This window comes from Epinephelus fuscoguttatus, linkage group LG23, assembly GCF_011397635.1.
Source record: "Epinephelus fuscoguttatus linkage group LG23, E.fuscoguttatus.final_Chr_v1".
In the NCBI taxonomy this organism is placed as follows: Eukaryota; Metazoa; Chordata; class Actinopteri; order Perciformes; family Serranidae; genus Epinephelus; species Epinephelus fuscoguttatus.
Window position 1 is genome coordinate 4,775,897 of NC_064774.1, and position 142,721 is coordinate 4,918,617.

Genomic DNA, 142,721 nt, shown 5'->3' on the forward strand with positions numbered 1-142,721 from the left:
AATGTATGGCTTTAGTCTTTTAAAGATTTTACGTGGAATATTACCCCTCTCTGGGACCTTAGCGGTGAGAACCTGTACCTCATGATATTTTGTCCTGGTTTTAATGAAGAGAGAAACTGAATAGTTAAATGATATTTTTGGATTAATTCATGCACTACTAAATTTTGAAAATTACGTAGCACTAAAAACATCAAAGACGTTTGTTAGAATAATAATGACTTTTAAGTACTGAATATGAGTGTGCCTGTTTATCTGTTTAATTGCTTAATATTTTCTTTTTTAAAAAACTTTATTTTTTAAGTCTGTGTGTGTGTGTGTGTGTGTGTGTGCAGTGATATCGTGGGTTTCACTCAGCTGTCCAGCAGCAGTACTCCTTACCAGGTAGTGGACTTCCTCAACAAACTCTACACGACGTTTGACGACATCATCGACAACTACGACGTCTACAAGGTGGAAACCATCGGAGACGCCTGTGAGTCACAAACACACACACCATTAGTCACATAACTCTGATCATCACCACCTTCCTGCTGCTGACCGTGTCACGGTGTGATGGTGTAGACATGGTGGTGTCCGGTGTCCCCCGGGAGAACGGGATCCTTCACGCCTCGGAGATCGCCAGCATGGCTCTGGACCTGGTGGGCGTCTGTCGCACCTTCAGGATCCCCCACAAGCCAAACACACAGCTGCAGATACGAGCCGGGATACACTCCGGTATACACACATATTTTAAACAGTACACACACACATTGTAGAGATCAGAATTTGTTGTGAACCCCGATGTAATGTCCCCTCCTGTAGGCCCGGTGGTGGCGGGGGTCGTGGGGACCAAGATGCCTCGTTACTGTCTGTTTGGAGACACAGTGAACACAGCATCGAGGATGGAATCCAACAGCCTCGGTAACACTCTGCTGTATTACATTTATAAATAAAATATAAATGAACTGTATGTAACTTTCATAAAGTCCATGTTATCCATGTGTCCATTCAGCGAAGTGCAGTCAGCACCCTGTTGATCGCACCCTGTAGCCAAGAGCAAAACCTGAGTATCGACCAAAACAGTGACAAACCTGAGACTGACCAAGTTTTACCGTCATCATGTTGACAGAATGATGGAAAATAAACTGCAGTCATATTTAGAATGACGCTACTGTCTGCAATGTTCCTACATTTCAGTTGGACCATTGGATCCATAAGTAGCATATAACGTTACAAAGCAACCAACGCAGATCCATGTAGAGTAGCTAAGTTACAGCCAGCTGTCTAACATTAGCTCAGGTTACAGTTAGCTTGTTGGCGCCCCCTGCATCACTGTTGGCTAACAGAAAGCACTTTGTACTGTTACATAATTTATTGTTGGTTAAATCAACACTGTTTGTCATAATACCTACATAAGTAAGTATCATGGATCATGTTAGCCGGGCAAGTAATTTGGCAAGTTAGCCAACTGACATATTCACTCAGATGGTATATTACTAGCAATAATGTTAGCAAGCAAGCAAGCTACGTTAGCCAGCTAGCTATAACTAAGTTACGCTGCATTGATCTAGGGCGCATTCGGAAATACTCCCGCTAAGTGCTGAAGCGCACTCTGGCAAGAACTTAACTGTTCAGTAAATTTGGAGTGTTGTTGAAATGTAAAGTTTGGTTATTCAGAACACGATATTCTCCGAGTGGTCATAACATACTCTGGGCACTTATTATTAACAAACATTTAGCTGTTCGTTAATATATGTGGAATATATTATAATATATATATGTAGAAATAGTGCGCTCCGTTTCTTCGACCAGCAGCTCTCTCACCTAGTGTTGCGCGTCAGATTAGATTTACGACCGCACCCCTGGTTGTTTGCTTTGTAACATTAGCTGTTGAAGTAATTTGCTAACCGCAAGCTAGCCAATTTATGAGCCCGATCTTAAGTCTGGATGAACGAAATGACGTTAATAACTGCGTAACTGCGTAATGTAATGGCAGCAACAGAAGGTTTGGTGGTCCAGCAGGGACTCAGGCGGTTGAGGGGGCGGCCCAGGACTCTGTGCTCAGTATTGCTCGGGATGAATTCCAATTGCTACAGGTTGCGAAGTGAATTTCTGTCTCCGAATGTGGACTCTGTGTTGTGGTTGGTGCCCATCATTTCTTGACGTTAGCAGACTCCATTGCTTAGCTAACGTTAGCTACTGTTGCACACTGTTAGCACTGTAGCGGAGCTAAAGCAAGTCAAGGCTGTGAAGCCTGCATAACGTCACATTCTTTCGATTAATTTAGAATATTTTGTGCTAACTCGCCTCATACAACACACTTCAACTCTTGCGATGAAGCCTTTGACCCGAAATCAGGCTACTTGCTTCATTAATGCCGCTTGACTCACATATTTCCCGTCGTTTGCATCGTGTCCATCGCACCGCCTGGTGGGAATTTGGGTCTAATCACGTCTTTACAGTGACTTATCATGTAATTCACTTGCGCCAATTGTTTTATTCGCTCATGGTGTGAACACAACATAAAAAAAATAGAGACATTTTTTTCGTAGCCTGACATGACAAAAATCTGAGTGACAAAAAACTTTGCAGTTTTCAAAATTCAGCCATAATATTTTACAAATTTAATTTTTCTTGTCCAAGACAGCAGATTTGGAGTTTGATGAAAATTTGAACAAAAACCTCTGTCGGACTGATCCCTGTAATTTTCTGGCTATTCTTCGTAATAAGTACTTTTATTTTTGGAACTTTAAGTATATTTAGACGCTAATACATTTGTACTTTTACTGATGAACTCGTAACAGAGTATTTCTACTCCGTGTTATTGGTACTTTTACTTCAGTAAAGTCTCTGATTTTTCTCAGCTCTGAAGATCCAGTGCAGCTCCAGTGCCTTCTACCTGCTGGAGGAGATCGGCGGCTACGTGCTGGAGTGCAGAGGGACGCTGCAGGTCAAGGTGAGCCGCCCGCCACAGCTCAGTTCTGTCAGGTACTGGGAGCACTGGGAGCTGCCCAGTAACACTCCGGATTCTGTCTCTAACAGGGGAAAGGGGACATGGTCACTTACTGGTTGGAGGGGAAGAAGATGTCTCTGGTCTCCAAGGACGTCAACCCTGACACCAAGATGACCAAAAACATCACCACGGAGACAGAGACAGAGGCGGAGAAAGAGCAAGAGCTGTACTCCTCCATGCCGGGGTTTGTAAATGACGACATCCTCCTGGATCCGGCCTGATATGTCTTCAGGTGTCTTCAGCGTTCACAGTGAGCCTGGAGAGTTTCAGTGTGTTAAATGTTACGTGTTCATCATCGTCCTCTGAACGACCTGCAGCTCAGACACATGATCACGACTGACTGTCAGCTCTGTGTGTTAAATATCATTGTTACACCTTAAATAATACACAACAAACAGACTTTTATTTCTAATTTCCTATTCTGAAAGTGCACTAGATCATATCTTAATAAGAAACCTCCCTGTTCTCATTCAGAGAGACGTTTTAGAGCAGATACAAAATATTTCCCACCTGTGGTACATGTGGTTCATTTATATGGAATAAATAAATAAATAAATGTGCAAATAATTGCAGGAATAAATAAATTGATATGGAATTAAATTAATAAATGTTTAAATAAATAAATAAATACAGAAAAATAAATCAATTAGGAAATAAATGAATGAATGTATGAATAAATACATAAATGCCCAAATGAACACAGGAATAAATGCTTAAATAAATAAAAGAATAAATTAAAAATGTTAAAATACATATGGAAATAAATAAATAAATGCAAAAAAATATATCTTAAATTTACATCCACGTTTGTACATTATTTATGTACTTCTGTGTCTGTATGTCTATGAGGTAAAATTCTAACCTCTGCATTTATTTATTTATGTGTTTATTTATTTATTCACATCTTATTTATACATTTTTTATACTTGTGTGGTTATTTGTCCTCCATACATTCGGTACAATTTTGTTAACTATAGTGTGAAGTATTTCATTTTTACTTTTGACTTAATTTATCTAAGAAGTTATTTTGCAAACTTATGTTTTACTTTCAGTTTATAAAATATCATTTTAGTTCTTAATTAATTTAAAAAAATTAAATTTTAAATAATTTTAAATTAAAAAAAATGTTTTAAAATTTAAAAGTGACACACTCTGTGTGATTATATGGACGTGAATAACCACATCCACATTCTCCATATACATCCCAGTTTCATTCAGAGTGCTCCAGCTAACATATTCTGGTTTCTAATAAATGGAATATGATGTTCACATACTCAAACATGTAAACAGGACACACCTAACACCAGATCAAAGATAGGTCATTCATGTCCATATAAATGTCTCAGTCTATCAGAGCTGTAAGAATATTCAGACCTGTTTTTATATAAATTAATTTGTATTTTCCAATTCTATTTTTTCCATTTTGGTTTTTTTTTATATTTTTACTGAAACGACAGATTTATTCACTTGTTTTGTGAAAATGAGGACGACCCAATCATAAATATATGTCAAATAAAACACCAGCAAATATGCAATTTATTTGCATAATAAATAATTTTAATTTTGCCACTTAAAATACATTTAATTAAAATATTTCCAGTACTTATAGTTAAGCAGGACTTTTACTTTCAGTATTTGACATGGAAGATCTGTGTATATATATATATATGTGTGTGTTCACTGTGCTGCAGTTACTGTGGTTATAAATTAACTGTTTCAGTGTTGTTGTTTGTTTGTTTGGTCCAGTTTTATTACAATGTGTCTGAAATTGATCAAATACTAAACAAAAACAAACATTATGGACACTGAGGACGAGTTTTGTTGACATTTACAGAAAACAGAGAATAAAATATAAAATGAAACAGTGATGGTTCAGATTTAGGTCATCATTGTCTCTGCTGGCTCGACCGCACCGTCTGAATATTCATGTGACGCTGCCGAGCAGATGGACGACTTGAAGAGACGGACATGAGGGGATTTGTTTACCTGTCAGCAGCCAAGATGGACAGAAGGACGAAGAGACGAGTGGATCTCCACTGTTTGTTTGTTTGTTTGACCCTCACAGGCTCTCTCACTTCTCTCAGTGTTCTGAAACCCAGACAGATCGTTAACACTGTTTATCATGGTGATTGTACCAACTGGTTTCAGGACCAACACTCTTGTTATCACCACGTATCAAATATTAATTTCATGATGTAGATAATAAATCCAGATTATAGCAGTCATGTGTCGTCCGTTTCCTTTAACAGGTCACGATCTGCTGAAAATCTCACATTTTATCACAATAATCTGAAAGTGCTTCTGTTATTTTAGGACATCACAGGACACACCAACATGTCTTCAGGTACAATAAACATTAAAATGACCTCATGGGAAGTTTTTTAAAAGTGAAATGTTAAATCATCATTTGTGGTTACATTTCATTTCTGCTGCTGATATTAGTTCATATATATTTCTATTTCAACATGTTTGGACATGTGATACACGTGACACACAGGCAGAGGGTTTTTCTTCTACGGGCTCAGCTGCATGAGAGGTTTGAATATGAGCACAGCTGCAGGAGGCAGCTCGCTTTTCTTTTCACAGCACACACACACACACACACACACACGTGTTTTCTGACAATCGACTAATCGATCGACTGATTAACTGCTCTCACTTTGTGCTTTCTTTTCCAATCATCTCTCCGACTGACCGATAACCAGCTGAGAGAGAATTCATTAAGTATTTTTATATTTCTGTTAGCTTAGCATAAAGACTGGAAACAAAGGGAAACAGCTAACATAGCTTAGCATAAAGACTGGAAGCAGCTCGATTAGCTTAGCATACAGAATGGAAACAAAGGGAAAAAGCTATGTTAGCATAAAGACTGGAAACAAAGGGAAACAGCTAACATAGCTTAGCATAAAGACTGGAAACAAAGGGAAACATCTAACATAGCTTAGCATAAAGACTGGAAGCAGCTCGATTAGCTTAGCATACAGAATGGAAACAAAGAGAAAAAGCTATGTTAGCATAAAGACTGGAAACAAAGGGAAACATCTAACATAGCTTAGCATAAAGACTGGAAACAAAGGGAAACAGCTAACATAGCTTAGCATAAAGACTGGAAACAGCTCAATTAGCTTAGCATACAGAATGGAAACTAAGGGAAACCACTAACATAGCTTAGCATAAAGACTGGAAACAGCTAAGTTAGCTTAGCATAAAGACTGGAAACAGCAAACTTAGCTTTGCATAAAGACTGGAAACAGTTAAGTTAGCTTTGCATGCCGCCTGGAAACAAAGGGAAACAGCTATCTTAGCTTAGCTTTAAGACTGTTTTCAGTTGTTGTGCTAAGCTAACTGTAGCTTAATATTTTCAGTACAGAACAGAGTGTGGTTCGTTTTTTAAGTGTTAAAGAGGACCTCATACACAGCATGGTGAAACTATTAAGTGGAGTCAGTTTTTGTTCAGCTGTTCATTGATTATTAGTTTAGTTTATTTGCATATTTACATGTATATTAAAAATACCAAGGACTTAAAGTTTTAGGAAGTCTCGGGAAGACAACTTACCTATTGAATACAAACAGTCAAACTTTATAAAGATAACCCAAAGACTGTACGATTAGTCAGTCTCATTTTGGTAAACTATCACAGATATCAGATTGTCTTTATAGGAAACGCAGCGATGGAGGAGACGAGCAGCAGAGAGGCTGGCTTTTAATTACAGATGAGAAACATGTGAGTGTGTTTGAAGTGTTTTTGTTAATAGGATGAGTACTCACCCAAAGAGCCCTGCTCTCATCCACCCATTCTGTTGAGAGCATTTACATATCTGAGGACACACACACACACACACACACACACACATCAAACACTGTCTCATTGTTACACAACACCATGAGTGTGTGTGTGTGTGTGTGTGTGATTCAGAGCTTTTAATTACTGAATACATCAGAGAATGCACACACACACACACACACACACACACACACACACACACACACACACACTCCATTCATATCGCTGCTCTTTGTTCAGAATGAATCTGATTGGATCCTCCATGTCGAGTCTTTAACAGCCAATCACAGCGGAGAGGAAAGGAGTCTCTGACACTGAAGAACTGGAAAAACTCTTTAATATCAAAACACACGGAGACAAATATTACACACCATGAACCACACAACAGAAGGGTCCCTGCTGCAACACCAGAGCTAAAGTCATTTTATTATCTTCCTCTCTCAGAGTGTCGATGTCACAATGACATCATGTGATCAGCTGGAGGTGCAGCTGCCTCTCCCCCACAGGGCTGTAGGCTCCATAGGAGTGTTAAAATGTGTTTGTCTTGTTGTGTTATTGGGAGCCAGAATAGAAGGAGTCATGGCTCAAAACCAGCCGCCACTGCCCGTCAACAAAAACAAAGACAACTATGGTTAAATGTGATAAGACCAAAGGACTGGACGGAGGACATCATCAAAAATGCTCACATGTGCAGCGCACACTTCATATCAGTCTGAGAGACACTGTCCCATAAGTCCTTGTCTTGTCTCAGTGCAGTCGTTCCCATTCAGACCCCGTCGGGCTGGAAGCATTTCCAGGTCCTGGTTCAGGTTCAGTCTAGTCCTGAGTGGTTTTAATGTTAACGTGGTCCAGCAGGTCGAGTCTCTCTGCAAGTCAGAGGTCTGAACCTCAGGAGGGTTTAGAGGGTTCGTCAGCCTGAGACCAGAGACCAGGACAACAGACAGACAGAGAGTTTATAAAAACCTCAGCAGATGAATCAATAATGAAAACACTTCATCAGAATAATTTCTGTTTAAGAAAACGAGTCTTTCATCTTTGACTTCCTGATAAAACACGCACTTTCATCTACAGCACTTTGTGTGTAAACGCTCACCTGTTCGGGCCGTCCAATGGGCTGTCAGTGCTGCTGCAGGAGGGCGGTCCTCTCCTCCAGCAGCCAATGAGCTGCGATCCTACTGGCGTAGATCACATAAGACCAGGACAAGATCACGATGGAGAGCAGCAGCTGAGAGACACAGAAGAAGAAATGTATTATTTACAGAACAAGTCACACTTTGATACAATACCTAAAAAAACAAGCAATATCTGATACCATTTTTGATATCATGGGGAACCTTGAAATTAAGGATAATAAAATGTAATTAAAAGATATGCTCGCCTCACGTCATAGTTTAATAGTAAAAATATTTTCTCACATTTTGTCAACATTTTTTTTTAAAAATTGTATTAATTTTTTTGGACATTTTATTAACATGTTATCAACTTTTTGGGGTGATATTTTATAAATATTTTCAGATATTTATATTAATATTTTTTGGACATTTTATGACAGACATCTTTGATTTTCATATTGTGTGGTACTGTAAAGTACTATGTAACTCTGGTTAAGAAAAGCATGATAGAAATAAAGTTTATTATTATTAACTTTTTTTTTGACATTTCATAATATTTTTTCTGACATTTTATAAACTTCTTTTCCAGATGTCTTGACCTTTTTTTTTTTTTTTTTTTTTTTTTTACATTTTATTAATATTTTTTGAACATTTTATCAATATTTCTGGATTTTTTTTAGACATTTCATCAACTCTTTTTGGACATCATATTACAGACATCTTTGTTTTTCATATTGTGTGGTACTGTAAAGCACTATGTTACTGTGGTTAAAAAAAAGCATGACAGAAATAAAGTTTATTATCATTAACATTTTTTGGACATTTTATTAATATTTTTCCTGACATTTTATCAATATTTCTGGATATTTTTTTTAGACATCTCATTAACTTTTTTTTTTTTTTTTTTTTACTTTTTATTATTATTATAATTCTTTTTGGACATCTCATTACAAACATCTTTGATTTTCATATTGTGTGGTACTGTAAAGCATTGTGTAACTCTGGTTAAGAAAAGCACAATAGAAATAAAGTTTATTATTATTATTATGGACATTTCATTAATATTTTCATTATATTTTATCAATATTTTTTGACATTTTATTAAAATCTTTAGACACTGTATCAACATTTTTCCCAGTCGTCTTATTTACATTTTTTTGTAACATTTTATTAATATTTTTGGACATTTAATTCACTTTTTTCAGACATTTCAATTATATTTTTCTCAACATTGTAGCATACTATACATTTGTATTTGTTTTTAACCTTATTTAATTACGTTATAGTCACATCATTATATTTCATACTCTCTTCATACTGTAACGAATCAGGGATCAGTGAAGTATTTATGATTTTAAAGATCTGAGTAATTATTCCTCTGATCTGTTAACAACATGTAGCTAATCACTGCTTCACTAACTAAATAATTCATCACACAGTAAAGCAAATAAATAATATTATAACGGAACTGCTCCGTTTTTATTTCAGCTTCATTTTAATATTTAAACCTGTGAACCTTAAACAGGCTGACGTTAGGTGGCTGCCAGCTAACTGTTAGCTGCGGTTAGCTAGCTTTAACCGTTAGCTTTCCGGTAACGGGGACCAAAGTTTAACGGAGAGTGTGTGCAGTGACCGTACCACAGAGTAGATCCGGTCCAGGTCCCGTCTGCTGAACGCCACCATCTTCTTATTTAACGTTTATCCCGCTGAAACACCGACAGTTAGCCCGACAGCCAGACAGTTAGCCTAACGGTTTGTTTACACCGCCGATTTTCTTCTTCTCCTTATTTTTACCGGCAGAGACTGGAGCTCAGCAGCGCCTCCTGCTGCTCCGGAGAGCCGCCACACACACACACACAGTCAGTTACACCCGTTAATAAGCCAGTAATGGTGGAGGAAGTACTCACAGGTGTCACTGCAGTAACAGTACTCACAACACACAGTAACAATACTTTGTTCTTGTAATAAATTCCCGCCTCTTTCATGTGTTTCCTGTTTAATAAAGTGAAACTGTCTCACCTGACATGGAGCCGTTTGACCGTCAGAGGGCAGCACTGACGTCGCCAAGAGGTCTCACTCCGCTTCATTTTCAGGAAACGCAAACACAGAAGGGTTTGATCACCTGCGGAGGAAACCAACAGGGACAAGAAAATGATATTTATATTTGATATTCATTTCGAACATGTAAAAAAAAAGAGACATGGACAGACAGAGAGAAAGTCGTGGTCACACATAGGCCTAATTAGTGTGTGTTGGATTTACACATCCCAAACGCAGTGGGAGTAATAACTTATCTTTGCCTTACAAAAAATAAATGTTAATATCAATATTACATATATATCTTAATCAACTTGTCCTGTTATCTTTTTATGTTTGAATGAAAATTAAAATCGAACTTTACTTTTCACCAAATTTCACATTCACAGTTGTAAATTTGCAATTTAAAAATATAATTTCTTTGTATTCATGAAGAAGACGGGCCGTTTCCTGTCAACAATACCTTCCTGACAAAACAAAAAAAGCTGTCAAAACAACAAATGTATGCACTATCTTAAAATTCTCAGGTGAACCTTTTGTCACATCCACTTGTGTCTTTATTTAAATTTTAATTTATGTTGCATTTGTTTTACTTTTGTTGTCCTTTTCTGTTTGGTCTTTTCAGCGCTCCATCTGTATGTGTATCATTCTGTTCTGACATGTCTTACAAAGTACAAATCAAGATAAAATTATGAAATACCTGTTTGATGAATAATAAGTGGGACATTAATGTCGTCTGCCTGCAGACAGTGTGGTACAGTGTATAGAGGAGAGGTTCCTCCTGGTCCTCTGTGTAAAACAATGAACACATAAAACAATGTGCTAACATGCGGTGCAACACAGAAAGTCTGTACAAGTCTGAGTTATAAACATATAGAAAAATATAAATGACAGCACATGAATAAGTGTAGGTAGTGCAGCAGTGGGCCGAGCACATGTCCCTGGGGGACACCAGCACTGAGTGTGATGGCTGCAGGGGTGATGCTCGCCAGTGAAGTACATATTTATACATTTTATTTCCTTAGTGGCAGACCAGGGTGGTGGTTCTCTTTTTTAAAAAGGTAAGTGGAGGATGTGCTCCAATTATCAGGGTAGCACACTGCTCAGTCTCCCTGGGAAAGTTTAATCCAGGGTGCAGTTTGCAGCTGGGATGAGAGTCAGCACCTCTAAGTTTAAGGCCATGGTTCACTGCTGGAAACCGGTGGATTGTTCCCTCTGCACTGGTCCATCTGTGTCCCAACCCTCACCTATGGTCATGAGCTCTGGGTAGTGACTGAAAGAGATCGTGGGTACATGTGTCTGAATGAGTTTCCTCTGCAGGGTGTCTGGCCTCAGCCTCAGAGATAGGGAGAGGAGCTCGGAGTAGAGCCGCTGCTCCTTTGTGTCAGAAGGTGCCAGTTGAGGTGGTTCAACATCTGATCAGGATCCTCCTGGGTGCCTCCTGTTAGAGGTGTTTTGGGCACGTCCCACTGGTAAGAGGCCCCGGGGCAGACCCAGAACACACTGGAGGGATTACATATCTCATCTGGCCTGGGAACACCTCAGGTCCTCCAGGAGGAGCTGGAGAGTGTTGCTGAGGAGAGGGACGTCTGGGGTACACAGTAGTGGAAGAAGTACTCAGATTCTTTACTGCTGTTAAAACCACGCTACAAAAACGAATCCACTACAAGTCAAAGCCCTGCATTTAAAACCTGACTGAAATAAAAGTACTGCCAGTAAAGTGAAAGTGTAGATTGTGCAGTAAAATGCTGCGTCAGTGTTTCAGTGATTTACAAGTATTTCCCTCTGAGCTGTGGTGGAGTCGGACTATAGAGATAAAGCAGCAGAAGTTGAATTACGACTCTGTGGCTACTTGAGTAAAAGTACTTCGTTACATTGGGTAGTTTCATATGTTGTGTTATGAGTGAGTTTCTCCCTTATTGACGATCTTTGGCTCAACAAAAAAAACTGTCCCATCATCCACCGCGGCATCTTTCTCATTCCAGCTGTGTGGGGCTCCGGTCCGAGCGACACAAATGTCTCTGTTTCTAACGGGAGTGTCGGTGTAAACGGATCAGAGCAGCGGAGCCCGGTGCACCGGTGTCCTCGCTGACGGCGGATGCCGCTCACGGTGCGGACTTCAGCCCGGAGGAGGAGAAAAACCCCGGATGAGAAGCGACCTGGGGAGTCTACTTCTGCTGCTCAGGTCCGGAAAGCTAACCGTGCTAGCATGCTAACAGGCTAACAGCAACCTTTCGGTGTTTTGTGTCTGTAACGGAGCTCCGTTTATCAGTGTGAGCACATCACGGCACACAGGTGCCGGTGCTCACCGCGGGGTGCGAGAAACACTGAGTTTGACACAAGCAGAACATCTGAACCGCCGCTTGGCTAAATGCTAACAGAGCTATGTGTTAGCATGCTAGTCTGTTAGCAGCTAGCAATGTCAGTAATGTAGTCTTGTTCTGTGGCGGAAGGATTCTGATCCGTTACTGCAGTAACAATACCAACAGCACACAGTAACTGTACTCAGTTACACTGATGATTTCTGCCCCGAATTAGTGACAAGGTTGTTTTATACTTAGAAATATTTAAAGTTTATTTTCTACCATGAGCGTCACTGTACTGGCTCTGTGACAAAACTAAAACGACAAATTTGCTGATGGAGTTTGGTGAACAGATGTTAAAACATGCTGGATCATTTTAACCTTCTCTATTTACTGTATGCATATTATTCTATGTAATATAAATGTGTTTACTGTGGTTGATTCAGACGAGAGCAGTAAAGCAGTGAGGGAAGAAGTATTCCGATCCTTTACTGCAGTAAAACTAATAATACCATACTGTGAGGATACTCTGTTACAGTAAGAGTGCAGCTTTGAAACTGTTCCTTTGGTAAAAATATGGAAGTATAATCTGGAAACATTAAAATATAGTAATATAATGTGGTTTTTAAAGCTGAAACCCAAAAAACTGAAGTCAAAAGTCAACGACGAGGATACATTTGTCAGCTGGTCAGTCATTAATCCCTCCTCCTGTGTGTTTCCAGGTGATGGCGCCCACACGGATGAAGCTGCGAGTGCGTCGCCGTGACAATGCGGCCGCAGGTGCTGCAGCAGGAGGCGGTCAGCCAGAGGAGGAAGAGGAGAGGAGCCGAGAGAGCAGTGGTCGCAGCAGCAGGAGGAAAACCACCACGTCAACCACAGCTGCTGCTGCCGCCTCCTCCTCCTCGTCTCCTCCTCCCTCCTCCTCCTCTGCCTCGGCCTCGGCGCGGGCAGTGATGGCGGCGGAGGAGGCATCGCCTGACTCCAAGTGTCCAATCTGCTTGGACCGCTTCAACAACCTGGCGTACCTGGACCGCTGCTTGCACCGCTTCTGCTTCCCCTGCATCCAGGAGTGGTCGCACAACAAGGCTGAGTGTCCACTCTGTAAGCAGCCCTTCGCCTCCATCCTGCACTCCGTCCGCGCCGAGGACGACTTCAAGGAGTACACGCTGCGGCCGGCGCCCGCCAACAGCAGCGTCGCTGCCACTGTGGCGATGGTGGCGGCGATGGCTTCGGCAGCGAGGAGCGACCACCAGATGAGGCTGATGCTGAGGAGGCACAGAGGGCCGGAAGGCGGGGAGACAAACACGAGGAGGCGGAGGAGGGAGAGGGGAGGGAGAGGCAGGAGGTCGGGGGTGTGGGAGTGGTACCTTGACTCTCCTCCTCTGGCTCTCCCACCTCTTCCTCACCATCCCGCTGTCTCTCCCGTTGTGGCAGAGGACAGTGAGGAGGGAGAGGACCTGGAGGAGCAGAGGATTAGGGGAGGAGCTGATCTGGCGGAGCGTGGCGTGATATTTGAGGGGCTGACGGGACTCGGGGGAGCGGTGGCACCTGTGGGCCCCAATGACCGGGCTTCACGGCGGCTAATGACCCGACTGGTGGCGAGGCAGCGACTGCAGCGAGAAGGTGGAACTGTGCGGCGGCTGAGGGAGCGCGAGACAGTGGCCTTCCGCCGTGCTCTCTACCGGAGCGGCATACGGGTTCGTGGCGTTGCTGGAATCAATGGCAATGGTAACCAGGGGCAGCAGCAGCAGCGTGACATCACAGCAGAGAGCTTCCGCCGCAACCCCACCCACCTGAACAGACTCCGCCCCTGGCTGCGGCGGGAGCTCACGGTGCTGTATGGTGCACACGGTTCACTTGTCGACATCGTCCAGCGCATCATCATGGCACGGCTCGCCCGCCACGGCCTGGAGGACACGCCCACCGTAGAAGAAGAGCTGCGTCCTTTCCTGTTGGCCCGCACCGACCACTTTCTACATGAACTGGTCAGCTTCGCCCGCTCGCCGCTCAGCCTGGAAAACTACGACCTGCAGGCGGTGTACGAGCCACCGGCTGCTGCCTTGGAGCTGGACGGCACGAGCAGCTCCAGCGAGAGCAGCTCGGTCATCGCCATATCAGAGGGCGAGGAAGAAGAGAGGCAGGTGGGAGGAAGATCAGAGGAGAGGCAGCTGGTGAGGGCGGCGGGCGCTCACGATGATGTCATCCAAGCAGGAAGCTGCCTCAGTCTGTCCGCCTGGGACGATGAGACTCCAGGACCCTCGTACTCCACCGCCGAGCCATCGTGTTCGCTCGCCTCGCTGTCTTTTAGCCCCGCCCCACAGGAGGCAGCCAATGAGGAGGAGGCCGGGGAGAAGCGGGACGAGGAAGAGGAGTGTCTGATAGTCGGATACAAGAAGCCAATAGCGGAGCGGACTCCTGAGTTGGTGCAGCTCTCCTCCGACACCGAGGAAGAGGAAGAGAAGAAGAAGGAGGAGGAGAACGCAGCTGAGAAACCTCCTGCCCTCCCCTCCACCACTCCTCCCCTCTCCTACCTACCCACAATCCCCCCCTCTACGTCAGGCGCCTGCAGCCGCGAGCAGGATGACCAGCCAAAGGAGAAAGATGGCGAGCACCGCTCACGTGCACGCTCGTGGTCGGGCAGCTCGGGAAGAAACTCTGTGTGCACTCTCAGCCCAGTGACGCCTGGAGAGAGCGAGCTGCGACGGGAGAGCTGGAGAGACAGGAAGTCCTGCAGCGAGGTGACGAGGGAGAAGAGGAGGAAGAAGAAAAGGAGGAAGAGAGGGCGGGACAGGAGCAGCGACCAGCTCAGGAAGAGCGGCACCCTGTACAACCCAAACCGCTCCATTTATCCTGCGTTGATGCGTCACCGCTCTCCCTCGCCATTTCACTCCAGCGTTGAGTCAGGCTCGCCACTGCCGCCTAGCCCAGACGACTCCAGCTGGGAGTACCCATGTTCCCAGGTTTCTCCTCTCACCTCTTCCGTCTCCTCACCCTCCCGTTCCTTCTCCTCCTCACCCCTTTGCTCCTCCCCACAGCCATCGTCACCGACAGCGCAGACGCCCTCGCTCTCCCCCAGCAACAATCACCATGGAGAAAAACCAGGCGGGAAGAGGAAGTATAAGAGCCGCCACCTGGACAGCGATGACAAGGACCCCACCTGGAGGCCGAGCAGCAGCCACTGCAGGGAGAAGAGGAGGGAGCGGGGGGTGAAGGAGAGGAGGAAGAGGGGGAGAGATGGGGGGAGGAGAAGAGAGAGGCAGAGGAGGGATGTCGGAGAGAGGTGAGAGGAGACACTTCCTGTTTCTGTTTTGAGATGACATTGTAGACGTTTCTGTCATGAACAAAAAGTGTAAACCTGTTTCCTGTCCGTTCTCCAGCAGCAGCAGGAGGAGCAGAGAAGACCGGAGTCCCAGCGTGGAGATCATTTACGAGGGCACCATCACCTCCAGCATGACACAATCCCCCACACGCAAACGCCGCAGGAAACGACACCGCAACACACAACACAGCAGGTACAGCATGCCAGTCGTAAATTTGAATTAAAGCTGCAAGCAGCGATGAGCTGCTTGCAGCTTTAATTCGTACCTCGCCGCCAATGGGGTTGCTGGCGGGATGTTGGTTGACGCAGCTGTGCATTTACTCTAATCAGACATGAGAAGTTTGAGGCAGATTTGACCACATACAGTAGAGTTACAAACTACTTCCTGTTTCATGGCAAAACATTCAGTGCTTCCCAGAGTCAAGGATGCTTCCTTGGTTGGATGGGTCCTACAGAGGCTAGGCAATACTCCTTCTTAGCATTCGGTGAACACACATTGGAACAGGCCAGTGAGTGCCCAGGTGTGTATCATTAAAGAAAGTTTTCTTAAGGAAGGACTCGGTCCTTGGTAGAATTCGAAGGGTCCTTGACATTGGAACAGTCCTCTGGCGGGATTCGATTACATCCTTGAAATTCAGCCTTTTAAGGATCCTTCCTTGACTTTGTGAAGCACCAATAGAATTTCAACGCCTCACCATAGCCACACCCTTCAACGAAAACCTAAAAGCTTCTTAATTTGGTATCATCATTAGAACGAAGGTTTCAAGAACCAGAGCCAGTTTGGTGGAAAGGGGTTACAGGTGAAACATAACACAGGGGCTGATAGCTGAATCAAGACATTTCACTATCGAGACATTTTGTCGCATTCAAGCACAAAATCCATAAAATATCAAAATTTTCATCAGTTGTTATGCACATACAAAGTTTTGTGAGTTTTTGAGCACCTTTAGCCCCTCAACGCAGCAATTCATTTTGTGAAATCGAGTCCTTGCACCAGTCGGTTCCAAGGGACCTAATCAAGTGCCAAATTCATCACTGTTAACTGACTCTGTAGGAAACGTTAGATTTGGTTAAAACGTGTGACATTACCAAAGATATTCAGTTCACTGTGATGTTGGATAAAAAGTGTTAACGTTCTGTCCGTCTGTCGCAGCTCGCCGGTTATCATCACCCTCGACAGCGACAGCAGCCACGACGACGCCAACAACAAAAACAACCACAGCAGCAGCAGCAGTCCGCTCAGCAGCCAGCAGACCGTAGACTTCTCAGACCTTCCTCCTCTCCCATTGGTGCATTCCGCTGGTGTGGGCGGAGCCTTGAATGCAGAAATTGGTGAGCTTCCTGTTGACATCCTGGATCGAGGGTCTGATGGGTCAGAGACCGAGCCAGCGGACCAACCAGAGGCTGCAGGTCCTATCGCCATTGACAACAGTGATCATGACGTGGACGTGGAAAACGTTGAAGAGAGCGGTTCACTGCTGGGACTGGATGAGGATAAAGGACAAATGAGAATGGCTGATACAAAGTTAACAGCTCCTGGTAATCAGACAGGAGCAGGAGGTGTGGAGGGCGGCTCTCAGCCAACAAGAGCGATCGATGGTGCTGCCACATCAACAAATCTGGTCCGCAAAAGAGATGCTGAGGTGTCGACCTCTGACAGCCATCTGCTAGCAACCATCCTCAATGACCTAAAGGGAATCACTGCACCTAAATGTGACCTTTCTCTGAACTTTGAGCCCAGCTGTTCACCTGAAACCAGAAACAAGCGTTTTAGGAAACAGTGTGAGGTCAGTCAGTCTCGCTCAAACCAGGACGACTGGTTGGCTGAGACAAGATATCCTTACACAGATTCGTCTGACAAGCGACTGTCTTATGATCTTGTGGATGAAAATCGGGGCTCTGACTTGCCGACATGTCGTACCTCCATCCGCCCGCTACCTCCTCTTGAGCGACCTAAGGAGTGTAGGGTCAGAGAGGAGGGCAAGGACGCCCCTCCACTCCTGAAAAGGGCAAGTCCTGTGAGGTCATACAACAGAAATACTCCACCGCCATTAAAACACAAAGATCATGGAAGCCCACACCTGTCGCCCATATCTCCGATTGACTTGCACTCACCTTGTACCTCTGTTGGCGCTGACCCAGTTGGTGTAAATTCTCATGTTGACCTTAATTCAAATCCTACTGTCTCCTCCATTGACTCCTGTTTGGGTGCTGAGCTGCCTAAAGACAATCAGGCCATCCCTGGCATTTCAGCGCTGAACCAACATGTCACAAACACTATGGCACAGAGAGGAGAGCCGGCGTCTATGAGCAGCATTTTAGCTGATGACATGCATTCATCCTGTCATCTAGCACTCATTGACTCCCATTCAACTGCTCCTTCTAAACGTGGAGCATCAACTGTCAGCATCCATTCCATGAGTCACAAACATCCCATTGATTTCCATTCTTCTTCTGGATTGGAAACTAGTTCCACAAGTGCTGACTGCATTTCACATCTGGGCTTCAGTTCTTTTCATTCTTCAAAGGTACATTCCGGTCGTGACAGCACAAAGGAAATATCTTCCTCTGGTCATAGATCTTCACCCATTGACTTGCAGCCTGTAAATTCTTTATCTCCCATTGATTTCCATTTGGCCAAAACTGGCTGGTTCAGAGAGAAACCAGCTCACACTGACTCTACCTCCAGGAGTAACACTATGAGCTCAAATTCCAGTCGGGTAGCACCCGTTGATCCCCATCCTTCCAGCAGTGTTTCTGCTGAAGGGACACCGGGAGGTGGTGATGTTTTCTCAGGAGTCAACTTTAATGACACATCACCGCCTGTTTTCGTTTCATCCATTGATTCAAGGACACAGAATCTCTGCTCACCCATTGACTCTCACCTGTCCAGTTTGAGAGAGGACTTTTCAGAAAGGCATCTACCCTGTAGAGTTAGCTCAGTGCCAACAACAGCTACCAGTGGCAGGTTGTCACCCATTGACGTGCATCCTAGTAGTCCCAAATTCAGAGTTGATCTCCACTCTTCCACTGCAGCTTCAGAAGGACTGACGGACAGCAAAGCAACATCAGTAGTGAATCATGGGGTGAGATCGCCCCATGGTCACCTGCCACCCATTGATTTGCATCATACAAATCCTGTGCCACCTGGTAATGCACATTCTTCTGTCTCTGTCCGCGCCATGATGGATGAACACTTGAACCACACAGCCTTATCCTCCGCTACCTTCCACACATCACATAAAAAGTGCAGCTCACAGTCTGAACCTACCGTTGAATCCCACTCAAAACTTCTCAACCTCACCGACTCTCATTCAAAACCTCGCAACCACTTTGATTCCAGATCCAACCCACAGATCTCTATTGACGCCTGCCCAAAACATAACCTCCCCATTGACTCTCATCCAAAAAACTCCCAGAGAGACTTTCAGCTCCCCACTGAATATGTCATCACATCTTCCCACCAGTCTGTTGACAACCAATGGAACTCTGACGCCTCCATTGACACCCACTCAGACTCTCAGTCGCCCATTGACGAACGCTCGGCCAGCAGCGTCTGGAATACACACACGCACTCTGCCACGTAGGACATACACATACACACACAAACTTCTGGAATGAAAAGAGATTAAATGTTTTGAATTCTTAATTAAGAAAATATGATGAAAGAACTGCTGATTTTTTTTAACCTGTTATTATTTTTGTTTATAAGATAAATTGTGTTCATTAAGATGTAACCTCTTTCTGCCGCCTCATCCCGGAGATCATGATGCTGTTTGATGCCGTATGTTTGTGTGTGAAGAACGTTGTTCAGTAATTATTTTCAGATGTGACATGGACAAATCGACATATTCAGTCTCAAGTACTGACGTGTATTTTTACATTTTTAATGTAACAATTTTTGTTTGCGACTGAAGAAGCAATAGAATAAATCAAATTGTTAAAATTAGGTTTTAAACAGCTTCTTTAGTGATTAAATCATCTGATTACCAAGGACGAAAAGATGATTTAAAAAAAAATATTTTTGATTTCTTCTGAGGAATTCAGGAGGTAAGGCGCAAAGTCCAGTCACATTGGAAATATCCGTCAATGTCTGGATGGAGCTGCAGTTTCATCCTGGTGTGTTGGACATGTAAGTGTGTGTGTGAATGTGTGTGAGTGTAAAACGTTCTGTAGGAAAACCTCACGAATCAAAGAATAAAGTTTGGTCAGAAAGTGAGACGCTGTTTGTGTGTATGTCAATCCAGATCCTGATATAGCAAAAAATTAGGCCTGAACAGAATCTGCGAATTGTTTAATTGTTTGCAGCGGTGATCCAAAATGAAAATCTGTGGAATGTTTTTGTTTGTGTTCATTTATGATAACAATTGTTTTTGAACAAAAACAACCTCACACAATACATTTAAACCTAAAATGAATGAAACCTAGAACTCCTTCATAGATTTTAGTGAAAATTTTGAATCAGAAATTTGATTTAATCTTGAATACTTCAAGAAAAAAATTAAATATTTTATGAAAAAGTGAGTCAACAAACTGTGGGACACAGCTGTTAAAACGGAAGCTTCAATAAGGGGCAGAGCAAACAAACTATGAACATTTAATCTTATTTTTGACATTTTTTCTCACTACAACTTTGATTTAAAGTTGCCTGAATTACAAGAAGCATCTATATTCCTAAAATCTGTGGGTGCAGATTCTGTTAGAGCCTGCTAATAACTTGGTACTGCTGTCAGTTAAATGCCATAAATTCAAATGTGCTCATGACTTGTAAGCCATTATTAACTTTATTCTTCTCCAGTTGGACACTTAATTTATCTTTCTAAACAGTTATCAACGGAACATCTGGATCAAAGTGTATTTCCATAAATTGATTAGTCCATTGACAGAAAAATAGTCACCAAGAATCATATCGTTTTTGAAACCAAAATGCCAAAGATTCTCTCGTAATTGCTCCTTAAATGTGAATAATTTTAGTTTTACTTTGTACATTTTTATCTTTTTGGTAGAAATCACTTCACTGTGGAGCCCCGAAGTCCTTAAAGGTGATATTTTTATTTTATTTTGTGGGAAAAAAAAAAAAACATATGGAAATTAATAAGTTGTTTTTTCAACATTTAAATTTTTGTTCATTGATGCTGTAGGCCCAAAGTGAGTCTGACGTTCTTTAATTGTAAAAATGTGTAGCCTATATGCTGAATAAAGATTTTGTTTCTCTCGCATTTTGGCAACTAAAATATGCGTCAGTCGTCTGTAGCTATGTTATTTAGCTTTAAAAAATTAAGTCAAGCTCATACACCTTAAACACATTTAGGAATTCAGACATTCTAAAATCTGTTGGGTGCAGTTTGTGTTTCTCACCACCAGGTGGAGCAGTCAGTTGGTTTTTGCTCTTCCCCTCCTCACTGCTCCTTCATGGTCTCCTTTCTTCTCTCTTTTCCTCCTCCTCCATGTCCTTCACTTTCTCCTTCCTCCTCCTCCTCCTCCGCCTCCTCTTCGTCTCTCGCCCTCAGAAGAAAAACTAAGAGGGATAATGAGTCTCGAGGGAGACACAGAGACACACTTCCACACTAATTAAGACTATCAGGGTTCGATTAAATGGCTGTTAAACACACACAGTGTGGTGGAGCGCTGCCAAGTCCTGACTCCGGTCACAGAAAGTGAAAGGGACGAGGGGGGATCGGACACAGTGAAGGGTACAATGATGAAAAAGAAAGGAACTGACCTGGACATGAGACGTCAGTGGTGTTTGAGCTCCAGTTCAGTCCATGTCACGATGATCTCTGATCTCTGTTAGAGCGTCTCAGAGACAACACAGAGCAGGACAAACTGTCCTCACCAGACTGAGGGACATCAGACACTCACAAATAAGTTTCACAGTCGACTCCATGAGAAGTATAAAGGAAGAAAACTTCCCCCACCGAACAAGACGTTCTGTGAGATTTCATTTCACTAAGAACACCAGGCTGCTGATTGAGCAGCTACACGAGAAAACACCTGAAAATATTCTGTTCCTGCTCCGTCTCTCTGTCTGCTGAGGAGACCTCGGCCTGAAAACATGTTGTGGAGAAGACAAATGCTGTGTCTCAAATCGTGTATTTCGTACTCACACTTAATATTTTGAGTGCATGAGTGCGTTCACACTGAGAAGTATGGAAAAATGCAGTGCACTATGAGTACCTGGATGGTGCACTCAAAACGGTCAAGAAGTTGAGTGTGGAACTATGGACACTTCTCACCCGCAATGGTCGCCATCTTGGCTACGTAGCAGAAGGGGAGGGGCCACCTTTCAAACTGGAAATGGCAGCCGAGGACTGTGCGACTGTGAATGTCGCTGCATTGTACAAATACATATGTTTTTTGCACTAAGCACCACTATACTGTTGTCGGATATAAGCCAGCAAGTATGTTAGCATGCTGTAATGATTTGGTACTGCGAACGATAACACGAATGCTAATGCTAGTTTGCTAACTAGCTAATTTGCGGTCGTCATTCTGGTGAGTGCACATCGGCCGTGTTTGGTTTGAGACAACACTACCCCGTCAAAATTCACGCACTACACCAATGAGTACATAGTGCACACAGTATACTACATGGAAGTGTGCTAACGGAAGTATGTGGTTTGAGACACACTGAAAGACACACAAAGTTGTAAGTCGTAGTGGTCAAACAGTGGTACTGCAATTTCCAGGGTCCGTCACATTTTTTTTTAAGCATTGCAAACCCCCGCAAAACAACTTGTTCCACTATCAAGATTTAAGACATTTGGTCCAATAGCATTGTGAAAGTCTGTCATTATCCACATTCAGGCTAACAGAGCACTAAACCATAGCTCAGCTACTCGGCTGCACTCAGCTGTAATCTGCAGTGCACCTGCTCTACAGGTCCAGTGATACAGAGGCAGCGCCAACCATCCACGTAATGCGAAAACAGATTTTTTTGGCTTCATGCACCACTGAGCAACTCCATGGGAATCAACGGGGTCCTGCCGCCAACTGCCAACGCTGTATCCAGGTCTTCTAATACATCCAAGGTTTGTGGAGGCAACCTGGAGGCCACGACAGTGGGCTCTGACATCCCAAAACCCAGAGTGGACGTTAAGAACAATGGACTGTATTCAAAACCACCTCCTAAATACTACAGAACGCGGTATATGTACTGCATACAGCATCTTAGGTAGTATGCAAAATCGAATAATTTGCAGTATGCTAGTCCAGGCTTCGTCTATTCACAGTTTTGGAAAACAGAAGTACGCAATAGAATAGCTAACATTTGCACTTTTAAGAGTTTTTAATGATCTTTTACTAACCACTGTCTCTGGTGACTCTGCTATCCTTTTGCTTTTAGATCTCACCGCTGTGTTCGATACAGCTGACCACTCCATTCTTATTTCTCACCTAGAACACTGTGTAGGCATTAGGGGCACTGCTCTAGAGTGGTTTGGGTCCTATCTGTTGCAGAGATCGTTTACTGTCAATATTGGTGAGGCTACATCTTCTCCTGCTCCCCTATCCTGTGGAGTCCCCCAGGGCTCTATTTTGGGGCCCATTTTGTTTTCTCTGTATCTTCTGTCCCTTGGTCTTATCTTAAAGAAACTGATTGACAATCTATGTGTTAATGTGTGATCAGTAAATATGTTCAACAACCTCCACAAATACAAAAAACTTGTACTCAAAAAACTCAGAAACTCAAAAGACAGATCTGCAAAACACAAATTCCACGAATGAAACGATCTCTGTGAATACATTTAATTAATTCACGAATAAGTGAAAATCATTTGTGAATATCTTTCTAACTTTTAAATAGATATTTGTGAAACCAGTTTTTATTTGTGAATCTCAATCCTACGTCTTTTTTTTTTCAATTTGTTTGTTAGCAGATCTGTTTATGATTGCAAAATAGTTTTTTGAGTTTACAAATCTTTATTTATTCAATATTTACAGATTACATATTTACACACAGATTGTCGATCTGTTCTCTGTTCACACACTTAATATCTGATTGTCACAGTGCTTTTCCTGGGTTGACGTGAAACAATTCAACTTTTTGAATTTTTTTTTTAAGAATTTATTCAAAGTGTTCCAGTTCAACATTGTCATTATTTTCCCTAAATTACATTTCAGAGGAAATTATACGCCCATAAAACGAGGCGTTACTGTGTTTCATCTCTGTGTTTGTTTGTTTGTTTGTTTGTTTAGATGAATTAAAGCAACTTTATCTGCAGATTTATGTCACATTATGACAAAACATCAATCATTTACATCTCCGCTGGTTTTGTCAGAACTGACGGGTTGAAACTCTGCTGAGAGAGAACAGCCCCCCCACCTCCCTTTTTTCTCCCGCTCCATCAGGCCACGCCCACATTCTAGAACACTGGTGGTGGGCCATTGTTAGCGCTGTTGCCAGGCAACACGGCGCACCGTCGTCAGGGACAACCAGTCTTTCTCTCTCTCTCTCTCTCTCTCTCTCTCTCTGATACCAACACCATTACTGAGATGACAAGCCCACACACACACACACACACACACACATACACATACACATACACACACACACACACACACACACACACACACACACACAGCTTCCATCTTGTGGTGGCACATTTTCACACAAACACAAAAACATATTGTTCATTTTCATGCCTGCTCTCTCTCGTTTCACGCGCACACACACACACATGCACGCACGGTTTAGCATGATGCAATCACCTGACATCCATATTCCTCCAGTGTGCGTCTATCACACTCCGCAGCTCATCTTTGAAATGCTTTATTACAATTCAGCACATGAGGAGGTCACAGAGACAGAATACATGAGGAGGAGGAGGACGGACAGACACGCAAAACAAACGTCCCCTTCCTCCCTCTCAACCCACCCCGAGAGAAAGGAGACGTTTGGTTTCAGTTCCCACGGAGAGGCAGGGGAACGTTTTCCTCATGATACCCAAAAATAAAAGAAACAAATTAAAATAAAACATTTCCAACACGTCTGTGAGCGCAGACGCTCTGACACAGTGACGGCGCCAACTGAGATGTCGGTGGATCAACATCGTCTTCGGGGTTCAGCCTGCGGGGAATGTGAATGTCAGATTTTGCGGCAGCCGATCACGTAGATGTGGAGAGATTTTTGTGAAAACTCTGAGCTGCTGGTGGCTCCAGATGTAAAGATGGGGATCAACAAAGTCACTAGGATTCATCCTCTGGGGACCATGAACGTCTAAACCAAATTTCATGGAAGTCCATCCAGTTTGTTAACATAAAAACCAAATCAGCAATGTCCAGTTTTCCAGAAACTACGTCCTGGTTTCTCGGGACAACCACAGACCTGACTCAACAGTTTTCAGTGGGACCATTTCTTTCCAGTAAAAACTATTTACACCGAGGTCTGTGGATCACTACACTTCACTGCCACTAGGGGGAGCAATGTAATCTTACTTATTATAACCGTATATATAATAAGAATTTTAGAGGAAATTTTTCCAAACTGAACATCACATCCTCGTCAAACTGACAGAAATCTGGAGCAAGTCCAAGTGAAATAGTTTAAATAGCAGTCGTAGTCAGTTTTACAGCATCCCTGTTCAGCCTAGGACTTGTCAGGAGCTTCAGGTTATATGTAAAGGTCTCCAGACAACCAAATCACCAGAAAAAATGATGGTGTTGTACGTTTCTGCAAACCACTGACTGCTGTTAACATTTATATGTTATTATAAAGTGAATATGTTTTGGCTTAAAATACCCCGTTTGGTTTTGGTGACACAATCATGGCTGTAATTGTGCCAGTGTCTCACCAAACACAGTTTTAGTGGCATAATCGCTGCTGGACATGTTGCCGCTGTCTTGACAAAAAACACCCAGTTTTGATGCCACTGTTGCAGCTGGAAATACCGCAAGGTATCGCGAGAAAACACCCAGTTATGGGGCCACAATCGCTGCTCGAAATATCACAGTGTCTGACTACAAAATGCTCAGTTTTGGTGGCACAATTGCTGCTGGAAATGCTGCAGATGTCTTGATATGAAACATCAAGTTTTGGCACCACGGTTGCTGTTGGAAAAACCACAATGTCTCATGAGAAAATAACCCAGTTTTGGTGCAACAAGCACCGTTGGAAATTCTGCCGATGTCTCACTAAAACATAGCCTGATTTAGGGACACACGTCCGGCTATAAAACTGTGTCTTGCCAAAAAACACCCAGTTTTGGCGCCACAACGTTGATATGATATGTATGGAGTGTACAAATGTAACCTGTTGGTGGTTTGCCGAAACATAAAATGCCAACTGTCTCCGGTGACTGGGCTGCTCAGGAACATTGCATATTCATGCTGGCTATCATTTATTGAGGGAAGACTTTTTGCGTTTTTTAAGAACGGAATTTTAGACTGAACATCTTTGTATATTTAAAAAGGTACCACAGGACATGTTGGGGCGTTATCTCAGAGGTAGGCCCACAGACGTGCTGGAAATTACATGTTTTTAGTGTGGAATGTTCTGATCTGATCTCGCTCAGTTCAGTTCGGTTCCTTTTAGTCCAAGGGTTCAGCTCAGAGGCTTCCCAAAAGATCCAGAGGTTCCCTGTGAGTTCCCACACTGCATTTAAACTGCAGGTGGATTCTCCTGTTTCCTGTTGGTCACCATGTGGTACAGTCCGCAGTGATACAAGAACACAGAAACTGGTTCTGAACTCTCTGTGAGGTCCTGGTGAAGGTTTGGCCAATACAACTCTGAACACCTCTGTTTGGGACCAGAGGTGCCAATTTAGAGCCAATATTCAAAGTGAAACTCTTTACACTGTCCTTTGTGGAGACAGAAATGACAAACCTTCAACTGCAACCATTTACGCAAATACAAAAATACAACAAAGTGAGTTTTTCCAGTCTGCTTTAGTTCATATAAAACCATCTGGAAGTATGACTGCGCCCTGAGAACTTTCCATTGAAATCCAGACAGATAAAACAAAATCAGACGTTCGACTGCTCCTTCAGGCAGAGGAGTAAATTGATAAATAAATTCTGAAACACCAGATTCCATGAGAAGGGGATCAGCTCTGGACCATCGAGAGAGTTGAGAAGCAGATCAAGTCGTACCAGCATGAACACAGCCCAGTAAAAATCAATCAAGGTGCCTTTTAAGTTCTTGAGGAGGAGGTAGACAGAAGAGACAGATAACAGTGATGTGGTAATTGTAGTCCTACTGTGGTGAAGTTGTAGTCCTTAATAACAGTCCTGGATCACTTCCTGCCGAGGTCAGTTTGTATTCCCTCTGCGGTTAAGTTTTTTCCTTTGAGGTTAACTTGTCGTCCAGTTTTGGTCAAACTGTGATAGTTTCTGTGGTGATAGCAGTGGTCCACTTGACGCCTGAATCTTCCTGGTTTGGCTACGATGGGGTTTGTGGTTTGCTAGGAGGAGGAAGAAGAGGAAGGAGGAGACAGTTTGATCACAGATGGTGAAGGCTGTCGGAGAGGATACAAGCTAAATACCACTTTTATGACATCTGGGACAGATGGTAGAGGTGGAAACATTATTATGTTTACGACTTTATTAGTCAACTCAAGACAGTTGATTACGGAGTTGGTTGTGAAAGGGTTAACAATACTGAGCACTGGGGATATAACAGTAGATCACCTTGAGTGATGGGCTTTTGCTGACAGGAGAGGTCTGTTGTTTGGTTTTCATTTACCTAATTCTTGATTAACCGGAATGGCACTTGAAGGGCACAGACTTATCTCGAAATATTAACACAAGTGGAAAAAAATGTGTGTATCTGCGCTGTGATTCGGATCTGCTGCAAAAGATAGTGGGCCCTCACTCAGCACATGCTACACCCTTCCACCAGGTTTCATGAAAATCAGACCACTAGTTTTCCCGTAATACTGCTGCCGAACAGACCGAACCAAACCAAAAGGTGTAAGTAAATATGTATCTGACACATAAACAGAAATAACAGCTTCAGCTACTAAATTTGATACACAGCTACTTGATCCAAACAAGAGTAGAGTTCAGTTAAAGATGAATTAGATTTTGATCCTCTTCATCTGGCACCGATCCAGTAAAAATATGCCTGGTTCAACCCCTGATACTGATCCTTAGGATATAACATGAACGTGACATTAAGGGCTTGTGATAAAGGTGTGTTCAGAGCTTTCCAGACATAGAAAAATGCTTTATTTTTGTTTGGTTTTCAGTGCCAAGTCAGATTAATCTGAGCTTTCCGAAAACAAATTCCTTCCAAGTCAGAATTCTCACTTAGTTGTTGATGTGCACATTATTTACACATCAGAAACAGGTCATTAGTAGGGATATCCCAATCATGTTTTTCTGGACCTGATCCCGATCTTATCCTGTATTGATATCGAGTCCGACTTGATACTTATGTTAACCTAAATCTTGATTCACCAGAAGGGCACTCAGAGAGCGCAGCCTCCGCCAAGACCAAATACCCTACCTTGCAATTTTAACGAAAGTGGAATATAATTTCTTTATCAACCCCGTGATTCGGATTCGTCTTTGGACCAAGTTTCATGAAAATCAGACCGGACGTTTTTTCCATTACCCTACTGACTGATAAAAAATCAGAACAAAGGAGGTAAATATGTCTCTGACACAGTCACGGAAATAACAGCTGTGGCTATTAAATTTGACACACCTTATTATTAACAAGCTACTTGATCCCAGGGTTCAGTAAAGAAAAGATCTGATTTTGATTGGCTTTCAACTTTAGGGTGAATAAATAAATAAATGTGCCTGGATCCGCCCCTTGGACATATCCAATATAACGTGAACATCATATTAAGGGCTTGGGAAAAAATTGCATGTATTGCCTCCCAAACATATTAAAATGCTTTGTTTTTGTTTGGTTTTCAGTTCCAGGTCTAATAAATTTGAGCTTTCTCAAAAACTTCCCAATTGTAATTCTGACTTGGGTGTTGATATGAACGCTATTTAAAAGTCAGAAACAGGCAATTTGTGAGGTTATCCCAATCATGTTTTTCTGGCCCTGATCTAAGTCTTGTAATATTGGGGACGGGATACTTATATTTACCTAAATCTTTATTAAGTAGAAGAGCAATTAGAGAGTGCAGACTTCCAACAAGGCCAAGTGCCCTATCTCGCAATGTTGACATGAGATGAATACAACATTTGTGTTACAAACCATTGGCACTGTTTCACATCCTGTTGACTTTTATTTGTTGACTCCTCCAGTTGCAAGAGATTTGGATACGACTATATAATGTTCAGTAGCGTGAATAAAACTTGACTTGGTGATCCTGTCACCTTCAGTGTGACCAAACGACTGGACTCTGTGGATCCATCAAGGCTACATAAGCTACATCAAGCTGAGGTAAACGTCGTGTTCAGGTTCATGTTCAGGGCTGTAGTTTGTTATCGATGCTGCCCCGTCTTTACCAGCACAGAGCGGTCACACAAACCCAAACTTTTACCAACCTTCTTTTTCAAATCTGACATCCGCTGGTGACAAGTAGCTAAAGAACAGTCTTTCTGTTACTGGCTGATCTTTGGTACCATGTGGAGTGACCAGATGTCTATAAAACTTTACATATTCGTCTCCAAGGACCAGCCAATCAAATACAATGCTCTGTTTTTCACCAGTAGATGTCAGGCTTCACATGGATTCAGGGATGAGGAGTTTGTGCCTCTTGAACTCTTTCAAACCATGACACACTTGTCTCCCATCGAGTGACGGATCTCAAGATGACACTATTTTTCACAGTTTAGCTAGGTAGCTACTTAATTCGGCCTGTTCTCAAACCCGCCTACTAGACTTGACGCTAACTGTAGCGTTATGTGGTGCTAACGTGCAAAAACAGCATTTCTAGAGTTGAGAAAACCTGTGCGCATCTATCTGAGGGCTGAGTTTTGACCTGCAAACAAGTTCAGGAAAACATGACAATTATGACATCATCATCAACAAATTCTGAATGGTCAATCCCTGTTGGCTGTGACCAAACTGCCCCCTCTACCTCTGCCCTCCTAGCTGGTTCCCTGTTCCAGTTGAGGTGGGATTTGTAGTCTTGCAGTCATCCACACAGTATGAAATTGTAATCCTGTTGCAAAGTGTCTGGTTCAAATCCAGAAGTTGTAGTCCTTGTTTTTAAATTCATCCAAGCTGGATTTATGGTCCATATGTGTTGGTGACTTCCTGTTGGGCCTCGAGCTGCGACTCTGTTGGCGAAGGGAAGGTTAGAAGAACCAACGAAATGCCTCGCCGGTCGGGACAGAGGGCGGCCGCTAAGAATAAGAGACAAAAAAGAAGTGAGAGAGAGAAGTTGGTCTTGACTAGCTGCAGCGTTTATTCATGAACAAGCTGACTTCACACTGTACATTTACAACTACTTCACAACTTCACCGCTAACTTTCCTCATGCTTTGTTCGCCAACATCCATCTGCTCTGAGTGCATCCACCGTCACACACTCACCATGCCTACAATCTGACATGTGAGGTAATGAAGCTGATACAGTAACAAGTGGGCGTGCACAGTATGTGTGTGCATCTTTTCGTTGATGGTTATTGGTTAGAATTCTGCGAACTCCAACCATCAGTCAAGATGACTGCTAGCATTACTTTTATGAAGCAGTTATGACGCGTCTTTCTGTTGCGCTTTTTTCTGATGGCCAAAGTCTCAGATGCCCGATGACTGTATAGCCGCTGCCAACAATTTACTCGCTCTCAATCAGTACAAACAGGGTTCTACGGCCAGTAGCGTTGCTTTCATATAGCAGTTACAATGTGTTTTCGTTGTGCCTTTTCTTTGTCCGCCAGAGTGTCAAATGGCCCAACGATTTTACACGCCACTGCCAACAATTTACCCACGGTCAATAAAAACAAACAGGGTTCTACAGCCAATAGCGTTACATTCATATAGCAGTTAGAACGTGTTTCTGTTGTGCCTTTACTCCGTCCACTAAAGTGTCAGAGGGCCGACAATTTTACACGCCACTGCCAATAGTTTACCCCATTTGGCAGTGGTAGGTGCTAACCTCAGCTCAGACCCTGAATGGATGTTCATGCTGCCCTGTTGTGCTGAGTTGGGTTATTTAACATGAATCAATCGATGGGTTGCAGTACGGGGGTGATCACAGTGAAATGAGACGCGAGAGACGTGGACGCTTCAAAGACGCTTGAAACTCTGGAAGCGCTTATTCAATAGTTGCTAGCTACTGGCGTCTGATGCTCAAAAAAGTTGAAAATATTTTAACTTTTCAGCATCTACAAAAACACGCATCTAAAAAGACGCTTGAACGCCGGTTAGACGCGCCGTATTATAGGAAAACAATGGTTTTACTGGCGTTGCATTTCTAGCGTTTCATCTCGGTGTGATCGCTCCCTTAGACGTGCATTGTTAGACGCGCGTAGACACTGAAAAGTTAAAATATTTTCAACTTTTTGAGCGTCAGACGCCAGCTAGCGCGCATTGAATAAGCGCTTCCAGCGTTTCAAGTATCTTTGAAGCGTCCGCGTCTCTAGCGTCTCATTTCTGTGTGATCACCCCTCAGTGGAAGAAGTACTCAGATGTTTAAGTGAAGTAAAAACAGTAGTACCACACTGTAGAAGTACTCTGTTACAAGTAAAAGTCCTGCATTCAAAAGAAAAAGTACAAAAGTTTTTGCATCAAAATTTGCTTGAAGTAAAGCTTCCAATTATGCACATTAACACATATTATGATACATATTATATTACTGTATTATTAGATTATTATAATTAAAAAAAGGTGAAAGTAGCAAAATAAGAAAAAATAAGTTTCTGGGGCATGCTGCTTTCTATTTCAAAATATCACACACAACACCTCCATTTGACAAATTATCATCAAAAATGAGAATTAAAAGAAAAAGTCTTGTATCAACATTAGTACTTCCACAGGTAGAAAAAGAGTCCTGGAACAGGTTTTAAAACACAAGTGCGCCCAAAGTTATCCACGCAAAAAACTGCATGTGCACTAGTTACATCACGTGTTACAACTGAAAAACTTTAATCACGCAAGAGCGCCAAATTTAGGCCAAAGCAAGTGTCAAGGGCTCAAATTGAAGCTTATCGACATGGGAAGTCTTCTATGTACAGCTATGAAAGAAAACTATGGTGGAGTGTTCCTTTAAACGTCTGGATTTCACTTTAAAGAGTCAGGGGTCAGTCAGAGACAAGGTGTCCTATAAAACATAACTTTAACTTGTTTAAAAAAAACACCCAGAGGGCTTTGCTGCTCATTTCACAAACTTTCTGATTGGCTGTCAGGTCGACATCAAAGAGGACGGAAGAGGGATGAGGCAAGAGTGTGAAACCACCTGCTAACACACACACACACACACACACACACACACACACACACACACACACCGAACACAGTGTGATGCACTCAGATACATACATTCACATACAGTATAACACACACACACATGCACGCGCACACAAACACACACAGTGCTGTCACTTGCCGCTAGCCTCCACAGGTCCAATTAGTGTGTAATTGAGGGAGATTATGGCGGCTAATTCACTGTCTCACACACACACACACGCACACACACACACCACGTTTCAAGATGTGTGTTCATGCCACATGTGTGTGTTGATGCTGAGGGAATAATTAGTGAGAGTTTGTGGAGACTCCCACAGGGAGAGTGTGTGTGTGTGTGTGTGTGTGTGTGTGTGTGATATATATAGAGTCATCAGTGAGGTCGAACGCTGGTGTCAATTAATTATTGATCGCCACTAATTCTTACTGCACGCACGCACACACACACACAGTGGATAACAAATATTCTCCTTTCTCTCTCAGTCACTTGTTTTATCACTGTGAATCAGTGGAGAGAGTGTGTGTGTGTGTGTGTGTGTTGGCAGACTGCCAGACCTCAGCAGGGACCGAGCGCTCGCTTTTCACCACCCACCATCTGCACAGCGTTCACACACACACTCAGCAGGGTGAGCGATGCCTTCCAGCTCGCGCCTCGCTGGCAGTCATCTGGGTTAAGTGAGCCAGGACACACACACATTCACAGACGCACACACAAACGCACACACAAACGCGCTCTTCCTGTGAGTGTGTTTCCTGTGCGTGCGGCCTCACCTCCAGCGGCCCCCCTCCTCCCCCTGGCTTCTTCTTCAGCTCTTCGCACTTCCTGAACTTGCAGATCTGGTGACCCGTCTTCCTGTTGCGGCACGACGAGCAGACGCCGCAGTTGATCAGCCGCCTGCACGGCCCGCACACGCCGCACCGCTTCCTCTTCCTCTTGGCTACGGCTCCAGATGACGAAGACGATGTGGACGATGACAGGGCCACGCCCCCGGCCGTCACACCTGACGATGATGGCGAGGAGGACGAAGGGCAGGGGGAGGAGTTGGCGTGCTGCTGGCAGTCCGTTAGCGCCCGCTGGCTGCTGGTCATCTGGAAGGCGCTGCCAGCGTCTGAGATTCCACCCCCCGCTGAGCCCATCGCCATTACAATGACCCCGGGGGGTAATCCCAGCCCCCCCAGGAAGCTACTACCCATCACCCCTCCACCATTGCAGCTCGCACTCTCTGATAGGCCCATCATGTCCGGGTGGGTGTGTCCCTGTTTGTTCATGACGCCACAGTCCGCCCCGCCGCCATAACCAGGGAGGAAGTTCCCGTTGTTAGGTGTCATGGGGTGATGGTGTGCCGTTCCCTGTGTGACAGGAAGTGAGGAGGCAGTATGTCCGTGTTTTTCAGCTCCTCCCCCCTCACCGCCCCCTCCGCCGCCTCCTCCCCCTCCGGACCCCCCGCCGCCCTGGTGCATGCTGGTACTGTGGGGGTGTGACGAGGTCATGTGCCCTGGTGTCGCCGAGGGGTGATGGTGAGGGTGGTGGTGATGATGATGCGTTGGGGCAGGTTTGGGCCGGCCCCAGAACATGGCCGCCGGGTGGTTCATGTTCACGTTCATGTTCATATTGTCGTGGCAACCCCAGGGCGCCGTCGCCATGGCGCCCAGCCTGGCAGCGGGGGGGAAAATGGGGGCGGCGGCCGCCAAACGGGCCGCCAGCTTGGCAGACTGAGGGAAGTTTGTGACGTTCATGTTCATGTTGACATTGGTTTTGTAGAAGCTGGCGATGGACGAACGGTAGCGGTCCATCTCTGTGGTGTAGTCCAGCATCGGAGCCAAACTGGACACCTGCAAGGCACACTGTCGTCATCATCATCATCATCATCATCCACAGAGATCAATATACAAATACAATACTGAATCAATACGCACAGATGTAATGTTGGTGCCAATAGAAGTGCGTATCAGTACTCAATACCTTCAACATATCAACCGAAATAACCTGGTGCCAAGAAGAACCGAAACGGCTCTGGTCAAAAGATTCCTACATTCGATCCTTTTCCCCACTCAGGCAGCAGGTACGACCCACACAGCCTGTGGTGTGGTAAACTTGGGTGCAGTGTATTTGACCAAGTTGGCAGTTCAGTTTGACGAGATGCCACCAAAACCTTCAAAAGTATGGCGATACAACAGACCTTTGGAGTCTGTTGGCATTTCATGCAACTGAATGCTTCTAATCACATTGTGGATGTTAAATGAAGAGGAAAAAAATGGTAACAGATGGAGTTGTGTATCGGTATCGGAGTCACTTTGAGGGAGCTAGTATCATACATTTTTTAAGTGATATCCAGGCCTTGGGGCCAGTCCCAAAGGTCCAACCTGTACTTTTTAACAGAGCTTGAAATCTCAGCACCTGTTGAGGTAACAGAGAACAGAGCAGAGATGTTCCACAACACCTGTGAATGCAGCTGTGCTGCCATACTGAAAAATTCATATTCTGGTATTTCCCAGGAATTCTTGCCAAAATCTGATCCAACTTCCTTTAAAAAAAAACTGAACTAAAACCAGGTTTGTCAGCTGGTAGCACCGATTATTGCTGCCTTCAATAAATCATAATATTGACATGCAGCCTGGTAAGATATATGATCTGACCCTGATGGATTTTAGTGAGTTATTAGAGAAATGACGAGAGAGAAAAAGACAACAATATACAATAAACGTCTCTTTGTGATATGACATCTTTTTGGTTTTCCTTTAGCAAAGTTGTGGATAGTGCACCGCAGTGATGTAATGGTTAGCATGGTTAATGTCGCCTCACAGCAAGAGGGTTCCTGGTTCAAACTCGGGAGGGAGCCCTTCCATGCGGAATATGCATGTTCTCAGCGTGGGTTTCCTCCAGGTGCTCTGACATGTTCTCCCCGTGTCAGCGTGGGTTTCCTCCAGGTGCTCCAGCTTCCTCCCACAGTCCAACGACATGCAGGTTAATTGGTGACTCTAAATTGTCCGTAGGTGTGAATGTGAGTGTGAATGGTTGTCTGTCTCTATGTGTCAGCCCTGTGATAGTCTGGTGACCTGTCCAGGGTGAACCCTGCCTCTCACCCAGTGTCAGCTGGGATAGGCTCCAGCATCCCCACGACCCTCAAGAGGATAAGCGGTTACGGAAATGAATGAATTAATGAAAGTTGTGCATAGTTCCTGGTTCTTTTTGGTACCTGGTTCTTTCTGGTGCCTGGTTCTTTCTGGTGCCTGGTTCTTTTTTGGTACCTAGTATGTTTTTTTGGTACCTGGTTCCTTTTTTGGTGTATGTTTTGTTTTGGTGGTATGTTGTTTTTTTTTTTTGGTACCTAGTATGTTTTCTGTGGTACCTGATTCTTTCTGGTGCCGGGTTCCTTTTTTGGTACCTCGTATGTTTTTTGTGGTACCTGGTTCTTTCTGGTGCCGGGTCCTTTTTTGGTACCTCATATGTTTTTTTGGTACCTCGTATGTTTTTTTGTGGTACCTGATTCTTTCTGGTGCCTGGTTCCTTTTTGGTACCTTGTATGTTCTTTTTGGTACCTGGTTCATTTGTTGGTACCTGGTTCTTTCTGGTGCCTGGTTCCTTTTTGGTACCTTGTATGTTCTTTTTGGTACCTGGTACTTTTTTTGGTACCTTGTTTTCTCTGATGCTTGGTTCTTTTTGGTACCTGGTTCATTTGTTGGTACCTGGTTCTGTTGTAAAAATGACTGAATAACTCTTTATTTTCTGAGGAACAGGAGGTTGTGGCAGTTTAGTTAAAAACTCTACCCAAGTACAACGACTGTTGAGTTACATAAACAGTGAGCGTTCATATGAGCTCTTCTTTGCTGAACTTGGACATGTTTCTGTGAGGTCATCAGATTTCCCTCGAACCTCCCTTTGAGCCATGTCGACGCCTAACACTCACTCCAACGTTAAAAAGTCAAATGACAACTCACCTGTCCCTGTCCACCGTAACCATGGTGATTCGGGTGATGGTGGGAGGGGGCGGAGCTTCTCTGGAGCATTGAGGAGAGGTCGCTCTCCACGCACACGCCGCTCGTCATGCCTGACATGACCTCACCCTCGCTCACAGCTGGTCCTGTGTGGTCGACACGTTTTGCTCTGTGAACAAAAACAGAGAAATGAAATTAGAAATTAAAGTAGATTTTTATCATTCTGCATCATTTTTTATTGTTGACTTGCTAGATTTGCGACTGTCACGGAGATTTCCCATCATGCAACTGACGTATCAGCCTTTTTTACAGTTTAAGTTTTATCCTCTCCACTCTGTATTCAATCAGCTTCATCTCTTCTTCTTTGATGTCTGAGGAAAAATCTTTAAACATTTAAATTTAAGTCACAATCAAAGCAAATGCTATGATGGCACCATCTCCCTTCAATGTCGGTCGACATGCCCCCAGTTTGGAGAAGCAGACAGGCGTACCACCACAGAAGCTAAACAATGCATAGCTGTTGACTGGGTGAATAGCAAAACGTATTTTAGCCACATTAAAAAATATTAGTATCAGTTAAAGTGTACGATATATTGAGGGTATTTTCACCTCTTTATCTTGCCATCAGACAGCCCTTTCCTTGAGGAGCTGAAGGCGTTATATCGCTCTCTTCACAGCCAGACCCCAGTGAGAAATTTTACTAGGCTGACTACAGGAGCTGCTGATCTACCACTGCCTCCATCACTTAGTTTTTTCTGTTGCAGTTGTAAAATACCACCGCTTCGTCAGTGACTTCGACGTCAGACACCGACACCAAAAGTGGTGTCAGTTTGAAACGCTGACGGTAATGATGTCATATAAGGAGCTGGAAAGTCCCTATAGGACGGGTGGGAGGGGTAGTGGACGGGTCCCACAAACCCCAGACTTTCGCCTGGGAGCCGGATGTTTGCTTCCTGTACGAATGTTGAGCCAAATTGTGATGTTTTTCGTAACCTAACCGCGTGCTTTTGTTGCACGGCATGAATTGCGATGTCGTCCTGGAGCGTCAATAACAAACGCAGGAGGACAGCAAGTAATATGTAGACATGAACGGCACAGACCAAGCAGCGATATGTGACGACTTGGGATAAGAACAGGTTGGTTACTGTGTGACTGGTGTTTTAAAGGGTTCATTCAGATTCACTGAAGTATTCACCAACAACACAAACTAACTAGCTGATTGAAGCAGCGGTAGACCAACAGCTCCCGTGTTCAGAGAGCTAAAACTACTGATGGAGTCTGGTGTTTTTGATGAAAGCATAAATGAGAAAGGACTTCCCCGTCGGAGAGGGCTGTCTGACAGAAAGATAAAGCAGTGAATATACTCTGAATACAACGAACACTTAAACTGACGTTGATTCTTTAAGGTGGCTAAAACACGTTTTGCTGCTGCCCCTATCCACAGCAGTACATTGCTCAGCTTCTGTGGCAGTGCTCCTGTCTGCTTCTCCAAACTGCACACCTCCATGAGTGCCTCAAACAACCCCACAACAAAAAAATCCAAACTATCCCTTAAACCTGCAGAGATGAGTTATTGATATCTAATGAAACTGTGCTCAGTTCACCTTCAGTCCAAAGTCAAACCCACAAAACTTACAACAACAAAAGACTCCTGAACAAAAGCCGGCTGGCATCACGGGCCGCGCAACTTCCTGTCGCGACAATGAAAACTAAAGGCAGAAACAAAAAAGAAGAAGAGGAGGTGCAACACTGAGACATACCTCCTTTTATATAAAAGCTAACTGATTTAATTAAGAGTTTCTAACTGGGTTACTCTGCTCCTTTTCTCCCTCCTCGTCGATTGAAGCGCGGTCATTATTTCTGATTCTCCGCCAGGTTTCGAGGTCACAGTTGAACTAGATCAAACTCTGAGCGCTGACAGGTTGACGTCCACAACCTGCGTCCAGGTGGAGGTGACGTCAGGGAGGAACGGAGGGAAACTTCTGTGTCTCTGTAAATGTAAATACCTGAGAGGATGGTTATCACACTGTTGCATCTGATCTGAGACCTTCGCCACGCTGACCTCTGACCTCTGACCTCCGCGTGCGCGTACACACACACACACACACACAGTGACTAATGTGACTGTGAAGCACTCGCTGCCTTTGTGAATGTGTGTGTGCACAACAAACAGACTGAAAAAGAGATGTGTGAAGGAGTGTGAAATGTGTGTGTGCCAGAGAAGGAAGCAGAAAGTGTGTGTGTGTGTGTGTGTGTGTGTGTGTGTGTGTGTGTGTATTTGTAGCAGAAACAAAACGTGTGCCGCTCTGAGAAGAGATTGTGTCTGTGTGATGTGCGTGTGTGTGCATGAGCGCAGCCAGTGTGAAAATGTGTGTGTGTCTTCTGGCGCCCCCCCACCACCACCTCCTCCTTCCATCACAACCCCCCCCCCCCCACCTTCCTCCCTCGAGGCGTAACTAATTACCCTGTCTGGTCAACCGGGCCGGCGCGAGCTCCGACAGAAGGTCACGGTGGCCACCGGCCGCGAGGGGAAAACGTCTCTCCCACGCGACACATTAACCAGCACACACCCCCCCCCACCACCATCACTCCTCCTCCTCCTCCCCCCTTAGGCACATTGCGAGGAAGCTGAGGAAGGAGGGAGGGAAGGAGGGAGGGAGGGAGGGAGGGAGGGAAGGGGGTCAATCAAAAAAAAAAAAAAAAAAAGCCAGACCCGATAACAACCGATAAATACCGTGAACACAGCATGCAGTCCGACAGAGAGGAGGAGAAAACGAGAAGATGGACGGCGCGTGCTGCTGCTACTTACCGGGCCCGCGAGGAGGAGGAGGAGGAGGAGGCGGAGGAGGAGGAGGAGGAAGAGGGAGAGGGTGATGAGGAGAAGAGGAGGAAGGAGGAGAAGAGGAAGAAGAAGAAGACCGTCTGGGAATTAGCCCGCCACGGATCATGGCTGGCGGGGAAGGAGACAGAGAGAGAGAGAGAGAGGAAGAGGAGGGGTGGGGGGGGTGGGGGAGAGGAGCACCGGGAGGGATTTGTCGGTCTGTCGGTACTGAGGAGAGGAGGAGGAGGAGGTGGAGGGGGGGAGGGGGGTAACGGATAACGGGGGGCGGATGGATAATCACCTGGGCTTGGCACGAGCGAGCGCGAGGAGGGGAGAGAGAGGGAGAGGCGTTAAATTAGGCAGGTCGAGGCGAGAGGGAGGCGGCTCTGTGGAGACGCTGCAGGGGCGGGAAAAGAGACGAGCTCGAGGAAAGAAAAAACACCACCATGGGAAGAAAGGAGAGAGGAGGAGGAGGAGGAGGAGGGGGAGGAGGAGGAGGAGGAGGAGGGGGGATGATGAATAATGGCGGAGGTTATGAACGGATACGTGCGTTGTTCTCGCGACAGAGTGAAGGGAGGGTGGTGGCAGGGGGTACACGCCACGCTGATGTTGATGTAACGGAGAGGGGAGTGTGCGTGTGTGTGTGTGGGTGTGTGTGTGTGTGTGTGAGAGAGTGTGAGTGTGTCGGCTCGTGCCCTCCGCCGTGTCTCCCGCTGTCGGCGGCGCTCGTGGCGGCGTGCCGTGGCGTGTGCGCGGTGCGAGCGGTCTGATTGGCGTCGAGGCGAGGTGAGAGGAAAACAGGAGGCGTGAGACCTCGCACGTGATTGGCTGGCTGCCGGGAGCTGAGAGAGAGAGACCACAGAGAGACGTCAGGAGGGAGAGACGGACTGAACGAAGGATGTACTGGTGTTTAATAAACAATGTGACATTTTAATATTTAACAAATGTGTCTTATAAACACTGATGGAAAGTAACTAAATACATTTACTCAAGTACTCAAGTACAAATTTTAAGAAACTTTACTTTGGGTACTTTAAACTTTAAACATGTATACATATATATTATATATTTATATTAATATATTTCATAATTTTATTAAATAAAAATGTGAATTTTTGTGTGTTTTTCTTTAGAAACAGAAACAGTCCTCCAGTTGTGATGTCATTTCTTTGAGTATCTACTGCTTCATATCCATACATCTGTACAGCCTGAGCTAAAAGGTTGTTTTTCATCAGCTTTTACAAAATAAAGACACAAATGCTTTGATCCAAAAGATTTTTAAATGTAGAAACATGAACATATTTAGTGTTTGTGATATTCTCATTTTTATGAGCAGAGTGAAGAGGGCTGAGATAAGCTCTGTTTCCACTGAGCAGTTCAGTTCAGTAAAGTTGTCGATGGTACCAACAGAAGCGTTCCTTAGCGTCCCCATGTTTGGTCCCCCCTCTGTTGGGGTACCTAGCACACAGACCTGGTACTAAAAGGTGGAGCTAGAAACCCTGCAGTCTGATTGGTCAGTAGAGGACGCTCACTCTGGTTTTATGTAACCTCTGTTCATACATCAGTAAACTACAACTATAAAATGAAAGAGAAAAAAATAACTTCATTCACTGGGCCGACTGCCGGCAACTTTTAAGGTGGAACGTTAACTTGTAATGTTACTCAATGCATGAGTTGATGACGTGAATCCATCAGCACACCTTAAATTTCACTGTGACAACTTTGACCATCACTTTAGTTTTTATATGACACACACTTTTAGTAATGACTTTAAAAATATAGATTCATTTGGAGCGGATTATGTGAAGGTCATATATTCTAATCCTCACTTCCTGTGGGCTACAGCAACACTAAACCCCTGAGCTTGCCTGAGAAGGACTAAATGCACAAAGCTGCTATTTTAAATATCCCATGGAGAGAGACTCTCACTGCAGCCTGCTGGTTCCAAAGGTACTGGACTGAAAGGGTTTGGTGGAAACGAGGTTCTCCCCGTGTCAGCGTGGGTTTCCTCCAGGTGCTCCGACATGTTCTCCCATGTGAGTGTGAATGGTTGTCTATTATGTATTTTTTAGGGCCCGAGCACTTTCAGTACCACAGCCCAACAGTCCCTCAGCATCTCAGCCTACAGGGGGCGCCCCGATGTTCACTAAATTTGAAGGTATTATTTCTGCCAAGTCTATGAAAATTTTGTGAATTTTTTTTTGCCCAACTGAAAGTCAGCCATCTTGGATTTTGTCTGTTCTATTTCATGTTACTAACACATGTTTGGGGACTTTAGGGTGCACAAAACTTAAAAAACTTTTCAGGCAAGTTCAAACCAGACATTAATTTGACTCTATAGCGCCCCCAACTAACTTCCTGCATTTGAATGCATTTTTGACGCCCTTGCTATCATTGAAAACTCATGAAATTTGGGGCATTCATGGTCATCTGTGAACGTTACATGAAAATACAGCGACTGGCTTCAGCATGCTTCGTGGGCTCCATAGTGCCCCCTAATGCTCCAATACTCACAAAATTTGGTCCGCACATTCCTCTCATCATTTCAGACATATTTCTCAATGGGTATCATAAGCTCCGCCCACCTAGACATTGGCAAGTTTAGACTCCAGGTGACTGCAAACCAATAAAATTATTTCTGAAAACAAAAGACGCATTTTGTCAATTTACCTCAAACCCTTTATATGTAATAATTATAAGACTGGTAAAAAGAGTTTTTACATCACCGTGTACTCCGTCATGCTGCTGGTCCGCTGTCCTCACCCTGCAGACTGTCCATCATGACTGTCCAGGACATCAGTCACCTGTCTGTCTCTCTGTGGGGCGAGCTGCAGGTAGACCTCCATTACAACACGACTTCCTGCACTGAAACAGATAAAAGTCCTAAAATATCACTTTACATATATATTTAGATTTGGAAAATTCATTCTGACATTGCTCATGTTTTCTTTTGTTTGTTTTAATATTCTTGTTTGAGGATGGTGTGGTGTCATATGCCTTGACTTTAAAATTTTGAAGGTAATTAAAAAAAAAGAGGAGAAGGACGAGAATCAGGACAACTGCCTCTCACTGAATGTCCACAAACCAAGGAGCTGATCGCTGATTTGGGGGAAGCAGCAGGAAAGAAACTAGACCTCCTCTACACGTACCTCAGGATCCACATCACAGAAATCATCCCAGTCAAAAAGGCTGAACAGACAATTAATCGACTGATGGAGAAAATAATCATCAGATGAATCCATAATTAAAATAATCTTAGTTAATAGTTCACAATGAGCTCCAGCTAACCCAACTCCAACAGTAAAACCCTTCATTTATATCAATGCACAAGTCAGAATCATCTACAGAGATCATATGTGAACACTATAACAGTCACTTTTAATCGTTTAACAGACTTTCACTGAAGTTACATTTTCAATACAGGACAACAAGATTTTTTAACATCTTGTATATTGAAGCCTTAAAAACAAACAAAGAGAAAAATATAATTACCGCCCCGAGGATGTACGCCTCCACACACCTGTCAAGTTTCTTTAAGTTTCCATCCATATATGTGAAAACATGGATGCTTCACACACAGATCTGTCTTTACCTTCCAGTAAATGTCCTCAATGTCTAACAATCTCCCCCAAGAAAAATGCCCTCAGCCAAAAATTCATTCTTTTTCAAGAATGTCAAATTTACAAAACTGTCATGTCTTTCCAAAAAATGTCCTCAACTACCAAAAATGCCCTGCTTTTACAGCACCCCCCCCCCTTAAAAAAAGTTGTCCCTACTTTCTATAATATCCAAACTTTATATAAAATGTTTATTTTTTTCAAAAATGTCCTCAATTTCTAACAATCTGTCTGTTTGAAAAGTGTCCTCACCCAAAATGCTCTCATTCCAAAAACATCGCTCTCTTCCAAGGTCAATTTTACAAAACTGATTTGTCTTTCCAAAAAATTATCCTTACTTTCTATAATGTTACTTCCCAAATCTTTCCCCACTTTCCAAAACATCTCAACTTTCCGAAATATCTCAACTTTCTAAAAATGTTGATATTTTTAAAAAATGTCCCTAATTTCTATAAATGTCCTAGATTTCCATCAATCTCCCATTTTTTAAAAAAAATGGCCTCACCCAAAATATTTTCCAAGGTCAAATTTAAATTAAATTTTGACTTGTCTTTCCAAAAAAATGTCCTTAACTTCCAAAAATGCCCGGCCTTTTATAGTCTCCTTAATAAAGTCCTTACTTATAATGTTACTGCCCAAAACTGTCTCCACTGTCCAAAATATTTCAACTTTCTGAAAATGTTGATATTTTTAAAAAATGTCCCTAATTTCTATAAATGTATTATTATTTTTTTTAATTACCCACTTTAAAAAAATGGCCTCACCTAAAATGTTTTTCTCATTTTCCCCAAATATCCCCACTTTCCAAAATATACCCACTTTCTAAAAATGCCGACAGTTTTCCCAAAATGTTTCTATAAATGTCCTAAATTTCCTGCTTTTAAAGAATTTCCAAGGTCAAATTTTAAAAAAAAACTGACTTGTCTTTCTAAAGAATGTCCTTAACTTCTAAAATGCCGTGCCTTTTATAGTCTCCTTAAAAAAGTCCTTACTTTCTGTAATGTTACCTCCCAAAATATCCCAACGTTCTTAACTTAATTTCTACAAATGTCCTACATTTTCAACAACCTCCCACTTTTAAAAACTGTCCTCACTGCCCTGAAATGCCTTCCCATTCCAAAAATGTCCCTTTTTTCCCCAAGAAAGTCAAATTTACAAAACTGTCTTGATGTTTCCAAAACGTCCTGCCTTTTCTCAAAAACTGTCCTCACTTTAAATTTTACTTTCCAAAAATGTCCCCACTTTCCCTAAATATGTCCTGAGTGTGTCAGTCATGTCACATTGCACCTGCAGCACAGTGCAGAGTGGCGTCAGTGGTGTTTGTGCAGTGAAGGATGTGGACTCCTGTCCAGCTCAGTCACACACACACACACACTGAGCTCTGGACAGCATGGTCCCAGCTCGTCCTCTGCTGGAGGACACTGTGTACTACACACTTATTGTTGTTATGATCAGCTGACAGGAGTTTATCTGTCTTTTCTCTGCAGCTGTGAATCTGAACGGAACCAACCTGCTGAGTTTTACTCATCATGTTTTCAGTCTGCAGCTCCTCCAGGATTTAACAGCGAGCTGCTCCTCACCAGCCTGCTGCAGGTATGTTAGCTCCCCGGCTAGCTGCTAGCTGCTAGCTGTTAGCTTCCTGTGCAGCCTGTGCTGTCTGTCCGGCTGGAGGCTGCCGCACTGACCCGGACACCGCTGCTGCTGATGGGGCTAAATATTCGAACAAAGCCCCCTGAACGCTTTGTCGCACTGTGACCATAACTCCGGCTAAAAGCTAACTAACTAGCTCAGCTTCAGAGCCGTGGGTTGAAGCAGGTCCTGAAACAGATCACCAGCCGGTTGTGGCGGTTTAACATTAACCGTTAACAGTTGACACTAAGTGTATTAAGCTAACGTTAACTGGAAGAACCGACCAGAGTCTTTTCAAATCCTGACACGTTATACCCACTTAGCAGCATCTATGCTAGCTGCTAGCATTAGCCGCTAAATCAGTAGCGCTAGCCGCCATTAAACATCTTTAAACATCAAACCTACATTTTAACGGTCCCCGGTGACGTTAGTGCTGCAACTGAACATTAATAATAAATATCAGAAGAACATACAAATTATACTGTCGCGTATTAAAGTGTGTGATAACCAGAGGGTTGTCACAGGCGTTGGTGGTATAGTGGTTAGCATAGCTGCCTTCCAAGCAGTTGACCCGGGTTCGATTCCCGGCCAACGCAGATGTTTTTGTCCTGCTGGATTTGTGTTCAAAGGATCAGTCAGTTACTTTACTATAACACGTTACCACGACATAAATGTTTGTTTTTATTTACTAATATCAAATAACAATTGACACCAACCATTAAAATGATTTAAGAATTCATTTTAAACTTTTTAATATTACACCAGAGCACCAGTAACACATCCATTTATATGGGGAATAATGTAAGATAATGTGATGTGTCAGTTACATTATATTACTTTTTTTTATACATAAAGTTATGAATGAGTCTCTAACTGACTCTATCAGTACAGGCCCAGTCCAGTATTGCAGTAATAACGTGTGGTTATCACAAAATCCTACCGTTTGAAAGCCACTTGTTAACTTCAGTAAAAGAACTACTGTGAAAATCACACAAATCATTACATGTACAGCTCCCACATTACAAACCTAACAGAAGTAAAAGTATTAAAGTATTACCATCACAATGTACTTGAAGTAAAAAGTATTCATTCATTGTGCAGTAAAATGTTCCCGTCAGTTTTCTTCTTCCCCGTTCACTGCTGCAGTTACCCTGTTAAAATGTAATAATTAGGCTAATGTAACTATTTTAATTACTTAATTGTCTGTCTTGTATATTTGTATATTTTGTCAGATATGTAATACTGTCTTGTTCTGAAACTGGGCCCAGTGTGTGACCCTGACCCTGGAAACCCACTGGTTGTTCCGGGTGTGAATCTTTAGAGTTATTGTTACTGTAATTTGAAGCATTTTCTGACGCAAGAACTTTGTTCAGGTTAAATAAAGTTCTGTTGAATTGTATTAACTTTGTTCATTGGACTACTTTTTAAACAAATGTTGCTTGTGAACACTAACCTTTTATAATAAGTAACTAACTTAATTACATTTCTTTCTCAGTAACTTTACTAAATATAGTTACATTTACTTTGTAATTTATGTGTAACTAGTTACTCCCCAACACGTCCATCACTGGTTTAGATTTATACACAGTGGTGTAAAATGTACTTAAAGAGCTAAAGTTAAAGTGCGTAAACATTATCAGCAAAATATACAGTATCAAAAGAAAAGGTGCTCACACAGAAATAACTCTTTCAGAGCATTGTGTTATGTTAATATTATTCTGAGTAAAAATATTAATTAATTAAAAAATATAATGGTCAGAATAACTGCTAACTAGCTGCAGCTGCACTACAATCTGTTCACACTTGAAATTAAATGTTTTTGTATTGTAGTGGTGACTTATATTTACAGTCTGTGACCTCGTAGCACACTCTTGTTTTACTTTAAACTTCACTTTCTAATTTAGCTGAACGCTGAGATACTTGAAATACTACTTGTACAAAAAAAAAAAACAAATCAAAGATCAGAAACACACTTACAATAAAATAAATTAAACAAAGAATTAAATTCTGTCTAAAAACAAGTGAAAACATTTATGAAATGTGTTTTTGTCTTGCTTTTTCTTGCAGCACCTGAATGAGTCAGCCGTGACATGGGGAGGTATTTCCACAGTGAGGTCGACATTAAGAGTCCGTGGCATCAGGTGCTGGCGGCATTCTGGCAGCGCTACCCGAACCCTTACAGGTGAATACAGGTGACACGCTGTTTGTTCTCTGACAGCTGAAATCAGTAAACCTGGATAACCTGACGATAACTTAACCCCCGAATCCTAACCCTCAACTGAACCTAGACCTGATTCTAACCTTAAACCTAAAACCTCTTTGAAGACCTGTTTTCCTAAATGTCTTCATGTTCCAAAATGTGCTCCCATTACCAAAAATTCCCTATTTTCCATAAATGTCCTAACTTTTCAAAATTGTCTTTACTTTTCAAAAAATGTCCCAACTTTCTAAAAATGTCCTCGTATTCCAAAATGTCCTAAATTTTCAAAATTGTCTTTACTTTTCAAAAAATGTCCCAACTTTCTAAAAATGTCCTCGTATTCCAAAATGTCCTAACTTTTCAAAATTGTCTTTACTTTTCAAAAAATGTCCCAACTTTCTAAAAATGTCCTCATATTCCAAAATGTCTCAACTTTTCAAAATTGTATTTACTTTTCAAAAAATGTCCCAACTTTCTAAAAATGTCCTCATATTCCAAAATGTCCTAACTTTTCAAAATTGTCATTGCTTTTCAAAAAATGTCCCAACTTTCTAAAAATGTCCTCGTATTCCAAAATGTCCTAATTTTTCAAAATTGTCTTTACTTTTCAAAAAATGTCCCAACTTTCTAAAAATGTCCTCGTATTCCAAAATGTCCTAACTTTTCAAAATTGTCTTTACTTTTCAAAAAATGTCCCAACTTTCTAAAAATGTCCTCGTATTCCAAAATGTCCTAACTTTTCAAAGTTGTCTTTACTTTTCAAAAAATGTCCTCATATTCCAAAATGTCCTAACTTTTCAGGACCTCTAAAACGTCCTGCCTTTCTAAAAATGTCTTCTTTTCAATAATATCCACCTTCTTTTTTTTAAATTTCCAAAAATTACTCACCCAAAATGTTCTTCAATTCCAAACATGTTGCTATTTTCCATAAATGCCCTCAATTTCCAAAACGTTATTGCACCATTTTCCCTTCTGTCTGTATTCTAAAAATGTCCTCACCTTTAAACAGCGCTGTTAAAAAAAAAAAAAAATTTTAATTTCTGAAAATGTCCGCTTTTACAAAATGGCCCCACTTTTTTTTTGCCCCCCCTTTACTAAAGTGTCCGTAGTTTTTCTGTAGATGTCCTCAATTTCCAAAACTGTCTTCATCGTATAAATGTACGTTCTAAAAATGCCCAACTTTCTAAAAAATTTCTCAACCTAAATGTTCCTTTTCAAAAATGTCCTAATTTTCCTCAACTGTCTTAAAGTTACAAAAATGCGTTTCTAAAGAATCTTCAGTTTTTGTCCTGATGAGGTTTAAAACTCAAAGTGGTCTCCACAGAGATGGACAGAATTTACCACAGGCGTGTCTCTCAGTATAAGTCTGTATGTCTTTGTGTGCGTCAGTGCCCACGTCCTCACTGAGGACGTCCTGTACCGTGAGGTCACACCCAACAACCACCTGTTGTCACGGCGACTGCTGACCAAGACCAACCGGCTGCCGGGCTGGGCGGAGCGCGTCTTCCCTGCTCACATGGCCCGGGCCGTCTATGTCCTGGAGGACTCCATCGTCGACCCGCAGACGCACACGCTCATCACCAAGACCTGGAACCTGAACCACAACACGCTGATGGTCAGAAACACGTTTACCCTCGGTTTCTTTACACGTCAAAGGTTTAATTTTCTCAGTTCTCTAATCTAAATATATGAACTGTCCCCCAGACGGTGGTGGAGCGCTGTTTGTTTGAGGAGGACCACAGTCGGCCATCTTGGACCAAACTGAGGAGGGAGGCCTGGATCCTGTCTGCTGTCTACGGCCTGGCCCGACCCATACAGGTCCAGACTCTGCCTTTTCCTCTTCATAACTCAGTGAAATGTTGTCTGTGTGTCCAAACAGGAGCTGCTAACAGTGTGAACGGAGACAAACTGTAAACTAACAGGATTAAAATCACGTCCAGACAGAGACGGTCTGAATGAGCTTTAACTCTTTGTGTCTCTGACAGGAGTTTGGACTCGCCAGGTTTAAAAGTAACCAAGCCAAAGCCATGAAGGGGCTGGAGTACGCTCTGTCCAACATGCAGAGTAAGACACACACACACACACACACACACACACAGGGTGGGGTGATGGAAAAAGTTGGAGGCATGTCAAATAATTTTTTTTTAAAATTTATTTTGGCTTAGGGAAGGGGCATGCAAATTTAAATGGTTGTATTTTGTATTTATTTTACCACAGATTTTAAAGAAAACATGTCTTCCAAATTTTAGAGATTTTCCAAATGTTGGCGATGCAATTTAGGCAATTTTAAAAGAAAACATGCTTTTCAAATTTTGGTGAATTTTCCAAGTTTTGGCCATTTCATTATGGCTTTTTTTTTTTTTTTTGTTAAAGAAAAAAATGCCTTCAAAATTTGTGGTGATTTTCCAGATTTTGGCCATTTAGTGTTTGCTTTTCCTTTTAAAAAAACAAACAAACAAACAAAAAAAAAACACATGCTTTCCAAATTTTGGTGAATTTTCCAAATTTTGGCCATTTCATTTTGGAATTTTTTGTTTTTTAAATAAAACATGCCCTTCAAATTTTGTTGATTTACCAAACTTTGGCAATTTAGTTTTGTTTAAAAAAAAAAAAAAAAAATTAAAGAAAAAATGCCTTCAAAATTTGTGGTGATTTTCCAAATTTTGGCCATTTAATTTTTGCAATTTTTAAAGAAAATATGCCTTCCAAATTTTAGCAATTTTCCAATTTTTGGCCATTTAATTCTGGCATTTATTAAAAGAAAACGTGCCTTCCTAATTTGGGGGATTTTCAAAATTTTGGCCATTATATTTTCGTTTTTTTTTTGTTTGTTTGTTTTTTTTGTTTTTTTTTTAAACCTTAAACATTTTGTTGACTTTTCCAAATTTTGGCAATGTAATTTTGGCAATTTGGAGAAAACATGCATTCCAAATTTTGGCAATTCCCCTTCTAAAGGGAGGCTCAAGGAAAAATATTTGTAGTTTCAGGGAGTGTCACACCTCAGCTACTCCCTCCTCTGATAAGTAAAAAACAGTCCCTTAGGTTTTAAATGCTTCCTGTTCTCTTTTGTCAACAGTAGCTGAGGCCCCGCCTCATCTCCACGGCGACCAGGGAGAGTCGTCAGAGAAGCACAAGCCCCTCCCATCACAGGCCACTCCCACCTCTACCCAGAAGCCCAAGCAGTTTGTTTGAACTTCTTCTTCTGCTGTTAAATAGAAATCCTGCCTCCATAGATAATCAGGTTAATCAGTACGAAGGGGGCGGGGCAACAACTCCACCTCAGCTGTGATTGGTTGCATTGTGATGTCAGTCTTCACAGGAAGAGTGCTGCTTTTTAATTTGACTGAAATGATGAATGAACTACAATCATTCCCAGAATCCCTTGGGACTGATTTACACTGTCGTCCTGATTGTCATTTTAAATTGTTTTATTTGATTCAGTTTTTTTTCCTTTTTCAGTTGAATCTGTAGTTTTTAATTTTTAGGCAGTTGAGACTTCTGTATTTAGAACGATATCTAGAAATCTCTTTATTAGGAAATAAACTTAACAATAGTCAGAATTTCTTCTGCAGGATTTCAGTTTTTCTGATGTTAAATATTCTGACATTTTAAAACATTTGCATTCATTTCCTTTTAGTCACTTTTTTATTTTAATATTAACGTTTTCACTATGAATTATTTTAATTTATAATATAAATTTATAATGAACTATTTTGCTTTCACTTTGTCATTATGCAAATGTTTCACTGCTGATTATATTTTAAAATCATTACATTTTATTTTCTGTATTTTTTTTCTAAGTTATTATTTTTATATTTAGCGTTTTTTATTTTGTATTGTTTTATTCAGATTCAGTGATTTTTTTTCTATAATTTTCTTTGTCATTCTTCAGGTGTTTCCATGATGATTTGATTTTAAAATCATTACAATTTATTTTTATTGTTTATATTTACTTTTAAAAAATTATGTTATTAATTATTTTATTTAATAATGAGGGTTTTTTTCAGTCATTTTGCTGAAAGAACTTTAAAACTGTTACATATTATTTTGTATTTTTGTAGCCAATCAGAAAATGATGCATTATAGCAATAGATTTATTTCTGTACATTAATGTTGCATCAGATCAGATCTGTGGTCAGTTTAGAGCAGAGTTATTATAGTTTTGTATTTTTAACGTTTAAACTGTTGAGCTTTTATGAGCTTGAGTATTTTTATTATTAGAATATGGGGGGAGTCAGCAGGCAGATTAAAGAAGTTCTTATTTTTATTTTATTTTATTTTAGTTTGAATAATATCACTTCAGTTACCTTCCTTTTCTTTTAAGTCTTTTTCATTTATTTTAACATTGAGAGAACTAAAATGTTTTTTACACCTAGCTGTATCTTTTAGTTTGAGTTCACTAGTTAGACGCATGTTTCCTGCGGTCATGTGACCAGCTCAGCAGCATGACGCCCTCTGGTGGTCAGACCCTGATATTACACTGGTTACTGTAGCAACATCATCAACTCAATAAATGACTGTTATGTTTTGTAAACACCTCAGTGATGAGTACATCGTGCTTCTTGTGACTCCTTCACAATAAAAGCCTCCCTGTGTTTGTCGAGTTGAAGCAGCAGTAACAGAAGTCACCTGTGCAGGTGAAGCAGGAAGTTGTTCTCAGGGAACAGACGGAGGGTGAAATCAAACACAACAGCCTGATGTTAGACATCATTCCTGTTCTATCAGACAGGATAAATACACAACAAAAACATGATTGAACAACAGATTCAGTGTGCAGCGCTAAGTTGAGGCTGAAGTCGAAGATTACACCGAGGTTTCTGCAAATGTTGAGTAAAGTCTTTTTGAGTCTGGACCTGAAAATCATCTCAGAAAGCCATCGAATCCCAGCCTGATTATCCTGAGGACTAAAATTAACAAAGTAGTAAAATGATCGTCTGTATAAAATAACACACACTTCCTGTCCAGGACTCTTATTTCCATGTTTTTACATCATTTCCTCTGCACATGGATCCATCAGTTTGTTTTAGTGGGTAAGAATGAGCGCTGACCAACAAACTCCAGTAACCCCAGTAACACAGCAGGTGAAACCAGTTCAGACACACAAACCACATGTTGGTGACTGTGTCTTTATTCTCTTAAAGAGACATTGAACAGCATCATGTTCCAGTGACTGAGAGAGAGATCACATCTGTGGAGATGAACGGTTAAAGAACATTAAAAAGACTAGCAGCACTGCCCCCTGGTTGTGTGACTCTGCCCACCAGCCCACCCTGTGGTTGTGTGACTCCGCCCACCAGCCCACCCCGTGGTTGTATGACTCCGCCCCCAGTCCACCCTGTGGTTGTATGACTCCGCCCACCAGTCCACCCTGTGGTTGTATGACTCCGCCCACCAGTCCACCCTGTGGTTGTATGACTCCGCTCACCAGTCCAGTGTCTCTGACAGTCTCCATCCATGTCAGTGAAAACATGGATGCTTCACACACAGAAGATCTATACAATCAACACAGTTTCAAGATTAGAGTCACCAATTCAGTATCTGACCAAATGTCTCCCCTTCTGTTCCTGAGATATGACGTTAAAACATGATGATGTCACAGTCAAGCTGACCTTTGACCTTTTGACCTTCATTATTTTATCCTGTTAGACATTTGTGTCAAGTTTGGTCAGAATTAGTGAATGAATTCTTCAGTTATGGACAGAAACATGTTTTGTGATGTCACATTGACCTTTGACCACCAAATTAAAATTAGTTTATTCTTCAGTCCAAGTGGACGTTTGTGTCAGATTTAAGGAAATTCTCGAGGTATTCTTGAGATATTGTGTTCACAGGAATGAGATTGATGCAAGGTCACAGTGACCTTAACCTTTGACCGCCAAAATCGAATCAGTTCACTGTCGAGTCCAAGGAAACGTGCCAAATTTGAAAAAAATAATTCACTCAATATATTTTTGCATTCACAAGAATACAAAAAAGGAGGTCACAGTGACCTTAACCTTTGACATTTGACCACCAAATGCTAATTAGTTCATCCTTGACCCAAAGAGGATGTTTGTGCCAAATTTGAAGAAATTCCTGTGGCATACTTGAGATAGTGCATCTACAAGGATGAGACAGACAAGGTCACAGTGACCTTGACATTTGACCACCAGAATCTAGCTCGTTCATCAGAGTCCAAGTGAATGTTTGTGCCAAATTTGAAGAAATTCCCACAAGGTATTCTTGTGATATTGTGTTTACAAGAATGAGACTGATGCATGGTCACACTGATCTTGGACTTTGACCACTAAAATCTAATTAGTTCATAGTCGAATCCAAGTAAACGTTTGTGCTGAGTTTTAAAAAATTCCTTCAACGTGTTCTCGCATACACAAGAATATAATAGAGAAGGTCACAGTGACGTTAACCTATGACCTTTGATGAACAAATGCTAATCAGTTCACCCATGACCCAAAGTGGAAGAAATTCCCATGGTATTCTTGAAATATCGCATTGACAAAAATGAGGCAGTCAACGTCACAGTGACCTTGACTGTTGACCTTTGACCACCAGAATCTAACCAGTTCATCAGAGTCCAAGTGAATGTTTGTGCCAAATTTAAAGAAATTCCCCCATGGCGTTCTTGAAGTTATCACGGTCATGAGAATGGGACGGACAGATGGACGCACGAATCAGCCTCAGCTATCACAGAGGCAGACACAAAAAAACAGCTCAGAGGTGCAAACTACATTTAAAACCACTTTTAAACATAAATACTGTCGCTGTCTTAAACACTGTAAATGTAACATCAAAGTAAAACTGAGCTCAGACTTGTTCAGGTGGACGACAGTCTGAAACCTAACACAAGCAATGCGTACGAGCTGCAGGTGAGTCGAACGAAGAAACGCTCCTTAAACACCAAGAAGAAACAGGAAGTGTTCTGACACTCAGAAACCGTTGTGGGAGAACCACTGCGCTCTGGCAACCACGTCGTTGGCGAAGTCTCCGTATGGCGTCACGCTGTCCACCTGGTCATATGACAGAGGGGTGACTCGCTCCTCACCTGAGATGTAACACGCCAACGCACCTAAAGCGCACACACACACACACACACACACACACACACACACACATACACGAGAGCATCAACACGTTGCAGGTCATCGATCAAACCGACCAATGGCCATCACAGGACTGATTTAACATGTTAATGAGTGTTAGAAGAGACAACGTCATGTCTTCACCTTTGAGCTGCTGCTCTTTGGTCCAGTCCGGCTTCGTCCTCTCCATGGTCTTTATGAGCTGGATGAAGTAGGTGACTCCCTGATCCACGTGATCCACACTGAACGGGTGTCCTTTCACCGCGTGGTAATGCTTATTGATCTGCAGCAAAGGGACAACATCAGGAAACATCTGACAGGCGGTATAGGACGTAAACACTGTCTCACCTCCACAGAGCCCCACCTCCTTTAAACAGCATCCCAACCCACACACACTCACACACGCTCACACTCACACACGCACATGCACACTCACACGCACACTCACACTAACACTCACACTCACACAGACCTGCATGAGGCCGAAGCAGTTGTGGTCGCCCTTTCCGTAGCCGTCGGGTCTCAGGGAGGTTCCAGCCTGAGACTGTCTGGAGATGATGGCGGCGATCAGAGCAGGGTGGACACCAAGTCTGCAGGAGACCAGAGAGAGACTGTCAACGTGACTCTGATCGAGTAAATACAGCTGACAGCTCAGAACCTGGAGGTCACACTCTGTATCATGGTTTCCTGTTATAACATGTAACACTGTGATACAGTGTTCTCCAGTGTTCAGGTTCATGTCTGCACAGAGGAATCAGACGGTTTATCCTCAGCTCCTGGATGAGCTCATTACTGAAGATCAACAAACAAAAGAACCTGAGAGTTCTGCTTCACCTGCTGAATGAAAGAGACTCAAGATTCAAAACCACGCACAGCCACAAAACAACCACAAAGAGACACACAAAACTACAAAGAGATACAAAAGAATCACAACATGCCAACAACCAGATAAAACAACCACAACAAGATGCAAAACAGCCACAAAGAAGCACAACACAGCCACAAAGAGACACAGAACAACCACAGAGAGACACAAAACAACCAAAGAGACACAGAACAACCACAAAGAGACACAAAACAACCACAAGGTGACACAAAACTACAAAGAGATAGAAAACTGCCACAAAGAGACACAAAACAACCAAAAAGAGACACAAAACTACAAAGAGACACAAACAACCACAAAGAGACACAGAACAGCCACAAAGACACACAAAACAACCACAAATAGACACAGGACAACCACAAAGAGACACAAAACAGCTACAAATAGACACAGAACAACCACAAAGAGACACAAAACAACCACAGAGAGACACAAAACAACCAAAACAAGACACAAAACTGCCACAAAGAGACACAGAACAACCACAGAGACACAAAACAACCACAAAGACACACAAAACAACCACAAAGAGACACAAAACAACCAAAAAGAGACACAAAACTACAAAGAGACACAGAACAACCACAAGGAGACACAAAACAACCAAAAAGGGACATAAAACTACAGAGATACAAAACAACCACAAGGAGACACAAAACAACTACAGAGAGACACAGAACAACCACAAAGAGACACAGAACAGCCACAAAGATGCAGCGGTTGTTGCTTTGGCAGCGTGCTGTGGATGAGGTCTCTGTTGGGACGTACTTGTTTCCCACGCTGCTGATCGTCTCTTTGTACTTCAGCATTTCCTGCAGATCTCTGTCTGCCAGCCTCTGGGAGGCTTCAACTCCAGAAACTCCTGAAACAACAACAGACTATCTCAGGAAGGATGACAGACCATAATATCCTGTCCTGTCACCATGGTTACAATGTCCTGAGCTCAGTGATGTGACGTTCAGCCTGTGTCAATGAACTGACCTCTGCACAGCGACTCGTTGGCTCTCGCTAGGTGTTCAGAAGCTCCTGTTGTGTCCACTCTGCTGATGTCTCCGTACTCTGAGAGACACAGAGGACAGACACACCTGTCCATCACCGTCTCATTCATGTCTCATGACAGTACGGCGTCCTGTGAGCTTGTTAAAGTGAACACATGAACCATGCGATGTAACTGAGAGTAGACTCACCTGCGTATCTCTGATTACCTGCACAACACTAACAGGAAACAGCTGTTTTAGTCACCGTTTCACTTCCTGCAGATGTTTTTGATCTTTAGACTGACTCACCTCCAAGAAGTGGCTGATCTGAGGAGACAGAGACAGAGACAGCATCTCAGTCATCACAATCATCATTAATTAATCATGAATCAGAGTAATCTGCAGTCATTTCTTAGAGATGCTTCTGACCTGGATAAAAAATAATTTTACAAGCTTCTTGGTCTGAGCTGGTGCTGAGTGATGTCGCCGATAAATAATACGGTGATGTCACAATAAACAATATATATCTTGATATTGCAAAATCTCCACTACAATAAATTAAAATAAAGTCAAAGTACTGTTATTAAAAAGTTAAGGGCCCGTCCCAATACACCCCCTTGAGCCCTACCTCTTGGCCCTACCCCTACATTTGCGTGTTCCCGCGAGGGGTAGTGGGTATGAAACTAGCCCTTCGGAGCGAGGGATTTCAGATGCTGACTTGCCAGCGAGGGGTAGACGTCACCATGGCTACCACCGAGCAAGAGACGGGGAAAAAAGTTCATATATAGCTAACGTTACCGTCGTCAGGTTGCTTGTTACCTAGCTAGCTAGCTCGCACTATCTGGCACCTGTCATCTGTCCTGTTCTGCAAAATTGTCGGATTTTTCACATTACAATAACACGCCAGCTAGTATAACTATGCTGCCTCGTAATGTTAGCTGGTTAGCTAGCTAGGTAGCTGGTGAGCAGAAGTCCCCTGTCTTCTTTAGTTCGTCAAACGAAGCATGATGAATACAGCAAACGCGATCGGTAGGATGAATGAGACTCCATTGTAGATGTCGGTTGGAAATGTAGATGGCTTGCAGCTTCCTGTTTAAAATAGTTACGTATGCGTGAATGTAACCGGCACGGTGACGTAGTGAGTGGTGTCCCAATTCCTAGGGAAAGATTTCAATCCCTACCCCTCGTTGCTTCATTTCGAGGGCTAAGGGATAGTGGACAACGGCCAAGGGGTAGTGGCCAAGGGCTAAGGGGTAGTGGCCAAGGGCTAAGGGGTGGTGGACAAGGGCTAAGGGGTAGTGGGCAATGGCTAAGGGGTAGTGGACAAGGGCTAAGGGGTAGTGGACAAGGGCTAGGGGTAGTGGACAAGGGCTAAGGGGTAGTGGACAAGGGCTAAGGGGTAGTGGACAACGGCTAGGGGTAGTGGACAAGGGCTAAGGGGTAGTGGGCAAGGGCTAAGGGGTAGGGCCAAGGGCTAAGGGGTAGTGGACAACGGCTAGGGGTAGTGCACAAAGGGTAGGGGTAGTGGACAAGGGGTAGTGGGCAAGGGGTAAGGGGTAGTGGATAAGGGGTAGTGGGCAAGGGCTAAGGGGTAGGGCCAAGGGCTAAGGGGTAGGGCCAAGGGCTAGGGGGTAGTGGACAAGGGGTAGTGGACAAGATCTAGAGCTAGTGGACAAGGGGTAGGGGTAGTGAACAAGGGGTAGTGGGCAAGGGCTAAAGGGTAGTGGATAAGAGGTAGGGGTAGTGGACAAGGGGTAGGGGTAGTGGACAAAGGGTAGTGGGCAAGGGGTAAGGGGTAGTGGGCAAGGGGTAAGGGGTAGTGGACAAGGGCTAAGGGGTAGTGGACAAGGGCTAAGGGGTAGGGCCAAGGGCTAGGGGGTAGTGGACAAGGGGTAGTGGGCAAGGGCTAGAGCTAGTGGACAACGGCTAGGGGTAGTGGACAAGGGGTAGTGGGCAAGGGGTAAGGGGTAGTGGATAAGGGGTAGTGGGCAAGGGCTAAGGGGTAATGGGCAAGGGCTAAGGGGTAGTGGACAAGGGGTAGTGGACAAGGGCTAGAGCTAGTGGACAACGGCTAGGGGTAGTGGACAAGGGGTAGTGGGCAAGGGCTAAGGGGTAATGGGCAAGGGCTCGGAGGTAGTGGACAAGGGGTAGTGGACAAGGGGTAGGGGTAGTGGACAAGGGGTAGTGGGCAAGGGCTAGAGCTAGTGGACAAGGGGTAGGGGTAGTGGACAAGAGGTAGTGGGCAAGGGCTAAGGGGTAGTGGACAAGGGGGTATTGGGACTGGGCCTTAAAAAAGTATTGTTATAATACAGTTAAGTAGAATCTTAATACATCGATATAGTACCGTTACGATACAGTTAAATAAAGTACTGTTACAATATTTCAATACATTTTAACCAAACCAGAGCTGGTGATTGACGGAGCAGTGAAGAGATGAACCAAAATGGTTTTTGTTTGTTTTATTTTGTTTCTTTCGACTTTGAATGAAGTGTGTTTTCGATGATGAAATGACTGTTTAAATGGAGGTGGGTTTGGTGACAGTGATCTCAGGGCTGGTTCTGGTTAACAGAATGACAATCTGAGCCTGTCAGTGACAGAAACAATCACTGTAAGTGCTCACAGTGGTTACACTGCAGGTTGTTTCACCGCTGCAGCGCTCTCTGTTAACACTGGACACATTTTAAAACTTGTTGTTCCCATCAGTCACTTCCACATAAAAACATCTGCAAACAGGATTCAGGTTGAAAAATACAAAAGTTATCATCTAACTAACTCAGAAACTTTCCTGAATAATCCGACCCTGTGTCCAGCTGCTATTTAAAGTTCAGGATAAGATAAACTGAGCTGCTGACCTAAAAACAAACTCACCCTCTTGTTGTCCCTCTGTCTCCCGTCTGATCAGTCCGTAGCATAACACTGAAAATCACAGACAGCAAGTCAGACTGTGGACCATGCTAAATACTAACTGCTAACTCTATAAACCCCAGCAGAGCCGACCAGTCAGACGCTGCAGAGAAGATCGCAGCTTCTTGATCATCCCCAGAGGAACGACAAAGACCATGACGGCGGTGACGACAAACACCAGCAGGAAGGCGACCAGCAGCACGAGGTAACATCCGGGTCCTTCCTCTGGAGGATGGAACTCATCTACGAAACAGTCAGAGGAGAACGTGACACTGACCGCAGTTGTATCTCAGTACATTTACAACGTTTCAAAAAGCACTGACGCAGCAGAACCAGAGAGATCATTGTTTTAGTCCATACAGTCTTGAATGCAGGACTTCTACTTGTAATGCAGTATTTTTAATAATGTACTAGGGCTGTCAACAAATATTCTAAATTCGAATGTGAAAAAAAAAATGGACCTTCGAATGTGAAAATTGATATTCAATTGTGAAGAAAAAAAAACACCACTGCAGCTGTCCTCTTTGCAAGTGGCCGCACCGCCCGCGGAAGTGCTGCAAAGCGCAGCACACCAAAATTCTCGCGCGAGCCGGAGCGCTTCAGTTCACATCAGACGCGCATTCCTCCACGCTGGTCGACCAGCGGTTCTGCTCCCAGCTGTTGTCTCCGTCACCCAGCTTGAGGGGGTTTGACACATTTGCTCGCGGCCACGGAGCTGCGTGGCGTGGCACAGCCGGTGTGGATGACACAATCGGTTAACACGGGCACCGAAAGGAAACTGGCTTCGCTTCTCGGGGCTTCAAGGCTATTCGTAGCGCTTCCGTGGGCGGTGTGGCCTGACGGGTCAGAGAGGTTATGTTATGTTATGTTTCCTTGTATTAGTTTGCCCTCTTGTGGACATAATGCAAAAAAAAAAAAAAATTCAAATGGTTCGAATCTATGAGTTATTTTTAGAAGGAATATTCGACTGTCATTTTTGAGCAATTCTGTCAGCCCTATAATGTACTGATAGTTTTACTTTGGGATCTATACATTTCTATATTTAACTGATTAAAAACAGACAGACAGACGGTTACAATCATAATGAAGATCCCAAAAACCACTAACTATAAAACTGTACACAGAAAAACATGTTGATTTAGACGTGAATATTTACCTGTGATATGAATCTTGTTTTCGTTGGCCAGGTTCGTTCCAGGGATTTCCACTCTACAGATCAAGGTTCCATTTCCTGTTCCTGTCGCTGTGACAGAGGGACAAGACAGAAATCAGAGAAGAAAAAAAACAAACAGTCAGAACAAAACCTGCCTGGGAATTTTCATGTTTTAAGTTTTCTTCGGTATCACAGTGACGCAGTGAGAGCTGTCTGTGCGACCATGAGTTCACATCAACAGGATGTGCTCACACATCATTCAGCTCACTGTGAACGGAAACTAATGAAGACTGAAACTAGAATTGCGGCCCTGTGGTTGTATGACTCAGTTTATTCTTCAGTCGAAGTGAATGTTTGTGTGAACTTTAAAGAAATTCCTGCGAGGTGTTTTTGAGACATTCATTTTCACGAGAATGAGACAGATGCAAGGTCACAATGACCTTAAGCTTTGACCACCAAAAACTAATCAGTTCATTATGTCCAAATGAACCTTTGTGCCAAATTTGTATAATATCCCTCAAGCTGTTCTTGAGATATCGCAATCATGAGAATGTGATAGATACAAGGTCACAGCGACCTTGACCTATGACCACCAAAATGTAATCAGTTCATCGTTGAGTCCAACTGAACATTCATACAGAATTTTTTTTTTTAAAAAAATTCCCTCAATTTGTTCTTGAGATATTGCGTCCATGAGAAAGAAACAGACAAGGTCACAGTGACCTTGACCTTCGACCACCAAAATGTAATCAGTTAAGTGTCGTGTCCAAGTGAACCTTGGTGCCAAATTTACCTCAAGGTATTCTTGAGGTATATGAAACAGATGAGATCACAGTGACCTTGACCTATGACCTATGACCACCAACAGTGGTTGAGAGGATTTAAGAAGTCTTGTTTGTTAAATGAACGACATTAAAATCTAATTTTATCATAAGTTCATGTTTATCCCTGTCTTTTTTGTCTCTTTGTTTTGTAAATAAATAAACAAACAAACAAAGGAAAATATCAAGACCAGGATGTTGACCCGTGGTTGACTGACCTGTAGCAGCTGTTGCCGTGGTAACAAGCGCCCTGACAGAGTAGAGGAAGTCCGGTCTGACTGAGGACTCGACCCTCGCAGCAAGGACGTTCCTGCTGGAGTCCAACAGAGACACCAGAGGCTCCGGACTCCAGCCGCTCGACTCACACTGAACCTGCAGCTGATTGGCTGAGGACCTCCTCACAGAGAAGAACACCTCCGACACCTGAGCTGCACGCGCACACACACACACACACACACACACACACACACACACACCATATTCAACGTGTGTGATCAGAGTACAGTCTTTTGTATTGATAGAACCTCCTGTCACACATCCTGGGGACGTCCTGCTGTCTTACCCACAAACAGAGAGACAAACACGTCCTCCACAGTCGATCCTCTCAGAAGGCCACACCTTGATCAGGATCATGACCGGGAACAAAGACACGATTTCTTCATTTAAAATAAATATCCTCTGCACAACCTTCATCCTAAAATATATCAAAATGTTTTATTGGCCGCACCAACCTTCGGAGAATAACTCAACACAGACCGTGTTTACACCTGGTGTTAACAGGTGTCTCAGGTGATCGAGTGGACAGCTCTCAATAAAAGCTTTAATGACCACTGAGACACAATGTGATCTGATCATTTAAACCACCTGCTGAGATGGTCCAGGATCCATTTGACCACATATCTGTTGTAAAGTGAACGCTACGGTGTCCTGATGCGTCCCTATCAAGGACTGACAGGGTTGTGTTGTCAAAAATTCACTGATTCAGGCTGTAGATTCATTCACAGCTTCTTTGAGTGTGAACATGAAGAAGACGTACCTGTAGGTGCCGTTGTCTCGCTGTTGGACACCGAATAACTTCAAGGAACCGTCTTCCAATATGGCCGTCCTCCTGTGGTACTCTGCTGCTTTCTCCCTCACCAGCTCTTCACCATCACGGACAACGTGAACTGTGACCGGTGACGGACCGTCCACCCGAGTCCACTCCACCGCCCTGACCCCAGAGGAGGAGTAAGACGAGGTGAGGCCACACGGCAGGATCACATCTGTGCCTGCAGCTGCAGATACTCGGCCAGGTGGGGCGGACTGTACGGGCTTACCTGGAGGTAACAACCAATCACACAGAAAGAGGAAGATGATGAAACAGAAAAAGAGGTGTAACTAACATTTATTTTATCATTATTGTTCAATTTGGTAACTTTTTTTAAATTAAAATTTTCAGAGCATAGAGGAAAAATGTATTAACTGTTAATTACTATTATTATTCATAATATCAATTATTATAAAAATATATTTAGCTATAAATAAAACTCCACAAAAGCTCATACAAGTACTGAAATGACTCAACTGTGGTTGGTTTAGCTGTGACTTAGAATCTCTTCGCCGAACTCCATTAGCAAATCCGCAATTTTAATGTTGGCGTCCTCGCTTGAAAAAATGCGCTCACGATAGAAAAAGAAGTCTACTTTACCATCTATAATACAACCTTCTGACTAATTCGGGATATAAATGATCTACAGTTACTGTCTCATTTTTAAAAAATCGCCCCTCTTTCGTGGTCAGTGCGGGAGAAACATTAAACAGGTGTGTCCATTTGCCCACACGCCGTGTGACTAAAACCTGCGTCACATTCAAACGGAGTTTGGTTGCTGCTGTCCCACAGTTTCACAGAACATTTGAACACACTGACCTGACGCAGGGAGCATGACGCTGTTGAAAAGTTGCACAGAACAACAGAAGAAGAAGCTAAAGCCCGTTAGCTTCATGCTAACAGATAAACAGAGCTGTGTTCGCTCCGCAAGTTAAAACATGTCAGTTTGGCGGCGGTGTCCCGTTCACCAACATGCGTGACAGTGTAGACACAGGAAAAGATGATGAAAGCCAAAGTTCCGTTACAGAAGCTTCTGGGCATGCGCCGAACTGATCACGTGACAATTGTTTTAGCTTTGACTTTTTGACCCTCTGACCTGTTAAAATGTAAAGTCTAAAAATATCAGCTGTAAATATTCTGGAAGTAATTTCCATCGTGTGGTTTAATACATTTAATCTGCCAGTTTTTATTTTCTTTGGAGACACTCAGAAGATTTAAAATGATATCAGAGTCTGAGAGCTCCACTGGTAATTCTTCTACAATGGAATGCTAGGAGTTTACTCACTAACAGACTCAGATGGGAAAGTAGTTGAAGAATTGATGGATGAAAGGAATTTGGTATGTATGAATGATGGGAGAGGAACCAGGTGAACATAACTGCAGGTACTGAGTCAGCATTAGACATTACTTTAGTGTTTAGCTCCATTGCTGGAGTTAGTAACTGGGAGGTCTGGACAGATTCAACTGTAGGTACTGAGTCAGCATTAGACATTACTCCATTGCTGGAGTTAGTAACTGGGAGGTCTGGACAGATTCAACTGTAGGTAGTGGTCACTACCCAGTGTCATGTTTGGTAGGAGAGACAGTGGATGCAAATGCTAACGCACAAATCTCAAAGTGGGTTTTTGCAAAGGCAAAATGGGATTCGTTCAAGGAGTTACGTGAGGAAACAATGAATGGAATTGACATTTCTGGAGATATAGAGGAAATAAATAATCAGGTAACCTCAGGAATTGTTAGAGGAGCAGAGGGAGCTATTCCCAGGAGTAAAAATAGGATGAATAGGAAGCTGGTACCATGGTGGACAGAGGAATGTCGTCAGGCTGTTAGAAATAGAAACAGAGCATTTAAACAACTTAAAAGAACTCATAACATGCAACATTTAATCCAGTGTAAGAAGGCACAGGCAGTAGTGAGAAGAACAGTACGCCAGGCTAAGAGGGCAAGTTGGAGAAAGTTTTGTGATAAAATAGGAAGAACAACACCTGTGGGAGAGGTATGGGGAATGATTAAGAAGATGGGGGGAGACAGAAGGATATGGGAATATCCAGTCATCACGTCTGGGGAGGAAACAGCAGTCTCCAACAGAGATAAGGCAGAAATCATGGCAAAGGCATTTGCAAAGATACATACAGTCAGGTCCATAATTATTTGGACAATGATACAGTTGTCATCATTTTGGCTCTGTACACCACCACAATGAGTTTTAAATGAAACAATGAATATCTGCTTAAGGTGCAGACTCTCAGCTTTCATTTAAGGCTGTTTTCAAAAATGTAGTATGAACCGTGTAGGAATGACAACCATTTCTTCACACAGTCCCCCAACTTTAAGGGCTCATAAGTATTTGGACAAACTAACATAATCATCAATTAAACAGTCAGTTTTAATACTTGGTTGCAAATCCTTTACAGTCAATGACTGCCTGAAGTGTTGGACACATAGGCATCATCAGATGCTGGGTTTCTTCCCTGGTGATGCTCTGCCAGCCCTTTACTGCAGCTGTCTGCACTTCCTGCTTGTGTTTTGGGTGTTTTGCCCTCAGTTTTGGCTTCAGCAAGAGAAATACATGCTCAGTTGGATTCAGGTCAGATGATATGACTTGGCCATTGCACAGCGTTCCACTTATTTGCCTTAAAAATGTCTTTGGTTGCTTTTGCAGTGTTCTTCAGGTCATTGTCCAACTGCACTGTGAAGCATCGTCCAATGAGTTTTGAAGCATGTGGTTGAATCTGAGCAGATAATGTAGCCCCAAACACTTCAGCTTTCATCCTGCTGCTCTTGTCAGCAAGACAAGACTTCACTAGAATAAATGCAGAGGGTTTATCACAAGATGCAAACCATTGGTTAGCCTTAAAAATGGAAGGCCAGATTAGAGTTTGTCAAAAACCATCTAAAAAGCCTGTACAGTTGTGGAACAGCATACTATGGACAGATAAAACAAAGATCAACTACCAGAATGATGGGAAGACAAGAGAAGGAAGAAGGGAAGGAACTGCTCATGATCCAAAGCACACCACCTCATCAGTGAAGCATGGTGGAGGTACTGTTATGTCATGGCCATGTATGGCTGCCAGTGGAGCTGGTTCTCTTGTATTTATTGATGATGTGACTGCTGACAAGAGCAGCAGGATGAAAGCTGAAAGCTGAAAGCTTTCAGCTTTCATCCTGCTGCTCTTGTCAGCAGTCTTTACAGTCTTTACTACTACATTTTTGAAAAAAGCCTTAAATGAAAGCTGAGAGTCTGCACTTGAAGCAGGTATTCATTGTTTCATTTAAAACTCATTGTGGTGGTGTACAGAGCCAAAATGATGACAACTGTATCACTGTCCAAATAATTATGGACCTGACTGTAGTACAGATAAGCTGTCAGAAGAGGGGAGGAGGAGAAGAGAGAGAACAATGATTCAGTATCCAGGTGTGTTAGACAGGAGGGAAGAAACAGGTGAAGCAATTGATGAACCATTTACATTGGCAGAATTGACGAGGGCCATAAATAAATCAAAACCAACATCTCCTGGGAAAGATATGATATGTTATGTGATGCTAAAACACCTAGGGGAAGGAGCATTATTAAAGTTGCTGCAACTTTATAACAAAGTATGGAAAGAAGGAAGGTTACCAAGTGCATGGAAAGAGGCAGTAGTGATTCCTATACGAAAACCTGGTAAGGATCCTTCACAACCCACTAGCTATAGACCAATAGCGCTAACATCAACTCTGTGCAAAATAATGGAAAGGATGATAACAGAGAGGTTATCGTATGATGCTGGCAAGTTATCAAAGTGGTTTTAGAAAAGGAAGAAATACAATGGATGCAGTGATTAGGTTAGAAACTGAGATAAGAAAGACACAGGCAAATAAAGAGTCAGTAGTTGCAGTGTTCTTTGACATGGAAAAAGCCTACGACATGATGTGGAAAGAGGGGTTGTGAATAAAGCTGTGCAAGATGGGTGTAAGAGGGAAGGTTTTTAATTGGATTAAGGATTTTCTGTTTGGAAGGAAAATACAGGAAAGAGTTGGATCAGATTTATCAAGTCAATATGCAGCTGAGAACAGGATTCCTCAAGGCAGTGTGATTAGTCCGTTACTCTTCACTATTATGATATTATCATATTATGATATGTTCTCAAAAGTGCCAGAAGAGATAGGTAGGTCACTCTTTGCGGATGATGGGGCCCTGTGGAAAAGAGGAAGGAATATCGCGCATGTAACTGGCAAAGTGCAAGGGGCTATTGATGAGGTGGTAGAGTGGGGTTGGGACTGGGGGTGTCGGTTCTCAGTAGAGAAAACCCACAAGGTTTTTTTTCAGCAGGAAAAGAATAGAGGAAGGAATGAAACTAAGGATGTATGGGAATGACTTAGAAAGAGTCGGAACATTTAAATTTCTGGGAATAGTATTTGACTCACGGTTAACATGGGCAGGTCATATTGGCAGAATAGAAGAAAAATGTAAAAAAAAAAGTGATAAATGTATTGAGATGTCTGACAGGTAGGGAATGGGGAGCTAGTTGCTCAGCACTAAAAAGAATATATGTGGCTCTGATAAGATCGGTGTTTGAATATGGCAGTATTGCCTATGGATCAGCTGCCAGGTCTCATCTTAAGAAGCTGGATGTGGTTCAGGCACAGGCACTGAGAGTGTGCAGTGGGGCTTTTAAAACAACGCCAGTACCTGCTCTACAGGTAGAGAAGGGAGAGATGCCACTGGGGCTGAGAAGGAAGCAGCTGATGGTGAATCACTGGGCACATTTCCAGGGACACAGTGATTCTCACCCGACCGAAGAAGTCCTGCAGGAGTGCTGGGAGAATGGGAAAAGTCAGAGGGAAAATTTTGGGCGGGTAGGGAATGATGTGACAAATGAACTGGGAGTCTTAGGAGTGAGGATAAGCCCCACAGTAGTGTATCCAGCGATACCACCATGGTTGCTTGTGTTGCCTGATATAGACTTGTGTTTGTTAGAGCTTAAAAGAAAAGAAAAAGGTCAAATAGACTTGGTAAGTGCTTTTAAATGTCAAGACATTTTATATGGAGTTTTGCAGTCACTTACTAGAATAGTGAATAGAGGGGGTCTGGTTAAATTTATGTGGGTAGCAGCACATGTAGGGGTGAGAGGGAATGAGAGGGCAGATGAGTTAGCGAAGAGGGCGTTAAGGAAAGGAAGAATAGAAATGGAAGTAAGTATCAGTAAGGCGAAGGTTAAGAGTGTCATTTGGGGGAAACCAATCAAATGTGGCAAGAGAGGTGGAACAGAGAGGGCAAAGGGAGGCATTTATTTCACATACAAAACAGCATCAGGGTCACTAGGGCAGGTATGGGGCACAGGAGAGAGGAAGTGGTGATAATGAGGTTAATGCTAGGGCACTGTTCACTTAATAAGTCACTTAAACTGGTAGGGAAGCATCAGACAGGACTGTGTGAGAGGTGTCAGGAAGAGGAGGAGTCAGTGGATCATGTACTTTTGAGGTGTAGGGCATATGGAGCACAGAGAGAGGTGATGAGGAATAGTCTGAGGGAGTTAGGGGTCCAAGAGTTTAATTTAAAAGGAGTAATGGAAATGAGTGAGAGAGCACGAGTCTGGGTAGTAGTGAAGTTTTTAAGGGACACAGGGCTTTTTTATAGGGTATAAGGCAGGTTAGGAATGGTGTAGCTATATAGGGTAGGACTAAATGTGTGTGTGTGTGTGTGTGTGTGGGTGTGTGTGTTGTGGGGTGGACCTATTGTCTGGTCCACACTCCAGAGCAGAAGGGGGCGGTAATGCACCTATTGCTGGATGCCAACCACCGTAAAACAAAAAGAAGAGGAAGTTTTGTTGGGTTTTATGAGCTTTTTCTGAGATTTGAAGTTTAAAAATGGTCAAACGGTGTGCATGGGGTACATGCAACTCTGACACAAGGTATCCTGAGAGGCTGGGCGACCAGGTGTATTTTTTACACGTAATACCACAACCAAACTTTTTATGTCGGGGCTTCAGGACACTTGGATCACTACGGACGAGCAGTATGGAGATATTTTGTGGTTTCAATTATGTGTTTTTGGACGTTTGAATCTGGGGCGCCGTCAGCCTCCATTAGGTGGAGTTGTGTTGCTACCTCCTCTCCCCTTGGATCTCTGCAAGGGATGTGATGACTCTAAAACTTCACCTGAGCCTCCCTCGGCATATGGGTGAGTAGATAATGGCTGAATTTACATTTTTGGCTGCACTATCCCTTTAAGATCGTTATGACCAAAACTAAATTGAAAACCACTTATTTCCACTTATTTAGCAGCACGTTAGCATTTTTTTGCAAATCTTTTTCATTTTCTGCCCACAATATTGTATCATCTGCAAAAAGCAGGGTTTTATTTCTCATGTTACCCCATTCCAAGCTGTTTTATCTCTCTTGCTAAGTCACTGGCTGCGGTTACATGATAGCTTCTTATCAGAATGAAATAAATCTGAATGAAATCATTCTGAATTAAAGTCTTTCCAGGTAGTTTCATGGGAAATATTCATTCTGAATGAGGGTTTACACGGAGATCAGTTTAATCACCTTTATTCAGGTCCGCGCAAGGTTTGGGGCAGGGAAGGTTTCTGATTGGATAGGGGGCGGGGCGGATGTTACGTGTTTACTGGAAGAAAACACTGTAGTCCTCGCTCCGGATAACAAGATGCTTGACGACGCCATTCTTAGTGCCTTTTTCAGGCTTGTTTTGCTTATATTCTTGAAGCAGCAGTACGACACCAACCTTGTTCTGCTAATGCTTCGTCTGTTGAGGAGGAGAAGGGAGGTAGAAGGTCCAAGAAGGGAGATAGAAGACCGTGCTGCCATCTTGTTGCGCGCACTATATACGTCATGGCGCCAGAAGGGCAAGGAAACGAGCATGTGCAGAAAGACCGGAATGAACTCAAAGAGGAATGAGTGTATACAAGTGCGAGAAATTCTTTCATTGGGAATTAGAAACGGAATATTCCAGCTCCTTACATCGGATTGAATTTTCAATCACATGGGCCATTTTCATTCTGAATTAGATGTTTACAAGATCACTGTTAATAGGAATGAACTTTCATTCCGAATGAAAAGGGAATTAAACTGTCCATGTAAACGCAGTCAGTGATAAAAACAGCAAATAGAGTTGGGGATAAAGCGTCACCCTGCCTCACCCCTGAGGGTGTAGGGAACCACTCAGGCAACAGCTGCTTTATAGACTGACTGTATAGCATAATAAAACATTCACATTTTCAAAGACACTGCACAGTCTGTCAGAGAGTCCTCAGGTGGTTTATTTAAGGTAAAATACTTCACTCCAGTGTACAAGTATACAAATCTAACAAGCATACTTTAAATAAGTGACCTTATGATCTGAACGCAAGGTTAAAGGTTCTATCAGTGAGAACATTAAAACAACAGCTGGTAACTTTTACAAAAATAACTTTTTGTAATATTTGCTGAAACTGTCACTATATTCAGAATTTGTTGGAATCCACTGTGTCTGAACGAAAAACAACCGATCAGAGCCGAGCATCTCTCTAGCAGAGCTGTCAATCACGTCAGTCACTGTTGGTGAACTGCAGTTAAACTGTCACACTGATCAAATAAAAACGGTGTTATTGCATGTCTGTTTCTCACCTCAAAATGTTTTCAGAAACATATTTCAGTGTAGTGTTTAGCTGTAAAATGAGAATGTTTGCTGAGGCTAGTGGGCGGTGCTTCGATTTTGTCTCAACTGTTTCCAACATAAGGTGAAAAATAGGTAGCAATGTTTCCATAGTCCGCACCATTAGCACCGCTAACACTGCTAGCTGCTGCCATTTCAGCTCATCCAGCTCAATCTTTGCTAGCAGGCTGTTCTCATGCGCTGTTCGTACAGTTTCCTACAAAAAGTAATGCAATCATGTCACCAATGCGCTGATGGGAGTAAGGAAGGAAGCAGTCCCGAGTGGCCTGTTAAGGAAATAGGTAGGGGTGGTGGACGGGTTGAAAAACACAGGACATTCCCCCAGGAGACGTTTCCCGAACCATGTGAACTTTGAGTCATTCTAAGGCGGTCATCACCATGTTTCGTTTCCTGAATCTAATCTCCATAACTTTCTGTTAATTACATAACTTTACGTTAGGGATGTAAAGTCATTCAAGGGGTGCTAATTCCTAGGATATCGTACGAACCATTGTATGAGGATACATTAATGTTTGTGATGTCAGCAGGGTTGTGCCGATTTTCAAACCGGTTTGATATTAAGCCAAATAATGGACCTGACTGATTTTAGCAGGTGTTGCGACAAACTTTGGAAATACTTACTCTGAGTGTCGGAGAGCACACCGGTACAACTGGACCATTCGTAAATTTGAAGCGCTGATGGAATTCAGAACACAACGCTCTCAGAGCAGAAGAGCAGCAAAGCACCGAGCGGAGTTAATGTGCTCCTTGGGCCTATCAGCTGACATTAGGCGAGAGGCAGGGTTCACCTTGGACAGGTCACCAGACTATCACAGGACTGACACATAGAGACAGACAACCATTCCACACCAAAAACTGACCCAACTCTAGACATCAGAGGTGAGAGCCATGTGCAGACAATCCCAGCCCAGACTCAGAATGTCATATATCGCACCTTCAATAATTCACTTAGTGGCTGTAAACTATTAATATCACCCAGTAAAGCATCATATCACATGTAGATGAGTTCAGATCCAGCTGGGACACACCAGAGTCCAGAATAAACCTGATCCAGGACTGTCAGTGTAAATACCACAGTCCAGGACTTTTATATATAAATGAATGTCTGTTACATTCAAGCCCTTTCCAAAGAGCTGGCACAGTGCTGATTAAGCCTACCACCACCAGAGGAAGAGGAGGAAGACAAAAGTTCTTCCTGCAGCTTTGACAGTTCCCAGAAAGTTTAAAAGAAACGTACTGAAACAATGAATGATAACACAACAGTCCTGCATCAGAGTTTAGACCTGCTGAGTATCAGAGTTGAGCTCAGCAGAGAGTGAGGTGTCCAGCAGGTGGCAGCAGCTGCTTTTTCGTCAATCTGACACACAGTTCCAGGTTGAGGTCCCGGCTCAGTTACTGGGAACTCGTGTCCTTCCTGGAAGGAAGAAAAGATGATGACAGGGTCAACAACAAACACAGACACCATTACAACTGGTCTGAGCTGAGCTAATTGGTGTGTACTGCTCTGACCTCTGGCCTTCCTCTTGTAGTCAATGAATCCAGCCAGAAATATGATCAAACCCAGGATCAGTCCGGAGGTTCCAATGGCAATCTTGTTTCTCTCAATCTCAGGCATGGATGGGTCTAAGGACAGACAAAGTCAGACGGGTAAAGATACAGGTAGACAGGTCAGCAGGTAGACAGGTGAAGTGTACAGGCGGACGGGTATTTACCCCAGTCAGTAACCAGAGGTTCTCTCAGGCTGGCATGTTCCACCACACAGGAGATCTTCTCTCCAGACCTGCTAATACACAACAACACATTAGTGGTTCTAATAAACTGGGCCTGGACCTAACTGGGCCTGAGCCTAACTGAACCTGGACCTAACTGGTCCTGAGCCTAACTGAACCTTGACCTTACTGGGCCTGAGCCTAACTGAACCTGGACCTAACTGGTCCTGAGCCTAACTGAACCTTGACCTTACTGGTCCTGAGCCTTACTGTCCCTGAACCTAACTGGTCCTACGCCTACCTGGGCCTGGACCTAACAGGTCCTGAGCCTAACTGAACCTGGGCCAAACTGGTCCTGAACCTACCTGGGCCTGGACCTAAGTGGTCCTGAGCCTAACTGAACCTGGACCTAAGTGGTCCTGAGCCTAACTGAACCTGGACCTAACTGGACCTGACCCTGACTGTCCCTGAACCTAATTGGTCCTATGCCTACCTGGGTCTAGACCTAACTGGTCCTGAGCCTAACTGGACCTGGACCTGGAGGTGCACTCACCTGGGCGTGTACTCCAGGTGAGAGTGGATCTGGTAGTACCAATCACCGTCTGCCATCTCATCAGTGGACGAGACATCAGAGGTGACTTCCTTTCCGTCTCTGAGCCAGCTCACTCTGATGTACTTGGGATAGAAGTCAAAGACGCTGCAGACAAACATGGTTGGATGTTGACCACCAGGGGGCGTCACAGAGTGAAGTCTGACATAGGGCCTCGCTGGAAGACAGACATTGTTATTAATATTGTTGCTATTATTTTTATTATTGGCAGTATTGAGTGGTTACATGTCTCTAAAGAAACTTCAGAGTACAGCAGTTCTATCAGTAGTTGTAGTACCTGTGTTTGACTAGCAGGTGGCGACACAGAGCTGAGATAAAAATATATTCTTTTCAGTTGAAGAGGCTACAGTTTGATGTTTCAAGTAAGAGTGATATTTACACTTTATACAAACTAATCAAATGTTAGAATACTTCTGTGATACTGCATGTAACTGAATCAAACACAGTAGTTATTATTGACCACTTGAATTAAAGATTTGAATCCCAGCTGTTCTACTGTGACAATAAACATCACACTTAAAGGTTCTGTATGTAACTTTCAGAAAATCCTTATTATTAGTGACCCCTCTGTCTGAGGCCATTAAGTGAACCACAGTATGTGTGTGCGAGCACCTGGACGTCAGTCAAAACTGTGACAAACACCAGACTGACTATGACTGACCGTCATCTAGAGCTCTGATTCTCTACCTGAGCCAGACTGTGTGCGACTGGCCGGATCGGGCTGGGTTGTAATTTCTCATTTTTTTCCCCAGGCTTGAATCAGGGTTCACACCAATTTTACATTTTCTTTGTCTATGAAACTGGCAGTTCTCATGCTCAAATGACAAGGGGTGTAACTGAGAGAGAGAAAGTGACAGGGCAACTAAGGGAACCAAGGGGACAGAGAGACAGAGCGCGTGTGAGAGATGGACGGAAAATGAGGGGAGGTGGCCGCAAGGCGAATAAGTTTAGGGCTGCGTCATATCATCTCGTTCATGATAATATTGGTATATTTTTCAGTATGATATGAGAAACTCATATTCTGATACTCGCAATATTTGGACTTGTTGACATACTGGCGTCATACTGTTACGCACGGCAGCAACAAGCATGGCTGAAAGTGAAACGATGATCGACTCCGCGGTGGTTCCAAAAAGAGGAGGAGCTTCAGTAGTGTGGAATAAACTGTGGCGTCCGTTCAGAGGGAACTCATTCAGCGGCTCCTCTGGCAGCAGCACAGTGATTCTGTCAGAAAGCTTTGGTGATGTAAACCTACAGGACAAATGTCTCATAACAGCCTGTCACAGGTTACAGCCTGATGATTAGAGATGATTCATATATATAGATCCCAGGAGACATTTTGTTAAATGTGTAATTAGTGGTAGGTTTTATTAGGTAATGTTATGAAGCAACCAACGCTGGAGCAATGCAGCGTAGCTAAGTTACAGCTGGCTGGTGAATTTTAGCTTACTTGCTCGAGTGATTAGGGATGTGATGTGGGATGTGATTCATTTTGCTTTTGATAGACCGACACCCATAACTTGGTAACCAACCAGCTGATTTTTAATTCACCAGCAAGGACCACGCTGGGAGCTGGTGCGGACCTTCTCTCACTGGAGTGGCATGAACCACCTCGTGATGAACACCTCCAAGACCAAGGTGATGGTCATAGACCTCCGTAGGTCAAAGCCCACTCCGCTCCTGCCGGCCAGCACTGAGGGAGTGGACATTGAGGTGGTTGAGTCATACAGGTACCTGGGCGTCCACCTTGACAACAGGCTGGACTGGTTGACCAACTCTGATGCCCTCTTCAAGAAAAGTCAGAGTAGGCTTCACTTCCTTCGTGGGCTGCGGTCCTTTAACGTGTGCAGTGACATGCTGTACATGTTTATAAATCAGTGGTGGAGAGCTCTCTGCTCTACGCTGTAGTCTGCTGGGGAGGAAGCCTGAAGGACAGAAACAGGAAATGGCTAGATAAGCTCATCCGGAAAGCAGGCTCAGTGCTGGGCAGGAGCCTGGACTCGGTAGAGACCATCACAGAGAGATGCCTGAGGAGCAAGATGCAGGGCATACTAGACTGTGATAATCATCCACTGCACTGCATCTTGGCTGGACAGAAAAGCAGCTGCAGCCACCGTCTCCTGTCACTGCGGTGCAGGACTGAGAGGTTCAGGAGGTCCTTCATCCCGACAGCCATCAGACTCTTCAACGCCTCAGTTGGAGGAGGGAGCACATAGCTCATTTCCCCACTACATCTGCACACCATCCTGCACTTTTGCACTTTGTACTTTCTGATACTGTTCACTGTTTACATGTAGATTATTTCTAGTTTATTTTAATTCTATGTTTTACTTTAATATTTATATTTATATTTGTATTTATATTACTTGTGCCTTGTACTCTTTTATGTGCCTTAGCCACTGGACATGACAGTTTCCCTACGGGGATTAATAAGGTACCTATATCTATCTATCTATCTATCTATCTATCTATCTATCTATCCAGTGCTTAATTTGACCCGGAACGCACTGGAACGCGTACCAGGATCTTTTCAGAAAAGGCCCTGGTGCGTTCCAGAACTAATTTGCATGGGTCTAGAACTTTTCACATCTAAAAACTACATACAGTATTGGCTGATGTCACTAGTGTTGCAGGGTGGAGTACCATAGTACTACGGTGCCTCACGTGCCACTACTGTGGGATAAGTTCAAAGTCCAACCATAAGAGGGTGAGGGTCCATGCGCCGTCCAATAACGCGGCGCGCTGGTCAATAACGGCGCGCGCTGGCCACCTGGCACTCAATATGCTGCTGTAGTGGTTTGTTTTCCAGACATGTGACTATCTTTAAGCAGTGAAAGTTATTATTTATTTCTTTTTACTTGTCGGCAGTGATTTGTTTTCCACAGAGCTCTACGGTGTGAGCATTTTACTCGTATTTGCGACTAAAAATAGTTTTGTGCCAGCAAAATAAATCATTCAGCACGCTGTGTGAGCACAGATTTCAACCAGCAGCAGAAACGAAAGGCGAATTTTGCCAGTTATGGGATGAACGGGGGTCACAGACAGGAATACGGCGGTCAAATAGCCTACGGCGGCTCCGCGGCGCAAGATAACGGCTTACCGACTCCAGGTCCAGTAATTTCCTCTTTCGTTGGCGTCATGACTGCCCAGAAGTACCTGAACAGCCGAGCCATGGCAGCACACAGGTATGTGACGTGTCAGAGGAGAAACGAGCCGTTCACGGTCCACAAACCTCACCGCACTTTAGGGACTGTTCTTTACTTATGAAGGGACTGTTCTTTACTTGTCAGGGGAGGAGGGGGGCTGGTTGATTTTTATTTTATTTATTTATTTTATTTTGATCCCCCCTATGTTAATCACTTATTGATGCTGTTTTTGAAGTATGAATAAGTCAATAAGTAATTTATTCCATTGAAATATCATTGATGTATTATAGAAAAGTGATTTATCTTTTTTATAAATGCATGAACACAATATCTCAAGAAGGCCTTCATTGAGTTTCCTCAATTTTGTCACAAAGGTCCACTTGGACTCAGTGATGAACTGCTTATATTTGGGTAGTCAAGGGTCACCACGACCATGCATCCATCTCATTCTCATTATGTGATATTTCAAGAAGTCCTTGAGAGAGTTTCCTCAAATTTGGCACAAAGGTCCACTTGGACTCAATGATAAACTTTTTAGATTTTGGTGGTCAAAGGTCACTGTGACTTTGCATCTATCTTATTCTTGCCCACAAGGTATCTCAAGAAGGCCTCGAGGAAATTTTCTCAAATTTGGGACAAACGTCCACGCGGACTCAAGAATACAAAGAAGTTAGTAAAAGTTGATCACCAAATCTGTCTGTTATGTTTGTTTCTGATCGTTGTCTTCTTGTATCTCTAAAGTCACTGCTGTTTAACATCTTATCCAAATAAATGTTAACAATATTCTGTGACTAAGGTTTAAATGAAGAAGAAGAAGAACATGTGAGAGCAGTACTGAGAAGATGTTGAAGAATAGATGATCATATTTATTTGTTAATTTGAATACAATCACATTGTTACAGCGTTACTGATTCGTGCACACTGACATTAACATCTTAAAAATGTTAAACTTTAACCTCCTAAAGAATAAATTTTCAAAATGTACATGAACTGGTCATTTACCGGAACAAGGTACCTCACTCTTTGGGGGTCCCCAGAAGGGAGGTACCTTACCTTTTCAGGGTCCTCTGGAAGGAAGCAGCTCACCCCCTTTAGGGTCCCCAGGAGAAAGGTACCTCATCTCTTGAGGGTCCCCAGGAGAAAGGTACCTCACGTCTTGAGGGTTCATAGGAGTGAGGTACCTCATCTTTTAAGAGTTCCCAAGGAAGGCAGTACCTCACCTTCTTTAAGGTCCCTGCGAGGGAGGGAATAACTAAAACACAGGATATCACCAGTTTTATGTTTTAAGTTAGTCAGCATTGGAACCACACTGTAGTTTTCCTGCGCGGTGAAGGAATAGCGGAGGTAACACCAGACTGCTGGGCAGGCTGAACCAGATGGCAGATATCATGACCACACAGCCATCACTGCTGCTCAGTAGTGGTGAAGCATCTAGAGCTACACAAACTAGAATCCCTACAAACATCAGACACAACACTCCCATTATGGCCATGATGGTATGGAAAGCCCTCTGCTTTGATTGGTTAACCTGCTCCCTGTCCCCGCCCACTTCCCCAGGCCCTGGACGAATCAGAACATGGAGAACAGAGAGGCTACAGAAAGAGACAACAAATAAGGAGAAAATCAAGAAGCTGAGAAACGGAATGATTGGAAACTCAGGCAGATAAAGAGCAGTAACACCGATCCATCCAAAACACAGCAGCCAAACACAGCCAGTGCTGATGTTCCTGATCCTGACCCCAGCTGAGTGTCTCAGCCCCAGGTAGGTGACGGGGTGAACAACAGCCAGGTATCGCTCCACACAGGTGAGGATGTGAAAGAAAGTCTGTCCAGGGAAAATGATGAACAACAAATAGATACCCACGATTGACATCACTGGGCGATCTGTGTAAGAGCCACAACAGAAGAGAACCCACCCTGACTCACTGATCAGCTCCATGGCAGCCATCTGGACGGTGAAGAAGTCAGAGTGGCTCATGGTGGTGGATCGCTGCTGCCGCCATCGCTGGTGACCCAGGTAGAGGACGAGGATGGAGAGAGGATGGAGAAGGAGGAATTTGGTGACGGTGAAAGCAACAGAGATGAAGAAATTAACAGTGATGTCAGAGCAGTAGTAGAACGGGTGATGGATGGTGTTGCTGGGAAGAGTTGAGTTGACTGACATGTCTGTTTCAGGGAGGCCTGAGAAAGAGGAGCAGAGGAGGAGACAGACGGATGATACTCAACAGCTCAATAAATATGATTAGAGTAATACAGTTCAATCCAATTCAATTAAAAAAACTGAACAGACTGTATAACTCTGATCATATTTTGCATGTGATGCACCTCACATACAACCCCTGTGGGGACAGAAACTCTCAAATATTAAAAAAGAATAGCATGATTTACAGACGTCTCTTTTGCCATGTAAGTCAAATTAGCCTGGAAATGCCATGTGGCCCAAAAAGACTTTTTTTCCAAAGACTTAGTCTTGGTGGGCGGCTGAATTGTCCACAGACATCAGCTAGCGCTAGCTAGCAAGTTCTGTTGTCTTGTAGGCCTACAGACGATGGAGGAAGATGATGTGAGTGGTGCATTCAGAAACACTAATTGTGAGTGTGGGAGCGCACTCTGACACAAACTGGAGCGTTGATAAATTGGGAGCGCTGTCTGAATGTAGCGTTGGGTTATCCAGAGCAGCGCACTCTCAGAGTGGCAGAGCGCACTCTGGACACTCTGTCTGTGGAGACGGAGCAGCAGAGCGCCGAGCGGAGTGAATGTGTGATTAACTTAACCGTTGGTTCATTCATGTAGAAATATAACGCTGCGTTTCTTCCACCAACAGGGCTCTCATTTTAGTGTAGAGCGTCAGACTGAATTTACCAACGCACCATGTCAGGTCACTCACTCTCCGGGACCGCCAGTGTTACTTGAATAAGTAAACACTGACCAACGGGACCAGACTGGCCGACCGTATGCTCTCACTCAGTGGATGGATGATGTCACAGGAAGCCAATCTTACAAAGGAGGACCACACTTGTTTGTTTTGCTATGGAAGCTAACGTTAGCTAATGTGCTAAAAAGTTAGCGTTGCAGAGAAATCCAATCTTCCTCTTAATCCCTCCCCAGTTTCTGATGAGGTGGACATGATAACCCTTAATACACATAACCTTATTCATCCCTACAACAGGAAATACTTTTTCCCTAACCTGATATGAAGTGTGCGCTGCACATGTGAGCATTTTTGATGATGGCCTCCGTCCAGTCCTTTGGTCTTATCACATTTAACCATAGTTGTCTTTGTTTTTGTTGACGGGCAGTGGCGGCTGGTTTTGAGCCATGACTCCTTCTATTCTGGCTCCCAATAACACAACAAGACAAACACATTTTAACACTCCTGTGGAGCCCACAGCCCTGGGGTCCATGTCATTGGTTTGACATCCCATTAGTCCGACTGTCCGCGGTGCTGAACGGCTCGCGGTTGGCGTATGGTGCGCCGCGACCGGCTCTGGGTCAGCTGGGAAAGGCTTGAGGCGAAGCAGGCTCACGGCTTATGTGTTTGTCACTTTCTTTTTCATTTTAACCCACACCATGATCTTTTCCTGACCCTAACCAAGTGGTTTTTGTGCCTAAACCTAACCAGACCTTAACCACAGGGCATCATGATGATTTTGGAACAACAGGACTTCAGAACAATGAGTTTAATATGGTTGGAACAATGGGATGTCGAACCAATGGGCAGTTCCTCAGCCCTGTGGGGGAGAGGCAGCTGATAACATGATGTCATTGTGACGTCGACACTAAGCTAAGACCTTTAAGCTAGTGTGAAGGTAGTGGTATCTTGGGAAACTACACAACCTAAGACATCCATGTGCAGCAACCAAGTTGGCATAGCCGTCTGAATTTAGGCTTAATTTTGGCGAGGGAACAACGGGTGTGGCCATTTTTAAATGGATCCTGTAGAAACTGTCATTTGAAGATATCTAAATGAAAATGGGATCTGTGGGTAACAACGAGATGCCCCTAACCTTGGGAGGCCTTGTTCCCAGTAACTATTTATTTTGAGCATAGTTGAATTATGGGGCTGACCCCTTAATAATCACAATAATTACTGCCTTGGAAAAATATCTTTCCTCTGACACGTGTCATACTTACAGTGAGATGGAGACTCAGTTTTCAGCTGTTTGACATGAAATGATGAATTTGTCTGCTGACTCTGGGCGATTGGATAGTCCAGTCTTGTTTGACATATCGGGGCAAAAAAAAGATAAAATCATTGTCTCTAAATTGCCATTTAGTTTTGCTTTACTTTTGAAAACTGAATTAATATTGAAATATCTGACATTAAAGATCACTCACCTGTTCTTCTGATTGTCGTCTACAAACTCTCTGGATTGTTCACTGGCGTCTCCTCCAAACGTATCAATATTTTTCTGTGATAAAGGTGTGTGTGTAGGGGTGTGGGTGTGGGGGTGTGGGTGTTGAGTTTCAGGTTTTTTGCATGATGCAAATTCAATGCATGTTTTTATGATACTTTTCACGCTAAATTGCAGCAGGCAAATTTTGTTTTCACGTCGTAGTTCCTCAGGAGAAGCAGGTATGAGAAACAGTGATCGGAAACATACTGAATTATGATTACTTAGTTAGTTTAGTAGTGGTTTGCTCAAGGTCATAATGAGGATCCAAAACACATCAACCAAACGCACTCGGTGCTTTGTGATTGTCCATCTGTCTCAGCCACAGGTAGGTGACAGGGTGAACGACAGCCAGGTAGAGCTCCACACAGGTGAGGATGAGGAACAGCAGCAATACTTCACCCAGACATGACACACAACAACCTAAAAGAGACACAGATCGACCACAGAGACACAAAACAACCTCAGAGAAATACAAAACAACTACAAAGACACACAAAACAACCACAAAGAGACACAAAATGTCCACAAAGAGACAATAACAACCATAGAGAGACACAAAATGTCCACAAAGAGACATAGAACCACAGACACATATAATTACCCCAAAGCGACACAAAATGACCACAAAGAGAAAGAAAATGACAACAAAGAGACACAAGATGACCACAAAGAGAAGGAAAATGTCCACAAAGAGACACAAAACGACCACAGAGAGACACAAAATGACCATGAAGAGAAAGAAAATGACTACAAAGAGACACAAAACGACCACAAAGAGAAAGAAAATGACTACAAAGAGACACAAAACGACCACAAAGAGAAAGAAAATGTCCACAAAGAGACACAAAACGACCATAGAGAGACACAAAATGACCATGAAGAGAAAGAAAATGACTACAAAGAGACACAAAACGACCACAATGAGAAAGAAAATGTCCACAAAGAGACACAAGATGACCACAAAGAGAAAGAAAATGACTACAAAGAGACACAAAACGACCATAGAGAGACACAAGATGACCACAAAGAGAAAGAAAATGACTACAAAGAGACACAAAACGACCATAGAGAGACACAAGACGACCACAAAGAGAAAGAAAATGACTACAAAGAGACACAAAACGACCATAGAGAGACACAAGATGACCACAAAGAGAAAGAAAATGTCCACAAAGAGACACAAAACGACCATAGAGAGACACAAGACGACCACAAAGAGAAAGAAAATGTCCACAAAGAGACACAAAACGACCATAGAGAGACACAAAATGACCACAAAGAGAAAGAAAATGACTACAAAGAGACACAAAACGACCATAGAGAGACACAAGACGACCACAAAGAGAAAGAAAATGTCCACAAAGAGACACAAAACGACCATAGAGAGACACAAAATGACCACAAAGAGAAAGAAAATGTCCACAAAGAGACACAAAACGACCATAGAGAGACACAAAATGACCACAAAGAGAAAGAAAATGTCCACAAAGAGACACAAAACGACCATAGAGAGACACAAGATGACCACAAAGAGAAAGAAAATGACTACAAAGAGACACAAAACAACCACAATGAGAAAGAAAATGTCCACAAAGAGACACAAGATGACCACAAAGAGAAAGAAAATGACTACAAAGAGACACAAAACGACCACAAAGAGAAAGAAAATGTCCACAAAGAGACACAAAACGACCATAGAGAGACACAAAATGACCACAAAGAGAAAGAAAATGTCCACAAAAGACACAAAACGACCATAGACAGACACAGAATGACCACAAAGAGAAAGAAAATGACTACAAAGAGACACAAAATGACCACAATGAGAAAGAAAATGTCCACAAAGAGACACAAGATGACCACAAAGAGAAAGAAAATGACTACAAAGAGACACAAAACGACCACAAAGAGAAAGAAAATGACTACAAAGAGACACAAAACGACCATAGAGAGACACAAGATGACCACAAAGAGAAAGAAAATGACTACAAAGAGACACAAAACGACCACAAAGAGAAAGAAAATGACTACAAAGAGACACAAAACGACCATAGAGAGACACAAGACGACCACAAAGAGAAAGAAAATGTCCACAGAGACACAAAACGACCATAGAGAGACACAAAACGACCACAAAGAGAAAGAAAATGTCCACAGAGACACAAAACGACCATAGTGAGACACAAGATGACCACAAAGAGAAAGAAAATGACTACAAAGAGACACAAAACGACCATGAAGAGAAAGAAAGTGACTACAAAGAGACACAAAACGACCATAGAGAGACACAAGACGACCACAAAGAGAAAGAAAATGTCCACAGAGACACAAAACGACCATAGAGAGACACAAAACGACCACAAAGAGAAAGAAAATGTCCACAGGGACACAAAACGACCATAGTGAGACACAAGATGACCACAAAGAGAAAGAAAATGACTACAAAGAGACACAAAACGACCATGAAGAGAAAGAAAGTGACTACAAAGAGACACAAAAAGACCACAAAGAGAAAGAAAATGACTACAAAGAGACACAAACGACCACAAAGAGAAGAAAATTTCTACAAAGAGACACAAAACGACCATAGAGAGACACAAAACGACCACAAAGAGACACAAGACGACCACAAAGAGACACAAGACGACCACAAAGAGAAAGAAAATGACTACAAAGAGACACAAAACGACCATGAAGAGAAAGAAAGTGACTACAAAGAGACACAAAAAGACCACAAAGAGAAAGAAAATGACAACAAAGAGACACAAGACGACCACAAAGAGAAAGAAAATGACTACAAAGAGACACAAAACGACCACAAAGAGACACAAGACGACCACAAAGAGACACAAGACGACCACAAAGAGAAAGAAAATGACTACAAAGAGACACAAAACGACCATGAAGAGAAAGAAAGTGACTACAAAGAGACACAAAAAGACCACAAAGAGAAAGAAAATGACTACAAAGAGACACAAGACGACCACAAAGAGAAAGAAAATGACTACAAAGAGACACAAAACGACCATAGAGAGACACAAAACGACCACAAAGAGACACAAGACGACCACAAAGAGACACAAGACGACCACAAAGAGACACAAAACGACCACAAAGAGACACAAAACGACCACAAGGAGAAAGAAAATGACTAAAAAGAGACACAAAACGACCATAGAGAGACACAAGACGACCACAAAGAGAAAGAAAATGACTACAAAGAGACACAAAACGACCACAAAGAGACACAAGACGACCACAAAGAGACACGAAACGACCACAAAGAGACACAAGATGACCACAAAGAGACACAAAACGACCACAAGGAGAAAGAAAATGACCACAAAGAGACACAAGACGACCACAAAGAGACACAAGACGACCACGAAGAGAAAGAAAATGACTACAAAGAGACACAAGACGACCACAAAGAGACACAAAACGACCACAAGGAGAAAGAAAATGACTACAAAGAGACACAAGACGACCACAAAGAGACACAAAACGACAACAAAGAGAAAGAAAATGACTACAGTGAGACACAAGACGACCATAGAGAGACACAAGATGACCACAAAGAGAAAGAAAATGACTACAAAGAGACACAAAACGACCATAGAGAGACACAAGATGACCACAAAGAGAAAGAAAATGACTACAAAGAGACACAAAACGACCATAGAGAGACACAAAACGACCACAAAGAGAAAGAAAATGTCCACAGAGACACAAAACGACCATAGAGAGACACAAGACGACCACAAAGAGAAAGAAAATGACTACAAAGAGACACAAAACGACCATGAAGAGAAAGAAAGTGACTACAAAGAGACACAAAAAGACCACAAAGAGAAAGAAAATGACTACAAAGAGACACAAGACGACCACAAAGAGAAAGAAAATGACTACAAAGAGACACAAAACGACCATAGAGAGACACAAAACGACCACAAAGAGACACAAGACGACCACAAAGAGACACAAGACGACCACAAAGAGAAAGAAAATGACTACAAAGAGACACAAGACGACCACAAAGAGACACAAAATGACCACAAGGAGAAAGAAAATGACTACAAAGAGACACAAAACGACCATAGAGAGACACAAGACGACCACAAAGAGAAAGAAAATGACTACAAAGAGACACAAAACGACCACAAAGAGACACAAGACGACCACAAAGAGACACAAAACGACCACAAAGAGACACAAAACGACCACAAGGAGAAAGAAAATGACCACAAAGAGACACAAAACGACCACAAGGAGAAAGAAAATGACTACAAAGAGACACAAAACGACCACAAGGAGAAAGAAAATGACTACAAAGAGACACAAGACGACCACGAAGAGAAAGAAAATGACTACAAAGAGACACAAGACGACCACAAAGAGACACAAAACGACCACAAGGAGAAAGAAAATGACTACAAAGAGACACAAGACGACCACAAAGAGACACAAGACGACCACGAAGAGAAAGAAAATGACTACAAAGAGACACAAGACGACCACAAAGAGACACAAAACAACCATAGAGAGACACAAGACAGCCACAACCACAAAGAGACACAAAAAAAACATCAACTTCAAAGTCTGTGTATCTTGCTCCTGTGTAAAGGAAGTGATGGGGCCCTTTGCATGTCTGTGCCCAGGGGCCCATTGTCTCATGGTGCGTCCATGCCCACTGCATGTTACATTGAGTTTTGGAAGAGAACATTGTTTATCTGGCGTGCCTCCACTGTGAACCAAGAACCCAAAAACAACATGGAACATAACTGATGAAGTGAAGTCACTGGGGAGCGTGTTTAATAACAATACAATGATATCACTGCATCTTTTCTCTCACAACTCAGGCAGTGTAATCCAAGTCCTACGTACCGAGTCGACGGCTCAGCACTTCACAGACACATTTGGTTACACTAAAACATTAAGACTGAAACACCTCTGTGGAAACAGTCACATGTAGGGATGAGAAGTGCAGCCCGGCAAGCATGTGTGTTTGAACGTGACCACAAACAAAACACAAACACAAAGCAACCAGGAGACACAAATGAACCAAACACAGAAGCCAAATGACTATGACTCTGCTATTAGAATAATGCAAACAGAAAATGGGCCTGCTTTGATTTCACAGTAAATCATTCATGCAAAAACAGCCCACAGTCATCCCTCTGACACATTCAACAGGCGTTACACATTAATGTGTATGTCTTCACAGCAGAGCAGCGAGCAGGACTGACGATGATGAGGTCAGTGTGTTTTAAGAACTTTAGTTTATTAGACTTCACTTTTGGTTATTATAATTTCTCTAAATAACCGAACATCTTTGCTTTGATTTGGTGTCATTTAATTAGTTATTTATAGTTATAATTGAGTCATAGTTAATGCAGCCCCAAAACATTTTTAGCTAATTTATAATATCATAAATCTTTATCCATCTCAGTGGCATTTATTACTACTTCCCCACTTAATACAAACCCTGCAAACATGTCCTCCACGTTTATATGTTGTCTTGATAGATTCAGTATATCGTGAGAGTCACATCAGGTGTTCACTGTGCCTTTTTCCTCTGACGCTGTGAAATAAACTCTCCAGAATCTTCACGTCATCAGTCCTGCAGCCTTTCTTTTATCGGTCAGTGTTTACTGTGACAAAACATCAGGAAATGTTGTTGGTGGAAACTTAATATCGATCAGATAAAGAAGAAATGTCTCCTGTGCGTCGTTTTCAGCAACCAACAGCAGACAGACAGTTACATCACATTTCCACTGTGTGCTACGGCACGACTGTGCTCTGGGTGAGGGCGGAGTTAGAACACTGCAGACCACTGATTGGTCAAAGACACGTCACTAAAATCAAAACTAACACGACACAGGAAAGCCGTACACTACGTCTTACACTACAGTGTACACTACATTGTACATTATGTAAACTACGCACATTGTCGTACACAATGTCTTATATCACGCTGTACGCTAGCTTGAACACTACACTCTTCACCACTCACATTATGTCGTACACTACATCGTACTCTACTTCTTACACTATGCTTTAAATTCTGACCACTATGCTACACACAATGCTGTACACTATGTACAATATGTTGTACACTACGGCTTACTCTACGCTGTACTCGTGTACACTATACACACTACTCCATACACTACATACACTGTGTCGTACACGATGTCTTATATCATGCTGTACGCTAGCTTGTACACTACACTCTTCACCACTCACATTATGTCGTACACTACATCGTACTCTACTTCTTACACTACGCTTTACATTGTACACACTATGCTGCACACAATGCCGTACACTATGTACAATATGTCGTACACTACACCGTACACTACGGCTTACTCTACGCTGTACTTGTGTACACTATACACACTACGCCATACACTACATACACTGTGTCGTACACAACGTCTTATATCACGCTGTACGCTAGCTTGTACACTACACTCTTCACCAATCACATTATGTCGTACACTACATACAATATGTCGTACACTACACTGTACACTACGGCTTACTCTACACTGTACACATTTGTGTACACTATACACACTACGCCATACACTACAGTTTAATCGCCTGTATTCAGGTCCACAAGGTTTGGGGCAGGGAAGGTTTCTGATTGGATAGGGGGCGGGGCGGATGTTACGTGTTTACGTTTACCAGAAGAAAACACTGTAGTCCTCGCTCCGGATAACAAGATGCTTGACGACGCCGTTCTTAGTGCCTTTTTCGGGCTTGTTTTGCTTATATTCTTGAAGCAGCAGTACGACAACAACCTTGTTCTGCTAATGCTTCGTCTGTTGAGGAGGAGAAGGGAGGTAGAAGGTCGAAGAAGGGAGGTAGAAGACTGTGCCGTGGAGAATAGAAACCGGTGAGTACAACGAGTCCGACTGCTCTATCTCAGCCCGTTGCTATGCAGCCCGTTGCTATGCACGCTATATACGTCATGGCACCAGAAGGGCAAGGAAACGAGCATGTGCAGAAAGACCGGAATGAACTTAAAGAGGAATGAGTGTATACAAGTGAGAGAAATTCTTTCATTGGGAATTAGAAACGGAATATTCCAGCCCCTTACATCGGATTGAATTTTCAATCACATGGGCCATTTTCATTCTGAATTAGGTGTTTACAAGATCACTGTTAATAGGAATGAACTTTCATTCCGAATGAAAAGGGGATTAAACTGTCCATGTAAACGCACTCTATGTCGTACAATACGCCGTACACAACTCTGTACACTACACACACTGCGCCCTGCAATGGACGAGGCGCAGACGTTCCTCTGTTTGGTTGCTGATGAAAAGATTCAGCAAAAGTCACATTAAAGATGATGTCACGGCAGGTTCACGTGGCATCACTATGGCAACCAGCTGAGAATCCTGCCGACACTTTAAGGCACTATCTGTGGAGGAAAGCAAAATAGAAAATAGGACCTGGTCCCAACAGTAAGTAGAGTCAAGCCGACGCAAGCAGCAGAAACGAGTCATTAGAGACTGAGGCTGGTGAACACAGCAGAGCATTTAACAGCTGAAGAGACAGATCGTTCCCTTTAGCAGCAGGTGGAGACCAAAACTGAGCTAAAAGAGAAAGAAGACTGGACTGACGTTCATCAGGTGACACAGAGACTCCTTATCAGTCATCATGTTGCTCTGTAGCTGCTGGATGTCACCAGCTGCAAAGACGAGTCACATGCATGTGCTCTAGAATCTCACTCTGATCATTCTTTTTCTTCTTCTTCTTCTTGGCTTCCAGACAAACAGATATGTCATTCAACTCCTCTTCATCCTCCAGTGTCTTCCCTCCTCCTCCTCACCTCTCCTCCTCCAACTCCTCCCTCCATGTTACACTCCACGTCTGCCTCAAAGAAAGAATGGCAGTCCCTATCATGACGGCCTACTCTGTCACCAACGTCCTCCTCCAGCTCCCGCTCTTCATCCTCGTCCTGTGTGTGGCTCACCAGCGATGGAGGAAGCAGCGCTCTGGTGCCACGGCAGTGACGATGAGTCACTCTGACTTCTTCACCTATAACATGGTTGCCATGGAGCTGATAGGTGTGGTGGGGTCTTTCTTGTTCTGTTTCAGCACCTACACCGACGTCATGAGTCTAAAGATGGTGGGGATGTACTTGTTCTCCACCACCTGGCCGGGACAGACTCTGTTTCACCTCCTCACCTGTATGGAGCGCTACCTGGCTGTCGTCCACCCTGTCACCTACCTGGGGCTGAGACAGGTGGGCGGGGTCAGGATCAGGAACATCAGCACTGGGTGTGTTTGGTTGATGTCTTTTGCAGGCATGGGTGTCATTCAGGAGCTCCTCAGTAACTTCAGCAGCATCTCGGCCACCTGCTTCTGGGTCGTCTCATTAATCGTCATCTCTTTCTGCAGCCTCTCTGTTCTCCGCGTTCTCATTAGCCCACAGCCAGGGGAGGGGGGCGGGTACAGGGCGCGGGTTGACCAATCAAAGCAGAGGGCTTTTATCACCATCATGGCCATACTGGGAGTTCTGCTGTTCAGGTCGGTGGGGGACCTGGCCTTCGCTGTGATAATCACTCTGCCAGTGCTGAGCCAGTACGAGATGTGTGCAATGATGATGTCTACAGGCTGGTTCTGTCTACCCAGCAGTCTGGTGTTACCGCTGCTGTTTCTACACCGAGCAGGGAAACTACCAGGATGTAAACACAACACTCAGTCTGGGTGATGGTCCAGTCAGGTCCTGTGTCTCAGTTCATCTTACTCCGTATGTACACTCGCTGTTTTGAGTGCAAAAGTGGGTTCACATTGACAAGTATGGCAAAATGCAGAGCACTACAAGTACCTGGATGATGTGCTCAAAACAGTCAAGAAGCTGAATGTAGAATGTATGAATGTATCCACCTTATTCCTGGCCCCATGGTATCTTGCTTAAATTATGTGCGCATATTCTGGCATTGAATCGAAAAGAAAGAGTTAGCTCAGACTGGTTGTTAATCATTACAGACACGGACAGTGCAACAGGTACCAGAGCTCCGCAAAGACATTTTAGAAAATGCTAAGTTAACATTAGTTAAATATTTGTTAAAAAAATAAACTGAAGGCAAATGACTTTGGAAAAGAACCAGCGTTGGCGGTTAGCCACCAAGAGTAGCCACTGGGACTGACCACAGACAGTCTGTGGGACTAACTAGCTCACTGCTACTTCCTCTATCTCAAAGGAAGTTGTGATCATAATCGTAGGAAAGTCACTCAGTGGTGCATGAAGCCAAAAAGTTCAACTGCTGCGTTTAAAATTACTTGGATGATCAGCAATGCTTCTGCACCTGGGGCCCGTAGAGCAGGTACACGAGAGACTTTCGCTGGTCGAGCACTCTGTTAAATTGAATGGGGATAAAGTTATTTTATCATGTGACTCTTCCAGACTTTTGAGATGTTATCAACCTAGTGGGTCAAATCCTGATTAAAAAACAAACAACAAGTCATTTTGCTGGGCTGTGACGCTCAAAAAAGTGTATCCACCAATTTGCAGACGTCTCTTTTGCCATCTAAGTTGATGGAAAAAGTCTTTTTGCTCCTAGGGCATCACATCACAGATGTAAATTTGTTGGCTTCAGAGCCATTTCCTCATTTCTCACCCTCAACAGGCACCATCTGGGCTACATAGCGAACAGGAAGGGAGCACCAAACTTGTGAAAATAGCAACTGAGGAAGCTGCAGAGGTTGCGGTTGCTCCAGTGAACAAGCCAACAAGCCGGCAGATATTTTTGCCGGTAACAATCGTGGTCAAATTTTGTTAGGAATGCTCTGTCCATTAGCAGTTTGCCGTTAAAGAAGAAGAAGAAATGGTCAAATGTTACGTTCCTTGATTCCAGTAAATAAAAAATAGGCATGTTCAATTTAAGACAGCACTACAAGGTTGGAATTCACACACTACGCAAGTACACAAACAGCGCATGCAGTGTACTGCATAGAAGTGTACTAATGGAAGTATTCGAACTGAGACACAGAGGTAAAGTTCTGATTAACAGCATCTTAATCAGTAGCGAAGTGTAACTTACTACATTTGCTGAAGTCTGTGGATATTCTCATTTATCCAGGTCAATTCCATTTTGGCAACAATTAAATCGTAGGCAACTGGACTTTGATTTTGTCTAGAAGACATTTCGCCTCTTATCCAAGCAGCTTCATCAGTTCTCAACGCATCGGTCTGACTAGTCCTCACTAGTCTGACAAACAGTGGAGTAACACTCAGGTTTTTAACCTCTGTGGAGGTGTACACCCACCACCCTCATAAGACAATACTTGTTAGTGGAGTTTCACTGGACCATTGTTTGGGTCAGGTGAGTCACACTAGTGAACTGCAGTCGTTAGGAGTGAATGGGGCCACTGGTGAGCCACAGTCGTTAGGCATAATGTGTGGTTACCAGTGAACGACTGTCGTTGTGTTTCTTTGAGCCACTTGAGGTTAGTTTCGGGCAGTTTCGGGCAGGTGGCCTGAGACACCACCTATCCCCCATTTACAATGCGGCCCTTGCTGCTGTACCTAAGAGACTGAACAACAAAGACTGCCCGAAAAAATCAAAATCAAAATCAAAGTCCAGTTGCCTACGATTTAATTGTTGCCAAAAATACATTTGCTGAAGTACTGTACCGCAGGACACATCTGAGGTTCTTGTACTTTAAGTTTTATCTTTTCATGCTTCTTTCCACTTCTGTTCTACTACGTTTATCTGATAACTTTCAATTACGGATTCTTAGACACAAAACAAATGAGGTTTTAAAATCTGATATTAAGTTATAAACAGTTTATACAAGTCCAGCTGAAACTATTAGTCTGTTCATCAATAATAATGTAAATAATTGTGATGTATCAATAATAATGTTAATAATCGTAATGTGTAAGTAATACAGATGCACAATAATATTGGCATGTCATTAATGTCTGCCAATATCAGCTTAAGAGTCAGCCATCACCATAAGAGTATGTATAATATGATGTTAATTCCACTACAGAAGAGACTTGATGATCACTAAAATTAGGTGGGAAAAAATTTATATATCAATATTGATATCGATAATCGGCCAAATAAGGTGTTATATATCAACATATTGGATACTGGCAAAAAAATAATAAATCCAATATTGTGCATCCCTAGTTAGTAATAATGTTAACAGTTGTATTTGTAATAATGTATAAAAAAAATGTTGTATTAGTCATAATGTTAACAATTGTAATGTGTTAGTAATAATGCATAAAAAATAGTTGTATTAGTAATAATGTTAACAAATGTATTGTATTTGTAATAATGTATAAAATATTATTGTATTAGTCATAATGTCAACAATTGTAATGTGTTAGTAATAATGCATAAAAAAATAACTGTATTAGTAATCATCTTAATGATAGTAATGCATTAGTCACAATGTTAACAATTGTAATGCATTTATAAAAATGTATAAAAAATATTGTATTAGCCATAATTTTAATAATAGTTATGTATAGTCCTAATGTTAACAATTGTAATGTGCTAGTAATAATGTATAAAAATAATTGTATTAGTAATAATGCTAATAGTTGTAATGTGTCAGTAATAATGTTAAAAATTGTAATGTATTTATAATAATGTTTTAACAATTATTGTATTAGTAATAATGTATAAAAATAATTGTATTAGTAGTATTATTAGTAATAATGTTAATAGTTGTATTAGTAATCATGTTAAAAACTGTAATAGTGTTTCTAATAATGTTAACAATTGTAATGTATAAGTAATAATGTTGAGGTTACACAAACATGGTGAAGGTGTCACTTTGAGTCATTGTGACAAACATTTCTCGTTATTTTTACAAACCAAAACAATTTATCAATTAAAGGACAAAAATAATGTAATCACTTTGGTGATCCTCTGACTTTTACATCTAGCGCCATCATCAGGTCAACATTTAAATATGTCCAATACTACTGCTGATGACCTTACACATGACATGTCAGTCAGCCTCAGCTACACTCAGTGCTTACTGTTAATTAGCTGATGTTAGCATGCTAACAGGCTACACTGAGGTTGCTAACGTGAACAACTTAGTCTTGTTATTCAATAATTAATAATTTCCACTTGCTTCTATTTGCCATTTAAAACAACATGTTAAACTAACACTGAGCAGGTGTTCTGGGTCACCTGTCACCTGATTTGACTATGCAGCAATTTCAGTGTACAGGTCATTTGAATCCTGTCAAACGTCCGCTTCAGTGAAGATGAGATAAAGCTGCTTCATGCACATCTAATACTGGAGTTCATGAGGACGTCAGTAAAGTCAGATTGAGTCATTTTCACCACATTGTGTTTTTATTACATTCACTGTTGAAAGTTGTGAGCTTTTTAAACATTTTAATAAGTGGAAAATTGTTTACCCATTAGCTGTGAGACGGATCACTACAGCTGACAGACACAACAGTTTACAACCCACAAGTGCAACTTGTATTTATGAACAAGATGTACCACTTTGAAGCTGTAAGGGTGCCATAGCTTCTCCTCTCTCTCTGTGGGCAAACAGCACAGAGCGAAACAGCACCATCACTCCTCCTCATGCCCCTCCTTCTCTTCCCTCCTGCTGTATGTTGACAGCATCACAACCTCGCCACCACCTCCCCTCCTTGCCACTGCCTCATTTGGGAGATTGTAATCCCTCTTGCACCAGCCGACCAGCCACACAAGAATTACCAATATGAATGTCACAGATGCCACGCACAGCAGCAGGCACCCTGCGCAAAGCCAAAAACAAAACACCCCCCCACACCTGATGGCACAAATTGTCATTTCAGTTGAGGGTCTGACAGTAGGATGAGGAGGAGCAACAGTATCTGTATGGACAGTTTGCTTGTCACTGTCTCCGGCTGGATTTGGTTCAGGCGCAGGTGGACACAGGTCAGATTCTTCCAGAGTCATTACAGGTTTATTCTTGAGACACTGTGGAGAGTGACATACCTGAGGACACAAAGCAGTCAGCAAAAAATAATTCACAGGAAGCCAAAATGAATCCTTTCTGAATTTTAAATATGCATCAACTCAGCAATCAGAACTGTAATAACTCAAACTTTCAGTCCTTATTCCCATGTTACGATCTCTCTAGTCTTTAAGATACGATCTTCAGTATGCTCCGAACCAACTAGTTGGTACAAAGTGATGATCGATCACGTCTGAAGGTAAAAAACTGGTGGTACTCACCACACTCTCTGCGTCGCTCTGAATGATTGGGCCTTCTCGGGTGTAGACGTTGAATTCATAGTTGTCTAGGTATCTGCGCAAATAACCAAGGGAACAGGAGCAGGCCCAGGGATTGGCTGAGAGGAAGAGGTACGGCACTGCCTCCTTCTTGCTGAACCAATCATCTGGCATCACCATGATCTGAAATTAAAAGGAAGTGTCCTGCAGCGTTCAACATGCCAACCTATACAATAACAGCTACAGTAACATAACGGTTTAAAGCGTCTGTTTCTGACTGATTTTGTACCAAAATACTTTCAATACTTTGATTGTTCTCCCACCTTGTTGCTCTCCAGGTAGAGGGTCTCTATGGCAGGGAGTGGGTGGAGCATGAGCTCGGGAAGCACCTTGATACGATTGGATGACAAGTCCAGGATCTAGAAGGCGGGACCACCAGATCTTAGCTAAAAATATCCAGGTTCTCCTTGTGTGAAAATTAAGCTAACATGCTACATTTCTATACTTCAGGTTCTACATTCTTACATCCTTACATACCACCGTCATGGTTTGCATGCTAACCTCTTAACCTGCCAACATCATGGCATGTGTCCCAGCTTTCTACTGTTCTACCTTCATGTTCTGCATCGTTAAGTCCTAATGTCCTACCACCATGGTATGCAGCTTAATTTTCCAACATGCTACCTTTGTGTTCTGCATCCTAACTTCCTGACATGCTACCTTTATGGTCTATATCTTAACGTCCTGTCATACTACCATCATGGTTTGCGTCCTAAATTCCTAGCATGCTACCTTTACATTCTTTATTCTAACTACCTTACATCCTACCATCATAGTTTTTATCCTAACTATCAAACATGCTGCCTTTATGTTCTGCATCCTAACTTCCTTCTATGCCACCATAATGGTTTGTGTCTGCACTTCCTAACATGGTACCTTCCTGTTCTGCACCCTATGGCTACATTGACAGTATTTGTCCTAGTTAATCCAGTATTAACCCTTCATGATTTGCTTAATGACTTTCTATCATACATCCTCATCATATTCATTCTAACTTCCAAACTACATCTGCAACATGCGTCCTTACTTCCAAACATTCTCTGTTCATATGCATCTTTCCTTGCAAACAGGCTACAATCACGACACACAAGCCAACACACTGACCTCCAGCTTGCTGAGTCCAGAGAAGGTGTGGTCACTCAGAGAGTCCAACACGTTGTTGTCCAGGTAGAGTTCAGTTAGAGCAGGACAGGCAGTGAAGGAGCCGTCAGAGAGGGACGTCAGGCGGTTCGAACCCAGCCGGAGAACACTGAGGGTGGGCAAGATCGGAGTGACACTGGAGGTCACCTGTGGAATCTGGAGACACAGGAAGTCATGAAAGTGTATGTACAAAAACAACATGAGAGAATGAAACATTCATAACTTAACACTGATCGCTGATATCAACTTGATTAAATCAATATTCAGTTTAAGACACCTTGTTGCCTGAAAGGTCGATCTCATAGATGGCTGTGAAGATCTGGAAGGAGGACCAGGACAGACTGGAGAACAGGTTGTTGGTAAACAACATAACCTAGGAACACAGAAAGAGAAGAAGAAGAAAAACATCACATTCCAACATATTCCCACTTTCAGGGTTTCCTGTCAGACTATCATGTAATTGCTCTGAAACAGGAAGTTTGCGGCTCTGCTGAGTGTCTTGTGATGTCAGCCCTGATAGTCAACAAAAAAACAAAACAAAAAAAACTTCTCTTAAGCTTGGTGTTTTCTCAGCACAGAGGATGTTTAACTGTGCTGTGTGTTTTTGGTTATTTATGGCAGCACAGTGACATTTAACTGCAGATGGTTATTGTGTGGATCATTGTGATGCCAAATAAAGAACAGAAAACGTTGTGATCGTTCGAAACATAAAGTTTCCTCAGAGGTAAACTCTCCACAGGATTCCCAAAACTGTCAGTGTGTCATGACTCCTGAGGTTAAAGGGGATTAAAATAATACCTCAGTGATTTATTATTGTAGGATGTCTTCTTTTTGTTGTTGTCTTTTATTTACTGATTATTATTTATATACAGTTTTAAATGCTAAGAGAACCAGAGTAGATGCATGTCATTGTGCTGTTGTATTTTAGCCATACAGAGTCAAAGTGAAACCAGAACTTCTGTGTCCTGTTCTAAAAATAAGAAAAACTCCTTCAAAACCTGCTGACATTTGTGACAACAATAACGATAAGATAACGATAACAATAACAATATGATGCAGCCTTCTCGGCAGAATGTTGATGTTTAGATTAAGTGTTTTAATATATTTATATTTGTGTGCTGTTTTCAGTCGGATAGGAATAGGACTCTTTGGCTGTTATTTATGTGCATGAGGGCTGGTCAGTAATATTGTAAAGCATATCTCCTTACCTTTAAACGAAAAGGATTACAAGTTGTAATTAAAAGAAAATATTTAAATTAGTCATTAATGTTTTGTATAAACCCTGCAAAGGCTTTTTGTTTTATGTAATGCTGAACACTGGAGCACAGGTCATTGTGTTTACATCATATTATGTGATTTAGATTTTTTTTCTTTTTTTGTAAAGATCAATATTGGAAAAATATCCATAATAATATAGTGATTGATCTTAAACATATTTTTAAATAAAATTTGATTCTTTAAAAAACAAAAAAAACAGACTGAAGTCAATTCTGTTTATTTTTTCAGCTGTAACTTGACGTCGTTCATGTCTCTCGTCTCACCAGCAGCTGTCGGTGTTTCATGGTGTTACCTCGGTTGTGGGGTCAAATCCCACTGGGATGTCGCTGAAGCCGAGCGCTGTGCAGTTCTCCCTCGTCCGGTGGTCCTTGTCCCTGTCCCTGGTGCAGCCAGCCCACGCTGTAACTGTGGCAATGCGGCAGGACAGGAGGGAGAGGAGGATGAGGAAGAGCTGCATTCTGACAAAAGACCCTCAGCTCCTCAAAGACTGTCTGTCTGAGTCTGAGAGGGTAAAATAAGCAACTAAACAGGAAACAGTCTTTCTGGGTGTGTCAGATTTAATCAACAGTTACTGGAGTAAGACGTGAGACTTCAGTTGTCTGTTGTGATGTGTTGCTCTTTAAGCTGGACAGATCAAATGATCAAGTATGATACATATCCAGATTCCTCCTTGTGCTCTTTAGGTTGTTTTTATTTGAGTGTTGGAGGCGTCCTGCTGTCTGTGATGTCATTTAGCAACACTCTCACACTGAAACACTTTTTTTTCTGTTCGTCCATTAAATGTAAGTTTGAGTGACAAAAAGCGTCACGAGTGCTAAATTTGTTACATTTGAAAGTTCCGATTGGTTGAACTTTGACCTGACTGAAGGCTACCCAGCCTTGGCTACACTCTGTGTGTCTCAGATCGTCTCTCTCACCAAACACTTCATATTCTGAGTGCACTGAGTGTGTTCACACTGCTTAGTGCGGGAAAACACAGTGTCCTACTGGAGCACTCAAAACGGTCCAGACGCTGAGCGTGGTCTGACGGACACTTCTCACCCTCAACAGTCGCCATCTTTGTGACATAGCGGCTGGAACAAGGAGTCTGTTAGTTCTACATGTTTTTGCACTAAGTACCAACATTGTTGTCTAATAGAAGCCGTCAGTGATGTTTGTTGGGTCCGTAATGTTTTGGTACTGCCAACAACAATGTGAGTGCTAATGTTAGCTACCTAGCTAACTTGCCTCGAGCTACAGCAGCACATTTAATCAGTACTGACGTTGTGGCGTCAGTCTGGTTCATGTGTAGGTGGAGATAGTGGTCAAATGTTGGCAATAATGCTCACACGTCTGTTCGCAATACGCTGTTTAAAAAGAAAACAAAACGAGGTGGTTTAAAAAAAAAAAAAAACTGTTGTCACTTCTAGTAAGAACAAAACAGCAGTGTGAGATTTGAGACACTACTCTGTTGAAATTAGTGCACCAAGCAAGAAATACGTCGTGTGTGTGCTACACTGAAGTGGAGTGACAGTAATACACTATCCGAGACACTCACTGTGTTTACTGCTAACTAGCTGATGTTAGCATGCTAACAGGCTACACTGAGGTTGCTAACATGATAAACCTAGTCTTGTTATTCAGTAAATCATCATTTTCACTTGCTTCTATTTGCCATTTAAAACAACATGTTAAACTAACACTGAGCAGGTGTTCTGGGTCACCTGTCACCTGATTTGACTATGCAGCAGTTTCAGTGTACAGGTCATTTGAATCCTGTCAAACGTCCACTTCAGTGAAGATGAGATAAAGCTGCTTCATGCACATCTAATACTGGACTTGATAAAGACGTCAGTAACGTCAGATTGAGTCAGTTTCACCACATTGTGTTTCTCTCTGTCTGTCACCTATCACCAAAAGATGGTTCATGACCCAGTGAAGTCCTCCGACATATTCACAGCATTTCCAAGATTCCTAGACGTGGCAGGAATGGTATGTGGATCTTCAACTGTCTTGCCTTAAAACTGTCAGAACATTTTTTTAATAGCATGACTAATGAAGTTCTCGTGTCACAGACTGGGACCAGCATCCAGGGGCATCTGGACAGCATCACGGAAAGCCTTCAACCCTACCTACTTGCTGTCGGGGCCCAGAGGAGTGTGATTCACAAGTACTTCATTGTGATTGACAAACATGCAATACCTTTTAAGTCACCAGACTCTCTTGCCTGTGTTGATGAGCTTTTCAAAGCTCATTTTGTCTTCAGCACCTCGCACAACCTGGAATGGCAAATGTGTAAACAAACCACCATTTATGAAATAGATGTTGGTACCACTAAGGTGAATCCCAGGGTTGCAGAGTTGAGGGATTGAGTTGATACTAAGATGTTGTGTTTTATTTGCAAAAGCTCTCAGGCAAATGCTAATACCCTGACAAAGCACTTAAAGTTGATCCATGGAGTTTGTTCAGGAAAGACACTTCGTCTTAAATGTGGTCAAGCTGGTTGTTCACGAGTTTATGGCACTTTTTCACATGTTGTTGTTAAAGACGAGATGTTGCTGTTGGTTACATTTGCACTACAGTGCAGTATGTCTTGATGAGCATTTTAATGCATTTATATATACTTTATTTATTATATATATACTTTATTAATCCCCGAGGGGAAATTCAATTTTTCACTCTGTTGTCAATTACACACAGGTCCGAACACACACATGCACAAACAGAACCTATACATGCACTAAGTGGAGAGATGTCAGAGTGGGCTGCCCATGACAGGCGCTCTGAGCGGTTGGGGGGTTCAGTGCCTTGCTCAGGGGCACCTCGGCAGTGCCCAGGAGGTGAACTGGCACCTCTCCAGCTACCAGTCCACACTCCATATTTTTGGTCCAGACGGGGACTTGAACAGGCGACCCTCCAGTTCCCAACCCAAGTCCCTATGGACTGAGCTACTGCCGCTCATTTAAAGTTGTCTGTACAACAGAGGGACCTCATGTTGTTGACGTCAAAGAGCTTTTCTGTTACAAAGCATTTGATATACAGATGTCATACAGCCGCGATGATTCAAGCTTGTTTATTGTCACATACTGTTTCCTGTGAGTAAAAAAACTAACACAGTGAACTCTAACCAAGATGCATTGGATTTTGGCATTTTTTCTTTTTGTATTATTTTATTGTATTATTAAATGCTTTACAGAGGCCAGTTTTATGTTTCTGCCTGACACTTTATGGAAACAGTAATGTCACTGTCATCAGTGTTGCAAATGTTTACACATTTGTTGCATTTAAAAGAATAAAATGCATTTTTAAAATCTAATTTCTTGATTTATTGAGTTTTTTGAGTTTAGATAATCTTCAAGAGTTAATATTTGTCATTTTAACTGAAATACAACTCCTACATTGAGTGAAATGCAGTTCTATATTGAGTGAAATGTATCTCAACATTGAGTGAAATATAGCTCTACATCGAGTGAAATATAGCTCTACATCAAGTGAAATATAGCTCTACACTGAGTGAAATGTAGCTCTACATTGAGTGAAATATATCTGTACATTGAGTGAAATATATCTCTACATCGAGTGAACTGTAGCTCTACATCGAGTGAAATGTAGCTCTACATCGAGTGAAATATAGCTCTACATCGAGTGAAATATATCTCTACATTGAGTGAAATATAGCTCTACATCGAGTGAAATATAGCTCTACATCAAGTGAAATATAGCTCCACACTGAGTGAAATGTAGCTCTACATTGAGTGAAATGTAGCTCTACATTGAGTGAAATATATCTCTACATCGAGTGAACTGTAGCTCTACATCGAGTGAAATATATCTCTACATTGAGTGAAATATATCTGTACATTGAGTGAAATATATCTCTACATCGAGTGAACTGTAGCTCTACATCGAGTGAAATGTAGCTCTACATTGAGTGAAATATATCTGTACATTGAGTGAAATATATCTCTACATCGAGTGAACTGTAGCTCTACATCGAGTGAAATGTAGCTCTACATCGAGTGAAATATAGCTCTACATCAAGTGAAATATAGCTCTACACTGAGTGAAATGTAGCTCTACATTGAGTGAAATATATCTCTACATCGAGTAAACTGTAGCTCTACATCGAGTGAAATGTAGCTCTACATCGAGTGAAATGTAGCTCTACACTGAGTGAAATGTAGCTCTACATTGAGTGAAATATATCTCTACATCGAGTGAACTGTAGCTCTACATCGAGTGAAATATAGCTCTACATCGAGTGAAATGTAGCTCTACATCGAGTGAAATATAGCTCTACTTCGAGTGAAATATATCTCTACATTGAGTGAAATATAGCTCTACATCGAGTGAAATGTAGCTCTACATCGAGTGAAATATATCTCTAAATCGAGTGAAATATAGCTCTACATTGAGTGAAATGTAGCTCTACATCGAGTGAAATGTAGCTCTACATCGAGTGAAATATAGCTCTACATCAAGTGAAATGTAGCTCTACACTGAGTGAAATATAGCTCTACATTGAGTGAAATATAGCTCTAAATCGAGTGAAATATAGCTCTACATTGAGTGAAATGTAGCTCTACATCGAGTGAAATGTAGCTCTACATTGAGTGAAATATAGCTCTACATCGAGTGAAATATAGCTCTACATTGAGTGAAATGTAGCTCTACATCGAGTGAAATGTAGCTCTACATCGAGTGAAATATAGCTCTACATCGAGTGAAATATATCTCTACATCGAGTGAACTGTAGCTCTACATCGAGTGAAATATAGCTCTACATCAAGTGAAATATAGCTCTACACTGAGTGAAATGTAGCTCTACATTGAGTGAAATATATCTCTACATCGAGTGAACTGTAGCTCTACATCGAGTGAAATATAGCTCTACATCGAGTGAAATGTAGCTCTACATCGAGTGAAATATAGCTCTACATCGAGTGAAATATAGCTCTACATCGAGTGAAATGTAGCTCTACATCGAGTGAAATGTAGCTCTACATCGAGTGAAATATAGCTCTACATCGAGTGAAATATAGCTCTACATCGAGTGAAATGTAGCTCTACATCGAGTGAAATATATCTCTACATTGAGTGAAATATAGCTCTACACTGAGTGAAATGTAGCTCTACATTGAGTGAAATATATCTCTACATCGAGTAAACTGTAGCTCTACATCGAGTGAAATATAGCTCTACATCGAGTGAAATGTAGCTCTACATCGAGTGAAATGTAGCTCTACATCGAGTGAAATATAGCTCTACATCAAGTGAAATGTAGCTCTACACTGAGTGAAATATAGCTCTACATTGAGTGAAATATATCTCTAAATCGAGTGAAATATAGCTCTACATTGAGTGAAATGTAGCTCTACATCGAGTGAAATGTAGCTCTACATCGAGTGAAATATAGCTCTACATCGAGTGAAATATAGCTCTACATTGAGTGAAATATAGCTCTACACTGAGTGAAATGTAGCTCTACATCGAGTGAAATATAGCTCTACACTGAGTGAAATGTAGCTCTACATTGAGTGAAATATAGCTCTACACTGAGTGAAATGTAGCTCTACATTGAGTGAAATATAGCTCTACACTGAGTGAAATGTAGCTCTACATTGAGTGAAATATATCTCTACATCGAGTAAACTGTAGCTCTACATCGAGTGAAATATAGCTCTACATCGAGTGAAATGTAGCTCTACATCGAGTGAAATGGCAGTAGAGTTGTTTTAAATTATCGTCATGTAGAGTTAAATATAAACACTTAATAGAGTAGAAATTACTGAAAAATTAACTTTGCAATGAGAGTAAATTTCACTATATTTAGACTGGGACCAAATGTTATCTTTTTCAAAATAAACTTTTTTTCAGTTTGAGTAAAATTTACTTTGATAAATTTGGAACAGTAGTGGGAATAAGAGGTGTGGTAGCAGGAGCAACAGTAGCTGTATGGACAGGAATAGTTTGCTTGTCACTGTCTCCGGCTGGATTTGGTTCAGGTGCAGGTGGACACAGATCAGATTCTTCCAGAGTCACTACAGGTTTATTCTTGAGACACTGTGGAGAGTGACATACCTGAGGACACAAAGCAGTCAGCAAAAAATAATTCACAGGAAGCCAAAATGAATCCTTTCTGAATTTTAAATATGCATCAACGCAGCAATCAGAACTGTAATAACTCAAACTTTCAGTCCTTATTCCCATGCTACAATCTCTCTAGTCTTTAAAGCTATAGTGCGTAACTTCTACAGGACCGTAAATGTCAGTTTCACCCAAGTCACTACTAGAGGAGATGACACAATGCTGATTAAGCCGATCGGCTCCTAACATCTCGCGGTATTTTTCAATATATATCATTTTTAGTATGCGTGTAGACCGGCGACATTCCTGCGCTGGCGCACAGGAAATGCTTCCTCACAACAAGAAGGGAGGGGGAGGACGAGCGGAGAGTGTCACAGCAAGAGGTAGAGCGCAGGTAGAAAGTGAAACTAACATGGCAGAGAAGTGGCCGAGACACGGTTCAGAAGTGGATCCTACCACAAAGAAAAAGCCTGGACGTTCGGCTGAAGGTCTGTTAGCAAAGAAGGAAAGTGACCAACAGAGAAGGCAAACAAGGATTTGTATTGCCATCACTTTTCCTCGGTGGAGAGCCCTGAAGGAAGAAACTGGGCTGAGGGCAGACACGGATGTTGCCTTGCTGCTGTTGGATAAGTCAGTGACTTGGTTTATAATTATATTATGAGTAGTATGTGTTGCTGTTACATGTACTGGACCTAGTACTTTATTATTTTCTTGGAAATGGTGCTATGAACGTAATGTAATGTTAGCAGCCTGGTGTTCGCCACGTTGTGTAGCGTTGTGTACACGGTGTGAAGTGAGTGTTACTCTGTGTACACAGTGTGTGGCGAGTGTTACTCTGTGTACATGGAAGTGCCGCCGGCTTATTAGTTGTAATAACGCATTATCCGCTGGGAGGCGACAGAAGTTACGCACTATAGCTTTAAAACACGATCTTCAGTATGCTCCGAACCAACTAGTTGGTACAAAATGTTGATTGATCACGTCTGAAGGTAAGAAACTGGTGGTACTCACCACACTCTCTGCGTCGCTCTGAATGATTGGGCCTTCTCGGGTGTAGATGTTGAATTCATAGTCGTCTAGGTATCTGCGCAAATAACCAAGGGAACAGGAGCAGGCCCAGGGATTGGCTGAGAGGAAGAGGTACGGCACTTCCTCCTTCTTGCTGAACCAATCATCTGGCATCACCATGATCTGAAATTAAAAGGAAGTGTCCTGCAGCGTTCAACATGCCAACCTATACAATAACAGCTACAGTAACATAACGGTTTAAAGCGTCTGTTTCTGACTGATTTTGTACCAAAATACTTTCAATACTTTGATTGTTCTCCCACCTTGTTGCTCTCCAGGTAGAGGGTCTCTATGGCAGGGAGTGGGTGGAGCATGAGCTCGGGAAGCACCTTGATACGATTGGATGACAAGTCCAGGATCTAGAAGGCGGGACCGCCAGTCAGAAGAGAACCAATAAGGAGGCAAGCATTCTTTGGTAGAAAACTACGATCTTAGCTAAAATATCCAGGTTCTCTTGAGTGAAAATTAAGCTAACATGCTACATTTCTATACTTCAGGTTCTACATTCTTACATCCTTACATACCACCGTCATGGTTTGCATGCTAACCTATCTTAACCTGCCAACATCATGGCATGTGTCCTAACTTCCTAACATGTTCTACCTTCATGTTCTGCATCGTTAAGTCCTAATGTCCTACCACCATGGTATGCAGCTTAATTTTCCTAACATGCTACCTTTGTGTTCTGCATCCTAACTTCCTAACATGCTGTACTTCATGTTCTGCATCCTAACTTCCTGACACTTAACGTCTGTCATACTACCATCATGGTTTGCGCCTAAATTCCTAGCATGCTGTACTTCTTTACATTCTTTATTCTAACTACCTTACATCCTACCATCATAGTTCTGCATCCTAACTTCCTAACATGCCACCTTTATGTTTCTGCATCCTAACTTCCTTCTATGCCACCATAATGGTTTGTGTCTGCACTTCCTAACATGGTACCTTCCTGTTCTGCACCCTATGGCTACATTGACAGTATTTGTCCTAGTTAATCCAGTATTAACCCTTCATGATTTGCTTAATGACTTTCTATCATACATCCTCATCATATTCATTCTAACTTCCAAACTACATCTGCAACATCTCTTACTTCCAAACATTCTCTGTTCATATGCATCTTTCCTTGCGAACAGGCTACAATCACAACACACAAGCCAACACACTGACCTCCAGCTTGCTGAGTCCAGAGAAGGTGTGGTCACTCAGAGAGTCCAACACGTTGTTGTCCAGGTAGAGTTCAGTTAGAGCAGGACAGGCAGTGAAGGAGCCGTCAGAGAGGGACGTCAGGCGGTTCGAACCCAGCCGGAGAACACTGAGGGTGGGCAAGATCGGAGTGACACTGGAGGTCACCTGTGGAATCTGGAGACACAGGAAGTCATGAAAATGTATGTACAAAAACAATGTGAGAGAATGAAACATTCATAACTTAACAGACACCTTGTTGCCTGAAAGGTCGATCTCATAGATGGCTGTGAAGATCTGGAAGGAGGACCAGGACAGACTGGAGAACAGGTTGTTGGTAAACAACATAACCTAGGAACACAGAAAGAGAAGAAGAAGAAAAACATCACATTCCAACATATTCCCACTTTCAGGGTTTCCTGTCAGACTATCATGTAATTGCTCTGAAACAGGAAGTTCGCGGCTCTGCTGAGTGTCTTGTGATGTCAGCCCTGATAGTCAACAAAAAAACAAAACAAAAAAAACAAAACTTCTCTTAAGCTTGGTGTTTTCTCAGCACAGAGGATGTTTAACTGTGCTGTGTGTTTTTGGTTATTTATGGCAGCACAGTGACATTTAACTGCAGATGGTTATTGTGTGGATCATTGTGATGCCAAATAAAGAACAGAAAACGTGGTGATCGTTCGTTGGATCTTTGACACATCCAGAAATGTAAAGTTTCCTCTGTTCATGTCTCTCGTCTCACCAGCAGCTGTCGGTGTTTCATGGTGTTACCTTGGTCGTGGGGTCAAATCCCGCTGGGACGTCGCTGAAGCCGAGCGCTGTGCAGTTCTCCCTCGTCCGGTAGTCCCTGTCCCTGTCCCTGGTGCAGCCAGCCCACCCTGTAACTTTGGTAATGTGGGAGGACAGGAGGGAGAGGAGGATGAGGAAGAGCTGCATTCTGACAAAAGACCCTCGGCTCTTCAAAGACTGTCTGTCTGAGTCTGAGAGGGGAAAATAAGCAACTAAACAGGAAACAGTCTTTCTGGGTGTGTCAGATTTAATCAACAGTTACTGGAGTAAGACGTGAGACTTCAGTTGTCTGTTGTGATGTGTTGCTCCCTCTCGAGTTAGTGTTGTGTCGTTCGCGAACGAATCATCCAAAAGAACAAATTGTTGAGTGAACGTACTGAACTGAATCATTTCCAGAACTGATTTGTTCATTTCTCAGTTCAGTTGCACTCTGCAGCGAGCGTGCAGGACGAGAGTGGAACTGCTGATTCGGTCCGTGCAAACAATGAATCACTTGCGAGATGCGAGGCAGCCAGGGTGCAGGGAGGGACTGCCTACCGCGTGACGAATCACTCGGTGAACGAATCCCTCGGTGAATGACGTAACCCCGATCCCTGAGTGATTCCAATCATTTCTTCTCAGCGATACACTTTCATAGGGACTGTTCTCTCCAAGCTAACGGCTAATGTAGCCAGGAGTCAATCACACACCTCCCCATTGTTTTAACAGACTTAGTTTCCAGATAAACAAACTTAAACGTCAGGCTGGCCAGTGATGAGACTCACCAGTGCAGGGCAGTGAGTCGGACGATGCAGTACACAGTCAGGGCTCCTCCCACCAAGCACTGAACGATTCGGTGAACGAATCTTTTGAACGAATCTTTTGAACGAATCTTTTGAACGAATCTTTCTCATGAACTGATTCTGGTGATTCAGTAACATCTAAAGAACTGCTTTGCCCATCACTATCTGGAGTCCACAGCAATCACGTGACCGATTTAAGACAACGTAGCAGCAACATGCTCGCTGAGTCCCCTTTCAATTTGTGTGGAAAGTGTGAACTTCTGTGACTTTGTAACACTTTTTAAATTGTGTTGATCGGCCATATAAAACCGGACTTATAAATAATAAACGCCATGATTTTCCTGAATATTGTTGTCACGTTTGATGCGTGTTTGGTGCAGAAAGGAGCGGTATAAACGGCCGTAAGAGCTGGAAGCAACAACAATAACAGCAAAACAAAAAACAACAACAAAAAAAAACGACACCCCCTTTCCTATTGGTGGAAAAATGCGCCACTTCAACCAATCAAAAAATTGTATGGCAACACATTTGTTGCTGGGGAGAGGGGAGAGTTGTGGGAGTGACGGCAGCGAGAGAGACAGTGGTAACAACCGCGATCATAGACAGAGCTGGGATTTGTGACATTTAGCGTGTAGTGAGTGTGTAGTGAGTGTGTAGTCAGTGTGTGGTGTAGTGTGCTTTGGAAGAGGAGAGAGCACGCACTGAGTGGTACTCGGAGGTCCGCACAGAGGAGCGGACGGTGCGGCACGCCCACCAGGTCCGGATCTCCGCTGGCTCAGGCAGCAGAGCCAAGCCTCAGCTCTGAGCCCTGGAAGACAGAGGATGCTGCTCCAGGTGGACAGCGGGAGGAGTGACACACCCTGGAAGTGTCAGGCCTGTGATGTGCCCCTCTGTGTTGTGGTGGACAGGAACTGCTTTTCAGCGTGGCACAAATAATTTGTGTGGCTTCTGATTGTTTTTGTAAAAACGCCTGAGGCATTGCCTGCTTTTTAATGTAAATAGTTATATATAACTTTGTTGTTTGCTAAATTAGGACATGAGTTTTTGTAGTTTGCAATTTATATTTCCATTCTACGTTACAAAAATGGTTCGTTAGACATGTTTGTGGTTTTCACAGTAAAAAATCAAACTTTTTCCTACTTGGATTTTATGTTTTTTGTGTGATTTTAGGTCCAGTGTGTTAATACAGTATGTTAACATGAAAAAATAACTGTAAAGTCACACAGGTGAGGTTGTGCTGAAAAGAATGATACCAAACAAGGCAAGGTAAACAGTTTTTTAAGGTGAAGGTTTTTATTTGAGTGTTGGAGGCTTCCTGCTGTCTGTGATGTCATTTAGCAACACTCTCACACTGAAACACTTTTTTTTCTGTTCGTCCATTAAATGTAAGTTTGAGTGACAAAAAGCGTCACGAGTGCTAAATTTGTTACATTTGAAAGTTCCGATTGGTTGAACTTTGACCTGACTGAAGGCTACCCAGCCTTGGCTACACTCTGTGTGTCTCAGATCGTCTCTCTCACCAAACACTTCATATTCTGAGTGCACTGAGTGTGTTCACACTGCTTAGTGCGGGAAAACACAGTGTCCTCCTGGAGCACTCAAAACGGTCCAGATGTTGAGCGTGGTCTGATGGACACTTCTCACCCTCAACAGTCGCCATCTTTGTGACATAGCGGCTGGAACAAGGAGTCTGTTAGTTCTACATGTTTTTGCACTAAGTACCAACATTGTTGTCTAATAGAAGCCGTCAGTGATGTTTGTTGGGTCCGTAATGTTTTGGTACTGCCAACAACAATGTGAGTGCTAATGTTAGCTACCTAGCTAACTTGCCTCGAGCTACAGCAGCACATTTAATCAGTACTGACGTTGTGGCGTCAGTCTGGTTCATGTGTAGGTGGAGATAGTGGTCAAATGTTGGCAATAATGCTCACACGTCTGTTCGCAATACGCTGTTTAAAAAGAAAACAAAACGAGGTGGTTTAAAAAAAAAAAAAAACTGTTGTCACTTCTAGTAAGAACAAAACAGCAGTGTGAGATTTGAGACACTACTCTGTTGAAATTAGTGCACCAAGCAAGAAATACGTCGTGTGTGTGCTACACTGAAGTGGAGTGACAGTAATATACTATCTGAGACACTCACTGTGTTTACTGCTAACTAGCTGATGTTAGCATGCTAACAGGCTACACTGAGGTTGCTAACATGATAAACCTAGTCTTGTTATTCAGTAAATCATCATTTTCACTTGCTTCTATTTGCCATTTAAAACAACATGTTAAACTAACACTGAGCAGGTGTTCTGGGTCACCTGTCACCTGATTTGACTATGCAGCAGTTTCAGTGTACAGGTCATTTGAATCCTGTCAAACGTCCACTTCAGTGAAGATGAGATAAAGCTGCTTCATGCACATCTAATACTGGACTTGATAAAGACGTCAGTAACGTCAGATTAAATCAGTTTCACCACATTGTGTTTCTCTCTGTCTGTATTAAAGCTACAGCTCTGCCAGCTGTCTGCTTTATTGATTTATTGTTTTAGATTAATCATTTCTTTTCCTTTGAAAACATCAAGTTGGAACAATTATTCATGAACACAAACACATTGTTTTAGTGAGTGATTTAATGAATGTGTAATAAAAAAGATGACCTGGTTATGTATCTTATAATCACAGATGAAATCTGTTCGCTAACACTTTAATAAATAACTGAATGGATTCAGTGGATAAATAAAGACATACAGCGATCATACAGTGTTTCTTGGTAGTGATCAAAGCTTTGTATCTGCACAACACAACTCAGATGGTAATGTGGGACAAACACCAAAACACATCTGTATTTCACGTCCCTTTTATTAGAAGAGTTATCAGAGCGTCTACATGAACATGTAGGTTAATGAAGACATTAGATCGTCTTAACAAGTGAAACAAACGACACATTTTTGAGAAAGATTTTGTGTCGAGGCTGGATTTTTGCATGTTACCTAATTTCTAGGGTTGAGCCAAGTACTTGGATCAAGTAAAATGTGTCAATATCTGCACTCAATACAGGAAAATCTATATTTGGGTAGTTTGATGTCTTACTCTTCTGATCAAGACTGATCTGAAGCATAATTCTGAGATTGTTCTGTAAATGCTTTTCTAATAAATAGTAAATAACTTCTGATCAACCCATATCAACGCCAGGCTTAAAATAACAGCCTCAGATTAGGCCACACCCACTTTTGATTTAAATGACATTTTCGACTCAAACTCCACCCGTTCCTAGTACAGGTATACATAAATTACCATATAACTTCAACTAAAAGCCTAGTGCTAATTTAACACCCAGTCTCTTTTACTACCTGATGTAGCTACACATTTTGACAAATAAAGGCCTGTCTCTCAATAGAGGCCTGGACTGGTTGCCAAGCAGTTCATTTTCATAGAAGTTGTTCCGGTGTATAAAAGCAGGTTGTTGGCTACCTCAGATAATGTCTCCGTTCCTGGGTTACCCTGTAAATTATTCAAATTCCTTCAGTCCATAAAGGTCCTCAGATTAAAAGAATTAAAAGGGTTTTTCATAAAAATGAATCCACAAAATCACTTTATTCTGTTAAAACAATATTCAAAATCCTTTCGATTCTTTTGATCCGAGGACCCTTACGGACTAAAGGAATATGAATTATTTAATCCAGGATTGGACACATATTCTGACTTAATGACAGCTTTGGAAGTAACGTGGGGAGTCACTTGTTTTTCCATCATGGCAGTAAATCAGAATGAATTACGGTCTCCTTTGGTGCTCATGGTTTTAGTAAAATGAACTGAAGGATTGAATTATGGAGAATCCAACTGAGTTTATAATATATAACATCTCTTCACTGACAAAAGTTTAAACATTTATATATGTATGTGTAATCTAAGCAGCTAACTAACGTTAGCCCAAGTGGGTAGCCAACAACCTGATTTTATACATCCAAAGAACAACCAACCACACAAGGCCTCTGATCGAGACAGGCCTTTATTTGTCAAAATGTGCTGCCACTCGTGACTAGGCTTTAAACTGAAGTTTTACGGTACTTTAATTTCAAATTTAAGCAGGGTTAAATGTTCAAAATCTGGCTCAGGGACAAAGGAAATACAGCAAAAACTGCCACTTTTTATATACTAGAAAAATAACAACTGAAATTTTTTCTTACGTTTCTTTTGGTGTCAGGTAAGCGGGAGAAAATTAAAACTCAGGAATGTGTTTTTGTTTTTGTCATTTCTGACAGGGACACAAAAATCACGACAGTTTAAGAATGACCCAATATAGCTCTACTGTCAGTGGTTCTTTGATGCCGGATCCATATCTGTCCACAGAACCCTGTGGGACGGGGACGACACCAAAAAGGTTACAACTGTCGCAGTAGTATTGTATTCTGTCAGCTCAATACATCATAGGTCAGGAAGACAGTTTGCAACCTGCAGGTGCAATTTGTATTTACGGCAGTGGTGCATCGCTCTGAAACCGTTTTAACTTTGTTGTAGAGTATGGAACATAGACTCTGATAAAAGAAATGATGAATGAGAGATTAGTTATGGATGCTAGACAGGAAGTGATGTCATCACTCACATTGTTGACAAGTCAAGTCAAGTCAGGATTTATTTCTAGAGCACATTTAAAATGACGGCAGTCAACCAAAGTGCTGCACATTGGGGAGTACAGAGTTAAAACAACATCAATAACAAAAATAGAATAGATGTAGAAAACAACGATAAGAAGACAGAGCAAACAGCGCAAACATTAAAATAGCAATTAAAAAAAAAAAAAAAGAACTTGAGATCATCGTGCTCAGGCTGAATGATACGGCAGGTGGAAGAGAAAGGTTTTTAGGGAGGATTTAAAAGTCTCAAGGGACTGGGAAGATCGAATGTGAAGGGGAAGGCTGTTCCAGAGCCTGGGGGCAGCCGCTGCGAAGGCTCTGTCACCTCGAGACTTTAGTCTGGTTTTTGGCACCACCAACAGTAGTTGGTCCAAAGACCTTAAGGTTCTGGTTGGGGTGTGGCGCAAAAGGAGCTCAGAGAGGTACAGAGGGGCCAGACCGTTGAGGGCTTTAAAAACAATTAAAATGAGTTTAAAATCAATACGAAAACGGACCAGGAGCCAGTGGAGGGATGCTAAAACTGGCGGGATGTGGTCGCGCTTTTTCTTGCCCGTGAGGAGGCGAGCAGCAGCGTTCTTGACGAGTTGTAGACGGTTGAGGGAGGACTGATCCAGGCCAACATAAAGGGAGTTACAATAATCTAATCTGGTGGTTATGAAGGCATGGATCACCCTTTCAAAGTCTGCAGCTGAGAAACAGGGCTTGGTTTTGGCTAGAGGACGTAGCTGGAAAAAGCTAGTTTTGACAACAGCACTGATCTGTTTGTTAAATTTGAATTGGCTATCAAAAACCACTCCGAGATTCTTTACAGAGGAACGAATGTTGGGGTTCAGGGGGCCCAGGAAATCTGCGGAGCTGCGTGGGGACATGTGGCCTCCAAACAGGATAACCTCTGTCTTGGACTCATTAAGATTTAAGAAATTAGAGCTCAACCAATATTTGACATCACTCAAACAATCCAGTAGAGGTTGCATTGCGTCCTTGCTTAGTGACCTTAGTGGCAGGTAAATCTGGATGTCGTCAGCAAAACAGTGGAGTGAAATCTTGTGCTTTCTAAAAACATCACCTAGAGGCAGCATATACAACAAGAAAAGAACAGGGCCCAAGATGGAGCCTTGGGGGACTCCGCGGGTCAGTGGGGCTGCAGCAGAGGAAAAGTGACCTGACTGCACAGAAAAAGTCCGATCTGTCAGATAAGACCTGAACCAGCTAAGGGCGGAGCCTGTAATGCCCACGGACTGCTCGAGGCGGTGTAGCAGGATCGCGTGGTCAACTGTATCGACATCACTGAGCTGCCTCACCCTCAGGTGGAGTGGTCACACTCCAAGGCATGCTGGGTAAGTAGTGTGCCAGCCACTCCCCCCAGCTGCTCCTGGTCTCCCCCTCTTCCTCTCCTCTTTTCACCTCCCACCCCCCAACCACCCAGTCCAGCTCCTCCTTCCCTTCCCCTGCCTCCTCCCTCTCCTCCCTCAGAATTACACTGTAGCGCTTTCTAGAAACTTCTCCTCCACTTCCCTCCTCTCCTTGCCTCCTCCCTCCTTGCCTCCTCCCTCCTCTACTTTCTGCAGAGACCCGACACTCCTCCATCACGGTCCTCCATCCCTCTATCTCCTCCTCTTTGCTTAACAGACGGTACAATATCTTCCTGTACACTCCCTTCTCCTCCCTCCCTCCTCTTTCTCCTTCTTCCTCTCCCATCGTTCCTCCTCCTCCTCCTCTTCCTCCCGTTGGCTCCAGAGTGACAAGGAGTCTTTCATTCCCTCCTGCACCTTCCTTCCCTCCATCCTCCCTCTCCGTAGCCACTCCTCCCTCTTTGTTGGCAAACAGCACAGAACGATAGAGAGCAATCACTCCTCCTCCTGCTCCTTCTTCCAGCAACTCTTTCCCTCTCCTGCTGCTGTATGTTGACAGCCTCACAACCTCACCACCTCTTCCTCTCCTCGTCAGCGCCATGCTCAGCGGCTTGTACACCTTCCTGTACCAGTTGACCAGCCACACCAGAGTCACTAATATGTACACCGCTGACGCCACGCACAGCAGCAGACACCCTGCGAAAAGCCAAAAGCAAAACACGCCTGCGCCTCCAACAGCACCAATCCTACCACCGGCTCCTTCGTTGATTGCCCATGAAGGGGTTGATGTGATGGTTGCCACGGTGAGGGAGGTTGTTGGGACTACCTGGAGTTTTGGTGTTGTTGACTTGACAGTTGAAAAAACAAATCTGGGTTTTGTTGGCGTTGTGTCAGCAGGACGTTCAGTTGGGGGTCTGACAGTAGGATGAGGAGCCAACGTATGCGACACATTCAACGGCACAGCAGCAATAGAAGTAGGAATAGGAACGGGAGGAATCGTTGTAGGAACAGGAGGAACAGTAGTGGGAACAGGAGGAACAGTAGTGGGAACAGGAGGAACAGTAGTAGGAACAGTAGTAGGAACAGGAGGAACAGTAGTGGGAACAGGAGGAACAGTAGTAGGAACAGTAGTAGGAACAGTAGTAGGAACAGGAGGAACAGTAGTAGGAACAGGAGGAACAGTAGTAGGAACAGGAGGAACAGTAGTAGGAACAGTAGTGGGAACAGGAGGAACAGTAGTAGGAACAGTAGTGGGAACAGTAGTGGGAACAGTAGTGGGAACAGGAGGAACAGTAGTAGGAACAGTAGTGGGAACAGTAGTGGGAACAGGAGGAACAGTAGTAGGAACAGTAGTGGGAACAGTAGTGGGAACAGGAGGAACAGTAGTAGGAACAGTAGTGGGAACAGTAGTGGGAACAGGAGGAACAGTAGTGGGAACAGGAGGAACAGTAGTGGGAACAGTAGTGGGAACAGGAGGAACAGTAGTGGGAACAGGAGGAAGCGTCGTAGGAATAAGAGGTGTAGTATCTGGAACAGCAGGAGCAACAGTAGCTGTATGGACAGGAATAGTTTGCTTGTCACTGTCTCCGGCTGGATTTGGTTCAGGCGCAGGTGAACACAGGTCAGATTCTTCCAGTGTCACTACAGGTTTATCCTTAAGCCACTGTGGAGAGTCACACACCTGAAGACACAAAGCAACCAGCAAAAAATAATTCACAGGAAGCCAAAATGAATCCTTTCCGAATTTTAAATATGCATCAACGCAGCAATCAGAACTGTAATAACTCAAACTTTCAGTCCTTATTCCCATGTTACGATCTCTCTAGTCTTTAAGATACGATCTTCAGTATGCTCCGAACCAACTAGTTGGTACAAAGTGTTGATCGATCACGTCTGAATGTAAGAAACTGGTGGTACTCACCACACTCTCTGCGTCGCTCTGGATGATTGGGCCATCTCGGACGTAAACGTTGAATTCATAGTCGTCTAGGTATCTGCGCAAATAACCAAGGGAACAGGAGCAGGCCCAGGGATTGGCTGAGAGGAAGAGGTACGGCACTTCCTCCTTCTTGCTGAACCAATCATCTGGCATCACCATGATCTGAAATTAAAAGGAAGTGTCCTGCAGCGTTCAACATGCCAACCTATACGATAACAGCTACAGTAACATAACGGTTTAAAGCGTCTGTTTCTGACTGATTTTGTACCAAAATACTTTCAATACTTTGATTGTTCTCCCACCTTGTTGCTCTCCAGGTAGAGGGTCTCTATGGCAGGGAGTGGGTGGAGCATGAGCTCGGGAAGCACCTTGATACGATTGGATGACAAGTCCAGGATCTAGAAGGCGGGACCGCCAGTCAGAAGAGAACCAATAAGGAGGCAAGCATTCTTTGGTAAGAAAACTACGATCTTAGCTAAAAATATCCAGGTTCTACTTGAGTGAAAATTAAGCTAACGTGCTACATTTCTATGCTTCATGTTCTGCATCCGAACTATCTAAAATACTACCATCGTGGTATGTGTCCTATCTTCCTAGCATGCTACCATCATGGATTGTGTCCTAACTTCCTAACATGCTATCATCCCAGAATGCCTCCTAACCTCCTAACATGCTACACTTCATGTTCTGCATCCTAACTTCCTAACATGCCACCTTTATGTTTTGCATCTAAACTCTTTAACATTCTACTTTCACAGTATACGTTCTGATTTTCCACCAAGCTACCTTAATGTTCTGCATTCTAACTTCCTAACATGCTGCCATTTATGGTATGTGTCCTAAACTCCTAACATGGTACCTTCATGTTCTGCATCCTAACTTCCTTACATGCAACTTTCATGGATTGTGTCCTAGCTTCCTGTCATTGTGCCTTCATGTTCTGCATTGTAACTTCCCAACATGCTATCTTAATGTTCTGTGCCTGTACTACAATCCCGATATGCGTCCTAACTGTTTGACATGCTACCTTCACATTCTGCATTGAGTCATTGCTACCATCCTGGTATGTGTTCTAACTGCCTAACATACTACCTTCATGTTCTGCATCCTAATGTCCTAACATGCTGCCCTCTAACTTCCAACCTTCCAAGTATACTTAGTGTCTCCATCATCTTCACTCTTACTTCCAAACATTCTCTGTTCATATGCATCTTTCCTTGCAAACAGGCTACAATCACGACACACAAGCTAACACACTGACCTCCAGCTTGCTGAGTCCAGAGAAGGTGTGGTCATTCAGAGAGTCTAACACGTTGTTGTCCAGGTAGAGTTCAGTTAGAGCAGGACAGGCGGTGAAGGAGCCGTCAGAGAGGGACGTCAGGCGGTTCGAACCCAGCCGGAGAACACTGAGGGTGGGCAAGATCGGAGTAACACTGGAGGTCACCTGTGGAATCTGGAGACACAGGAAGTCATGAAAATATATGTACAAAAACAATATGAGAGAATGAAACATTCATAACTTAACACTGATCGCTGATATCAACTTGATTAAATCAGTATTCAGTTACAGACACCTTGTTGCCTGAAAGGTCGATCTCATAGATGGCTGTGAAGATCTGGAAGGAGGACCAGGACAGACTGGAGAACAGGTTGTTGGTAAACAACATAACCTAGGAACACAGAAAGAGAAGAAGAAGAAAAACATCATATTCCAACATATTATATATGTTATATAATATACTTTACTGTCAGGGTTTCCTGTCACACTGTCATCTTATTGCCCTGAAACAGGAAGCTTGCGGTTCTGCTGTGTGTCTGGTCCTGTCAATCAAACACTTACATCCAGTCATGGTCGAGTTCAGCCCTTACAGTCAACAAAACCAAAAGCTGAGTCCTCACATTTTAAAACTTGTTTAAAAGCTATTTTGCTTTAAGGATGTTTAACAGTGTAGTTTGCAGAGGCACATTGATTGACTGGCTCATCACAATGTACCTTTTGGAAGTTTTTGGCAGTGCAGTGACATTTAACTGCAGATGGTTATCGTGTGGATTATTTTGAGGCCAAACAAAGAACAGAAAATATGGTGATTGTTGGATCTTCAACATGTCCAGAAAAGAAAGTTCCCCCTGGTTGAAAAGCACACACTATGAATAAACTAAGTGATTTATTATTATAGCATTTTGAATTATTATTGTTGTCTTTTTTTAATGTATATGTCATCAAATTTAAACTCGTACTTAAGAGTAAGACTACAATGATTGTCACAATATCCTCTTGCTAGCACAGAGTGTAAAAAAAAGAGCCATAGCAACCTAACATTAACTAAGTTCTGAAAATCAGGCGTTATTTTCTAAGATACTGAAGTGATTCAAAAAAAAAAAAGCTACTGAAAATGACTCAAATGTACTTTCAAACATTTTGATTATTGTGTTTCATTTTAAGAGAAGATTTTTTGGGTCCATGTCATTGGTTCGACAGCCCATTGGTTCGACATCCCTTTAGTCCGACTGTCCGCGGTGCTGAACAGCTCGCGGCGGGCGTATGGTGCGCCGCGACCGGCTTGAGGCGGAGCAGGCTCACGGCTTATGTGTTTGTCACTTTCTTTTTCATTTTAACCCACACCATGATCTTTTCCTGAGTGGTTTTTGTGCCTAAACCTAACCAGACCTTAACCACAGGGCATCATGATGATTTCGGAACAGACTTCGGAACAATGAGTTCAATATGATCGGAACAATGGGATGTCGAACCAATGGGCAGTTCCTGATTTTTTTTGGATATATCAATATTGAAAATATCCATATATATATATCCAAATATCCATATTAAAAGTCATTAATTTTAAACATATTATTTTATTAAATTTGATTTAAAAAATCTGTATTCTGATATAACCCTGAATATTACGTCTGAAAATCAACTTTCCTTCATGACTAAAATAACAGACTGAGGTCAGTTCTGTTTATTTTCCAGCTGTAACTTGACGTCATTCATGTCTCTTCCTCTCACCAGCAGCTGTCGGTATTTTGTGGTGTTACCTTCGTCGTGGGTTCAAATCCCGCTGGGACGTCACTGAAGCCGAGCGCTGTGCAGTTCTCCCTCGTCCGGTGGTCCTTGTCCCTGTCCCTGGTGCAGCCAGCCCACGCTGTAACGGTGGCAACGTAGGAGGACAGGAGGAAGAGGAGGGTGAGGAAGAGCTGCATTCTGAAGAAGACTCTCGGCTCCTCAAAGACTGTCCGTCTGAGTCTGAGAGGACAAAAACTATGAAACTGAAGAGGAAACATGTACAGTATCTGCTATGCGTGTCTGTGTGGTTTGATTGACATTTGCTGAAGCAGGAACTGTGATAAGACGCAGCTGTTGGTCTGTTGATACTAGCATGTGTTTCTTCTCTCTCTATGGATATTTTTTGTTCCCTCCAGCTTCCTCATTGTCTTTTTTAGGTCATTTTGTATTTGAGTGTTTGAGACTTCCTGCTGTCTGTGGTGCTGTTCAGAATCATGGAGAGACTGGAGAGTGACCACCACTGACATTACTGCCATCAAGTGCTACATTTGTTTAATTCCCAGCCAACATTTGTATGCGGGGCCTATGTAGGTAGTAAATGGGCTAAAATAAATGGGCCCTGTATGGGATTGTCCATGGGTTCCATAATGGCCAAAGCCAGTTGTCCACATGGTTGGGATTGATCAAGTGGGCCCCCACACAGGTTACACCAGGGCTACCTGGGTACCAAGTAGGTATGGGCCCCAAAGAAAATGCAATGTATTTCATAAATAAAATGGATGTATTACAAATGGTGCCCCCAGGGTGGGACCAGGGGGGCAAAAATGTTGGCTGGGTTTGTACTTCAAATTTGTTGATCTTTGACCTGACTGAGGGCTCCGCTTGTGCAGTGATTGGAAGACTTTTTAACCGCTAATGGAACAGTCTTAATTTAATACCGATGTTTCTATATAAGCTATAAGCACACATTAGCGAGAAGACTGGCTATTTCTATATAAGTCTCGTCCCCAGATCAGTCTCCCCACCACATCACAACGAATTCACAACACGCAGACCAGAAGATTCAACATTTACATTTTCCCTGGCAAAGTTCGGCAGAGGTTTGTACGTTAGCCAGTTAAAGAAAGCAGGAAAAGGTTTTCCTTTGCAGAATTTTATTTTTGAAGTAATAATTTGTGGTTTTGGCCGATACTGGAGTGGGATCAGCAAACAGAAAAACAAAGAAAAGGCTAAACTGACAACAATAGAGCACGGGCGAAAACAGGAGTCAATCTCAATCACCCAGCAGATGGAGAGGACTGATTCAAATTGGCAGAATTAGTAAAATGTATGTTACTGACAAGGCTTTGCCCTTCCAGCATTTGCGACAAGCTAACAGATAACGCTAGTTGAATGTAGCTAACATTTATGACCAGGCTTTGCTCGTCCAGCATTTGTAACTAGATTAATGCTGGAAGAGCAAAGCCTGGACATTTGGCTAACGTTAATTGAATGTAGCTTAAGTTTATGACCAGGCTTTGCTCCTCCAACATTTGTAGTTAGGTAACATTTTGGCTAACATTAGTTGAATGCTAATGTTTTGTCTAACACTGGTTTAATGTAGCTAACGTTAATGACCACGTGTTGCCCTTCCTGTATGTGTAGCTAGCTAATGTTTTGTCTAACACTGGTTTAATGTAGCTAACGTTAATGACCACATGTTGCCCTTCCTGTATGTATAGCTAGCTAATGTTTTGTCTAACGCTGGTTTAATGTAGCTAACGTTAATGACCACATGTTGCCCTTCCTGTATGTATAGCTAGCTAATGTTTTGTCTAACACTGGTTACATTAATGACCAGGGTCCATGTCATTGGTTCGACATCCCATTAGTCCGACTGTCCGCGGTGCTGAACGGCTCGCGGCGGGCGTATGGTGCGCCGCGACCGTCTTGAGGCGGAGCAGGCTCACGGCTTATGTGTTTGTCATTTTCTTTTTCATTTTAACCCACACCATGATCTTTTCCTGACCCTAACCAAGTGGTTTTTGTGCCTAAACCTAACCAGACCTTAACCACAGGGCATCATGATGATTTCGGAACAATGAGTTTAATATTGTCAGAACAATGGGATATCGAACCAATGGGCAGTTCCCAATGACCACGTGTTGCCCTTCCAGTATGTGTAGCTAGCTAATGTTTTGTCTTACACTGGTTACGTTAATGACTACGTGTTGCCCTTCCAGTATGTGTAGCTAGCTAATGTTTTGTCTTACACTGGTTACGTTAATGACTACGTGTTGCCCTTCCTGTATGTGTAGCTAGCTAATGTTTTGTCTTACACTGGTTACGTTAATGACTACGTGTTGCCCTTCCAGTATGTGTAGCTAGCTAATGTTTTGTCTTACACTGGTTACGTTAATGACTACGTGTTGCCCTTCCTGTATGTGTAGCTAGCTAATGTTTTGTCTTACACTGGTTACGTTAATGACTACGTGTTGCCCTTCCTGTATGTGTAGCTAGCTAATGTTTTGTCTTACACTGGTTACGTTAATGACTACGTGTTGCCCTTCCAGTATGTGTAGCTAGCTAATGTTTTGTCTTACACTGGTTACGTTAATGACTACGTGTTGCCCTTCCTGTATGTGTAGCTAGCTAATGTTTTGTCTAACGTTGGTTTAATGTAGCTAACGTTAATGACCATGTGTTGCCCTTACAGTATGCGCAACAGGGAAAATAGTGTCTTAAATAAGTTACATCTATCTTTTCATTTGCTCCCAAAACAAATGCACACATGAGCCAAAACAAGATCTTTATAGCACAAGTTGTTGGTGCTCATGGGAAATGCAGTCTTCATTCTGGGAAATGGTACCGCCCACAGGGGCCGCCAAAATCAACACAGGAAAAATGTTCCTGTAGAAGTTCTAAGATGGAGGACAAAGAAGTGTAGAAAACTTGATAACATGATGAAAGCTGTGCAGCTGTATGAAGGGAAACAGTGAAGTGAGTCGTGTTCAGTTTTTCATTCTTACTGACAGTTTATTGCCATCATGTTGTCTGCAGGTAGAGCCTGAGATTGGTTCCTGATACAACACAAACAACAACAACAGACACAACAACCCAACAACAGACAGGAAAACAACTGAAGGGGCTCTGAGCCAATAAGAGGAGGGCTAGACTATGACGTCATCATGTCCACATCTGTTTTCCAGAGTCCTGAAGTGACATCGCGCTGTGATGTCACCGATTCTGAGGTTGTGACTGGAGCAGGGGTGCAGGGAATGGGCGGGGCCAGTCAGTAACGGGTGGGGGTGTCCTAGAATGTCGAATCTAGAACGTTCCAGAATTTTGCAGAGACCAGTTGCCATGGCAACGGCACCCTCAAGGCCCCTCCTCCTCCAAAATAACAAAACTAAACAGACAATTAGAAGAAAAACAATAAAATCAAATTTATAACGTAAAACAAACTTTAGATTATGATTCTAAATTAACCCGGAAACACACATACACACACACACACGCAGACGTCCAACACACTGACACACACATGAACACACACACATGAACACACCCAGGCGGTTGCATGAGGGCGAAGAAGCTCCCTTTAGCAGCATCCAAAAGAACCCAATATTAATGACACTTTATACTTTATAATAATTATATTAATAATAGTGATGATGACGTGATGACATCACAAAGCAAAGGTCGAACATGTTGGCGGGGTTAAAATACAAGAAGCAAATGAATACACAAAGAAAAAATAAAACAGCCAATCAGAAGCCCAAGCTGGAAATAGAAAAAAAAAATAAAAATCAATAAAATAAAATTTAAAAAAAAAAAAAACATAAAAAAGGAAACATTGTTTCCCATCAAGCCCGGCGGTGGCAGCAGGTTATCAAGATTGTCCCGTGATTGGTCGATTCCAGAGACAGCAGAGCAAAGCAGAAACTAAATTCTGCTGATGTCATGCTTCTCGGACCAATCACAATTAATTCAGTATTTGTCATCATCATAGTCGCAGCGACTTCCTCCCTGACTGGGAGGGAGCGCTCCACTGGTTGGTTCTGACCTTTTGTGAAAAAGGTCCCAAAGTCACGGAGCACAAAGACGCTCCACTCGTCATCTCCCACAATGCTTTGCTCTGTGTGGGTGGGGTTTAGGCAGTGCCGCTAACTCCCAGTTGACAGTAAACATATCATCATCATTCAGGGCAGATGAAACCCACAGAGATTGCGTTCAGGTAGACGTGGGAAGTTGGAAATTTGTGTCAGCCTAGAGGTGCAGTGAACACAGCAGAACAACAGATGCTGATATTTCAGATCTAAAATGAAGAAATAACAATTAGCAACTATTTTGATAATTTATCGCTTCAGTCATTTATCAACTGAAAAAATGCTGCTTTTCAGTGTCGTTTCATTTTCAACTGAAAACTTTTCTTCTTTTAATCAAAACACTTAAGGAACTGATGATTTTTTTTCTGTTTTCAGACATTTTGAGACTTAATGAATTAATCAACAATGAAAAAACAAACATCTACAACTGTCTTTATGTTGAAAAAAATTGCCTTTAAAGTGACATTAAATGCAACAATTTCCAGCTTCCTGACGTCTAATGAAGGCAGCATTATTCCTCGTCCCTTCTTGGACATTGTAAAAACGTGTTCTTGTCAGGTCCTTTAAATCACACAGAACATGTCGCAGTGTCTCTTCCTACTTCAAACACAAAGCTTATTGTCTCTCTTCCTCCTTCACTCACCCACCAGCTGTCTCATACTACATATCCCAGAGTTCCTTGCTCACACAACCCTACATGTACCATAATCCATCATGATTCCTACAATCTCCCATGTCTGCTGAATGAGTCAGCATTCCTACATCTCCCATGAGGCATCACTTACTACATTTCCCACGATTGCCAGAGACAGTGAAGGCGACACACATGATGTCGCAGCCTTTTTTAAAAAATAGATTCATCTTCATAAAAACATCAACACGAGTAAGTCAGGATACACTTCAAATATACACACAACGCTTTAAAAAGATTCAACATGCGAGTCTCTCAACACCTCCTCCTCCTCTTCCTCCTCACACCTTCCTCTTCGACAGAGGACACAGCTCCACCCTCTGTTTGTCTGTACAGCAGTGTGTCTGTCAGCTCCTGCAGGAGGCGCCGCAGAGCAGCTTTCTTTGGTTTGTGGCGCTCAGCGACGCAGCATTCAATGTCACACGGGAGAGACGGAAACTACGAGCTTCAACAAGTTCAAGTGTATTTCATTAAAGAGTTATAAATATGTTTGTCACATTATTTTAACTCTGCAAGTTTAACATACAGTCACTTTGTTATCGACTCCAACGAGACAATGTTACATCACCGACACACCAGTGTTGTTTGTTTTTCTTACGTTGAAATGTCAGAACTGAAATACTATAATGTTGTTTGAGGTCACAAGTTTAGTTTAAAGTGTAAAATCTAAAAAGAAGATGGGGATCCTTACAAGTCCATTTTTAAAAATGATTGATATATAGTAGTCAGATTTGGTTAAACTATCAGTACGTCCTCTTGTGGTAGAAACTAACTCGTAAATGGAAATTTTCTTTAAGCCCCAAGTTCATGATTTAAGTTGTAAAAATGAGCTCATGAGTTCCAGTTGAATGCAGCATACTGCCTTATCTTTTGCTAATAGCTAGCCCCCTGGAGCTAACACTTCAGGTAATGCTAACAGTAGCTAGCCCCCGGAGCTAACGGTAATGCTAACAGTAGCTAGCCCCTGGAGCTAACACCTTAGTTTCAGCAAACGGTAGCTAGCTCCCAGAGCTAACACGTCACGTCATTTAGAGATTCACAAGTTCATTTTTAGAATGTAAAATCTGGAAAAAATAGAGTCACGGTTCCTTTTGAGTTCATCTTAAAAACACTGACTGATTTATTATAATCAGATTATGTTAAACTATTGAGCCTCAGAAATCCAGTTTATGCCTCTTTGTTTGCTCTGCAATAGTTATTTTTTTTACTTCTGCTCTTATACTTATTGTTCTAACCTCTTATTTTATTTACTTTTATTATTTTATTTCTCATGTCTCTATGTATCTGTACTTATGTCTGTCTTTGTACTGCTGCAACATCTGAATTTACCCTCAGGGTGTCTTAATCTTTTAGAGTAACTGATAGTCTTCGAACTTTTCCAATCTGTAGCTGAAGTCGTACAAGATGAAATTCCCATACAACATGAATGCTGCCTTGGCTAAGCTAGGCTAGGCTAATATGTTCACCTGTGCAGCACTTCACCACCTAAAGTATTAGCCTTAAAAGCTAATTAGCCACTCATTGCTCCCTGCTCAGGCTAACTGACTAGCCCGAGCTAATACAGACCTCTCAAACTGAACCAGGCTAGTTAGCCTCCTGGGCTAACAGCTGCTAAAAGAGAAAAGAGCTAAAACTCAAAATCCATCTAAGTAAAAACACTTGTCCTGCTCAGGATTAACAAATCAACATACTTCATCTTTAAGTTAAAAAGAAACAGCTTCACCTGGAGACTTACGCCAACAGTAGCTAACCCCCGACCTAACACTTAAGTTTCTGCTAATGGCAGCTAGCCCCAGGAGCCAACACCTCAGCTTTGGCCAACGGTAGACATCCCCAGTGGATAGCACTTCCACTTTGGCTAATGGTAGCTAGCCCCGGCAGCTAACACTTCAGCTTGTGCTAATGGTAGCTAGCCTCAGGAGCTAAAATTTCAGCCTTGCTTAACAGTAGCTAGCCCTAGGAGATAACACTTGAGCATCGGCTCTTCACTAACCCTGGGAGCTAACACTTCAGTTGTGCTAGTCCTGGGAGGTAACCATTAGCTCTTTATAAACGGCTGATCAAGACCAAAGTGATCTATGAAATTAATAAAACTGCAATGCGTAATAAACTTCCATCCTGTTTGGCAGCCTGACAAAAGAAAAAACAAAACAAAACAAACAACAACAAAAACAAAACAGTGTTGCTAAGGCAACAGCTAACCCGTGCTAACGTAAAGGCTAGGAGCAAGCTACACCCACACACACAGCAGGATTGAAGGTACAGGATGTGTGTGATGTTAGTTGGTGTGTGACGGGCCGACTCAGTGTTGTAAAAGTGCTGAAACAAACACACACACACACACACAAACACACACACACACACACACTCTCTCACACACACAGCCCATTCTTTACAGCATCAGGAGCGCCACGTGTCCTGCAGCCAATCAGAGGCCGCCCGGTGTCAGAGGTCAGATGGGGGTCTCCTTGTTGTTTTTGAGGTCCGGTGCGCTGAACTGCCGCCTCATCCTGGGCGGCGTGGTGAAGCCCCACCCCCCCTGTGGTGGCCCCGCCCCTAGCAGCATGTCAGCAGGAGGGGGCGGGGCCCCAGAGCGTGGCAGGCTGTGGTAATTGGGGTGAGGTCCTGGCTGGAATGGTGCATTATGGGGGTTGTAGTAGGGGTGGTGATGGAACTGATGGTGCTGGTGATGATTATAATGGAAGCCTCCGTCTCTGTCTCTGTCTCTGTCCCTCCCCCCTCCTCCACCTCCACCTCCTCTCCCACCTCCTCTCTCCCCTCCTGGTCCTGGCGACACGCCCCTCCTCTGTCTCGGTCGCCCCTGGTGACCGCCGCCGTGTCGCTGGTCACCGTCATAGTTGCCTTGAGGGGAGCTGTCCAGGGAGTTGCGGCGGTAGCGCCGCTGGTGGTTTTGGTTGTTGCCCTGTTGGTGGTGGTAGAAGCCACCCTGGTTACCTTGGTTACGCTGCTGCCAGGCACGATGAGGGCTGGGGGTGCGCATGCGAGGGGGCGGAGCTTGGAATGGGAGGGGCAGGAGACCCTGAGGAGGAGGAGGTGATGGAGACCCTTTGCCCTCCACTCCTCCTCCTCCACCTCCACCTCCGTTCTCCTGCTGCTGCTCTCCTCCATCTCCTTCTCCCTCCCCCAGACCCAGTGCCTGCAGGGCGGCGCTGGCTGGTCCCCATGACAACCGGTGGGCGGGGTTACTCTTGAAGGGAAACTTGAGCTTGCACTCCTGTGGGGGGATGAAGCGGCCGGTTCCGGGGAGATGAACAGGGACGACGGGGGTGTTCGGACCTGCAGGAGAGAGGACACAGGACATCATGCGTCTCCTGAAACACTCGTCACATATCTGATCAAACATTTCACGTGTTCAGTGATGTAATCTGATATCTGACCCTGGTTCTGTCCTCGTAGTTTCTTGGTGATGTTCTGCTGCTGCAGGTTCAGGATTCGCTGCTGTTCCTGTTTCAGCCAGCGGAGGCGGCCTCGCCTGAACGCCGGGTCCTCCTCCATCAGCCGCTGGACTCTGACCTCCGGGGGCTTGGTGTCGTCATCGCCGTCGCTTCTCTGAGGCGACCCGCCTTCCTCTTTACCGTTCACATCGTCGTCCTGAAGGCAAGAGGACTGGTTAGTATAAGACTGATGATCAGGTGGTGGAGCGGGACGCAGTGGTGTGAACATACCTGAACAGGTATGATGCTCTCCATCTTGATCATCCTGTCTCTCAGAGCTTTGATCTCCTCGTCCTTCATGTTGTTTTGCAACTTCACTTCCTGGAGGAGTCAGAGACTTTTATTTGATTTTATTATTTATTTTTCTATTTTATAAAGCGAAAACACTTTTGTGCAGAATGTTCCTTTAACAACAACTAGAAATACTAACTCCGCCCACCAGCCCACCCTGTGGTTATATGACTCCACCCACCAGCCCACCCTGTGGTTGTATGACTCCGCCCACCAGTCCAGTGTCTCTGACAGTCTCCATCCATGTCAGTGAAAACATGGATGCTTCACACACAGAAGATCTATACAATCAGCACAGTTTCAAGATTAGAGTCACCAATTCAGTATCTGACCAAATGTCTCCCCTTCTGTTCCTGAGATATGACGTTAAAACATGATGATGTCACAGTCAAGCTGACCTTTTGACCTTCATTATTTCATCCTGTCAGACATTTGTGTCAAGTTTGGTCAGAATTAGTGAATGAATTCTTCAGTTATGGACAGAAACATGTTTTATGAGGTCACATTGACTTTTGTCAAAATTCTAATCAGTATAGTCTTCAGTCCAAGTGGACGTTTGTGCCAAATTTGAAAAAAATCCCTCAAGGTCATCAGTTCCTTGTTGAGTCTAAGTGGACATTTGTGCCATATTTGAAATTCCCTTAAGGTCTTCTTGAGATTTGGCCTACACAAGAATGAGATGGACTCAAGGTCACAGTGACCTTGACCTTTAATGAGCGATTTCTAGTCAGTTCATCTGTGACTCAAAGTAGACGTTTGTGTCAAATTTGAAGAATGTCCCTCAAGACTGTCTTGCATTCACAAGTATGGAACAGACATGCTCACAGTGACCTTGACCTCTGTAAATTCTAATCAGTTCACTGTTCAGTCCAAGTGGACGTTTGTGCTATATTTGAAGAAATTCCCTCTCAGTGCTTTTGAGGTAACGTGTTCACGAGACTGAGGCAGATGGACGACCCAAAATGCCTCCACCCATGGCTACCACTGGCACATAGGAATAATATACTCAGAGAACTCACCTCCAAAATGTCCGTCAGTTTATCGATGTGAGCCTTCAGGTCGTATGCGTGTTTTTTCTCTCCTCCCTCCCCCGTCTCTCCCCCTCCTCCTCCTCCCCCCTCCTCAGCAGGGGGGCTTCTCTCCTCTCCGATGCCCACGGTGTCGCAGACGTCTTGGGCCACGGCCCTCCAACTCTCCCGTTCGTTGGGGTCTTTCTTGGCGTACATACGGCAGAGTTCCTTCATCTTGACGATGGACAGCGCTTCGATCTCCTGACGGGAGTGACGGAAGTCTCCCAGAGCCACCTGAGGGGGGCGCCACACACACAGAGGAACACCGTAAAGACAAACACTACTGGTTTAACTGGGGAATCATGTCCAGTCTTTAAACCTGGACACAGAGGACTGAGCGCGTGTGTGTGTGTGTGTGTGTGTGTGTGTGTGTGGACCTCGTAGCAGATCTCTTTGACGGCCTGCATGCGCAGGTCCTCCATGGTGACCCGTTTGGGGTCTTTGCTGATCCTCCTCCTCTGAGGGATCTGATAGACTCTGAGAGGCTCCCTCCTCTTCCCACTGCTGGGTAGACCACAGCGCTTCACTATGGACTGCACCTGGACACAGGTGAGACAGACAGGTCAGACGGAGACACACAGTTAAGACAAACACGTGAGACACAAAGGCAGACAGAGACACACAGGCGAGACACACAGGTGAGACAGACAGGTGAGACAGACAGGCAGACAGACGCGCTCACCTTGTTGGCAGGTAGTTTCTCTCTCAGGGAGGAGATCAGTCTCCAGCTCTCCTCACAGGAGCGTTTGTCTGAGTCGTCTCCACTGTCACTGTCTGCGTACTGAACACACACACAGATTATTGATTATTGATTATAGATTAACGCTGATCAGATGATCTGACATGAAACAAACCAACAGGAAGTCACCAGTCTGTGTTGCTCCAGCAGCAGATCAGCTTCCTCCTTCTCTTTACGGTACTGAGTCTCCATGTCCTGCAGTCTGAGACACACACACACACACACACACACACACACACCAATCAATATCTCCATTAATAAACTTGTTTATAATGTCGCTTAAAAACAAAAAATAATCCATGAGTGTGAAATAAATGTTCACGAGGAAGTAAAATAACCCTGAAATAAATAAATGTATTCTTTTCATTTAATCTTCATTTATTTTTTTTAATATTGTTTCTTGTTCTGAATACTTTATTCCAGTTAATAGACCGGCCCGTCACCTCTTCTCCATCTCCAGTTTGATGTCGATGCCTTGTTTCTCCAGCAGCTCCCTCTGGGCGTAGTTCCAGTCCTCCGGCTCCCCCTGCTGCTCCGCCGTGACACTGCGCTCCCTCTCCAGCCTCGCCTGCTCCGGGTGGTTGAAACGAAACACGTGGTTCTTCCCCATCACGATGCGGTTACCTAGCAACGGAGACGCGCCAGAAAGCAGGGAAGATTTACTCATAATGCACTCGTTTTTCAAAACAATTAAAATAGGCTTCACAATAAAAGCACAGACAGGAGCAACATAAAAATGTTTGTTTCTATGGATTTAATGTGTGTTTTATTACTGATGAATGAAACTACTTCCAAGTTTTTCTTTGGGGAAATAATTGGCAGTTGGAAAAAAGGAAAAAAATCACAATATATCACAAGATGTTGTTTCACAATACTCAGAATATGGCAATAATATCTAAGTAATGCAACAACACCCTTGACTTTGAGAAGCACCAACAGTCAGCTGTTACCTTGTTTGAGGACGACGGCTTCAGTGATCTGCTTCCCGTTAACGTACGTCTCTGCTCCCACTAACGGCTCCAGAGTCACCACCACTGCGCACACACACACACACACACACACACACACACACACACACACACACACACACACACACAGGTGATTAATACACTCACAGTAGATTTACAGTCAGACACACACGTGACAGAGTATGACGGGGGGTTGGAGGGAGGGGCACAGGAAACATGGGTGGGAATATGAAGGGGGCGTCACCACGGTAACCAGTAAGAGCGACTTGAAACGATACCTGACAGATTTCCTGGCAGCTTTTACGGAAAGAGAAGAAGAAAGAAAGTCACTCACTGAACACACACACACACACACACACACACACACACACACACACACACCTGCTGTGTTGTCATAGTTTCCACCAGACTCTATCTACTTCTAGCTCTGATACATGGATATATTTTACATTGTTACGTAAAGTTCTATTATATATTGTTATATATTGTTTCTCCCACACGTTAATTTTGAACATTTTGCACCAAAACACAAAGACAAATTTCTTCTATGTTGAAACCCGGTTCTGAAAATGTGAACAAAACTTGTTGTTTTAAAGTAACTTGTTCATAAATCAACTTTTCTTTGAGGTTCGTAAGTTAGAGTGTGCACACTCTGGGTGACCTTTATGAGGAAGGCGTCCTTTAATCATTTGACAATCTTGTTGAGCAGTTTGATTTGGCCAATAATCAATTTTGGAGGTATTTCCAATTGAGACATCTTCTCGACATATATTCCTCCTTTGGGCTCGGACCTCATTAAGGTGATAGTGCACATTGCAGACACAGGACATGGGGCTTCTCACCACGACTCTACGCCTGTAAACAAGTCTGGTTACAAGTTCATCTCAGCTCTGATGCTACAGAGGGGAAGGGACCTTTAAAGAAGGTGAGTAGGATACAATCATTGGGGTGAAGGAGGATTTATACTTGTGCAGCAGACCCTACGCACACGGAAATCTCTGCTAGCTGCTACGCTAATTTATACAATGTAAAATGCCATAGGCTTGTGCTAATAACGTTAGCATGTTGTATTTGTTTGGAAATCGTGTTTAGTATAAGACAGTTGTTTTGTCAATTTTGTAACATTACCTTTGTTAAATGTTGCTGTTGTCCCTGGTTTTATATGAGAAGAGGAAAAGTCTGCTAGCCACTAGGCTAATTTATACAATGTAAAATGCCATAGACTTGTGCTAATAATGTTAGCATGTTGTATTTGTGGGGAAAATGTGTCCAGATAAAGAAGTGTTTGTCTGTGAATGCTGCGAGTTATAGTGAAGCTGATTTGTGTTTGAGACTGTCTCTATTAAGCCATGTTTAATGTGTGGTTGATGTGTGTTTTGAATCAACTTGACTTTACAGCATTTCACAGAATCCTCCGCTGCCCATCAGTGTTTGGAGGTGTAACTGTCGTATATTTCCAAACAGGAATAAAATCCCTGTCCTTGCATTTCATTTTAATCACAGTCTGGTTTTTTTTATAAAAGTGCTTGTGACATCTCAAATGTGGATTTGACTTGCAGCTAAAAACATGTTGCTAATTTCATAGAAAATACTGAGATATATATCTGTATATCGTGTATCGCCAGTCAGCCTGTAAATACAGAAATATGAATTTGTGTCTGTATCTGCCGGCCCTGCCACATGGACACTATATTGATTCTCATCTTTTAAGGACTATGAGTGGACATGTAACAGTGATGTGTTTGGAATCTGACAAATTTGAGAATTTTGAAATTCAATAAACTTTAAGTCATAAAAAAGAAGGTTTGTAAGAAGGATTTTATGACAGTCTTTGTCTTCAGTTCAGTTCAGGTTACTGAGCTGCAGCTGCTGCAGTCTGACCACCAGAGGGCGATCTGAGCACACCAGAAACCAGCTGAGTGATTGGTGATCTAAATGAGTAAACTACAGATAAATGGCTCCTGGTTGCATCAGTGTATTCCAGAGGATCAATATCAGCCTGACTCTGACATCCAATCAGATATCAGCTCTGCAGAGACGATCGTTTATTATCTCATTCTCTCCGCGGCTGTTTTCACAAAGATCTTGATCACTGGGGATTTCATTATTGTTTAACATGACAAAGGGTAAGGAAACATGAGACAGACAGACAGACAGGGAGGCAGACAGACAGGGAGGCGGGTGTCTCACCTTCTCCCTGCTCGTTGGTCTCACTCACAAACACACAGTGAATCTCCTTGATGAAGTGACCCGACAGCTTAATGTCCACATCCTGCTGTCCCACCCTGTAACACGTTGAACGATCATTTATTAATCACTTTAATCAATATTTAAACAATGATTAACTCCTCACTTCTGTCAGCGTGAAAAAAACCCCTCCAGAAATAAATAATGATTTTTTAAATTTTCCGATGTTTGACAGATGAAACAAACTGGTGGATGAATGCAGACAATAGTCTCTCATTAATATAAATGAAGTGATGAAGTTCAGACCTGGTGAATCCCTCTTTGATGTAGTACAGCAGACACTCGGACATCAGAGGGTCCTCGTTCAGGTTGACCAGGTGGGGCGTCTGCAACACGGTTTAAAGCTTTACTTAGATCTGACAGTTAATGTCTGAGTCATAGTGAGTTATATCTGACATGTTGTCTCGTCTCTGGTGTTTGTTGATGATGAACTCACTCCTTTAGGAGAGAAGACGCCCAGCGTTCCTCCATCTTCTTTAATGGACACGCCCATCTCTGCCAGCAGGGACTCTCTGAGCGAGATGCAGACACACAGGGATTTAAATTCTCTTGTTTCAAGTGTTAATCATGTGACTGTCATCACAAAAGCTACATCAGAGCTGCAGACACAGACTCCAACAGTAACTTAAGCTAAAGATAAATCCACATACACTACAGTTAAGACTAAAGAACACAGGAGTCAGTCGGTGCTGTTACCTCTCCAGGCGAATCGATTCTGTCTTCCTCAGTTTCTCCTCCCACGTCTCGTTGAGCTCTGCGATGATCTTCTCTGTCTCCTGCGACACGGACAGACACACAGACGTCAGACTTACAGCCTGCTTAATAACCGAAACTCTACATCTGCTGTATCACACTGCGACCCTACCAGCAGTCTCTCTGCTGCTTCCTCTTTACTGATGGTCTCCGTGGCGACCCCCTCCTCTCCTTCCTCTCCGTTCTCCATCAGTTGGTCTTGGCCTTCAGTCGGCGGTTCGGTGCCTGCAGAGGACAAGAAGATGTTTAGAGGAAAGAAGAGGAAAGTCTGGAGGTGTGGGGACGTTGGACAAAACCAAAACAGACAGGAAGAAAGATGGCGGGCCGGGATGGAACAGTGAAGGTGAGTTAGGAAAAAGACGAAAGAAAAACGGGGAAATAACGCAATAAAGGTAGAGGACAGAAACTGAGACAGGATGGAAGATGGGAAAAAAAGAGCTTTTCATACTGCATATAGCTCCAGGCTAACTAACACCTTGTTAACACAGGGATTAACCTCAGCCTGGAGCTCTAACATTCACTCTGCCCTGGGTTACATGTCCGTTTGAACACGTGACTGTGGATATTTTAGAATGACACGTGACATTGTTTAACAGCAACGTTAACATGACACCATCAGCGCCATCTTTGAATCTACCCTTGTGTTCATGAGATACGACGTTAGAACATGATGATGTCACAGTCAAGCTGATCTTTGACCTTTTGACCTTCATTATTTTATCCTGTTAAGACATTTGTGTCAAGTTTTGTCGAATTCTTGAGTTATGGCCAAAAACATGTTTTGCGAGGTCACACTGACCTTCAACCACAAAATTCTAATCAGTTTATTCTTCGGTCCAAGTGGACATTTGTGCCAAATCTGAAGGAATTCCCTCAAGGTATTCTTGGGATATGACGTGTACAAGAATGGGACAGATGCCTTTGACCACCAAAATCTATTAGGTCATTGCTGAGTCCAAGTGTGTGTTTGTGCCTAATTTGAAGACATTACCTCAAAGTGCTCTTGAGATATCATGTTCACAACAATGAGATTGTTACATGGTCACAGTGACCTTTGACCGATGACCACCAAACAACTAATTAGTTCATCACTGAGTCCAAGTGGACATTTGTGCCAAATTTGAAGAAATTCTCTCAAGCTATTCACATTCACAAGAATGAGATGGATCCAAAGTCACAGCAACCTTGACCTTTGACCTACGACCACCAAAAATGAATTAGTTCACTGCTAAGTTCAAGTGGACGTTTGTGCCAAATTTAGGGAAATTCTCTTGAGGCGTTCTTGACATCGTATTCACAAGGATTGGACAAACAGACGATGGACAACCCGAAAACATAATGCCTCGGGGCAACGGCTATCGGCAGCACGGACGAATCAACAGATCAGTCAACAATGAAAATAAGTGTTAGCTGCTGCCTCCAGTGGAGAGAGTCTGACATCTCAGGAATTTATACACCAACGACTTGACTCCCTTCAGCTGCTGTTTATATGACAAATAAAGACTTGATTTACTCTTAACAACTTCAAGTTCTCTACAATCATACACACACATACCTGGAGGGGCGGAGCCATCCTTGGGTGCGACCCCATTGGCTGTGTGTGTCAGCTGTGGCGGGGAGGGCAACACACCTGTAACACCAGCGGGGCCATTGTTGTTGTTGTTGACTGAGAAACAGAGACAGAGAGAGTCGAGTTTAACTCGTCGGAATCTCAGCGATCCTGGTTATGTAAAGAACAGCTTGTAAATATCTGCGCGCACACACACACACACACACACACACACACACAGTTGCTGTTGTCTGTAAATATCCGCCTCTAAACATACTCCACATACACATGCCAAACATACCATGTTTAAACACACGCCACCTAAAATACATTAACAGTATTTTATCTACACAGTCTGCAACACTCACACATTCATTTCATTTATACGTTTATATATATGAATATATTTTCCAGCAGTATACAGAATGTATAAACCAGTATAATGTATTCAAATTAATGTGTATATACCATGTGTGTATACTAGTAAAATATTATCCCGAGTGTACACCAGTTACTTCATATATATATTATATAAAGTGTGTATATACTAGCGTTGTCCAGCAGCTCCTGCAGGCCCTGGGAGAACAGCAGGTTCCTCAGTCGTTCCACTTCATGCTTCAGCTCTCTGATCAGTTTGGCGTTTGGATCCTCGTTGATAATGGCGTTACAACGGATCTGCTTGGCTCGGTCAGCATACCTACAAAACACATCGGAGTTAGGTTCAGATGGATTTATGTTTGGTGGCCTTCTAACCGAACAAACACAGATAGCATTAGAAGAGATTACACTTCGACTTCACTGATCTGTACACGGTGAAACGACAGAGGCTGAAACATCTGCATATCTGACCTCAGAGTGCTCAGTGTTTCTTCATAGTTGATGTCAGCAGGACTTAGAGCAGCAATCATGGCCGTCCGAGAGTTTCCCCCTGAAACAAATGCATATTAGAAACTATAATATTATAAACAACTATTGACAGTTTATTAGCCTTGGCTACACAGTCTCACTACAGTGACGTTTTGAGCTACTAAACCTTTCTGCTAAGGATAGACGGATACATTGGCCGGCCGATATATTGGGCCGATATTTGAGTTTTTTTACTTGTAACGGCATCGGCCGATACGCGCGTGGGTTCGCGGATTTATTTTTCCCTGGCATGATTTACAGACAGGCATCCACGGGCAGCTCTGTGTTGCCGGAAGACCCTGCAGCGCACATGCAGCGAATCCTACTGTGTACTAGTAGTTGTTTTATTTATGCTTCAGCTTAAATATTTGTTTATTTTATAAAGACATTACTGGAAGATTTAAGAGCACTGAACTCTTTTTTTTATTTGAATGTATAATAATATATGTTTCTTATTTTAAACTTGAGACCTGTAATATTTGTTCATTGTGTCATTTTTTTGATGTAAATTGAAGGAGCAAAAGCAGTATCGGCCCCAAATATCGGCTCAAGAAAATCGACAGTCCATAATCGGTCATCAGCTAAGGGTGATGGAAAAAGATCGGTATCGGCATCGGCCCTAAAAAATGCATATCGGTCTATCCCTACTTTCTGCTTCAGGCCCTGACAGTAACGTAAGTACTTATAACTGCCACTACTCCTGCTTCTGCTAGCAGCGGCGCTAGCCTTTTGCACTGTTATGCTGTGTTCCATTTGTTTTGGGAGTTGGAGCTGGAATGATGTCACACCAGAGTTGGTTGTGTTCTAGTAGTGAGCGATTAAGTGCAGAGAATATTTGACTGGTAACATGTGTCACTCTCTGTCAAGTGCTGTGATTCAAAACACACATTAAACAGACATTAAACGCACATTAAACACACATAAAACGCGCATAAAATGCACATGAAACGCACATTAAACACACAAATCAGCTTCACTATAACTCGCAGCATTCACAGACAAACACTTGTCTTTATCTGGACACATTTTCCCCACAAATACAACATGCTAACGTTATTAGCACAAGCCTATGGCATTTTACATTGTATAAATTAGCCTTGCAGGTAGCAGAGATTTCCTCTACTCATATGAAGACAGAGACAACAGCAATATTCAACAAAGGTAACGTTACAAAATTCTACTCCATTACAGCTCGCAAGGTTCACTGACAAAACAACTGTCTGATACTAAACACGTTTTCCAAACAAATACAACATGCTAACATTATTAGCACAAGCCTATGGCATTTTACACTGAATAAATTAGCTAAGCTGCCAGTGGAAAGACTTAAAATGCTATTTTAGTGGAGGCTTTACTGTCTTCACAATTTATTGTTTCTTATCTGTGAAATTAAAGTAAATCAAAGCTTTGTTTCCACTGAGGGAAATGGTTTCAGCTTACAGAGACAGACAGGAGGTCTGCGTCACTGTGACGTGGAGTTACATTTCTGGGGATGTTCCACCTCAGTATTACTCCTGGTGCCTATCAACACAACCAGTTGTGACGTTCTTAATGCAGTACTACTTATTGTCAGAGGCGTTGTATTTACCCAGGTTTTCCTTCAGTAGCCAGGTGAGAACAGAGTCTCTGTAGGGAATAAAATCACTTTTCCTCTTCTTATTGCTCTGCTGCAGAGGACAGAAGGAGTCGTTCTTCATTATTATTTGTCAAAGAGAATCATCTACATCTATCTTTCTGATAATATTTAACGTGAGTGTAATTATCACGTGTGTGGTGACATACCATTTCGGCCAAAGCTGATATCACTTTTCCTAACGTGGTCAGAGATTTATTGATGTTGGCTCCTTCCTGTAAACAAGCATTCAGCACACAAACTGTGACAATCAGAAAAGTGCAGCAAATGATAAGTAAATTTGGATAAACACTGATGAGATTTTAATCAAGCCAACACCAGCATGACAACTGTGACCTCTGACCTTGAGCCGGGTGCCCTTTGCCCCAGAGGAGTCCGCTCGTTCGCTTCCAGCCAGGTCGACCAGACTGATCTTGCTCACCTGAAGACACAGTTTCATTTTTAAGTCCAAATCCTGATTATAGGCAACACTCTAAGAGGACACTGGGTCCTCACAAGGGCTAAACACACACACACACACACACACACACACACACACACACACACACACACACCTTCTCAGTGTCCAGACTGGTCATCTGGTCTCGTCGTTTTTGGGTGAAGACGATGGTGAAGACGGCATGTGACCTGGATGACGTCTCATTCATGTTTGTGGCTGCAACTGTCCTGTAGTCAAGCAGGCGTAAATAATCAATCACTGACGACACAGACTGGTCCAACTGTCACATCGTCAAGTCTGAATTTTGATTCATCATCATTAACCACAGAGTAACTACAGTTCCCAGAATATATTTCACTGATCTCTAGGAGGGGACTCTTGAATGTGCTGCTGTGCCCAGGTACGTTTCCTTCAGATAAAGCAGCCTTTTCTAGTTTTGTTCAAATCTGAGCAGCTGTGTCAGGACATCTGTCCACAGCTAGAGGACTAACCGAGCTTTGTTGCCGGCATCCATCAGATCCCGAATGTCGCTGAACCCGGTCACAGCCAGTTTGGATAGATCCTCAACGTAGGGACCCAGGATGGGATGCTCCCGGACCCGCAGAGTCCCCTGGGACTTCGGGTTCAACAGATCCCGGACCCGCTCACAGTAGATCTCCATGTAGGACACCTGGAGGTGGAGGAGACAGCGATCAGTCAGTCGGCATTCACTGAATGACTCGGTGTAAATTAACACATGTGACGGAGTTTACCTCCACAGAGTAGGTCAGGTCGGGATCAATGTTTTCTCCTGTTCTCTGAAACAAGTCCTCACACAGCTGGACACAGAGAGACAGAGGGACATTCATCAGATTCAGAACATTTAGTGATAAATACACATTAAAGGTGGAACTTATGATTCTGTATCAACATGAAGCAGGAGGAAGAAAGGCTCAGGGAAAAATCCAAGATGGCAACGACAAAAATGTCGAAATCACAACTTTCAAAGTCCACGAACCAATCGGTGACATCACTTTGGCTACATCCATTATTTTATCCAGTCTATGATCTACATCCATTGTTATTTTGGTGGTTTTAAGGTACGGACACACCAAATCGACATCAAAGAACTAGCAGCAACGAAAGCCGACTGCTGCGTCATCAGCTCCCCGATAAACCTGTGGGGCAGCTGAGTGAAGTGAAGCCTGAGGAGGAAGCACCGGTTAGCCCCGGTTTCACTACAGGCAGATTCACTCGCTACAGGGGCGAGGAAATAAAACCTGAACAGCCAATCAGAGTGATCTCTCTCACCGATCGGCCGAAAAGCCTCTGACGGGACACCTAAGTGCAGACGGTGCGGGACACACCGCAAAATCTAGGCCAACAGATGCTCCCCGACAGCCGGACTTTGGTCGACGGCCGACCGTCAGCTTGGTGTGTCAGGGCCTTTAGACACACTGGACTATAAAACCAGTTTCTACATTTATCTGTGGAGGGTTCACCAGGACACCTGGACACACAGGGAGATGTTATGAGTGTGTTTACCTGTGGTATGATCCCTTCCTGTCCAGGCTCCTGCTTGCCCATCATGGTGTAGCTCTTTCCCGCCCCCGTCTGGCCATACGCAAAAATGCACACGTTGTATCCTGGAAAACAACAAGAAGTTAACAGTTCATGTAAGAGAAGCAGAACATGCAGCTGCTGAGTCGTGTCTCATTTTCTGAAGGGTTTGCTTCCAGTTGTTGGACTAAACTGATTCTCAAAAGAACTGTTACCATCAGTTGTTAGCATTAGCATACGTAGCATCATGACGAGAGCATTAGTATCAATATTATCAACATACACACGTGGAACATCTTTAGAAATTTCTTATGCTACTATTCTACTTTGCAGCGCTCAATGTCTTTATCGTAGTTCCTGCAGGATGTCGTGCTGTGTATTAGCGAACGGTTTTACCTTCAAAGGCGTGCAGAAGCATCTCCTCTCCGATGTCCTTATACACCTGCCTCTGACATGCAAAGCTGGGGTCATCCGCCTGCACACACACAAACACCTCCTGTTATTACTGTCTCTGGGTTTATTTGATGAAGGGTTATTTGTGTGTGAGTGTGATAGTGCGTGTGATCACCGTTGTGTGTGACCAGTAGGAATAATCGAAGGTGAAGTTCTTGGCTCCATCTTTGAGCTGTTTGGGGTTTGAGATGCCTGAAAGGAAAGAGAGAAGCTTTAAAACACCTTTTTCATGATACACAACATGTCCAGGAGGAAAGTTATGAATCAGCTGTTATATTGATGTTTTTCTTCTCTCCTTCAACAATACTAATCTGAACAGAGATATAATTCAGACACCAAATGCATTACTGACATTTGAAAAGAAGAAGAATATGAGTCGATGTCCCCAAAGTGTTGCAGACAGGGGAGAATACTGTGAGAGCTTTTGAATTTGTTTTCCAGTCCAGACACAGTGACCTTGTCCTTTGACCTCCTTGCACCAAATTCTAATCCGTTTTTTGTGCCAAATATGAAAAAAATTCCCTCGAGGCGTTCTTGAGATATCATGTTCACAAGAATCAGACAGATGAGGTTACGGTGACCTTAATCTTTGACCTTAGACAACCAAATTCTAATAAGTTCCTCCTTAAGTCAAAGTAGATATTTGCACTAAATTTGAGGAAATTCCCATAAGGCGTCCTTGAGATATCATGTTAATAAGAATGAGATGGATGCAAGGTCACAGTGACCCTAACCCTTGACCTTTATCCACCAAATATTAATCAGATCATTCATAAGTCCATCTAGACATTTTACCGAATTTAGGGAAATTCCCTCAAGGCACTTTTGAGATATCTGGTTCACGAAAATGAGATGGACGCAAGGTCACAGTGATCCTGACCTTTGGCCTTTAACCATCAAATACTAATCAGATCATTTTTGAGTCCAAATGGATGTTTGTGCCAAATATTAAGAAACTCCCTCAAGGTGTTCTTGAGATATCATGTTCATAAGAATGAGACAGATGAGGTTACAGTGACCTTAACCTTTGACCTTTAACCATCAAATTCTAATCAGTTCATTTTTGAGTCCAAGTGGGTGCTTGTGCCAAATTTGAGGAAATTCTCAAGAGGCGATCTTTAGATATTGCCTTCACAAGAAGGAAATGGACGAGGTTACACTGACCTTGACCTCTGACCACTAAATTCTAATCACTCTTTAATCAAAGTGGATGTTTGTGCCAAATATGAAGAAATTCCCTCAAGGTGTTCTTGAGATATTGTGTTCACGAGAATGAGATGAATGAGGTTACAGTGACCTTGACCTTTGACAACCAAATTCTAACCATTCTTAAGTCCAAGTTGACGTTTGTGCCAAATATGAAGAATTTCCATCAAACGTAACGCCTCCAGCCTCGGCTATCACCAGAGTGGAGGCATAATAAAACTGTTTGTATAGGGTCAAGTAAAACTGACTTTGGGCAGGTGGACTTGTGACCACAAACGCTGGACGCTGCTCGGAGCAGCTGAGCTCTAAATATTGAGTTAGTTTGATTTTGTCTGGTTCCTCCGCAGTTATCTCAGTGTTCAGATAGGAAAGGGTTAAACAGTGGTGCCACGTGGTCTCTAGAGTAACTAGACGTCCACATGTTTTTCTGTCATGTAGTGTAACTCCTGACCTGAAGGTGGAGTCTGCTCCAACACTCACACAGGAAGTGACTCAAAATTCGTCCGTCATTTAGAGGTTCAGTGTCTGAATGTCTGAGTGGATGTGACGAACAGTTCAGACGGACCAACGGCTGCTATAAACAGTCCTCTATAAATACACACTGTGTGTGTGTGAATGTGTGTGTGTTTAAATAGCAGGTTCAGAGGTCACGTGACAGCCAGAGGCATTCTGGGATTGAGGCCTGTTTTAACACATGGACACCTCTCACAGAACTCTTAAAACCAGTGAGAGAAGAATCAAATAAAGAACAGAACATCCTTCAGATTAGATTCTGTCATGAGAGAAAATAAATCACAGTTTGAGTTCTATTTTAAAACCTTTTAACGTGTGTGTGTTTTCAGTGTGTGTGTGTGTGTGTGTGTGTGTGTGTGCTTACAAGTGGTGTTTCCCTGCATCTGGATCACACACTTGGCGTTGCGTCCAGTCTCTCTGGAGTTAAACGGGCGGACTCGCACCGCCACCTTCACCGAGGCACCCGCCATCACTCTGTTCCGTCCACTCCACCTGAGGGCAGCCAATCAGAGAGCGCGGTCAGACACAGGCAGAACAAGTATCCATTTTTTTGTCACAGTGTGGAGCTCACCAGGAAGGGAAGCTCTTATAACAGACCAGGTGCATTATGGGAAATGTAGGATCCAGTGTTCCTGGACCACCATTTTATCAAGACTTCAGACTTTATAGAAAAAATATACAAAAAAAAATTGGTTTAATTATTTTTTTATTGTTTTGTAATGTAATTTTTTTAGAAATTAAAACCATTTAAATTTATATTAATCAGAACAATTTTTTATTTAAAAAAAAAACAGGTGTTAGCAAGTTTTGTATTTAATTATATTTTGTTGTTTTTTAAGATTTACTTTTTTCCAAATGATTTTTTTGTTACTTGTATAATTCTATTATTTATTTCCATCTACTCTCTGTGTGATGATTTTACAGTTTCTAATGTTTTCTATTTTTTAAATTCTTCCCTCTCTCCACGTGCTCATCATCCATCTTTTTCCATCTTTATCCTCTCATTCAGATTAAACTGAATAAACCTCTCCTCCTCTTTCCATCCCTCGTTTTATGGTCAAACCACTTTTTCTTCTTCTCCTCTTTCCAGGGTTCCTCCCGCTCATTTTACGAGGTCAGCTTCTTTCATTCCCGCTCTTTTTCACTCCTCTCCTCCTTCTTTTCCACTCGTGGATTTTCTTTTTTCTGCTCGACTTTTATACGTTTTACTTCTCTCATTTCCTCTTTGTTTCCTTTCCTTCTCATCCCCTCCTCTTTCTCTCCTCTTTTAACCTCTATTTTTGTTTCTCCTTTTTTCCTTCACTTATTTTTCTCCTCTTGTTTCATCTTTTCATTTAATCTTCCTGTATGTTTTTTTCTTATTTACTTTTATCTCCTGTCACCGTTTCTGTTTCTGTTTCTGTCTCTAACTCATCCCGGGCGTTTGAGTGCTGCTCTTCATTCTCCCCTCTCATTTTCCTTCCCTCCTCCTCCTCCCTTCATTCTTTCCTTCCTCTCTTTCTTTCATGTTTCCACTTATTTTCCCTCCGCTGTCTCTCTCTCTCTTTACATTCCTGTCCTCTGTTGTGTGTTTCCTCGTTGCCGTGGAAACCACAGCAGCCTCATCTTCACCTCTGTCTCTCTTCGTCTTTCACTTCCTTTTTTCCTCTTGTTCTTTTGTCTCTCTTTCATTAATCTCGCCGCTCTCTCTGTCCGTGTGTGTTGAACGCCAACATCACACAGTTAAACACTACAGTCTGCTCCCACTGTGTGTGTGTGTGTGTGTGTGTGTGTGTGTGTGTGTTATCGATCAGCCCATCAATCATCTATCAGACGGCGTCTGTCCAATCACAGTGGACAGGTGACAGTCTGACGCACAGTCTGAGGCCTGTGATTGTGTTATTGATCGGCTCATTGATTGGTTATCAGCTGCTGTGTGTGTGCTCTGTGTGCTCTGCACTAAACACACGCTGACGATTGTTAATATTGATTATCAGCTGAGAACAGAGACTCTGTTTTTCTTTTTCTACAGCTATGTTTTACCTCTGTGGCTTACAAGTAGGGCCGGGTGATGTCACGACTATGTACGATATATTTTCAATCAAGATATAAATTCAGACACTGTTTATATCGAAATGAGTCAAGTTGTGTTACATGACACAAACCAGTGTTCATCTCTCCTCTGTCACACAGCTCCGCCCCCTCACTCACTCACTCACTCACTCACTCACAAGTTCTCCAGCAACACTTTTTAGAGCCGTAGCCTGACGTGCACCTCCCCAGAAATGTGACGACACGTCACGGTGACGCAGACCTCCTGTCTGTCTCTGTAAGCTGAAACCATTTCCCTCAGTGGAAACAAAGCTTTGATTTACTTTAATTTCACAGATAAGAAACAATAAATTGTGAAGACAATAAAGCCTCCACACACTGTGTGTGATTTATCCTGGCTGACATATGAGCAACAGAAATCTCTGCTAGCTGCTAGGCTAATTTATACAATGTAAAATGCCATAGGCTTGAGCTATTAACGTTAGCATGTTGTATTTGTTTGGAAAACGTGTTTAGTATCAGACAGTTGTTTTGTCAGTGAACCTTGTGAGCTGTAATGGAGCCGAATTATGTAACGTTACCTTTGTTAAATGTTGCTGTTGTTCCTGGTTTTAAATGAGAAGAGGAAAAGTCCACTAGCTGCTAGGCTAATGTATACTATGTAAAATGCCATAGGCTTGAGCTATTAACGTTAGCATGTTGTATTTGTTTGGAAAACGTGTTTAGTATAAGACAGTTGTTTTGTCAGTGAACCTTGTGAGTTGTAATGGAGCTGAATTATGTAACGTTACCTTTGTTAAATGTTGCTGTTGTTCCTGGTTTTAAATGAGAAGAGGAAAAGTCCACTAGCTGCTAGGCTAATGTATACAATGTAAAATGCCATATGCTTGTGCTAATAACGTTAGCATGTTGTATTTGTGGGGGAAATGTGTCCAGATAAAGACAAGTGTTTGTCTGTGAATGCTGCGAGTTATAGTGAAGCTGATTTGTGTTTGAAACTGTCTCTATTAAGCCATGTTTAATGTGTGTTTAATGTGTGTTTTGAATCAACTAAACTTTACAGCACTTCGCAGAAACCCCACCACCCATCAGTGTTTGTAGATGTAACTGTTGTGCAGTTGTATATTTCCAAAACAGGAACAAAATCTGTTTTTGCATTTTTTTTTAATCACAGTCTGTTCTTATAAATCGGCTTGTGACAGAGGAACCCTACAGAGGAAACTCATTTCAGACGCTAGTATCTGTGACCTCATTCTTTCAGTCACTACCCAGAGCTCATGACCATAGGTGAGGGTTGGGACGGAGATGGACCAGTAAATCAAAAGCTTCACCTTCAGGCTCAGCTCGCTCTTCACTGTGACAGTCCGGCCCACGTCACTGCACTAAACCGTGGATCCATCTCACGCTCCATTCTACCCTCACTCCCGAACAAGACCCTGAGATACTTGAACTCCTTCTCTTGAGGCAGTATCTCCCCTCCAACCCTGAAGGAACAATCCACCGCTTTCCGGCAGAGCACCATGGCCACCGCCCCAGGTCATGCTGGAGGTCACGGTGTGATGAAGCCAACAGAACCGCATCATCTGCAAAAAGCAGATACGCAATTCTGATGTCCCCAAAGCAGACCCCTTCCTCCCGACTGCGCCTCGAAATCCTGTCACTGATCCTGTTTTTTACTGATACCACAGTTTCTCCAACATTATTCGAGTACGTTGAGCCCGTTTTAGCCACTGTTACTAATGTCCGAAAAAATCTCATCACCAACTTCCATCTGAATTCCCTCCAAGATTTTGAATCGGTTACTACGTGTGCCTCAACTTACTTTAATGAGCTACTTGATTAAAACCACTTAAGTTCATCATCTTAAATTATCGAAATGATGTGAATGAAGCTGACATGACACAGTCGAGACGTCTCACTCTGTTGGAACTACAGAAACTGTTTGTATGAGAGCACCAAATGTGGATTAATCCGCCACTGAAAATAGTCCCCAACAAAGTCACTACGTCCTCCTGTTTGTTTGATAAAAACAGCTGTTTGAATAAATCACTGATGAAACTATTTGTGTTTTTAAAGATTTACATCTTCAGTATGAATAAAATCAAAACATCACAAAACTCCTCCAAACTCTCCTCTCTCCGTCTGTCAGATCCGATTTGCTTGTTTCTCGACCACAGCAGAGACGAGACGCCCAGGATGCAAAAATAAACAAATGGTATTGTGACTGCAGTCATGCCGATGATGTCATCATGCAGGTGGCTCATCACATAAAGTCTGTCTGAGCGTCCTCATCCAGCTGTCGGCTCTTCTTTTATCTTTAACCCTCTGAGACCCAGTTTTGTCTTTTCGGGGAGGGCACAGGGGATCTTTACGGACAGACAGCAGGTCAACAGAGTATCTGACACAGAAGTGATTTATATCAGCTGAAAGCTGGAAATGTCATAAATCTGTATTAAACACTGTGTTTCGGTTAGAGGTCTAGTTACAAAAACTGTCTGCAACTTTCTGCATGTTAGACAGTGAGCGTGAGTTTGTCTGCAAAGGTACGGGACTGAAAGATTTTGGTGGAAACGCAACTTCGTCCGAGGTGGTGCCAAATAAAGTAAAAGGAACTAGCCACAACTTTCTCTAATGGTAAACCAAACAGAGTGAGCAGAGATGAGCCGTACCATGCAGAGGTAACATAGCGTCAGCTCATCTCTTCGATAAGCAATCATCAGTTGTCATGACAATGAAAACATAAAATTAACGACTTCATAAAAACTGAGCACTGCATGTTTGTGTGGGAGATTAAAACACAGCCGGCTCAGGTATGTCAGGTATGAGCCAGCAAACACCGCCGTTAACACACAGACGAACAAAGCTTCATTGTTTCTCTAATGTTCTGAGACTGCTGAATATAAAGTACCTGAGGATCCGTCGTCTTAACAGCAAATACTAACATCCTCTGAAATACTTTATTGTTGGTCAGAAGCAGCAGAGCGAGAACTTTTGTTAAACAAACACCAAACTAAACGTGTTAAAATGTTGATTTAATCCTGGAACCATCTGATCTGAATATGAATCAACAAAGATTATCAATCTGAAGTTTTAGTTGAGGTTCAACTCTCAGCCGCTGGAACTACATGTGTTCACATACAGCCA

General features: G+C 42.8%; 10 protein-coding genes, 1 long non-coding RNA gene and 1 other non-coding gene across 14 annotated transcripts in view; 5 read left to right on the forward strand and 7 right to left on the reverse strand.

Annotated features, from left to right (window-relative positions):
- The window catches only part of LOC125884281 (atrial natriuretic peptide receptor 1-like), a 17,810-nt gene extending 14,238 nt beyond the window's left edge, over positions 1-3,572 (forward strand). Inside the window, exons 20-24 of the mRNA XM_049569179.1 lie at positions 333-472; positions 562-714; positions 802-900; positions 2,844-2,935; positions 3,022-3,572. Of these exons, the coding sequence (XP_049425136.1) occupies positions 333-472; positions 562-714; positions 802-900; positions 2,844-2,935; positions 3,022-3,213 (676 nt within the window). The 3' untranslated portion in view covers positions 3,214-3,572. The remainder of the gene's footprint in view (positions 1-332; positions 473-561; positions 715-801; positions 901-2,843; positions 2,936-3,021) is intronic.
- A 3,524-nt stretch (positions 3,573-7,096) lies between these two features.
- LOC125883815 (uncharacterized) lies at positions 7,097-9,672 on the reverse strand. The gene is made up of 3 exons (XR_007448596.1): positions 9,527-9,672; positions 7,870-8,001; positions 7,097-7,691 (listed from the first exon to the last, which is right to left on the reverse strand). It is a non-coding gene; the product is annotated as an uncharacterized LOC125883815 (long non-coding RNA).
- Positions 9,673-11,894: 2,222 nt separating this feature from the next.
- On the forward strand, positions 11,895-19,265 carry LOC125883729 (uncharacterized). Of its 2 annotated transcripts, none has more exons than XM_049568221.1 (4): positions 11,895-12,110; positions 12,951-15,508; positions 15,606-15,740; positions 16,701-19,265. In XM_049568221.1, exons 1-4 carry the CDS (start codon positions 12,024-12,026, stop codon positions 19,132-19,134), a joined length of 5,214 nt encoding a protein of 1,737 aa, XP_049424178.1. In that variant the 5' UTR covers positions 11,895-12,023; the 3' UTR covers positions 19,135-19,265. The 2 variants fall into 2 exon arrangements, with proteins under 2 accessions (XP_049424178.1, XP_049424179.1); XM_049568222.1 differs by having other exon boundaries at positions 15,609-15,740.
- Positions 19,266-24,148: 4,883 nt separating this feature from the next.
- On the reverse strand, positions 24,149-37,829 carry LOC125884282 (DNA N6-methyl adenine demethylase-like). Its single transcript, XM_049569180.1, has 4 exons — positions 37,596-37,829; positions 35,794-35,959; positions 32,626-33,687; positions 24,149-29,797 (listed from the first exon to the last, which is right to left on the reverse strand). Exons 1-4 carry the CDS (start codon positions 37,643-37,645, stop codon positions 29,750-29,752), a joined length of 1,326 nt encoding a protein of 441 aa, XP_049425137.1. The 5' UTR covers positions 37,646-37,829; the 3' UTR covers positions 24,149-29,749.
- A 5,788-nt stretch (positions 37,830-43,617) lies between these two features.
- LOC125883800 (PRELI domain-containing protein 1, mitochondrial-like) lies at positions 43,618-50,785 on the forward strand. The gene is made up of 6 exons (XM_049568383.1): positions 43,618-43,821; positions 45,925-46,039; positions 47,447-47,672; positions 47,762-47,875; positions 48,043-48,121; positions 49,134-50,785. Exons 2-6 carry the CDS (start codon positions 45,948-45,950, stop codon positions 49,247-49,249), a joined length of 627 nt encoding a protein of 208 aa, XP_049424340.1. The 5' UTR covers positions 43,618-43,821; positions 45,925-45,947; the 3' UTR covers positions 49,250-50,785.
- trnag-ucc (transfer RNA glycine (anticodon UCC)) lies at positions 44,382-44,453 on the forward strand. The gene has a single exon. It is a non-coding gene; the product is annotated as a tRNA-Gly (tRNA).
- Positions 50,786-51,080: 295 nt separating the features above from the next.
- LOC125883753 (selection and upkeep of intraepithelial T-cells protein 1-like) lies at positions 51,081-62,142 on the reverse strand. The gene is made up of 13 exons (XM_049568286.1): positions 61,784-62,142; positions 60,914-61,193; positions 60,440-60,495; positions 60,096-60,305; positions 59,060-59,146; positions 57,997-58,146; positions 57,868-57,915; positions 55,309-55,326; positions 55,004-55,081; positions 54,791-54,884; positions 53,609-53,726; positions 53,281-53,419; positions 51,081-53,123 (listed from the first exon to the last, which is right to left on the reverse strand). Exons 1-13 carry the CDS (start codon positions 61,857-61,859, stop codon positions 52,984-52,986), a joined length of 1,494 nt encoding a protein of 497 aa, XP_049424243.1. The 5' UTR covers positions 61,860-62,142; the 3' UTR covers positions 51,081-52,983.
- A 7,347-nt stretch (positions 62,143-69,489) lies between these two features.
- Positions 69,490-72,434, reverse strand: LOC125884283 (H-2 class II histocompatibility antigen, A-S beta chain-like). The gene is given in 6 exon segments (XM_049569181.1): positions 69,490-70,038; positions 70,134-70,247; positions 70,337-70,404; positions 70,887-71,047; positions 71,049-71,100; positions 72,394-72,434. Coding segments are annotated over 6 exon segments (462 nt in total). The 3' UTR covers positions 69,490-70,012.
- An 11,274-nt stretch (positions 72,435-83,708) lies between these two features.
- On the forward strand, positions 83,709-90,142 carry LOC125883777 (uncharacterized). The gene is made up of 2 exons (XM_049568334.1): positions 83,709-83,741; positions 86,272-90,142. The coding sequence occupies exons 1-2, from the start codon at positions 83,734-83,736 to the stop codon at positions 87,215-87,217; spliced, it is 954 nt and encodes a 317-aa protein (XP_049424291.1). The 5' UTR covers positions 83,709-83,733; the 3' UTR covers positions 87,218-90,142.
- A 675-nt stretch (positions 90,143-90,817) lies between these two features.
- On the reverse strand, positions 90,818-103,638 carry LOC125883767 (SLIT and NTRK-like protein 6). Of its 2 annotated transcripts, none has more exons than XM_049568313.1 (6): positions 103,287-103,638; positions 93,190-93,285; positions 92,877-93,068; positions 92,036-92,131; positions 91,716-91,895; positions 90,818-91,475 (listed from the first exon to the last, which is right to left on the reverse strand). In XM_049568313.1, exons 1-6 carry the CDS (start codon positions 103,449-103,451, stop codon positions 91,065-91,067), a joined length of 1,140 nt encoding a protein of 379 aa, XP_049424270.1. In that variant the 5' UTR covers positions 103,452-103,638; the 3' UTR covers positions 90,818-91,064. The 2 variants fall into 2 exon arrangements, with proteins under 2 accessions (XP_049424270.1, XP_049424272.1); XM_049568315.1 differs by lacking the exon at positions 103,287-103,638 and adding an exon at positions 94,483-94,712.
- Positions 103,639-106,067: 2,429 nt separating this feature from the next.
- LOC125883741 (platelet glycoprotein Ib alpha chain-like) lies at positions 106,068-116,087 on the reverse strand. Its single transcript, XM_049568251.1, has 6 exons — positions 115,039-116,087; positions 113,574-113,669; positions 113,261-113,452; positions 112,302-112,397; positions 111,982-112,161; positions 106,068-111,741 (listed from the first exon to the last, which is right to left on the reverse strand). Exons 1-6 carry the CDS (start codon positions 115,282-115,284, stop codon positions 109,993-109,995), a joined length of 2,559 nt encoding a protein of 852 aa, XP_049424208.1. The 5' UTR covers positions 115,285-116,087; the 3' UTR covers positions 106,068-109,992.
- Positions 116,088-117,995: 1,908 nt separating this feature from the next.
- Positions 117,996-142,721, reverse strand: part of kif1c (kinesin family member 1C) — a 37,005-nt gene continuing 12,279 nt past the window's right edge. The window contains exons 3-29 of the mRNA XM_049568226.1: positions 137,911-138,038; positions 135,943-136,019; positions 135,771-135,849; positions 135,360-135,460; positions 134,588-134,653; positions 134,327-134,505; positions 133,951-134,062; positions 133,740-133,817; positions 133,546-133,611; positions 133,352-133,430; positions 131,707-131,785; positions 131,406-131,554; positions 130,864-130,974; positions 129,421-129,533; positions 129,252-129,331; positions 128,992-129,067; positions 128,802-128,881; positions 128,499-128,593; positions 126,291-126,374; positions 125,784-125,964; positions 125,470-125,542; positions 125,284-125,382; positions 124,979-125,140; positions 124,551-124,835; positions 123,472-123,561; positions 123,184-123,397; positions 117,996-123,082 (exon numbers count right to left, since the gene is read on the reverse strand). Of these exons, the coding sequence (XP_049424183.1) occupies positions 122,238-123,082; positions 123,184-123,397; positions 123,472-123,561; positions 124,551-124,835; positions 124,979-125,140; positions 125,284-125,382; positions 125,470-125,542; positions 125,784-125,964; positions 126,291-126,374; positions 128,499-128,593; positions 128,802-128,881; positions 128,992-129,067; positions 129,252-129,331; positions 129,421-129,533; positions 130,864-130,974; positions 131,406-131,554; positions 131,707-131,785; positions 133,352-133,430; positions 133,546-133,611; positions 133,740-133,817; positions 133,951-134,062; positions 134,327-134,505; positions 134,588-134,653; positions 135,360-135,460; positions 135,771-135,849; positions 135,943-136,019; positions 137,911-138,016 (3,759 nt within the window). The 5' untranslated portion in view covers positions 138,017-138,038 and the 3' untranslated portion in view covers positions 117,996-122,237. The remainder of the gene's footprint in view (positions 123,083-123,183; positions 123,398-123,471; positions 123,562-124,550; positions 124,836-124,978; positions 125,141-125,283; positions 125,383-125,469; positions 125,543-125,783; positions 125,965-126,290; positions 126,375-128,498; positions 128,594-128,801; positions 128,882-128,991; positions 129,068-129,251; positions 129,332-129,420; positions 129,534-130,863; positions 130,975-131,405; positions 131,555-131,706; positions 131,786-133,351; positions 133,431-133,545; positions 133,612-133,739; positions 133,818-133,950; positions 134,063-134,326; positions 134,506-134,587; positions 134,654-135,359; positions 135,461-135,770; positions 135,850-135,942; positions 136,020-137,910; positions 138,039-142,721) is intronic.

Coding starts and splice junctions, on each gene's coding strand:
- LOC125883753 (XM_049568286.1), bottom strand. CDS start 61,859: ATGAAGCTAACGGGCTTTAGCTTCTTCTTCTGTTGTTCTGTGCAACTT. Junction 60,306..60,439: donor GTTTGTCTCTCTGTTTGTGG/GTAAGACAGCAG, acceptor GTGCGCGTGCAG/CTCAGGTGTCGGAGGTGTTC. Junction 53,727..54,790: donor ATCAGCAGCGTGGGAAACAA/GTACGTCCCAAC, acceptor GGTCTCCTGCAG/ACTTGGTGTCCACCCTGCTC.
- LOC125883800 (XM_049568383.1), top strand. CDS start 45,948: ATGGGGAGGTATTTCCACAGTGAGGTCGACATTAAGAGTCCGTGGCAT. Junction 47,673..47,761: donor TGAACCACAACACGCTGATG/GTCAGAAACACG, acceptor ACTGTCCCCCAG/ACGGTGGTGGAGCGCTGTTT. Junction 48,122..49,133: donor CGCTCTGTCCAACATGCAGA/GTAAGACACACA, acceptor TTTTGTCAACAG/TAGCTGAGGCCCCGCCTCAT.
- LOC125884282 (XM_049569180.1), bottom strand. CDS start 37,645: ATGACCGCGCTTCAATCGACGAGGAGGGAGAAAAGGAGCAGAGTAACC. Junction 35,960..37,595: donor AAAAGGAGCAGAGTAACCCA/GTTAGAAACTCT, acceptor TTTTGTTCACAG/AGCAAAACGTGTCGACCACA. Junction 33,688..35,793: donor GTTACGGTGGACAGGGACAG/GTGAGTTGTCAT, acceptor TGTGCCTTGCAG/GTGTCCAGTTTGGCTCCGAT.
- LOC125883741 (XM_049568251.1), bottom strand. CDS start 115,284: ATGTTTCCTCTTCAGTTTCATAGTTTTTGTCCTCTCAGACTCAGACGG. Junction 113,453..113,573: donor TCGACCTTTCAGGCAACAAG/GTGTCTGTAACT, acceptor CTGTGTCTCCAG/ATTCCACAGGTGACCTCCAG. Junction 112,398..113,260: donor CTGGACTCAGCAAGCTGGAG/GTCAGTGTGTTA, acceptor CCCGCCTTCTAG/ATCCTGGACTTGTCATCCAA.
- LOC125883767 (XM_049568313.1), bottom strand. CDS start 103,451: ATGCAGCTCTTCCTCATCCTCCTCTCCCTCCTGTCCTCCCACATTACC. Junction 93,069..93,189: donor TCGACCTTTCAGGCAACAAG/GTGTCTTAAACT, acceptor CTGTGTCTCCAG/ATTCCACAGGTGACCTCCAG. Junction 91,476..91,715: donor AGAGCGACGCAGAGAGTGTG/GTGAGTACCACC, acceptor TTGTGTCCTCAG/GTATGTCACTCTCCACAGTG.
- LOC125883729 (XM_049568221.1), top strand. CDS start 12,024: ATGCCGCTCACGGTGCGGACTTCAGCCCGGAGGAGGAGAAAAACCCCG. Junction 15,509..15,605: donor AGGAGGGATGTCGGAGAGAG/GTGAGAGGAGAC, acceptor TCCGTTCTCCAG/CAGCAGCAGGAGGAGCAGAG. Junction 15,741..16,700: donor CGCAACACACAACACAGCAG/GTACAGCATGCC, acceptor CGTCTGTCGCAG/CTCGCCGGTTATCATCACCC.